Here is a 141,882-nt window from a genome sequence, read left to right as displayed (position 1 = left end):
TCAACTCTCAGACTTTCACTATAGGAAGGGAATGATTATCTGGACTAGTCCTTCTAGTCCTAAAGTGTTTATTATTTCATTCTCATTATATATAACTAAACATAAATTGTTTACTCTTTTAATTCACCAAAGATGTACTTCATGGTCACAAGCAAAGTCAAATAACCTTTGATTTTGATAGATATTTCTTTATGATGAAAGTTAGCCTATTACAGAATATCTGCATAGAATTTATCTAGGTCAACCAAATAGCTATTCAGGAGGTAATTGGAAAGGGTGATACTAAGTTTATCCAGGAAAGTGGTTTACATTTTAGAAAAGAATCCTGTCTTATTTTTTCAGAGAAGAAATCTCACTATGTTTGCTCCTGAACTCAAGTGCCCTACAGCCTCAGCCTCCAAGTGGCTCCTTCCACTATGCCAGCTTACATAAGAATTTTATAACTGTTCAATATTTATAGAAATGTGCTACTGAAATTCAAGATGATAGATTATGAAATAGTTTGAAGACAGAAAAGTAGAATGCATATTTTTATGACAATCTACAAGGTGGAGACCAAGTTTAACATACAGAGAGAAAAAAAGATTCATATAATGTAATGAAAAGTCAAAGTTGCTTTGCCTCAATATGCAAACATTAACTCAGAGAAACAACTTCTCTGTCCCTGGTTTCATTTAATGTCCTTGATTAGAATTATATGATCTTAAGTTAATAGCTTTCTACAGAAAATCTATCTGAAAATAAGAACAGAAAAAAAAAAAAGATGTTCAATTGGAGTTCTCAGGCATGAGGCCATTTCCCAGAAACCTATTTAATAATGATTTAAATAATCAATTATTTAATAATCATTTAGTAAGTCAGTGGTAGAACCCTGAATGTATCCTCACAAAGTCCTGGATTTGATTCCTAATGCTGAAACAAACAAAACTATTAAGTAAATATGAACTAAATCTGAATAGAAAGAACAACTGAAACAACAGGTGGGGAAAATACATTGTTGGTAAATTCACCTTTCTATGTTGTGCCTACTAAAGCTATAGATCAGATACATAGCAGATATGAAAGCATAAAAGTAGTAAGTCACTTGAACTTCTGGTCATTATATTGGCTTCCACCACCAGATTCTATTCACTAAATATCAGGAGATATAATATTCCTCTGTTTTTGTGTTTTTTAATCTCACTTAAACATTCTAAAAGCTTTTCAGTCACACTTGAATTTTTCTGCTATAAAGCCACAGAGAAAAATACAAAAAGTCAATTATTTAGTCTTCAATTAAAAGAAGAAAACATCCCAACTAAAGAAACAATAAATAACCATAGAGACCAAATTATAACCCCAAAAGTACTGAGAATATAGCTAAATATGTTTCTCTTCAAATACCAGATGAAACTCAATAATTCCAGGAAATAAATTTTCTATTACTTCTCAAAGAAGCACAGCAATATTATAAAGTTGTGACTACATTTTGTTCTTTTTGTCTTTCTTACTATGAAAATTACCTTGTTGGCTTATTTTATGGAACAACAAAAAAAGGCAAAAACACGCCTGTATTATGTATGAAATCTGGCTCACTCATCAAACAATAGAGTTAATCACTTCTGATCACCACTCCCAGGTGTAAAGGCAGGCACTCCCATACCAACTGTCACCCCTGAAAAATTATCCATTCTTTCATTTTGAATTTAACAGGTGAAGCTAAGGTTAAGCCATTAAAGAAGTCATTTTCAAGAAAAATAAGTGTTAATTTCCATTTTATCAAAAAACTCAAAACTACTATGAAATTTTTAGATTTTTAAGGATTTTTTTAAATGTAATAAATTCATAGGATGAAATTTAACTGTTGAGGTAATGACTAGATAGTTTTAAGTGTATTTTCTTGACAGATAACATATTTGAATCCTTGACTGTCATAAACTACCAAAATAAGAAGACTTAAATATTAGAAAGCATTGTTTTCCAGTGAGCATACTTGCATCGAGTGGTAACAGGGTATCAGTTTCTTTCTCTTGCTGAGCTCAAATGGTAGTCAGAATTTATACAGTATAATATAGGAGTAAAGGCACAAGCAAAAGAAATTTTCCAGTTCTAATTAGCAGGTCTCATGATTCATTCAGTTGACTCCACAACAGTCCACCTAATTCCCAACTGAAAATGCTGCTGCCGCCAACACAGCATGTTAAGGGCCCAGATGACACATTCAAGTACATGTAGTATTAATAACAATTCTTTTATAGCCTTCTACTTGGAATGACTACAAAAGAATCTACCATCACATCGTTCACATTCAAAAGAAAAGAGCTAATTATCTAAAAAGCAAGCAAAAACAAGAAGGGGTAGCTTCATTTTGAACCAAGGGAAATCTCTCTAAGAACTAACATATTTTTCTTTTCATTTCTCCTTTTTATAACATTACCCACAAGTAAAGGTTGGAGGCTATAGGTTGAAACAATGATAATTTGATTCAATTATCTAAAAGCAAAAAATGAAAATGAAAAATACAACGTTGTCAATAGAGAGAAAAAGATCTTTAGGTTTTAGAGTCCTGGGATACCACTTGCTACAATTAAATGTGCTTTGGGGTTGTAATCCTGGCTATTAAAAACACCAGCAGGCTAGAACCCAGAATCCATCGGAAATAAGGACTAGTCTTAAGTTCTTTCTCTTTGTGATAGCCATTACTGTTAAAAAAAAAAAAAAAAAAAAAAACCTTTCCTAACCTCCACAGCCCCCTTTTCCAACATAAATAACATAAATATCCTAGGTGGTATTCTGTGTGCCCCAAAACTATTAAGTATTTTCCTCATCCATTTACTCTACTTTATTCTCACTATCTAGTTATCTTTTCTTCTTTGTATTTTCCTCTGCATTTCCAGTGCCTATTGGTGGACCTGTCAGGCATATGGGAAGGACTCATTTGATTCCTGATGAATTAATGCATATGATAAAAATTTTATGAGTTCTCCGCCAGGAGCTGGTAGCTCACACCTGTAATCCTAGCCACACTCAGGAGGCTAAGATCTAAGGATCTCCATTCAAAGGCAGGAAAGTCCATGAGACTCTTATGTCCAATCAACCACCAAAAGACCAGAAGTGGAGCTGTGGCTCAAAGTGGTACAGTGATAGCTTTGAGCACAAAAGCTTAAGGACTGCACTCAGTCCCTTAGCTCAAGACCCATAATACACTGAAAAAGAATACTAACATCCTTCTAGTCCCAGAAAACTTAGGTTTCTATACTCAACAATACAGAACAATGAATTTAACTTAAAATAAGTCTTAAATTCCATGTTCAAACAAGTATGTTTTCTTTAATCTCTTCTACATCAAGTTTAACTTGAACTGAAAAATCTTGGGAGAACATGTCATAAGAATATGCACAAAATGAGACTCTGCATTTAAACAACCACCCCTGAAATTCAATGTTTCTTCTGATTTTTTAAACTATGAATCATTCTAATATTTCCTGGTTTCAATTCCTTAGTACCACATAGACAGAAAAAGCCAGAAATGGCACTGTGGCTCAATGGATAGATCACTAGCCTTAAGCCAAAGAAGCTCAGAGACAGTGCCCAGGCCCTGCGTTCAAGCTCCAGGACTGGCAAAAAAAAAAAAAGTAAGCCCACATTTTGATCCAGTAATGCCATTCCAAAATGTTTTAGACTTTATAACAATTTATATCCCTTTCAACTCTCTGATGATCCTTCAGCAAGCAAATCACAGTTATACATTTCTACCTATTACACCCCATTACTTATCTCCAGGCTTCTGTTATTATTGTCACATGCATGCTCCTCTGCAGAGCTTGGAAGTCTGTCTTCTATGGAGGATGGGAACAACAATGGCTCAGAAGTTTCTTTGTCACCATTGTGACAAACTGGTTATCATAATCCAATACCTAAATACCAATTACCAACCTGAGGCTCCCTTGCCCACCTCCATGACAGTGACTAGAAAACACACACTCTCCAAGCCTACCTTAAGGAAGAACAGAGGAGGGAGAAGAAAGCAGGAGAAGGGAGGGGAGGGAAGGAGAGAGCAAAAAGACCGGATGGCTCTATCCCCTTACCCTTGTGAACATGATTCTGAAAACTACTCATCCATTTGCAACTATAAAGCAAGGAACAATTAGCTTACTGTCATTTTCCAGCAGCTGAACAGAGACTTGCAACTATTTATCTTTGGCTTTCTTACAGTATAAGAAAGGGTGACTATTTTCAGATTGAGTCATTGTTAGGATTTTGGATACTTAAAGCAGAGCATGTTCTTTACTGAGATATAATTTCTAAATCTTGTTAGAATTCAGACATCTCCCTAAGTTGAAGGCCTTGTATAAGATACTGCAATCAGTAAAAGGAGGGAGTCAGGGAGAAATGGGATCAGAGAGCAGGGAAGGCTTGCTCTGACAGGCCTTTTTCCCCTGGCAGTAGGAGGCCCAGGGTCTCTCCCCAACTTCCTAACAGAAGGGAAAAATACTTTAAGGGACCATCTCTGTTTGGACTCTAATCACCTTTCTTGGCATATTGAAATCTCTAGCTCAAGACCATGGTCCTAGAATCCATCCCTCTCATCTCTTTATAACAGGGACAGAAAAGAAAGCTTTGATTGTTGCTTCAACAACTGAGATGTTGGCTAATTCTTTACAAAAAAAAAAAGGGGGTCAAGTTTTTATTTCAAATATAATCTCTGTTTTTACTAACAAAATCCATAGAACACAGCAGAACACAGCTCCTTCTTCTGTGTTGAGTCTAGTTGAGAAGAAATATGAAGAATAAGAGAGAACTCATTGCTTAATTTTTTTAAAGAGGCAATCCTCTGTAACAGTGATATCATTTGTGACTGCTGAGAATTGTCCCTTTCAATTATGCATTTCAAAATCACATAGGAAGGCTGGGAGTTTAGCCTGGTGGTACAGTGATTACCTAGCATGCACAAAGACCTGGGTTCGATTCCTTGGTACCACAAAGTCAGAAAAGGCCAGAAGTGGTGCTATGGCACAAGTGGTAGAGCACTAGCCTTGAGGAAAGCTCAATGCTCAGACCCTGAGTTCATACCCCAGGACTGACAAATTAAATAAATAAATAAATAAATAAATAAAGCTATGATTTAAAAAAAATCACATAGGAAAGAGCTTTGGGGGTAATATTTTGATTTGTTTGTTTTTGTTTTTGTTTTGTGAGAAGTTTTTCAGACCTTCAGAAGAGTTAACATCTTTTAGAATGATCTGCTATCTCCAGTGACAACTTCGAAGGGTTCCCTAACATAGAAATACATGATATTGCTATAATCATTCATTCAGGTGAAACAAGTTTGGATGTTTATAGCAGAGTTGGGAAGAACATAAGAAGTCAGTAATATGATATGAAAGAAATAAAATTTTGTTTAGATGTAGTTTTTTCCTAAATATCCTTTACTTTGAAAAAGTTGGAATAAGGGAACCATGTCTGATCAGATTTTGAAATGTGAGATTCTTAAAATAATCATTATGATAATGTAGAAATTTTCTTTGCCAAAGAAATTTAATTTAGAATAGATGCTATTTACTCTTTTAAGAGACTCCTGGCTAGAGTTCTTAGCCAGGCAAGAGGCTCAGATACCAGGTCTAGTCCATGAAGAACAAAAACAGGAGGTATATCCCTAGAAAAAATTATGAGTGAAGCAGGTTGGTTATTGATGGCCAGGGTGTGGACTAGTGGTAGTGTGCTCGTCAAGCATGCCTGAAGTCTTGGGTTCGATTTCCCAGACCCACATACACAGAAAAAGCTGGAAGTGGTGCTGTGGCTCAAGTGGCTGAATGCTAGCCTTGAGCAAAAAGTGTCTAAGGACAGTGCTCAGGCCCTGAGTTCAAGTCCCAGGACTGGTAAAAAAAAAAAAATATATATATATATATATATATATATATAGAGAGAGAGAGAGAGAGAGAGAGAGAGAGATTATTGATTCTGATGGCTGTGAAGAAATTATGTTAACATGCTCTTGAAGATTTGGGAGCAGGTAAATCAGTAATGATAATATAGTGTATTAAGAGAAAAGTCAGAGGCTAGCATTAATTTTGGCAGAAAAAGAAAAAATCTTGTAATCGTTTTCACAGTATTGTGATATTTTGTAATATATAGAACTATTTGAGTGATTGAACAAAAACTGGGAAGATAAACCTATGCTAGAAAAACCAGCTGAAAAAAACGCCTAAATTTGAAGAACAAAAAGAGATGAGTGAGGCACTAGCTTTCTTTATACTTACTATGGTACTACTTCAACTTTAAAATGATGTGAATCTATTATTTTAATAAAAATAATTCATAAACATCACAGTAGGACTGACCTTTTCTCACAATGTTATGATAGAAAGGATAATTATAATTTTTCTGAATGCTTATTATGTGCCATCCCGTGGACTGCACAATTTCTATGTGTTTTATCTAATCACAACACCACACAAAGTAGACGTGATTATCATCAACCTACACACAAGTCTACTAAGGCATTGAGACTCTGAATTACCTATCAGAGTTTACCCAACTGATTATAATAAAGCTGGAGTTGAGCCTAGAGCCATCTGATTTAAAATCTGAGCTCTTTGAATCCCACATTGGAGTAAAATATGGTCTTCCTTTGTTTGTGTGTAATTTTAGCTTTTGTACATTAGATAATTATGGCTGTGTAGCTTTCATGTATGTTTGGATCAATACTTTCTGTTAGGTGACCATTGCGTAAATAAGCATTTTAAATATGTAAATGATTTTTTTTTTTGCTGTTACCTACTATATACTTTTTAAAGGGCTCCAGTTTTTTGAGTTTCAGACATTGCTCTTAGCCATAGGAGCTTTAGCTTTAGCTTAAGTTCACAGTATTCAGTCAGTATTTTCTGGCACATTTGCTTGGAAAGTAGAATTGAAGAAGGTTATTTGTGTCTAGAATGGCAGAATTTCTGCAAGCCCCATGATAAGAGAGCCAAACATTAGAGCTGCAGGGAAGAGAGGAAACCTTGCTATTTTAGTTACAAGTCCATCCTCATTCCTTTCCTTGCTCATCTCCTTTATTTATTTATTAATTGGAGTAATTATCCCAATCTATGAATTTTATGATGTCAACAATGAATGAAATATCAGTGTCCAAACATTTAATGGAAAATGGTTTTCTTTAGAAAGCAAATATAAACATTTATAATGTTTTGAAACATGCAATTCGTGTCTAGTGATTGCACAGTTTTTGGAATCTAATAACAATAACAGAAGGTTAGGAATATTAATTTTTAGGCAACTAAACCTAGATCAGAAAGAAATTATTTTCAAACTGTATTTTTTATAATTTATGCTAAACATTTGTATCTTTTTTTGCCAGTCCTGGGCTTGAGCTCAGGGCATGAGCCTGTCCTTGGACTTTCTCAAGGTTAGTGCTCTACTACTTGAGCCTCAGCACCACTTCTGGCTTTTTTTTTCTATGTATGTGGTACCGAGGAATCAAACCCAGGTTTCCATGGGTGCTAGGCAAGCACTGTACCACTAGGCCAAACTCCCGGCCCAACATTTGTATTTCTGTGGTAAATTGTAATACATACTACAATTTAACACAATACTGCAATTAATCCTGAATAATAAACAATATTTGAAGATGCATAAGTAAAAATATAATATTAGAGCAAAATATTAAAAAATACATGAATATGTGGGAAAAATAGTTTTGCTTATTCTGGAAATTATTTCCTGCAACCTTTTCAAAGTCTTTCATTATGCAAACCATACTCTACTGAGAAAGAAACATTAACTGATTACTGAAAGCACAAATTGAAGATGTACAATTTTTTGAAAAGGAGTAGAGAGCTTATGTGATTGCTGCATACATAACAGTTTTGTTTAGAATTGTCATATATTTCTAAAAGAAAAACAAAACAGACTTTTACAACAATGTGTCATGGTGACTACTCTAGAGGTTTTCCAATTAAGACTAAGTTTTAGGGATTTTAATTTTTTTATTTTAAACAATCACAACTTCTAGAAAGATCTCAAAAATGCCTGTTTCTTTTCAGCATTCTGAAGTGTTATTACTCGTGGACATCTTTAGGCCTACAAATACTTCAATGTGTGATTTTTTTTTTTATAAACAAGACATCTCCTCCCTAACAGCCACAATACAACCATCAAAATCACAAAATAAATGTTGAAATGTTACTACAATCCTTGGCACCCGTTCAGGTTTTGCAAATCATTTCAACAATATTCTTTACAGTGGAACAGTCCAGCTCCAAATCATATGATACATTTGACTGTCATGTCTTTTTAACATGTTTCATTGAAAAAAAACAGTCACATTATTTCCTTGATTTTCATGGCTCTAGATTTCTGAAATTTCAGGTCAATTATTTTGCAGAGTGCCTTTTCATTTGTTTTTGTTCAGTGTGTCCTCTTGATTACCTTCAGCTTATGTGCATCTTTGGCACAAACAACAAAGAGAAAACACTATATACTTTTTGTTTGCTATGCATTGTGTTGTTGACACAGGATTTGAATTTGAACTATTCTTGGTGACAATACCCTGTATCTCTTTTTAAAAAATTGTTATCTATTAGTATTTGTACAGAGACACACTTTGTGTATCTAATGCATCTAAATCAATAACACTTCTTTCATAATTCTCCCCCATCTCTCCTAACTTTGAGCTTTTGATCAAAGCTCCTACATTGTAAAGTTATTTTTTTTACTTTTGAAGTGTATTCATATTTAAGTATAAAGTTTTACAAAATTAAAGCAATGATAAAATATAGACTCATATGATAAATATCATCTGTTAATCCATTGAAATCTTTTTCTTTCTTTTGCCAGTCCTGTGGCTTGAATTCAGAGCCTGAACACTACCCCTGAGCTTCCTTTGCTCAAGGCTAGCACTCTACCATGGGAGACATAGAGCCACTTCCTGCCTTTTCTGAGTAGTTTATTGGGAATCAGGGTTTCACAGACTTTTCTTCCCTGGGCTGGCTTCAAATCAAGATCCTCAGATCCCAGGCTCCTAATTAAGTAGGATTACATGTCTTAGGCACTGGAGCCTGGGTCACAGAAACAGTTTTATGCTACTAAGCTTCATTCATTTTTCCAGAGAGTTTAACACGCAGTTTATTATTTTTCCTCAAAGTCTAAGTACACTGTTGAATGGATCTGCCTGCTATTCTTTCCTCTGTTTGATCTGAATTTCAGCAATTAATCTCAGCTACCATTCTCATCTCAAAGAAATGCTAAAACTGAATGGAAGCCCTGAGCACTTCAGTCTTCATTTGCCTGAGAATAAAGCCTTTTAGTTATTTTTCTGTTATTGGAAATAAAATTGCCACAGACTAAGCAGCAGCATAAAGCAACTCACATCCGTTATCACAGAATTTCTGCTTAGATCTTTACTAATGTTCTCACCTCTAGGTCTCTGGCCTTGGGCAAAAATTAACTTAAAAAGGCTATATGAGGGCCGGGAGTTTGGCCTAGTGGCAGAGTGCTTGCCTACCATGCACAAAGACCGGGGTTTGATTCCTTGGTACCACATACTTAGGGAAAAAAAGCCAGAAGTGGTGCTGAGGCTCAAGTGGTAGAGTTCTAGCCTTGAGAAAAATCCAAGGACAGTGCTCAGGCCCTGAGCTTAAGCCTAGGACTGGCAAAAAGAGAAAAAAAAAAGGCTATATGAGGCTCTTGGTTGATTTCCTGCAATGAATAAATAACAAATGACTAAATAAATACATAAACAAGTATTTAAGTTTCTGCCCACATTTAAAAGAGAGGATTACAGAAGGTCATAGATTTTTAGGATCTGATTTAAAGGTTTTGATTATTATGCCACTTAGATTAAGGTAGTTCAATTTCTTGCACTATTTCAGTGGTGATTGACTGTGTTCTAACTCAGCTTTTTCTTCCTTCTCAATATTAATTTAGAGCTTTACATGTCTGAACTCATCAAATCTTATAAAGAAAAAAACACTGCTATGACATGTATGCCCCATTGTGAAATACCAAGCGAGGCACAGATATGTCTGCTTCATGGGTGTCTATTACCAAGTAAATGTGTTGTAACAAGTAAAATACTTTCTGTGGTTTTGTTGTTGTTGTTGTTGTTGTTGTTGTTGGTTGTGGGGCTTAGGTGCTGTCCCTCGGGCTCTTTCTGCTCAAGGTTTGCTCTCTACCACTTGAGCCACAGCTCCACTTCCAATTTCTGTGTTTCTTCACTGCTTTGGTAAAGAATGAAATTAGATATTATTAGTAACACAATTTAAAGACAAATATTTGTGACTATCCTCTCAAGCTTCTGAATCAGTTTAGCTGAAGAGTTCACTGAGTTTTAAATAGGTGCTAACTTAACAAAAAATACCACTTAGAGTTTGAAGACATAGTTCAATGATACAGTAAACTGCCTAATGTGGATGAGGGTCTGGTTTAAAGCGGAACTAAAAATAAATACATAAATAAATAAATTAGCTTATAAAACTCTTGAAAGACTTCTCTGCATAGATCTGGACTTCTATAAAAATTTTTGATATCTTTGATATCAGTTCAGCAGGTCAGTTTATGAGTACAACAAATTTTTACAAAAAGGATTACAACCCAGAAAAAAAAGATAGAAATGGGTATTGAAGCTAACCTATCCTTCACAAACCATATTTGACAAATCTTGTAGTCATCCTTTGGTGGTTCTGTTATTCTAACTGATTATAAGGTTTAAAAGTGAAGTTATAAAAATAACATGATCATAAGCTTCTGCCTCTTTTTTATATTTTCATAATAAGATTTCCCATCTGAAATACTGATTGCCCCATCACTTTCAAACTAGCCAAGATGTGTATTGTCCTTTGAAGATCATAGGTTATCACTAAAAGTAATGCTTTACCCAGCCACTGAACATCAAAGTTAACAAGCAGTGCTGTGTGGAAAACACACTTAATAATCACATGAATAGAAGAAACACAGAACAGAACTATATTTAAAGAAAGATTAAGCTCCGTTCTTATCATGTGCCATATAAGTGGATACTCAGTGGTTTGGGTGCCTCTTAGATGCAGGGATTCCCTGCTTTGACCCTTTCTACTCCACTCTGTTTCCACTGCCAATGCTCATGAAGGCAAAGGAATCCTTTCCTGAAAAGATTGTAAGGAAATTGAATACTAATTAGTCGAATTTTCATAAGAAAACAAGTTAACATATGCACAGCCTAACGTGATATATATTAAGCATATTTCTCTAGGAGTAATGATAAGAGAAGTCTATGTCTTAACACTTTAAAACATTTAACATTTACTGCTTAAGCAATTCGTAACAATCTTTCGGTAGCTAGAAGCAGTAACAGAATTTTCACAAAGCACTGAAGAGAATTTGAGTATGGCAAATTAGGCCCAAGGTTATTAAACAGTGTAAATAGAAAGCAAATGATAAATATTGATTGAATCCCCCTTTGCTGATCGACGACTGCTCACATAGGTAATCATAACTACACAGGAGGCTAACATCTGAGGATTGAGGTTTGAAGGCAGCCTAGGCAGGAAAGTCCGTAAGACTCTCAATCCCAATTAACCATCAAAAAGCTGGAAATAGATCTGTAGCTCAAGTGGTAGAGCATTAGTCTTGAGCAAGAAAGGTTCAGGGGCAGTGCCCTGGTCCTGGGTTGAATCTCTAGGACTGGCACATGTGCCACACACACACACACACACACACACACACACACACACACACACACACACACACAGACTCCCCGTTTCCTTATAGCCTTGAAAATTGGCAAAGTTTTTGAGGCCAATTCTGTAATGCTAAATATTAAGTAACCGCAAAGGCTGGAAAATTTAATTACACAAAGTGAGTTAAAATATTCTAGATGACTTTGTTTAATACAATTTAGTTTTTAGTTAAGGAAACAAAGTAAGAATTTAACAAAAGTAGTCACATCAACTGACCTAGAAATCAAATGAAATAGATAGGAATGAAATCTCTGAAATCCTTATTTAAAAGTGAACATTAACACTAATATTGAAGTTACACAAGAATTTGGAAGATTCAAGTCTTCTGGGACAAAAGTCATTTCAAAGTCATTTCAAAAAGTCATTTCAAATTATTTCTATCTCAGCTGAGCGTGAAGAGGGAGGGTGAAAAATAAATGAGTACCTCTATTTGCGCAGCTAGACACTAAAAACACAACAGTAGCCTCCCCTGGGCTCCCCTGATTGGGTGAATTAGTTCACTTAGTGAGGTTAGCTGCTGAGCAGGCAGGCACCATTAGGAGCAAACTTAGACATTAATGCACTTTCAAAGTGCAGTAAGTGTCTTTTCTTTTCTTGTCACCTTTAATTGGGGGGGGGGCTGTGCATAGTGATACATGGTTGTAAGTCCCACTATGTAAAAGGCAGATATCTGGGAGGCACAAATCAGGATAGCGGCTCAAGGATGCACTAGACCAAAAGCTGGTAAGACTTTGTGTCAATCAGTAGCCAGGGATGATAGTTACATGCTTCTCAGCTAACTATGAAGGAAGCATAAATAGTATGGTCACCATTTAGGCAATCCTGGGCAGAAATGTGAGACTAGGCCCAAAATAACTGAAGCCAAAGGGTTGATGAAGTGCCTCAAGTACTAAAGCCCATGCCTACCAATTATGTGGCTCGGTGTTGTTTTTTATAATTTAGTAAGGCCCACAAAGTTTGAAATCAGGAATACTGATGTCATATTTCTGAGCTAAGGATTTATTGTGCTGTCTTCAAGATCTACAATGATACGTATAACCCACCTTGCATCACATTAAGCCATAACTTCCCTACTACCAACATCTGACAATCTGCATTTTATCTGACACCTATGTCAGAGTTTTAGTTAATGATAGGCTCCCTGAGGTCCACAATACAAATTTCTAAGCCCAGATCCCTTAATAAACAAATACCTAGTAAGTAGTACAGACTGGTCTTCTAGAAAGAGTACAGGAAAAAAACCTAAAATCTAAACATTATTAAGGCCAGGTGCCAGTGGCTCATGCCTGTAATTCTAGCTACTCAACAGGCTGAAATCTGAGGATCACGGTTTGAAGCCAGTCCAAGCAGAAAAGTCCACGAGACTCTTTGAAGGACATTTCAAAAATCCAGAACCATAACAGTCTTTTACCTCTGTACATCTTCTCTTACAGGGCATGTACTATTCAGTATTGATTTGGTGCTCCATTTGTGTATTATTATATTCAGTACTTGTGGTTGATACTATTGCTAGAAACTTGAACACTTGAATTTGTTCAGGAACTACTGAAATCCTGTTGCAATCAAACAATGGAAATGTTCTGGTGTTTTATTTTGCATTGATGGTTTATCATTCTAGGCCAAGTATGTCAACTTAAGTGGAGTACTTTACTCTAAGTATATCAACAAATAGGCAAGATATAGCTGGCAGAAGTCTAAAGGAAACTTACTACCCTTTACATTCAGCATCATCTATTTAAAATGAGAGGTTCAAGACAAACTTTTTTTTATTTTTTAAAATGATCCAGACCCCAAAGAAATCAACAATAAATACTAACTTAAATATTGAACAAAATCAAGTCATCTAGATGCATAAGAAAAATACAGATGTTTCCTTAACATATGAACTCCTATGCAAGTCATTTTGCAAACTTAAAAGTTAGAGCTGGCAAATTCCCAAGTCTCTAAGGTTTACTTATGCTTACTAGTATTCATTGCAGAAACAGAATTGAGGACTTTTGCTTCGCATCTTCTCTCAACTAGACATGAGAAGAAGCAAGACTGAAAGACGTACTATATTAGTGAAGACACTCAAATTGGGGAATGAGGTAAACAGAGAAAACAGATAATTTTCACCTTCAAAATGCTAGCCGCTCATCCATCATGCTCAGTTGGTCTTGGGCAGCAACGGGACAAGAAAAGCAAATGAATCTGGGTTGCAGTGAATGTTGATGAAGGCCTACTTTATGCAAGAAAGATTTTTTTAATCCACAACTCACAAATTCCCAAAGGAACAGACAACTTTCGAAGCAGTTCCAAAGGAAAAATAAAGATATAATGAACCACATTGCAACAGATCTTCAAATACCAACACTTTCAACAGTATAGATACAATGAAATACATTATAATGGCCTACATCTCTCCAGACTGCATCACATAGGTCTGCAGAGGACCTAAGAAATGTGATTGTGGGCCAGAGTGGCTGAGGACTGGTGAATGCGGAGCTAGTGAGAGATGGCATCTGACTAGAGTGATTAGAGAAAACAAGCACTCTTTAGACCTGAGTCTAGAAATGTTGGTAGGTAAGCATTTCTGTGAGATTGGACATTCTTTAAATCTGTTTGTGATCAGCTACAGCATGGTTTACGCTAAGTTTCAAAGAGGAAGATACAATAGTGCAAAATGCACAGCTCTACTCACTAAAAATTCGAACTACACTTGGCGGTCATGAAATATTTACATGTCTAACATGTCTCCAAAATAACATACGTTAGGTCTTCAAATTGTGTGGTAGAGATGTTTAGGCATAACAAACATTAGCTACTTAGTAATCTAATTCCACAAGTATCTATTGAGCATTCACTATGTTTAATGTACTGAACAAGACAGACATAGCTTCTATAGTTGTCTGGGTAGCAAATTTCCAGTAACATCACAGTACATAATAATACTCTCTTATTCCACATTGTAAGTTTTGATTTGGAGATCAACAGATATAACCTCTTCAGAAAAAATATCCTCTAGTTTCCAACAAAATTAAACATACCCTGGGACTTGGCCTTTGCACTCCTAAGTATACATTCTAGAGAAATGTCAGCCTGTATCTACAAAATATTTGTACATAAATATTCATAGTGACTTTATTTATAATATTCAAAGAGAGAGAAAGACAGCCAGGGTGACATGGATCTCACAATTTGTACAACTACTGAAGAAAATCTTTTTTTTCATATATTTTTATTGTAATTAATAGAAGGGTTACATGATATTTGCCAGATAGAAGGTGCATTAATTCACATACATTGATACCCTTTCACATGTCTTGGTCCCCATTTCCAGAAAATCATTTTTAAAGAGATGAACATAGATAGCAACAGGTGAAATGATAAACCAATCATGGGACATTTATGCAATGGAATTTTTTTTTTTTTGCCAGTCCTGGGCTTGAGCTCAGGGCCTGAGCACTGTCCTTGGATTTTCTCAAGGCTGGAACTCTACCACTTGAGCCTCAGCACCACTTCCAGCTTTTTTCTATGTATGTGGTACCGAGGAATCGAACCCAGGTCTTCATGTATGCTAGGCAAGCACTTTAACCACTAGGCCAAACTCCCGGCCTGCAATGGAATTTTATATAACAGCAAAAAAGAATGAATTTTGGCTTCACACCACATTATGAATAAATACAAACATGTTGTGTCAATGAAGATAGACAAAAAGAATATATGTTATATGATCCCATTTATATGAATAGGTAAAAATGACTGATGGTAATCTCTAAGGTAGAGATATACACCAGAAAGGTACAAGAGGGAGTCACTTAGTATAATGGAAATGACACACATTTCAATACAGATGGTGCTTGCACCAATATATATATATTTGCATAGTTAAAATGATGGAAGTGATGCACTTTACTGTGTGTGTAGTGTGTCTCAGTTAGTGGAGCAAAGCCCCATATAACTTTTTGTTTTCCTCGATCTTCTGGGGCTTGAACTCTACTCTGGGTTTGGGCGCTTTCCCTGAGTCTCTTTTGCTCTGCCATTTGTGCCACAGCTCCACTCTATGGCCTTTTCTATGATTAATTGGAGATTGGGGTCTCATGGACTTTCTTTTTTTTCATATATTTTTTATTGTAATTAATAGAAGGGTTACATGATATTTGCCAGATAGATGGTGCATTAATTCCCATACATTGATACCCTTTCACATGCAAGACAAACATTTTATTCACTCATCTTCAGAGTCTATTCTTTGGCCTCAATAAACAGTGAGTGTCTTGAAAAGTTGGCCCCAAGCTGAGTTGCAGTATAATTTGATATTAAAATCTATAGTGTTTAATAATTTGATATGAAAAACCATAGTGCTTCATAAAAAGAATACAAATAAAAAGTAAGGGTCACATCTTGCTTTTTCTGTTTGCAACGATTGTGATGGAGTGTGTACGTGATGGAGAGTGTCCACTCTGTTCTTCCCCAAGGCAAGAACAGATATTTATTTAAATAATAAGAAGAGCAGGGCTTGACAATCAGAAGGCCAGTTGGACCTAATGGCACTGGATCCAGGCCTTTAGAATCCTTCCTTCCCCAGGGAATTGTGAGTTCAACTGTGTTTCCAAGATCTAGTCAGTGAACTGGCAGATGTGTTCACTTCCACAGGCCTCAACAAGCCTCTGTTGTCTGAGAAGCAGCTTCTTACCAGCTGCGGAGTGGAAAAGTCAGTTTAGCTATATAGGATTATTTATATTCCGTTCTATGCTGCAGACAGAAATGGTCTCAGGAGAAAATTTCTTTTTCCCTCCTAAACATTTTAACTGCTGATAAAGTTGAGAATTGAACCAGAAGCTTTGAGATAAAAAAATAAAATAAAATAAACAGTGATTGGCTTGTGTAAACACAACTTCCAATCCTGTTTCCTTCTTGGAAGCATTGTTATTCAGCACAGAAGAAAGAGAAGACACAATCCATGGTTCATGAGTTCTGTTTTTTTGTCTATCTTCTCTGAATATGACTTCCAAACTGGGTTCCCTCCTCTCTTCATTATGTAAGTTTTAAGATGCCTTGTAAAAAGGACAGAGTAGTAGGCAAGCTTTTGCTGAGACCTACTAAAAACAAAAACAAAAACATAAACAGAGGGAAATAATGGAACAGTAAATTTCTAGGCAGGAAGGGCTGGTTCTAAAGCTCAGAGTAGAGTTACAATCTGAGATAAGATACTGCTAACCTGAGAAGGGACCACCGCAGTGTCTTCTGAATAATTGACAAAGATGACTCAGAAAAGGGTGACCTGCTGGAGTCAGTATGCAATGCAAACAAATTGCTTTTTTCCCCAAGAGCTGATAATCCTTACTTTTATTTACTGAACATTTACATTCATTTTCTCTTACATATGGGTATTTTCTGTGATCAAAATTTTATTAACACTCTAGTTTGCTAAGCACAGTACTACTCAGGAATCAATGTAAGATTGTCATTATTTTTATGCCTGGACTTCTAATAAAACAATAATTTAAATAACTTGATTTAAAATTATGAGCATTCAAGTTACACTTTTTCTTAAAATTTCATGATTAGTCAGAGGCACAGACTAAAATAGCACTGTCTGGAAATTCAAATTTTAATTTAATTTAAATTTACTTCCTGCAAAACAGTCTATAAAATCTTAGATATGGTCACTCAAACCTCACTCAGAACAATGAGCTATCTTGGTACATGATGTTATGAAGGTTTTAGAAGTCTTACAAATTCTGGAGGTCTATTCGATTGTACTGTTCTAATAACTTCCCTGAACTTCATATATTTCAGGCCTTTTCCCATTCAGATCTAGTTAAACTTTTTAAATTAATTAGGGTAAACAATAGAGGTCTGAATTTTAGAGCAGTTCATTATCCTTTTAGAGATTCAAGACTATCATTTTGCTTCTGATATTCCACCAGTGATTGATTTGAATGGATTCAACCCAATGTCAAAAAGGGCATTTGTCCAACAACCCACATTACACACAAATTCATTGCCTATTTCATCTGAAAGAATCATCAGCAACTGCAAATGTTAACTTTCAAATCAATATTGATTTGGAATTTAGGTAGGAGTTCTTCACTATTGTCCTGTTGTACTGTTTTTCCATCTTATGATTAGCTGGAAATTATTCAACTAATTACAATATTTTCAATATTTGTTGAAAAATGACAAGACTGTAGGCTGTTGTCATTGGGCATTTACTGATGTTGAAAAGGATACTGTAGAAACTTAATCTAGACTGTAGGTGTTAATAGTTTTTACCAAAGCTTCACTTCAGTTGGCAAGAATGATTTTCTGACATGTTTGGAATAATCTGGAGAGCAGAAAGGGAGCTTAGAGTGGCAATGGCGACAAGAGGCCCCTCCCTAGGGGTTCTGCATGGCCTCGAGCAGTCCTGTGTATAGGTTCCTACACATTATATCACCATGGCCTTGAGCGGTAGCACATTTATCCCCTGGTCATCATACCATGAGAGTTGCTTCTGTACACTCACATATGAGTGATTTGGGGTCCAACCAGTTTGCTGAGTGGACCCAAAAGACATCGGCATCCAGTCAGATTGTCTGAGGAAGATATGGCTCACAGGCTGTCTAACCATCTTAAGGATCTTGTAGGTCTCTTCTGGGCATACCTTATTGACCCCTTCACAATGCACCCCAGGCATGTCTCCATTTTATTTTTTTGCAATCCCTATCTTGCAGGAGCTCTGCTTATCTCTACATCTTTGCTGTTTTACTTCTCCTTCTGTGTCAGCGGACTTATTCTCCCAGACCAAAGTGGCAAAACATCTGAATTAGGTATTGGAGTTTTTCAGTGTCAGTAGCAAATAGAATTATGAGCCAGCTCCAATCATTGTGCAGTCTCTTTAAATTGTATAACTCTTCTTTCTGAATGTGTATATTTCTTTAAACTCTGACAGTTGGCTCTTATACATGTGCTTTTCACAACATAAAACCATATTGGAAAGAGCACTCTAGGAAGAGTTTGCTGAGGTTGAAAGGCAGTTGTCTAAGAATCAGGAAACTTGGCTTTGTCAAACAGATTAGCTTATGAACCAGTCATTTAATCTTTCTGGGTTCTAGCTACCTCATCTGTAAAATAACCCAGCAGGACTGGATAACCTCTATCTCTATTCTATTCTATTCTATCTTTCTATCTTCCACACCAGATACTGGGATAGTTATTGTTTCTAAATATTTTGATATCTTCCTCTCTCTCTCTCTCTCTCTCTCTCTCTCTCTCTCTCTCTCTCTCTCTCTCTCTCTCTCTCTCTCTCTCTCTCTGTCTCTCTCTTTCTCTCTCTCTTTCTTTCTGGTACTCTACCATTTTGAGCTACAGCTCCACTAATATTCTGGTTTCACAAACACTGTACATTTCTTTTTTGAGATGGAGTCTCAATAGTTAGTTTGTGCTAGTCTCAAACGGATGATTTTTCTATCTCAGCCTCCAGAATGCTGGCCACTATCATAGCCAATTAACAAATCTCTTTACTTCTCTTTTTGACCTCTCTCTCTCTCTCTCTCTCTCTCTCTCTCTCTCTCTCTCTCTCTCTCTCTCTCTCATTTCTTTCTTCCTTTCTTTTCTTTCTCTCTTGCTTTTCTTCTTTTGTTTGTTTGTTAGCCTGAGAGTCAAACTTGGTATCTGATATTTTTGTTCATTAGCTGATACTCTTTCACCTGAGCCAGGCCTCCAATTCCAACAAGTGTTTTAGAATTTTATCCTCTCAATAATTCCTGAATCCTGGCCTAGGTAGAGTGTTTGTGTACTATGCAGGAGGCCCTGGGCTCAATTTCTCGTTAGCACATACACAGAAAAAGCCTGAAGTGGTGCTGTGGCTCAAGTGGAACAGTGCTAGTCTTGAGAAAGCTCAAAGACAACAATGCTCAGTCCCTGAGTTCAAGTACCAGTATGGGCCAAAAAAAAAAAAAAAAGGAAAAGGAAAGAAAAACGAATTCCTGAATTCGAAGTAGGGAGTTAGAATATAACATGTGAAAAGGAAGCTTAACTGGAGTAATAGTTACATGTGAGAATTGCTTCTGTTAGTGATGCTTCTTTTGGTTACTCAAGCCACACTAATCCCAAACTAAAAATAATTATCAGAAGTAAGTAATAAAATGATCAGTGTTCTATTACAAGAAATTAACTAAAGGCAGAGGAAAAAAAATACTTAATAGAAATGTGAAGTGGTGAGGGGAGAAGTAAAAAAATAAAATGAGGGCTGGGAGTTTGGCCTAGTGGTAGAGTGCTTGCCTAGCATGCATGAAGACCCGGGTTCGATTCCTTGGTACCACATACATAGAAAAAAGCCGGAAATAGTGCTGAGGCTCAAGTGGTAGAGCTCTCACCTTGAAAAAGTCCAAGGACAGTGCTCAGGCCCTGAGCTTAAGCCCAGGACTGGAAAAAAAATGATAGGGAAAGAAGATGAATTGGAAAAATAAAGGGAAACATACCAACTAAAAACATTTCAAAAATAATAGCATATGGAGAATAAGAACTATGTTGGTAAACATTATGACTGGAAAAGGATATCAACTTGATGTTATGATTGCAAAATAAACCAGTTATGACTATGGAATTACCGACCAGTAATTCCATAGAACAGAGGAAATCCATGTGCAAATATTAACAAGGGCCAGATGTGCGAACCAAAACAGTTCAGAAGAAGAAGAAAGTGGGGGGCAGGGGAGAGGGAGAGAGAGAGAATGATGACTCTGGATGTAGGCTATAGGAGTATCCTTTTTTCCATTCTTCAGCTTTCCCAGAGGTCTAAATTATTTCAAAAGTAAAATTTTAAAAAGACTGATAAGATCATAGCCACTGAACCATCACATGATGTCATATGTCTTTCAGTATAATTGAAAAACAAAACAAAACAAGGTTTATGTATATCATAAACAATGGGCCTGGGTGCTGTCCCTGAGCTCTTTTGCTCAAGGCTTAGAACTCTACCACTTTGAGCCATATCACACCTTCTAGTTTTCTGGTGGTTCATTGAAATTATCAGTCTCATGGACTTTCCTTCCCTAACTGGATTTGAACCAGAATCCTTAGATCTCAGCCTACTGAGTAAATAAGATTACAGTCATAAGTCACAGGCATCCAGATCAGAATATTCTTATGAGTATGTCTGTGATAGGCCATTATGGACACTGGATCTCTGTAATTTTGTCCAGGAGCACTCTCCACCAAACATAGACACAAAGAAGCTTTTTGTGCTACAACTAAAACATATCTTAGAACTGGCCTATTTATTTACAAAAAAAGCATAAATCTAAGTTCATTTGCCCTTTTAATTAAAGCATTCCAAAGATATATTAATTGTAGCAGCCAATCTTTTATTGTTCTAAAAGTGCACCTTCAAAGTTTAAAATATAATCTTCATTTTCATTTGTCATGTACTAACATGTGCAGTACATCTTAAAGCGTATAATTACTGAAATTATCTTGATGCAGTAAGACAGGTTCTACCTAATTCTCTTCAGATTCCTCAGGTTCAATGAAAAACTCTGGGGACAAAAAAGAGAAGGAAAATTCAAAGCTTTTTTATGAATCCTTTCCAAATTTCTTTTTGTTCCAGAAATGATCATTTTTATTTCTAACTGTAGGCCTGCCTTGACCTCAACATTTCTTAAATGGTAATGAAACTTCTTTTAGGAAACTGCCAGGGAAACACATATAAGGCAATCAAAAATCATTTGCAGGAGAATTTTTAAAAGTTTACTATTTCTTGCCTGCAGCAGTGTACAGAATGATAAAAATAATTTAGGGTTCAGTCCTCAGATTTACCTTTTACAAGAACCTTATTTCTAGCCTATGGATTGTTCATTTATGAATGTTGTCCCTAGTGAGAGAATTTCAAGTGCACACAACAGACTTAGATCAACAGTAATTAAGAATAGCAGACACTGGAGCACTGACAGAACACAATATTGGCATAAGAATCACGGTGAAAAGGAAAGGAGCTGGCATTTCCTGAACACTTACTCAGTGATGTGGTCATTGCCTTTATAACTCCAATGTGCTTGTGTGTGAATCAGTTAGCAATCCTTTTAGCAAGCACATTCCAATTGACCAGTTCTGGGAAAAGACCTGAAATTCTGTAATTTTCTGTGACTGATGCTTGCTCATTTCCAGACCACATTTTGTAAAACCATAGCCTAGATCCTTCATAGATAATCCTTACAATGAACTTGGAAACTAGGTAATCATTTTTTAATGCTCACTTTTAAAGCACTGAATGATGGGTTAAGTAATTTGTCAGAGTGGGGAATCTTAAGATTGTTTAAAGATAAAATAGTACTGGGGCTGGGAGTTTGGCCTAATGGTAGAGTGCTTGCCTAGCATGAATGAAGACCTGGATTCGATTCCTCATTACCACATATGTAGAAAAAAGGCAGAAATGGTGCTATGGCTCAAATGGTATTTAGCCTTGAGAACTCCCAACAACAGTGTTCAGGCCTGGAGTACAAGCCCCAGGACTGGTAAAAAATAAAATAGAAGGTAAAATAGCCCTTTCAGTATCCTAATAATACCTCATCAGGGTAACAGATGCTTTATTTACTTACCTTTATGTATGTATGTATTTATTTATTTATTTTAATTAGAGGCAAGAATGTCTCAAATATATCCATGTGTCATTTATCTGAAATTCTGTCTCAGGTTGCTTGGTAGTAGAGTACTTGCCTAACATATATGAGGCCCTTGATTTGAGTCTCAGCACTGCAAATTAAACAAACAAATAAGTTCAGATTCTCAGGTCTTACTTAATCTGTTCCATCATAATTTCTAGTGAAGTATGTCGGCAAAGATACTTTTAACTGATACGTAGCTTCTCATGATCAGGAAAATTCAAGTAAAAACAGTCAGGAAGGTTATGTTGTAGTTTTTGGAAACTCAAACAGGTAATGATAGAGTTTTGTGTGTTTTTTTGTTTGTTTGTTTTGTCTAGAGAGCTTTGAGAGAACATTGTCAGCTTAGCCTATGAGATGTTAAAACTCATTAATGCACTTCAGCTTCACCAAGAAGAGTTGTAAGGCATGCAGAATGAAACTTGTTGGTTTCACGATGTAAGGGATAGGTTGAAACCTGTACCTTATAACAGGCTGCTGAAATACAGTATCTAATTATGCCAGTCTTAATTGTAAGGCGAAAGCAACAATAGCCACAACACTTCCTTTCACTCAGGTCAGTGATCTTTATCTATGGGATTAAAAACTCAACTTGAAAATATTTCCCATATCCAAAGTCCATAATTAAAAATTTTATTATAAATGCTCAAGAAGATCACAGTAAAGGTAATTACTTATCTCTGCCTTTAGCCAATTTATGGACATACCCATATATTTCAATATAGTTCTGAACAGTAAATAAATGACCAAAGAAGAGATGGTTACTTATTTTAGATCATCAATATTTTTTCTAGCTTTCAAATCCATATTTACATATGGATACATACTACAATAATAGTACTAGGCTCTCTAGGATTCTAATATGGTGAAGGTAATGTACTGGTAAAATAGGTACTTTATTGGCTTGATATATTATGTTACTTATTAAAAGAATTAAATAAATTAATTAATAATCAACACTTTGGATTTTTTATATATTTTTATGTTTTGCAGAAGATGTAATTATATATGACTTTTCTATGGAAAGAAATCTAATATTAAAATGAATTTTTTTCAAATACATTAATAGATTACAATACTAAAACTATGAGTAGAGTTTGTTGCAGGGTAAGGCAATGACTACAAATAGATATTTAGAGATAGGCTAATTTGAGTTGAAACATTTATCAGACCAATAATAAAACTCTTCTGAGCTCCCATTTGCTCATCTGCCAAGATATAAAAATATCTCTTTTTCAAGGTTACATATTACTCTATAGATGAGGCCTGTAGGACATTATACAGACTGTAATTTCTGAGCTATCCAGAGAAATTTCTTTTGATGATTCTCACTGGTAAATTAATTTCACAAACCAAATGAATCTCCCCTTATCGTGTGTGTGTGTGTGTGTGTGTGTGTATGTGTGTGTGTGTGTGTGTGTGTGTGTGCGTGTTTATTTCCCATATATCTATGTTCTTATTTGAAAAACATGGTCACAAGAAGCTGGGTACCAGTGGCTCAAAGAATGTAATTCTAGCTACTTTGGAGACTGAAATCTGAGGATTAAAGTTTGAACACAGCTTGGATAGGAATGTCTGTAAGATTCTTATTTCCAATAAGCCAGCAAAAAGATGGAAGTGAGGCTGTGGGTCAAAGGGTAGAGCCTTAGCTTTGAGTAAAAAAGCTAAGGGACAAAGTCCAGGCCCTGAGTTCAAGCACTGGTACACATACACACACACACACACACACACACACACACACACACACACACACACACACACACAATGGTTACGTGATACCCACATTTAATGTATCCAAATTCAACTATATGCATTTGACAGATAAGAAAAAAGCAGAGAGAAAACAAATCCTCCAATTTAAATAAGTATAATTAGGCACAATATTGCACTTGGTGAGCAAACACTGCCATACATATTAGTAAGATGAGTCTTCCAGTGGGTCTCAAAGTTTAAACCTATTTGTGTGCAGAGTATTAGTCTAGTGTTTGGAAATACGTTCTTTTGTACAAGATACTCAAAGTACAAGCCAAGCACTGTACTTTGCTTGCTGTTCCTCTGAAGACAATAATGTTGTTTGCAAGCTGGAGGGAAAACTGGCTCTATTGGAAGTGTTGAGAAATTTTGTCTTGCTCTGAAGTAACAACTTCCTGAGGAATTTTCCAAGGCAATGGAAAAGATCTTTTTCTTTTGAAGTAGTTTCTAACTTTACACCATGGACAAGTAATTCAGAACATCGCTCTCTACTCTTTATTCAATCTCCCATAATGTTAAAATTTGAAACAACGGTGGTATAATTATTCAAACCAGGAAATAACATTGGTATAAAACTATAAATTAACCTGTATACTTCCTCATTCACTCATTATTCTCCAAATGTCCTTTTTCAGTTTCAGGATCTGATCCAAAGTTTTCATTTATTTGTTCACATTTGTTTAAGCTCCTTAAACTTCTGACAGTTTTTCAATCATTCTACTGTATGGACTTTAACTTGTGATTCCATGAAACTGAAAATAAAAAGTAATACAATTCAAAATATTGTTTAATGTTTTCAGTATTAATTTCTAGCTATTTCTCTATAAATCCAAACCCGAGGTATTTTCTATTGTGGATTGTTTGTATAATACAAGTGAATAGCGAGGGCATTATCTAATAGAATTTAACTGCCTAGTAACAAAGAGAAAAACTAGCCTTGTTTCTACCTTGTAGAGGTATCATTTCACACAGAGGCTGAGGAATTTATTGGTAGTATTTCTGGCACTTCCATTGGATAAGTGACTAAGCAATTCTAACTTCAAGTAATTTTTGCCATGACTTCTTAAAATAGACTCTCTGGCTGTCTGCACAAGAAATGATGAGATAACGTTTATAGACAAGTGATAATCATTATATGTAGAAAACTCCTTTTCAAACAGGTGATTTCATTGGTAGTAATTGTTTAGTAGCACCATGTTTAAACCTTCTTCAGCTATAAACTTATAATGCATATTAACTGCTGTGGTAGGATTTTAAAGTATGGTAACAGATGAGAACAAATAGCTGAGACTTACCTTAAAAATTTAAACATAGTTCAAGAACTTAATTTGTGTGTATGCTGAGTAATATAAAAAGGTAGACTTTTTCATTGCAGTTTTGGTTATTATTGCAGCATATGGGTGATTCTCCAAAGGACTTTTATATATTTTTTCACTTGTACAAAAGTTTTTTTAATTGGCTTATTTAGATTCTGGTTTGTGACTATTCCTTTTTCCAAATGTAAACTTATGTTGGAATAAATTTATATTTATAGAAAAGTAAAAGCCAAAAGCCAATGGCTCATTCCTGTTACCCAACTACTCAAGAAGACTGAGATCTGAGGATCAGAGTTTTGAAGCCTGAAAGAATCTATATCTAATTCAGGAGAAAAAAGCTGGACTGGGGGCATGGTTCAAATGGTAAAGTACCAGATGTGATTGGAAAAGGTGAGTAAGAAAGTAAGGCCCTAAGTTCACGCCCCAGTAATGGTTTAAAAAAAGAGAAAAGAAAAGAAAAAAGGAAAAATAAAATGAGAAAAGTTTAAAAGACCCTAGAGTTCTCTTAAAGCCCTTCACCAACTTTGCAATTGTTAGCACATTACCATGGTTCCTCATTTTAAACAAACATTGACATAACATTGATGGCTTTTCCATAAGTGTGATTTTGTTTTAAAGTGGATGGAGTTTTACATTAACATCCTGTTTTCCTCAGAATCCAATCCACAGTGTCATGTTGATTTAGTTGTTGTGTTCCTTCATCTTTCTTGTCTTTCATGACCTCTGGACATTTGATGAATATTTGCTAGCTCATAGAAAGTCTCTCAGTTTGGGTTTGCCCAGCGTTTCTTGTGATCTGATGGATGTTCAGAATTTTTTGGCTATAATGCAATGGAAGCCATGCTGTCTCCTTCTGAGTGCTTTCTGTCAGTTATGTATTCACATGATTATCTGGTAGATGGTGGCTACAAGGCAAGGCACTAGTGACTCACCTGTAATCCTAGCTACTCAGGAGGCTGAGATCTAAAGACTGCAGTGTGATATCAGCTCAGACAGACAAATACAAGGGACTCTTACCTCCAATTAACTAGCAAAATACTCAAAGTGAAGGTATTGTTCAAGCAGCAGAACATCGGCCTTAAAAAAAAAGCAAGCAAAAGCTGAATCTCTGAGTTTAAGCCCTAGTGCCTGCATCAAAAAGGCTGGGTGTGGGGGGACTAAGCTTATTTCCTAAATCTCTTGGTTAGATACACACAGTTTCAGTTTCACACTCTGCTGCATGGAAAATTTGTTTAGAGAGCACTTTTCAAAACTTTACAAATTTCCAGGTGTTCACTGATGTTGAAACAATATTGCTTCTCTATTGCACAAATTTTTGGTGGGTTCTAGTAAAGTACAAAATCCACAGAGTCCCTGTCTTAAAATAATTGACATTTTAACAGAAGAGATTTTAAACAAGTAAATAAATAAGATCATTACATATTTGGAAAAGTGTTGAAAATGAACCTTGGTAACTAACACATGAAAGAATGTGGTAACTCTAAGAGATCAGGATTTGGGAAGGTGGGCTTGAGATGTTGACCTTTAACAAAGACTTAGAAAAATCAAAGAGAGAATGACTTTGTGAAATTATTGAATGGTCTAGAGGCAGGAAATGGTCTCCTAATCGTTAATTCGAATGTCAACTGTGTCAACTTGAGAGGGCCATGAGAACCTGGATTATTTGGTTAAACATTCTGAGCAAGCCTTTGAAGCGGTTTCTTGTGAGATTAATATGTGAATCAGCAGACTAAATAAAGCAGATTGCCTTCTCTGATATGAGTGTACACCACATCCAACCCATTGAAGACTTAAAGGCAGCAGAAAGGGCTGAGGAAGAAAGGACTTGTGCTCTCCCTGACTTTGATCTGGAGAAAATTGTCTGGACTTTGGAGGTTGGATTAGAACACCAGTTCTCCTGATTCTCAGACCTTCTGCTTCAGAGCAGACTTCTGGGTCTGCAGCTTGCTGTACAGATGAATGCATGGGCCCAGAACAGAAAAGAGCTTAATGTGTGGTGGTCATAGATTAAATGCAAATTACTCACCTAAGCTCGTTTGATGAATTTGGTTCCCAAGGGTAGTGGTGTGTGGTGTGTGTGTGTGTGTGTGTGTGTGTGTGTGTGTGTGTGTGTGTGTGTGTCCTGGAGGCTGTATCTGAGTTTCTTTTGCTTATGGCTAATGCTCTACCACTTGAGCCACATCTCCATTCTGGTGTGTGGGTAGTTTATTGGAGATGTGAGTCTCATGGACTTATCCTCCCTGGACTGGCTTTGAATCATGATCCTCAGATCCCAGCATTCTGAGTAGCTGGGATTACAAGCATGAGCCACAAGCACCAGACGAGTAGTGTGGGCTTTTAAGAAGGGAGGTATAATAGGAGGCCCTTGCTCAGTGTGGGCATGCTCTTGGAAGAAACAGGGGAAATTTCTCATAGGACCCTGACTAGTTCTCATTGGAAATTGTTTCAAAAGCCTGGCTCCACCTCCACTTTGATTTCCTGTCTGGTGGTGTGTCTGCCAGCTCTCACATCATCTTACCATGGGCTCTCTGGTTTCTTCCACATGGTTTCCCACCATGGCCACCTGCTACAGGATGGTGCAGCTAGGGGGACAGGGGACTGACTCATCAGAGTTCGTGCTGTGGTGTTTGGACTTTCAGCTTCCAAATTTGTGAACTGCACAAACTTCTTTTAATTCAAAACCAGTCTGCACCATGTGTTTTGTTACAGCAATGAAAAAGGGACGAATATGAGGAAGATAATTGTCTACTGCGAGTAGACAAGAGGCTAGATGCCTGTGGCTCACAATTGCAATGCTAGCTACTCAGAAGGTGGAGCTATGAGGATCCAAGTTCAAAGCCAGCAAGGGCAGAAAATCTGTGACATACTAACACCAATTGACTAGCAAACTTCCAGCATAAAAAATCAGATGAAACTGAACAAACCTGGACCCAGGTGCTTGTGGCTCATGTCTATAATTCTAGCTACTTAGAACCCGAGATGTGAGGATCGTGGTACAAAGCCCGCCTAGGCATGAAAGTCCATGAAACTCTCAGCTCCAATTAACCACAAGAAAATCAGAAGTGGTACTGTGGTTCAAAGTGATAGACAGCTAGCCTTGAGCAAAAATAGCACAGGGACAATACCCAGGCCCTGAGTTCAAGCCCCATGACCAAAATAATCCAAAACAAACACAAAAAACCTCAAAACACATTTAAAAAATAGTCAAATTCTGTCCACTGTGGTCACTTTATAGATTTTCAATTTATAATGATATCTTTTTTCTTTTAACTACTTACAAAATGGATAGAAGAAAAATCTGTCTTTAAGCAGAGACATAAACAGAGCCTTTAAGATGAATACACATTTGAGTGAAATTTTTTTAGTCAACTTAAGGAATAAGTCTGATAAAATTTTTTTTCTATGAAAAGTTTTTATTCATCTCAAACCAGGGAAATGAGAAAGGCTAGCAGTTAAGTTAAAAATCACATAATGTACCCAGTCTGAACACACACATACACACACACACACACACACACACACACACACACACACACACGCATGCATATATACAAATTTATTTATGAACTAAAGCATAAAGTTTTGCTTTATGCAAAAACTATTAATGCATAGTATCTTTCAGCACATGATTACCAATTGTTATAGTCTAGTCTAAATCTATTTCCTTCTTATCTCTTTTTTTTACATTAGTCAAATTCTGTGATAATTATGTTACTTCTGCAATCAGAAAATGTTCTCTTTAAAAGGATGTTTCATTATAGCTGAATGCCTTCAAAATTAACATACAATATCTGCTGTATGTTAATCTGCTTGCACTTTCTATATGACAACAAGTGGTTTCCTTTCTCTCGATGACTAAGCCTTGACAATTTTATTTACCAATCAGGAGCAAAGATTTATATCCTGGTCATCTTGGTTCCTACCTCCTCGATTCAAAATGACAAAGCTAGATAAGCAACATTAAACATATCATTACTAAAATGACTATGCACTTTTTATTTAACAGTTTGACAAACCTCAAAGACATATCCAAGCAAGAGAGACTGGATTAAAGAAAAACCCTCCTGACTCATAACTTCTCTTGGTCTCCAATCTGTGGTATGTAGCAAATACACCTGAGTGTATTTGCTTGAGTTGGGTACCAGTAGCTTATGCTTGTAATCCTAGCTACTCAAGATCACAGTTCAAACCTGCCAGAGCAGGAAAGCCTGTGAGACTCTTATCTTTAATTAACCACCAAAAAGCCGATGTGGAGCTGTGGCTCAAGTGGTAGAGTGCTAGCCTTAAGAAAAAGAAAGAAAGAAAGAAAGAAAACTGATGAGACAAAGCCCGAGCCTTAAATTCAAGAGGTGGCACCAAGAAAAAAAGGTAAACGAATAAAGCCTGAAATGGTAAACAGTGGCTATAATGTGCAATGTAGTGGAGAAAAGAGCAGGCAGAGGGTGAGAAAGAGAAAGAATGTTTTCCTTGTGATGACAAGATTTTTTATACAAAGGAGACTTTTGGCTGAAATTTATTATGTAAATAATACATGCACATTGTACAACCACCAGGACAGCATAATTACTCTTTGTATCCAATCATTCAGTACCTTTTGTGTTTTCTAGTTTGGGCTTCATTGTCTTTTTTTTCATATATTTTTATTGTAATTAATAGAAGGGTTACATGCTATTTGCCAGATAGAAGGTGCATTAATTCACATACATTGATAGCCTTTCACATGTCTTGGTCCCCACTTCCCTCCCCCCCCCCCGTTGTTTTCCCCCCTTCCCTATCCAATTTCAAATAACCAAATGCAAATATATTCGATATATCAGGTAACAAAGTGAAGTACTTTTTTAAACTATATATTTTAAGGATTTTGTAGAGTTGCCGTAGAGAGGGATCGGGATTCCATGGTGCGGGAGTGAGTAGGTTCCATTTGGGACAATGTCAACCCTTCCATCCTCTTGGCCAGTGTTTCCCTCTGGTCCTCCCCAACACACTCACACAAGTTGTACAGTTGATTTTCCACCCCGGCTGCATTGCTCACCCTTTGTCCCCCATTTCTCTGTGTCCTGCCCCCACCTTTACCCTCCCAAAGACAGACAAGCTAACAAACAAGTCAGGACAGCCATAACACGGGGCACATTTTGGATACCAGGTGGCTATCCAGGCTACACAGTGCATGAATTTGATACGCCCAGGTGAAATCAACCCTGTAGAGCAGCTGACCCAGCTCTCAGAGAGTGGGGATAATGACTCCAAGGATGGCTCACATGAAGACATGCAAACCCATCCTGTGTCACACAGCCCTGTGGGTCTCAGGTGGTCTGGGCCCAGATTCAAGTCTGGGACATCTTCCTTTCTCTTCTTTCTTGTTTCTAGACAGAACCTGGAGGAGGGGGCCTGCCTGTTCCACGAAGTCCTTCTTGGAGCTCAGCTTTGCTCAGTGAGACAGAGTTAAAGCTAATTCGACTTTATTGTGTGGCAGATGGAGTGCAGGTCTTCTGACATCCCAGCACACCTCCCTTGGTTGTGCTGACGCTGGAGGTGGTGGAGGAGGAGGGGGTACTGCCCCGGGTGGGGCAGGTGGGCAAGGGGCCCCTTGCCCAGGTGGTGGTTTTGGCCCCAGTGGAGGCTCAGATGCTCCAGGAACTAATGGTGGAGGTGAAGGTGGAGGCGGAGGAAGCGGAGCCTGCCAAGGAACAGCAGGTGGAGGAGGTGGTGGAGGGAGATATGGAGGAGGTGGAAGCGGTGGAGGCGGTGGCAGCAGAGCTTCATTGTCTTTTAAATTATTTCTGATGCACTTCCATTCACTTTCACCCTAGGGGCAACTCATAAACTCTATGAAAGAGTAGAACTTTTTCCCTAAATCTCTTTCCTACCCCTCAGCTCTGCTTTTAGGCCAAAGAAGGTACTTCTCACAATGAGAAGTAACAAATAATGCCTATTTCCCTTCTCTATATCCTCTGTTTTGGAAAACAAAAAATGTCCTACTTAGGCACCCAGGAGGCTAAGAACTGAGGATTGTGGTTCAAAGCCTGCCCAGGCAGGAAATCTCATGAGACTGTTGTCACCAAAAAAACCACCCCCCATCCCCCAAAACCGGACGTTGAAATGTCCCTATAGTGCTAGAGTGCTAGCCTTGAGCAAATGAAGCTTGGAAACAGCATCTAAGTCCTCATTCAAGCTCCAGCCCTCCTTCTTCCTCCTCCCCCCCACAAAAATGTCCTGTTTAGGACAAGAAAAGTAAAAAATAACCAGTTTATAATTAAAGGTATATTCCTGAAGGCTAATTCTTACTTATATCTAAAGAACCTCAACTGCAGAGGGTAGCTAAGAGCAAGATAGTATAGATGCTACAAGGTCCAACTGGCACTGGTCCAACCATGGTCCAACTGGCACTGGGCTGAATAAATTTTTGCTCACACAGTGGCACACACCTGTAATCCTAGCTAGTCAGGAGACTGAGATCTGAGCATGCCAGCTGAAAGTCAGTCTAGGCAGACAACCTGAGAGACTCATATCACCGATTAACCAGTAAAAAGCCAAAAGAGGTGTGGCTCTTATGGTAGACTATCAGTCTTGCATGAAAACAGAATGAGAGCATAAGGTTTTTCACTGAAGCTCCAATATGGGCATGTGCATGCGCACACACACACACGTTCTTTGTGGGCTCTATGAGTAGTACAATGTTCAGTGACATTTCTGGCCTCTACTCACTAGATACTTACAGCACTGAGCCGATCCCTCCAGATGTGAACACTCAAACCTTCTGTAGACATACTCAGACACCAATCCCCTCCCCAGGGAAGACAGTGTTCCCTGGGGGAGAACTAATTCACTAGACTAAAGACCTCACACAACCAAGCCCTTTGTGCCCTTGCCAGTTCAAATTGTTATGTTTGAATCTATATTCAATTTCTACCTACTTATCCACCCACCAACATAAACTACAGACACTCATAAATGCCCTCATTCTCTATGTGAAAGCCTTTGAATATCATCTAGGGTCGGATTTTCCTTGCAACCATACGTGGCTAATTAGGCTAGGAGGAGAGTCACTAATACCCATGTCCACAATTCATGTTAATTATTTTTACTGCCCATAAGCTTGTCTATTGCTCAGAAATTTCCTCAGCTGTTTTTATTTTTTTTTAAGAGACATGATCTTGTTATGTTGCCCATGCTTGCCTCATACTGCTGTCCAACCATGTAGTTGGACAATAGGTATGTACTGCTGCATCTCTGTCCAATCTTCTTTTTCTAATAACCCTGCTTTACAACTTCTTGCCTCCATGTAACTATTGGTTCAATCATAATTTTACTTAATTAGCCATATTTATCCACTCTTGCAATTGTTTTTCTCACTTGGCACTTAAATATACAATTATGATCCAAGCTCAAGATATTTATTTCCTAAAATGATCCTAGATTAGAACCTATTAATTAAAACCAAAGGGGTAGGACTTGTAGAAAATAAAAACCAGAAAACAATTTTCTCTAAAATATTCCACAACAGGGTAATACATGACAGCTATATAACATTTGATACCTACTACTCTAATTATGGGTGTTTATTTTCCTTTTCCAAGTCATTGGGTGATTGAAGCACCAAAGAAAATGACCAGAGGGAGTTGATTCTTTCTCACCCAGTAACATTAACTCTGCAAATAAGCAGAGCATTTGAGTAATTCCTAAGTTGTTTCATCTTTGGTGAAATGAGAATAATTCCTGTTCTCTTTGACCTATTATATTCAATATAATCTTCCATTTCAAGCTTTTAGCCTGGTGCCTGATAGGTATTTTTTTATAAGTATCATTTTCTATGTAGCAGTGCATCTCTGTTCCTCTTATGGGCACACAGACACATTAAAAGAAAATTCTCTATGGTTCATTGCAGAATGAAAATGTGACCTTTCTTGTTTAACTATTACTAAGAATGTTAATGTAGAAGCCATATTAAATCAAATGTGGTGCTCTTCTTCTACCTAGGTACATACTTATAAAGTCAGCCCTGCTTGCTCTCATGGCATTACCAAGGTCAGTTTTTGGTATTGTTTCACTAAATCAGAAACCATACTTCAAACTGGACAGATGACAGGGAAATAAATACAACTGACTAAAAGGGATTCGATTATGTGAGTTCCTTTTCAATGCTAACTCACATTTACTCAAGCAACATGGTGAGTCTGGGACTCTTCATGAATCTGGAGCTCGTCTCAAGGGACGAGCCAGAGAATCTCTGCCAGGGAATTTCAGTAGTTTGCATGGTCTTCAGAAGAAAAACAAAACTAAGGAAACAACTGCAAAAATCCTTGTTGTTTGAAAATGATTGGGCCCTTGATTTATAGTCTGAGAACTCAGTGGCCAAAGAGAAATTTCAATTTTAATGCTTTGTACCAAACCACATTCAATTCACAGAGAAAAGAACAAGGACCTAAACAAGTGGTTCAGATTCTTTTTTTTTTTTTTTTGCCACTCCGTGGGCTTGAACTCAGGGTCTGAGCACTGTCCTTGGGCTTTCTCAAGGCTAGAGCTTTACCACTTGAGCCACAGCATCACTTCTGGCTTTTTTTTTTTTCTATGTATGTGGTACCAAGGAATTGGACCCAGATCTTAGTGCATGCTAGGCAAGCACTCTACTACGAGGACAAACTCTGGGCCCCAGGTGATTCAGATTCCACTAGCACTTTTAGGGACATGTTCCACATGTCCAGGGAAAGTTAAATAGGGAAAGATTTGGTCTCTGAACCACTGAGCCAAGCTCTGATTGTTGTTCTTCCTTCCTCTCAGCATGTTCTTTAAAGAGTTTATCAAAGTTCTCATGTCCTGGTTGGTAACAAACCGAATCATACAAAAAGCACAAACAAGCCACCCCCCAACAACCCATATATATATATATATATATATATATATATATGCTAATATAAACACCTATACACACATAAACTGTTCATTTCAAACAAGAATTCTGCTTTAAGGAAATAGGAAAGGAGTTTATTCTGAGTAATGACGAGCAATTGTGACCTGGGAACATTGCTCCAAGTTACCCTGAATGAAGCACTCCAAAGTGGAGGAGGCTATATGGATTTTTATAGCCAGAGAACAAAGGAAGTCATAAATCAATGCATTCAGCAAGTATCCAGCAGGCAAACTGGAGTAAAGAGGGGAAATCTTTCCTACAGGTTCCAGATGATACCTGAGAGTTTTGGGGTGTGGAAGTTGGTGGTCTGCTAGATGGAACAATGGATTCTGAGAGGTTTACCTAACAAGAGAATGGGAGGTCAAATTCAAAGTAAATGGGACAGGGTGCCAGTAATTATGCCTGTAACCTAGGGTTTGAAGGCAGGAAAAGGAAAGTCAGTAAAATGGATCTCCAATTAACCAGCAAAAAGCCACAAGTGGAGCTGTGGCAAGCCAAGAGTTCAAGGTGCCATACAGGTAAAGGACAAGAAGGATAAGGAGGAGGAGGAAGAAGAAGAGGAAGAAGAGGAGGAGGAGGAGGAGCAGCAGCAGCAACGCCTGAAATCAGCCCCTGAACTGTGGTTGTATCTTATCTGATCACTTGCTGTGACTGTATTGGTGTATGCTGTCCTGCTGTCTGGCTCTACACAAGACCTCTGAATCCTGTTGCCACTTTTACCTTTTCCTAAAAAATTGTAACTTGTATGCTATTGTGTACTGTATGATGAGTTAGTATTTAACTAACTGGGGGGAAAAAGAATTTGTGTTACACATGACCTAGGCTATCAAGTGATCTCAGTAGCATTCAACCAGTTAACACTAATGTAATAAATATGGCACTCAACAGAAAAAATAAACTTTTCTTCTATTGGAATCAATACACAGGCACTCCATACACCATACATAGGCCACCCTCCTCCAAGCACTAACACTGAACATTTATTCTCCAGGTGCTTTTTATACAAAGGAACAGTAAAGTACATTAGCTTTTTACAATCAAATACATATTTACCTTATGATTCACTTATGTATCATACATCTAAAATGCATTCTGTACACATTTTGAATACATTATATATGAATATAATTACATGTGTATATATGCATACATGCTATATATACATGTAATACACACACACACACACACACAAAGCAGTGCAGCAACTGAGGCTCAGCGCTATTGGCCGAGCCTTTGAATGATCTTATGAGTCCAAAGCTCATGTACCAAAATTCTGTTGTTTTGAAACGAGCGATTCTGAGGTCCAACTCGGTGTAATCCTTTCAAGTAAAACAAGCACAGCTCAAGAAACCTTGGGGCTGGGAGCGTGGCCTAGTGGTAGAGTGTCTGCCTAGCATGCAGGAGGACCTGGGTTCTGAAGAGCTAAAAAAGCGCCCCCATTCTGAAGCAGCAACCGTCTTGTTTATGTAAACTCTGAGTGACTCAAAAGTGCACATAAATTAAAGAAACAGAATTGTGGTGCCATTAAGTCCCAGGAACTGACCTGTCTGTGTTAAAATTAACCAGAACTGGTATAAATTCAAGGGACGGCATTTGTTTTAGCTCCCACTACCCTTAACTGTCTATCTCATTCCAATAGCTGATTGCTGTGTTGATGTAAGTCTGTAGTCTTTGCCTTTAAAAGCCCTGTAGAAAAGCTGTTCAGGGCTTCTCCTAGGCTCCCGCTGTTATGGGAGTGTAGGACCAAGCCGGAGCTGACAGCCTGCGTGAATAAAGCCTTGCTTTTGCATTTCGGAACGTCTGACTCTTGGTGGTCATCTCGAGACTTGGGCATAACAGGTTCGATTCCTCAGTACCACCTACATAGAAAAACAGCCAGAAGTGGTGCTGAGGCTCACCAGGTAGAGCTCTAGCCTTGAGAAAAGTCCTGAGCCCCAGCCCAGGACTGGCAACACCCCCCACCCCTCAGAAGCTTCACACAAACGTGCTATGAGTTTACTGGGCTGCCTCGCTTTTACTTACTATATTTGCAACTTCTCCCCATTTCTGTCCCCACCCGTCATTCAGGTCTGGGGGTTTAATTCATTTGGTTACTATTCCCCGGGTTTGGAGAACAAAATAAAAGTGAAAAAAAAAATTTTGGCGCGAGGCTAACACCAAAGCCCTCAAAAAACAAAATGAAGCAACTGCTTTTTGGGACTTCGCTCCCCTCCTGGCCCTGGAGAAGCCCAGCTCGCCGGACTCCCGGGTTGGCAGGCCGCACTTCACAACCGGAAGCAGTGAGGACGGCCCGGAAGTCGGATGTCGCAAACCTGAAGACCTCGGGCGGCTGGGGGAGTAGGGGTGGGTCTGCCCGCGGTTTCCATGACGACCGGGCGGAAGCGGCCGGAAGCTGAGCTGCGGTTGGCCGCGAGGGCAGATGCTGGGGGGCGGAGCCTCCGGGGGGCGGAGCTTGAGGAAGCCGGAGGCCGCGACGAGGAAGCGGAAGAGGCGGTCATGGAGCTGGCGGACGCGGAGGCGGCGGGCTCGTCGCCGGAGGCTCCCGCGCCGGCCGAGTCTGCGCCAGCGGAACCGGGCGGCCTCCCTGGGTGTAAATGAGAAGGTTGGGGCGGGGTTGGGAGGGCGGGCGGACGCCAGGGGGCGGCGGCAGTTGGGGCGCGGTTGTCCCCGCCACCCCCTCCAGCTACCGCGGTCGTCCGGGCCCCGCGGGCAGCGCTGCCCCCTCCGAGCCCTGCTAGTCAGCACCGTCCGGGGATGGAGTCACTGTGTAGGGCGGGGATGGGACGTCTCCGCCCCGCCAATGGGAGGCCAGCCGTAGGGCGGTGCACCTGTGGCGGCCTGCCCTCCCCTGTGGCAGTCCTGACCGCCGGTGGACGCGGCCGCGGCTCCCCGGAGGCCGCAGCGGGAGGCTGGGGCCTCGTCCCTCCTCCCAGGTGGAGGCCTGGCGCCGGCCGCGTCGCGGAGGGAAGGGTGGCTTCGAACCCAGCACGACCGCGTGGTCTCTCAGTCTCTGGCCCCGGCCTCCAGTATCTGAAAGCATAACCCACCGGTTCTCAATCTCTCTCTCTTCTCATCGAAAAGATGGACCTTGGTACATTACTATACACATTCTGCCAATTTTCTCAAGGATGCGTTTTTTTTTTCAGCTCTAGACTCCACGTTGCATTTATTTTACCCTTTTACAAAATTTTTTTTTATTGTCAGGGTGATGTACTGCAGTTATTTTTGTCAGATAGTGAGTACTCTCGAACGTTGTTATCCCTTCCCATGTTTTTCTCACACTCTTCCCTCCACCCACCCCCTCCCAGGTTGCAAAATTCATTAATGGTAACTTAAGAGCAAGAATTGCCCCTCACCTCCATCTCCACCCATGACATAAGCCAGTATTTATTTTCTCCCTCTATTGGTGATGAGTCTTAAACCCAGGAGATGAAGGCGTGTCACGTAAGTTGCTGTGCTAGTGAGCTGCACCTCTTGTCTGTAAAATACTGAAAGTATTGGAAAAGCCTTTTCAACTTTGCTAGTATTTTTTGGTAGCACTGTTGTAGACACTATAGACTTCCTTTCACGTAAAACCCCCCCTGTTGTCCCAATAATTTGTATTGCCTATGATTTAAGTGTAGAGACAGACTACCTTAGAATAATATTCATGGTTAGTTGGAAATCAACATTGTTTTAAGTTTCCTGCCTCTTCTGCTTTAATGAATTAAGAGTATTAGATTCTGCCTCATCCCATTTTGATCTTAATATTTTTTTCCTCCTCAAATTCCTATGCTGAGGAAAAGAATGCACAAAACAATACAAATTATGTTAACAAGACTGAAGAGTATACAGCTGTTAGAGTTTTTATGATTTTAGATGCTTTGGTGCATCTAAAGATTTTACCCCGGGCTAGGAGTGTGGCCTAGTGGTAGAGTATTTGACTATCATGCACAAAGCTCTGGGTTCAATTCCTTGGTACTACATAAACAGTAAAAGCTGGAAGTGGTATTGTGGCTCAAGTGGTAGAGTGCTAGCCATGACAAATTTCAAGGACAGTGCTGCAGCCCTGAGTTCAAGCCCCAGGACTGGCAAAAAAAAAAAAAATGGACCCATAGTTGTGAAAAATAAAACATTAAGTCCTCCCTCCTGCCCAGTCCATTTTTAAAGTGGGATCTTCAAATCTCAGCCTCTGAGTAACGAGAATTATAGGGGTGAGCCACTGGTTGCTCACCCAGCAAAATATTTTAATATTTATTAATATTTTTATATTGGTCAAAGACGATAAGATATGCAGCGTGAGTTTATGTGCTTTTGTTTCTAATTGTACAGTAGTTCACGATCAGTTGCTGCCAACACGAAGTTCCTCGTCCAGGGTCATAGTACATGTGGATCTGGATTGCTTTTATGCACAAGTAGAAATGATCTCACATCCAGAATTGAAGGGGAAACCTTTAGGTAATTCTTCACACTTGATAAGAATTGTTCTGTCGAATTTGCTCCTCATGATGCTCCCTTTGTTTTGACTTCTTAACCATATTAAAGGAAGTGTAGACACATCATTACTTCATTGCTAGATGTGTAAACCCTAATAATTACTGTAACTTGGCATTTGGACCATTGCTTATATATACTGGCAGTTTATGCAGAAAAGGAATTTCTCTAGTGACAACCAGTATTTAATTGTACTCATTTATTATATGCTTTATTTTTTTTGTGAACCATTATAAGCATTATGCATGGAAGTACAGATTAGTAGGAGTTTTTATTGTTTGCTTTCTCTTTAATGACTAAAAATTCTAAGAAATATTGATTTACGTTAATTTTAGTTAAATTTGAGAAATACTATTTACTTTTTGTATATGAATAATTGATTCTCATTTTGATGTACTGTTAGTGTTTTCTTATTAAATAACAATTTCGGCCCTCAGTAGATAAAACAGCTGAAGAATGAAAGTAGGATATGGAAAATAACATTAGAATCTTTTAATTAGTAACAGATTTTTTTTATAGAGCTCAAAACCTAATTTTTTGTGTGTGTAGGATTTTGATGGAGTTCATGTCTTGTAACTGATACAGCTTTTTCTTACCAAACCATTGCGTTATAGCTATAGTATGGAATTAGTACATTATATTTTTAAATATTTCTTCAGTTATGCTTAAATTTCTCACAGGAGTATTTATTTCTTGTAGGAGTTCAACAGAAATACTTGGTGGTTACTTGCAACTATGAAGCTAGGGAACTTGGAGTTAAGAAACTTATGAATGTCAGGGATGCAAAAGAGAAGTGCCCCCAGCTGATATTAGTCAATGGAGAAGACTTAACCCGGTACAGAGAAATGTCATACAAAGTTACAGGTACAAATTATGAGCGTGTGTGTGTGTGTGTGTGTGTGTGTTTATGTGTATGTATTTTGGGGGGGCAGTTCTGGGCTTGAACTCAGGGCATGGGCACTGTCCTGGACACTTTTTGCTCAAGGCTAGTGCCCCACCACTTGAGCCACCATGCAATTTCTAGTTTTTTCCCTGTATGTAGTACTGAGGAATCAAACCAGTGCTTCGTGCATGCTAGGCGAGCACTCTACCACTAAGACTATCTCCTGGCCTCATATTTTTATATATATTTTATGAGCAATATATTTCTATATGTAAAATGTTTGTTTATTACTAAATTAGTGAAATGTATGCATCAAATTCTATTTTCCTAAACGCTTTTTATTTTGGGTCTGGTCCACTTTAAACATAATAAGAAAATGACTTTCTGTTAATGTGATTAGAGAGATATGCACTTGGCAGTAATTCTATCATGACTAGTTTTCAGTAACAGAAAAGAACCTAAAAATGAGAAAATGAGAATATAAGGAAGACATTAACACTTTGTTTGTTATGAAGAATATGTTTTCTAATGCACTAATGATCATGTTTTGTTAATATTGAAATCTGATTTCTTAAAAACATTAGGATTTTATATATGCACTGAAAATTATAGGATAGTTAAATTCTCCCATACTAATTTGTGTTTGAACCTTAGTGGTTTATAGAACAGAAAAAATGGAAATGCCTGTGCATTGGTTTACTGCAAACTTATAGACTTTAGCATGTACAAATCAATTTTCTATTATTATTCTATTTTTGTTTTCAATTTTCATATGAAAAAGATTAGTTGTGTACAATATAAGGAAGGTTCTTATAACTTAAGAAAATAACCAAAGCATGCCATGGCAGCTTTCCTAAGAAGATTATAATTTATTCTTTGACACCATCTTCAAGATTAAAGTTAACTATAAGCATTGATATTTATTTTATTATAAGTAAAAAATTATAAGCATGGAAGATTGGGCTAAAAATATGGCTATGAATAACTTCCCCAGGATGTCATTTGGGGCTTGTTTTGCTTGTAAAATACTTAATTTGGTACAGAAGAAAGAAAATCTCCCTGAGAGCTTTTGAACATGATTATGAAGTAATAAATATATATAAATATTTTTAATAATGTATTTGATGATTGTTAAACAGTAAGTATTTAAGTTTGCTTTAGTTGTAACTTCAGTTACATCTTTGCTTCACTATTATTTCAATTTAGAATTGTTGGAAGAATTTAGTCCCATTGTTGAGAGACTTGGATTTGATGAGAATTTTGTGGATCTAACAGAAATGATTGAGAAGAGACTTCAGCATCTTCAAAGTAATGAACTTTCTGCAGTGACAGTGTCTGGTCATGTATACAATAATCAACGTGAGTGCATTCTAAGCCTTCTTAGTAACTTAGTACACATATGTGTTAATGTTAGAGACTTCATATCATTCTGAAGGATTTCTAACTTGGGGGAGGTATAGTCACAGTTAGGCTTCTAAGATAACTAGAGTGACTTATTGCTATTCCATATTAAGCATGCAGAATTTTGATGACCATATAGCTGTCCAGTTTTCATCTCTCTCATGCACTGTATTTTTTTTTTTTTTTTGCCAGTCCTGGGCTTGAGCTCAGGGCCTGAGCACTGTCCTTGGACTTTCTCAAGGCTAGAGCTCTACCACTTGAGCCTCAGCACCACTTCCGGCTTTTTTCTATGTATGTGGTACCAAGGAATCAAACCTGGGTCTTCATGCATGCTAGGCAAGCACTTTAACCACTAGGCCAAACCCCCGGCCCCTGCACTGTATTTTTTTGCAGTCCTTTTTTCTTTTTTCTTTTTTTTGGTCAATGATAGGCTTGAACTTGGGATGCGGGCACTGTCCCTGAGCTTTTATTGCTCAAGGCTCTTGCTCTACCTCTTTGAACACAGCTCTACTTCTGTTTTTTTTTTTTTTTTTGGTGGTTGATTGGAGATAAGAGTCTCACAGCCTTTCTTACCTGAGCTGGCTTTGAACTGCATCCTTAGATCCTAGGATTACAGTTATGAGTCACCAGTGCCTGATTCCGTAAAGTCCTCTTTTTTTTTTGCCAGTCTTGGGCTTGGGCTCAGGGCCTGAGCACTGTCCTTGGACTTTCTCAAGGCTAGAGTTCTACCACTTGAGCCTCAGCACCACTTCCGGCTTTTTTTCTACGTATGTGGTACAGAGGAATCGAACCCGGGTATTCGTGCATGCTAGGCAAGCACTCTACCACTAGGCCAAACTCCCGGCCCCGTAAAGTCCTCTTTAGGCTAACTCTATATTACAGGAATTGACTTGTTACTGCATTTTTTTTTTTTAGAATAACTTAATTCTCCTAAACAATCTCTAATCAAATATTTGAGGTAGATTTTGAGGTTCTGCCATTGATGAATCTTTTCTTTGAATCCCTCTGTGCCTGAGACCTGAAGACCCTCAAGTTGCTTTCTCTCTTTCTGAGTTAGCCCTCTTGTTCAGGTCTTTCACAAACCTGCTTGCTATGTATTACTATCTTTTCCAACTTTCTAGTTAACAGTTCATAATGTCACTACCAGCTGTTAGGAAGAAACCAACATGGTTCATTTCCTTCACTAAGCTCTGAATGAAAGCTAAGTTGGTGATTCATACCTGTACTATCTACTTGGGAGGTAGAGATCAGAAAAGTCACCATTTGAGCCAAAACAGTATGCAAGATCCCATTTCCACCAATAAAAACCTAGGTGCAGTGGCATATCCCTGCCTGTCAGTTATGCAGAATGCAGAAATACCTTATTTAAAAATAATGATAGCAAAAAAGGACTAGAAACGATTTAAATGGTAGAAATGTCTGCCTACCAAACACAGAGCTTTAAGTTGATATGCTAGCACTTCAAGAAAAAATCGAAACAAAACAAAAAAAACTATCTAGAGATAGTTGCATTTGAAAACAAGCTGTATCCAGTATCTAAATAGGTTTTCAGATGTAGTGGATCTCATATCATATCATAAAGAAAATAATCTGCTTTGCTTTTCTGTAATAGTTGTAATACCCTTTTGGTAGTTGGACTACATAATTTTCCACAAAAGGAAAAGGGTAGTGCTATCATTCTTAGGAGACATGAAGCTTTTTATATATCTTTTTATCTGTGTTCTTTTGTCAGTTACAAAGGCCAATTGCCAATAATGTTCAAAATATATTTCTACATAATTCAAAACAAACTCAGTATATTAAAACATCACTACAGAGAGCTATATTTTATAGACTAAATAGAAGATATTTTTCCTATTCTACACAAGGTTTTTTCTAAGCCTACAGAAAAATTGATAGAATTTATAATGAATACATTTAGGTTCTTAATTATAAATAGACCATTGTCAATTTATTTTGCTTTGTTTTAACCATTTGGAAGTAATTTGCAAACATTGTTAAACTTCATCTCTAGATCCTTGTTGCCTAAGTCCTAAGGATAGAAGTGGTCCCATGTAATTCAATACTGTTTCATAACAAAAGAAATTTTTTCTGTATACAATTTCATAAAATCTCTTAAACAGGCTAAAAAGCCTGCGCATAGAGGTGATATGTAAAGTTTAGATTTAGATCTTTGAAGCTATCATGTTCGCTTAAAAATTACTCTTAAAATTTAATTTTTTATGATGTACTGAATTTTTTTTATGATGGGGCTTGAACTCAGGACCTGGGAGCTCACACTTGGCTTTTTTGGTTAGTTTTCTTACTGTAATACTTATATGTTTATTTATAAGTGCAAATAAAAGTTACTATCCATAGGAATTGGTTTTTGGATCAGTTTTCACAATCTATAATACTTAAGCACTTTCAATATACGTTTACTAATGTAAGTCCTTGGAATTCACTTGCATTTATTGCCTTTATGGGGTCCTATGAGGAACCAAAAGAATAATTCAAGCACAGCACAATGGTGGTGATGGTAGGGGTAGGGTTTCAATATAAGCTCTGACCCTTTAAAACTACTTTTGTAAAGAAGAACATTAAAATATTTTGCTGTAACTTTATTATATTCATTAAAGAATTTATTAACATTGATTTTTTTTACATCATATTTCAAATGACGTGTTTAACAAATAAGTACTTAAGAAGGGAATCTATATATACAATCACTGGCACTTAGATTTTAGAACATAATTAAAATTAGGCTGTGGGTTTGTATGTCATAGATACATATTAATCTATGTAATAAAACATTATGTCTATAGAGTCATAAATTTTTATGTCTATGTAGTTGTGTTTGTATTTCCAATACCATGTCCATAGCATTGGGTTTTGTTGTAACTTTAAACAACATTGTCTGCTTTTGTAGCTGTGAACCTCCATGATATCATGCATCTGAGACTACTTGTTGGATCTCAGGTAGCAGCAGAGATGCGGGAAGCCATGCATAATCAGCTGGGGCTCACTGGCTGTGCTGGAGTAGCTTCTAATAAATTATTGGCAAAATTAGTTTCTGGTGTCTTTAAACCAAATCAACAAACAGTCCTACTACCTGAAAGTTGTCAAGATCTCATCCATAGTTTGAACCACATAAAGGAAATGCCTGGTAAGATGATGTATATGAAGACTACATTTTGGCTTTATTTTGGTTCATTAATCTTAAAAGTTATACAATATCATTAATTCCTAGAGTGTATAGTTGGCCTTTAGATAAAACAGCAACAAAAAGCCCACATGTTTTTGGAGCAAGTCCACAGGGAGGAATACACAAAAGTAATTTTCTGTATCTGTTTGCGAAAGTTACAATCTTGAAACATACAGTCTTTTATTTCTAGTCCTTGGTTCATAGACTTATACTGTGCATTGAATCTAGAGAAGTAAGCCACATTTTACCAAGTCTTTGGGGGTTATAAATATTAGGGACACAACTGGCACATCAAAGCCTCTAGGTCAAATACTTTGTTTGCTTTTTTTTTCTTTTTGCCAGTTGTGGGGCTTGAACTCACAGCCTGAGTACTGTCGTTGGACTTTTTTCAAGGCTAGAGTTTTCTGCTTGAGCCTAGAGCCACAGCACCATTTTTAGCTTTTCGCCTGTCCTTGGACTTTTTTCAAGGCTAGAGTTCTACCACTTGAGCCTTGAGCCACAGCACCACTTCCAGCTTTTTTCTATGTATGTGGTACTGAGGAATCGAACCTGGGTCTTTGTGCATGCTAGGCAAGCACTCTATCACTAGGCCAAACTCCCAGCCCAAGTACATGCGTTTTTATAGAGAAACTCATTAATGAATATGTTATACTTTATTTCTGTAGCATTGTTGGGAAATACGATGTAATAAAATAATTCTATCGAAGTCAATTTTCTAAGACAATGGAAACTTAGCCCAGTAGATGTCATAGTTTCCCATTTTCCACCAATATTAGTATGATTCTAAATTGCATTGTATCTGTCTTCTTCAATATAAAGTTTAGTGTTAGCATTCTGAAGAACAAAGTCAAATTATAAGAAACTGAGGCCTGTATACTAATATAAAACCCTCTAACTTGAATTTATCTTTTGAGTTACTGCCTATTATTACAAGCTTCTTTTCCCTTTATTTACTATATTGTCAGTCTTCCTGTTTCTGCAGTAAAAATCTGTCACCCCACATAAAGCTCCCCGAAACTATGTTCTGTCCTAATTTTCTGCTTTTACTGTACAAGGTAACCAGATAATCGTAGAATTACTTTTTTTTTTAATGAGTAAGAAGTAAACTCCGAGCATTTCCCTTGTAAATTAAATATTAAGTTTTAGTGTGAAAATAAAGCTCTTGAGGACTAGGAGTTTGGCCTAGTGGTAGAATGCTTGCCTAGCATGCACAATGACCTGGGTTTGGTTCCTTGGTACCACATGCATAGAAAAAAGGCGGATGTGGTGCTGTGGCTCAAGTAATAGAGTGCTAGCCCAAGGTGCTTCTGAGTTCAAGGACTAGCAAAAAAAAAGTTCTTGAAGACCAAGAACAAAGTTCTTATACTAAAATTAGAATTTTGTCAGTAAGATTTTTTTGTTTGCCTTCTTGTTTTTAGTAGTGTTCTGGATTGTGAATAATGCTAGATATGACTGGTGGATAAATACATAATGTGTGTGCAGATCAGGTTGGCAATTTTAATTACTCTAATGGCAGTCTTCGTTTATACTAGTAAGAACTGATTCATATATATCACCTGAACTGATAAACTGTAAAAAAATCTATAAAATAACAATAAAGCAAATTAGACAAAAGAGTGAGTTCTTCTATAGTATTGTGTGATAGATATTAGGAATTTTATTTACCATGATATAATTATTGATTACCTCTATTAATTATACTATATGTTGTCAGGACTTGAAAGAGATCTGTATTAACTCAAGGGCCATGAGTGGAAAAAAAATTCCTAATTTGTAATGGTATTAATTTAGGACTTAAAATAGGACAGACATGTCTTAGTATTTTAATTATCTTTATTTTTGCCTTTTTTGTTTGTTTGTTGTTTAGGTATTGGCTATAAAACTGCAAAACGTCTTGAGGTTCTTGGAATCAGTACTGTGCGTGAGCTCCAAACCTTTTCATCCAAAATATTAGAAAAGGAATTGGGAATTTCCGTTGCTCAGCGTATTCAGAAGCTCAGTTTTGGGGAGGATAGCTCTCCTGTCATGCCCTCAGGACCACCTCAGGTACATGGCTGTGATAGTTATTTTAATTAATTAAGTACTGGTTTTTACAAGACTTGAGATAAGGATTTCTAGTTTTATTATTATGTTCTTTGCATTTTAGTTTGCTTTCCAGTTAGTACATGATTCTTTTCATATGAGAAGGCTGATGTATTAGATTAATACATGTTCTTAAATTCAGATTTGGCCATTAATACTTTTAAGTCTCAACCACTTTTATTGACTACAATTTCATGGCCTGTAAAACATAGAAGGCAAACTATTTTAATCTTTTAAAAATGTTGTTTTCAGAATAGTCCAATATTTGGGAAAATTGTAATTAGTCCATTTAATCTCTGCAGTTCACCTTTGAGGTAGGAGAGCCTTACTGTAGTCATACAGTAAAACTTGTAGTTGGTACTAGAGCTGTGTATGTAAGTTTTTCACTTGCAGTATAATTCTAGTAGAGAACAATAATTCATACATAAAAAGTTGGTGTGAAAGTGAACTAAGCATAAGACACAAATTATTTAATAAGGAATATGTTGGATGCTACTTTGACATATATACTGGATATATTGGATCTGTTTCCTCAAGTTTACATTTATCTTTATTTATACTTCTGTAGTCCTTTAGTGAAGAAGATTCATTTAAAAAATGTTCATCAGAAGTAGAAGCTAAAAAAAAGATGGAAGAACTTCTTGCTAGCCTTTTGAACAGGTGATTTTCAGTCCATTCTGCCACACTGTCCTGTATGTTCATTCTGTATGCATTAAATAGGAAAACACTACTTTCCATCATCTTTCTTGGATCTTCAGATTATAGGAAACAATGTTCTCTAATATAGATAATTGCATTTCTCATCATTATAAACTATTATGAACAGTAATATTCTTAATCCATCTTTTATTAGTTTTAAGTAACATGCAATTCTATTTGTAGCTCTTAAGCTAGTTACCTAAAGGGTACAATTTTATGGTCACTTTTTCTTCCTATGCTTGTTCAGGTTCAGGTAAGAAGGAAATAGCTTTAATTTTTCTTGGCAAGTACAAAATATTTGCTCTCAACTTAATAGTTGCTTTGTAGTAATAGGGAAAATATATAGAGAAGTAATACTGTTAGAATTCTAAAACTTCTTTTGTGGGAGCAGCTGAATAAATTTGTCATGTTTAAGAAGAGAAAGCTAATAAAGGAAGAATGGTGGAGGAAGTAATGAAACCTTACATGTTTACCTCAGACTATAGAAAAGAAAATGGGAACCTGGTAATGGTAGCCCATGCTTGTAATCCAGCTACTCAGGCGTCTGAGATCTGAGGATTATGGTTTGAAGGCAGCCTGGGCAGGATATTTCATGAAACCCTTATATCTAATTAACCACTTAAAAGCCGAAGTAAAGGGACTCACGTGGTAGAGTGCTAGCCTTGAACAAAAAAGCTCAGTAACAGTGTCAGGCCCCGTTCAAGCCATAAGACCAGCATACAGATACACACATACACACACACACACACAGACACACATTTGGAGTCAGAGGAAGACATAGAAAATAGGGCTGTGTGTGAGGATTACAAGTCTATGTAGGGATTCTGGTTATTGTGTATATATTTCATATTACTTTGTAGAAAAGTATTCATCTCTTTTCCTTTCAATTTCTCTTTTGTTAGAAATTTATCTAATTGGAGTGACAGATGTTTAATAGCTTAGAGTAGGTATTGATTGTAGAAAGGTTAACTGAATCTAGAGAAAATAGTTTGGGGATGATTGTAAGCCTCAGAAAATGGATAAAGTTTCTTGCAGGCTTGCAATCATATGCATCTTGTCTCCCATGTCTGGGGCAGATTTGCAGCTCATGGCTTGCTGCATGCAACTGAGGCTGCTTTGTATGTATCAGCTACAGCAGGATGACTTAGGCTGGGGTGGGGAGTGTGCTGGTGAAACTGGGTCATGCACTCTATTTCAGCTAGATATTAGAGCACTCTGATATGAAAATGTGTGTGAGAGTGTGTGTGTTAATGCTTTTTGTTTTAGAGCATATAATGACTCGTTCTGTAGTTGTGAAAGAAATGTCAAGCTATGTAATTTTTTAATCCATTTTCCAGGCTATAGTTTAAAATTGCTTAGGATGTAACCTCTTTCTAATGTGTCACAGTTGCATATCATACTCTGAATTGTGTAATTATTTAAAAGAATAGGTGTAGCTAGAAGATAATTGAGTCATATGTTTTCAGGGACTACTAAAGATACTCCTTATCTGAGTTGAACATCAATCAGGGAGCTATGTGAAATATCAGGAAGAGAAAGAAATTATTTACTCAAATTTAGAGTTTTCATTGAGTATTAAAAATGTGTAATATTTTTCATTTTGTTTATATGATTTTAATGAACTGATATGAAAAATAAAAGGAAAATATCCTCTAGTTACATTTATTTTCTAGTAGTTACATTTTTTTCTTCTTGTTCTTCCTTTTCTTTTTTCCTCGGTGCCAGTCCTGGATCTCAAATTCAGGGCCTGGGCTGTCCCTGAACTTCTTATGCTTTTTTTTTTTTTTTTGCCAGTACTGGGCTTGAGCTCAGGGCCTGAGCACTGTCCTTGGAATTTTCTCAAGGCTAGAGCTCTACCACTTGAGCCTCAGCACCACTTCTGGCTTTTTTCTATGTATGTGGTACTGAGGAATCGAACCTGGGTCTTCATGCATGCTAGGCAAGCACTTTAACCACTAGGCCAAACTCCCGGCCCCTTCTTATGCTTAAAGATAGCAACCTACCACTTGGGCTGCAGCTCCATTTCTGGCTTACTGGGCAGTTTATTGAAATTCAGAATCTCATGGGCCTTCCTGACTTGGCTGGCTTTGAACCTTGATCTTCAGATTTCAGCCTCCTGAGTAGCTAGTGTTACAGATATGAACTTCTTCCTCTTGTTCTTTTTTTTTTTTTTGCCAGTCCTGGGCTTGAGCTCAGGGCCTGAGCATTGTCCTTGGACTTTCTCAAGGCTAGAGCTCTACCACTTGAGCCTCAGCACCACTTCTGGCTCTTTTCTATGTATGTGGCACCCAAGAATCAAACCTGGGTCTTCGTGCATGCTAGGCAAGCACTCTACCATTAGGCCAAACTCTGGCCTCCCTCTTGTTCTTTTTTTTTTTTCCTCAAGGCTGGAGCTCTACCACTTGAGCCTCAGCACCACTTCTGGCTCTTTTCTATGTGTGTGGTACCAAGGAATCACACCTGGTCTTAGTGCATGCTAAGCAAGCCCTCTATCAATAGGCCAAACTCCCGGCCCTCCCTCTTGTTCTTTTTAATTAATCCTTTTTCATTAAAACTTTTTAACACCACCGCAAATGACATTGATAGACAAAATTTTGTTTAAGTGCATGACTGTCTTTGTAAATGTAAGCAATTGATATTTCACAGTATTGCTCTGATAAGCTGTAATATTAATGTTAATCACTGGTTCTCTTAAGCCTCTTTGGGGACTTTCCTTGAGCAGACGTTATTTTATACAGAAACTTGTAAAATGTTTTCATTTGTAAATTTTAACTTATTTCTGTCTGTCAGATTTCATAGTTTTAAGATGTTGCCTTTATGTTTTAGATTGGACAGTAAACAGCTTGTCTTAAGATTCTTATTTCTGTTCTGTTTCAAATCCGAGATTTGAAATGTCAGAGCTTTAGTGCATGTTTATTTATTTTAGCATCTTGGAACTTTATTGTTTATAATTGTCTGTTGTATTGTAATTGTTATATTTACCATGATACCTTTCAGTAAATGAGATTTTATACTATTTAAAAGTATTTCTCTAATTCCTATTTTCCATATATTTTTAGGGTATGCCAAGATGGAAGGAGGCCCCATACAATACGATTAGTAATCCGTCGGTATTCATCAGAGAAGCACTGCAGTCGTGAGAGTCGTCAGTGTCCTATTCCATCCCATGTCATTCAGAAGTTGGGGACAGGTATCACTAGTTTCCTAAGAATGTATTTGTCATACTGAACTCTGAAGCATTTAATATTTTTATCCCATTAAAATTTTCACTAGGAGTTTTTAAAAATTGAGACAGGGTCTCATTATGTAACCCAGGCTGCCCTGGAACTTACTCTGTAGCTCAGACTATAGGTGATTATTCTCCACTTCCTGAGTGCTGAGAATATGGGCATACACCATCTTTCTTAATTAGTAAAACTATGTAGTGTATCTTTAGTAATTAAGGAAAAGATGCCCAGTGATTTCAATTTAGTATTTTAATTTCCTCCCTTTTTTTGGACAGTACTTGATGTGAATTTAGGGCCTTCCTTGTACTTGCTAAGCAGGTTCTTCACCACTTAGCACATCTGCAGCCCCTTTTGCTTTTATTATTTTTCAAACTTTATTTTTTTCCCCAGGTGGCCTGACCATGTTCCTTCTGTTTATGTTTCCTGTGTAGCTGGGATGACACAAGTGCATTACTTTATTCAGTTTTTTTAACTGGTTAAGATGGAATCTCCACCCATTTTTTCTTGCCTGTGTTAGCTTCAAAACTGTTGGACATCATTTCTGGGCCTCAGGTAGTTGAGATTACATGCCCCTTTTTTTATGTAGTTAAAATTAGCATCGGTGCTAGTTTTGTGGCTCACAGTTTCTGAGCGTTGAGGCTGTCTTTGGATGGTGTGGTGTTGCAGAGCAGCTGAGCTCATGGTGGCAAGGAAGCAGACGATGGGCTTTGTCCTTTTACCTCCTTTATGCCTTCTGTGCCCTCAGCTTACAGGATGATGCTACCCACATTTAGGATGGATGTTCTCAATCTTTTCTGGAAATATCCTGAGAGGCACACCATGAAGTGTGCTTTATTAATCTTCTAGATGCTTCTCAATCCAGTTAAGTGGACCATCAAGACGAATCATCATATCTATATTAATTGTAGAAAGGGTTTCATCATGTTGTTTTTACACAAGAATATAGCATTTTGGTCATGTTTACTTGTGTTGCCCTCTTGTGTCCCCCCTGTGGTCTTTATTTTTTTCTGATACAGGGCCCCTTCTACTGATTGATCATTTGAAAAGTCTTATGTTAGGACTTTTAGTTCTTATTCTAAGCAATATAACTTACATGAAGCCCAATATTATAATATACTTATATATTCTTGAACATCTGATTTAGGAAATTATGATGTGATGACTCCAATGATTGATATACTTATGAAACTTTTTCGAAATATGGTGAATGTGAAGATGCCATTTCACCTTACTCTTTTAAGTGTATGCTTTTGCAACCTAAAAGCCCAAAATACTACTAAGAAAGGGCTTATTGATTACTATCTAACACCTTCATTATCAACAACTTCACACTCTGGCAAACGCAGCTTTGTAAGTATTCTCTGTTTATCCTTCAGTTTTATAATAACAGAATTTATAGATAGTTAAATAGCAGATCTGTATTTGGATTTAACTGATGTTATACGTTCTTTTGGGTGATACTGTTCGAATGATTCACTTGTATATAGTGACTATGAGAAAATGATTGCTGGCCTTAAATATATTGTGACCTAAGAAGAAATCATAAGCATCACTAGGTAAAAGAGAAAGCTATTACAGAGCTCTGTTTTGGAAATGTTATTAACCCATTTCAGATGTTATACAGGAGTATGGTAGATTAGGTCATAAATGAAAACATCTTTGTTTTGTCTGTCAGTCTCTATATAACTAGCACTCCTCCTTCTTCTCTTTCTCCTCCTCTCCTTCTCCCTCCTTCCCCTCCCCCTACTCCTCTTTTTTTTTTGTCTGTCATGAGGCTTGAATTCTGAAACTAGGTGCTGTCCATGAGCTCTTTTGCTCAACGCTAGTGCTCTACCACTTTAAGCCACAGTTGGACTTCTAGCTTTCTTGTGGTTAGGCATAGGAGTCTCTGTACTTTCCTGCCTGGGCTGGCTTTGAACTGCAATCCTCAGATATCAGCCTTCTAAGTATCAGCTAGGGTTATAGGTGTGGGCCACCAGTACCCTGCGTTGTTGTTTTTTTTTTTGCAAGACCTGGGGCTTAAGCTCATAGCCTGAGCACTGTCCTTGGGCCTTTTCCTCAAGGCTAGTGCTCTACCACTTCAGCTACAGCATCACTTCTGGCTTTTTTATGTATGTTGTACTGAGGAATCGAACCTAGGTCTTTGTACATTCTAGGCAAGCACTCTACCACTAGGCCAAACTCCCAGCCCTCATAATTTTTAAGGTATTTAAATTTTCTTAGTTTTAAAATTACATTGGCTTCTGATAGCAGTATTGATAGCTTTTGCTGTTGATTTGACACAAAAATCAATGTTAATTGTTGGCTCACACCTATAACCATAGTTATTGAGGAAGCTGAGATCTGAGAATAGAGGTTCAGAGAGTCTTATGTAATACTAATTAGTGAAACTGGTAAAAATGGAGGTGAGGCTCAAGGGATAGATCACCAGTCATAAGTCAAAAAGCTGAATGAGAGCGCGAGACCCAGAGTTGAAGCACTAGTAAAATGGCTGTCAGTGGAGAAGCAGGGTCCAGTCAGATTTTCAAATGACTAGTACAAAGTACTGTAGCAAGTTATGGGATGCTTGAAAAGATGCCTACAATTTAATTTAAAATGTTTTTACTTTTGAATCAGTATAAGGTTAAGTGTTTTTACATCTATTTATTTAAACAGAATGTTAAGAAAATAGTCAATTATTTTTTATTTTGCAATCCTTTTATTCAGTGTATTATCCCAAAGCTTAAAAAGTATTTACTTTCCAAATCTTAATCTGTAGGATAGGAATTAAGTGTACCTAATTTACAGTGGGAATAGAGAAAGAGATAAAGTAACTTTGCCTCTTTAGTACACAGTAGTTTTTTATATTCTTTGTTTTATTTTGGTCGAGGTCTTCCTATTGCTATAACTGCTCTGGAAAGTGCTGTGTAGTCCAGGCTGGTTGTGAATCTATGTCTTCTTCAGCACAAAAGCTCTAGTGCTGGGATTATAGACCTGTTCTTGGGCTTCCAATGTTAACACCCACGAAGTTATGTACTTTTTTCCTGGCCATATGGGGGCCTGAATATAGGATCTTGAGCTTACCATTAAGCCTTTAAACCTTTACTTGAGGTTACTCATCAGACAAGGTCTTGCATCTTTGCCAAGTTCAGCTTGGAGTTTGAGTCCTTCCACTTTTGTCCACTGAGTGACTGGAAGCACAGGCATTGATCACTATTCCTACCTTCTTTTTGAGACAAGATCTTGCTTTCTCTCCAGGTTGACTTCAGACTATATTAGTCCTGTTTGTTGCTGAAATAACTGGGATTTTAGGCAGGGAATACGATGTCAGCATGTGTATATTTTATGGTTCTGAAAACTGAAATTCAAGCTAAAAGCTGTAGAAATGTTGTGTGAATTTGAGTAGGAAACTTTAAAAGTTAATTTAAAGGTAAAATAGTATTATGTCTTAATAATAATAGAATTTTCCCATAAAATATTTTTTCCTGTTAAACATTAAAATTTGAGAGTTTTGGAATTTTTGGAAACTAGTTCTTGATACATTCTGTTCGTGAACTTTCTGAAGAATACTTAGGCACATTACATAGTTTCATTAGACCAATATTCTATAATTTACAAAATTGAATGTTGAAATGCATGATTGTCGAAATCCTTTTCAGGGTCTGTAAGTTCATATTTACTTGTGGTTCAAGGCTTTGTAGGAAGAAAACATATTTGTGAAATAGTGATCTACACCACAGTGTGACAAATTATGATAGGTTAATCATCTCTGATTGCTTGAAATTGAGTACAAAAGATTGGATATGCTGAGTTAGTTTGAAAACATTTTGTTAGTAAAAATATAGGCTTCTCTGCAGCAGAAGGATATTTTACAAGCCATCAGATAACTAAACGATTCTGCTCTCCCATCTAGAAAATGAAAGACACGCACATAGAAGATTTTTTCAAAGATAAAGAAACAAGCTCGAATTTTCTACCAAGCGGAAGAATTGAAAGTATAAGAACTGGGGAATCGCCACTGGACACTACAAATGTTTCTAAAGAAAAAGATGTGAGTGAATTCCCACTCTCTTCACTTCCAGAGGAGATTGACCAAGAAGTCTTCAAACAGCTTCCTGCAGATATTCAAGAAGAAATCCTTTCTGGAAAATCTAGAGAAAAGTTTCAAGAGAAAGGAAGTTTGAGTTGTCCTCTACATGCTTCCAGAGGAGTATTATCTTTCTTTTCTGCAAAACAAATGAAAGATATTCCATTATCTTCTAGAGATAATTTATCCAGTAGCAAGCAAGTATCCTCTACATATCCTTGTGAACCAGGAACATCAAGCTCAAGTAACAGTAATTCCTGTTACTCATCTAGCCAAAACGATTACTCATACTATATAGACAATCGATTAAAAGATGAACGGATGAGTCAAGGACCTAAAGAATCTCAAGGATTTCATTTTTCTAATATAAACACTACTGTATCTGTTTTCCATTCATTTCCAAATTTGCAGAGTGAGCAACTCTTCTCTAAAAATCGAAGTACAGACAGCCATAAGCAAGCAGCAACAGCTTCTCATCAAGAAGGACTTAAAGAAAAAGGAAAGCAAGATTCTGCTTCAGAAAGAGTCACTTTTCCATCTGAAGTTGATCCTCAAGTTTTCTATGAACTACCAGAAGAGGTCCAGAAAGAACTGTGGGCTGAGTGGAAGAGAGCTGCGTCAGATTCCACATAGTACATAAGTAAGCACAGCCACAACAGGGGCTTAACATTTTAAGCAAGGGAGTTATCATAGTTCTTAGATTAGCAGGATTCGCAGCTCCTCTTAAGCACTGATATTCAATAATGTAGAAATCCAGTGGTCATAAGAGGTACATTCTGATACAAAGCCTAAAAATATAACAAAAACAATAATGTAAAAATATTATCTTCTAATTTCTACAACTATTTTATGTTGCTTTCCAATAAAAGGAATCTCAATATCAACATGAGTGCATTTTTTTTGTAAATTAGGGATAAAGGGGAAGATCTATATACTTACATATAAAACATATAAAGTCAACATTATACTATAGTTGAAGACACAGTTTTGTCTGTAAAAAAATGGTATTTTTCTGTTAGTAAATAGCCAACTAGGAGATCTGTTAATTATCTTATTAGAAGCGAAAATATCTTGCCCAAAGTACTACTTATAATTCAGTAAGTTGTCTTAGTGTCCTGGAGCTTGAACTCGGGGCCTGAGCACTGTCCTTGGGCTTTTTTCCTCAAGGCTAGTACTCTGCCACTGGAACCACAGCACCATTTCTGGCTTTTTCTATGTGTGTGGTACATGCTAGGCAAACACTCTACCACTAGGCCAAACTCCCAGCCCAACCCTTAGTGTTTTTGAGAAGGTCTTACTTGTATTCTAGGCTGACTAGTTCACAATCCTCTCAAGTACTGGAGTTGTAGTCATGTACCACTATGCCCAGCTAATAAGTTGACTTTTAAAATAGCAAAGCAGTACTTACCCAGCTAGCATTTCTTCATACTTAGGAGCTACTTCAGAGTTCAGTATATAGAGGGCATTCAATAAAAATTGCATGGTGCTGCAATGCAGGGTGGGGAATTGGGATTGGGATATCCCCATAGAGAATCATTAAGGGAAAGATGGAAGACAGGAATGTAAAGTGATGGAGCTAGAAGAATACCAGTAATGAAGTATTTCTTCTTCATCCCATTGTTACAGGATCTAGAAGCAAGATTAGACTTTTTTTTTCCATCTCTTATGTTGTATTTGGGGTTAAGGATGGATGTCACTAACAAGAAATAGACCATTAGAAAATTGGAGGGTCAAGCCGGGTGCTGGTGTCTCACGCTTGTAATCCTAGCCACTCAGGAGGCTGAGATCTAAGAATAGCGGTTCAAAGCCAGCCAGGGCACAAAAGTTCATGAGACTTCTTTTTTTTTTTTTTTTTTTTTTGCTAGTTCTGAGCTTGAGTTCAGGGCCTGAGTGGTCCGTGGGCTTTACCACTTGAGTCACAGCACCACTTCTGGCTTTTTCTACGTTTGTGGTACCGAGGAATGGAACCCGGTTTTCATGCATGTTAGGCAAGCACTCTTACCACCATGCCAAACTCCTGGCCCTAGTCCGTGAGACTCATCTCCAAATAACCACCAGCAAACTGGAAGTAATGACATGGCTTAAGTGGTAGAGCGCTAGCCTTGAGCTGAAGAGCTCAAGGACAGTGCCCACGCCCAGAGTTCAAGTCTTGTGACTGACTAAAAAAAATGTTTCAAATTATAACGTTGGACTATAAGAAAATTATATACCAAACACAGTGTATAATACATTATAATTGAAGTAGAAATAATTGAAATTTTAATAAAAGTGTGTGTGTCTGTGCTGGGGCTTAAAGTTAGGCTCTGGGTACTGTGCCAAGCTTTAGTCCTCAAGGTAGTGTCCTACCACTTGAGTCACAACTCTACTTCCATTTTTTTTTTTTTTTTTTAAGTTGTTCATAAGAATTTCATGGGCTTACCTGCCCAGGCTGGCTTCAAACTGTGATCCTTAGATCTCAGCATCCTGAGTAGTTAGGTACTGGCCAGAGGCACTGATGCGCAGAATATCCTTTAGCCTTAGCCATACTATACTGTTTTAGTTCATTGTCTGATGAGAATGTAATTTGGACACATGCACTCCCAGTATCCAGGCAAAATGCAGATAGCGCCACCTAGTGGCATTTAGCTGAAAAGGATTAAAGTCTTGGAAAGTATATTTTTGTTGCTATTGACTGCCAAGCAGTAAAAGGTGATATGATCAGGAGAATAAAATTGCTATCTTTTCTTTACCCTCCTCAACTAGCAAAAGTCTCAAAGAAATTGTCACATGTAAGATATTAAGTAAAGGCTCTGTCAGATGGTAACCAAGTAACAAAAAAGATCTTAAAGCATGTTGGTACCAATTTTAGATGTGGCTTTGAGTGTGTAGTGTACAAGAATCAACTGATTCTTCAGAAAACTGAAAACTTTTTGGGAGAGTAGCTGAGTTACAGCAGTTGTTTAGTATGCCTGAGCACTTTGGTTCCATCCCATAGCACCTCTTGAAGGAAAAAAAAATCCAAGTGATAGAGCTAAATATTTCTGGGCCTTTAGCTTTTCTAATGTTTAGATTGGTGCTATGAAAAGGCAATACGTACAGCCTGATGGCATTTAGCTGAATAGATTAAAGTATTAGGAAGAAGCGCTTTTGTTATTGACTGAATAAAATTAAAGTGTTGGAAAGTACTTTTTTTATTGTTATTGAAAGTTCTTCAGCTTTGAACAATGATAATTTCTCTGGAAAAAGAGAATATTTCAGTGCAACAAAAAGTATGAAGTACAATCCAGACTAACTTCCAAAGAATAGACTTGGTGTCTGATCATGAAATATTTTCAGAACGGTAGGCCTAGTGGGACAATCCTGTGACTATATGCTTTTATTCTTCCCAGTTTCCACTGTACTATGGTTATGTTCCTTATTACTGTATATTAGATGTGTGTTGAGGCAGGGGCAGAGAGTCAGAAACTTTTTTTCATTTTACATGTCTCTGGGTCAAGAGGAACTGTACCTGGCCCTGACTCATATGGTGAACTCATAGTCTTGAAGAGAAACACTGTGATTGTCTGTGGAGGTCCTGGGATTGACTGTATCTTTCGTCTTGAAGACGTGATCATGGCCCCCTTGCATCGATAGTCTCAATCTATACCCTTTTTTTTTTAAAGTTTTTTTTTTTTTTTTTTTTTTTTTTGCCAGTCCTGGGCTTGAGCTCAGGGTTTGAGCGCTGTCCTTGGACTTTCTCAAGGCTAGAGCTCTACCACTTGAGCCTCAGCACCACTTCGGCTTTTTTCTATGTATGTGGTACCAAGGTATTGAACCCAGGTCTTCGTGCATGCTAGGCAGGCACTTTAACCACTAGGCCAAACTCCTGGCCCCTCAATCTATGCCCTTTTATACCATGTGACTTCAGTTTTTCTTTTTTCTTAAGTGTTCAATCTAGTGATGTGTGTGTGTGTGTGTGTGTGTGTGTGTGTGTGTGTATCTGTGTATCCATAGTGAGTTTGGTCAAGTGACTTTGCCAATGGGATGCCAGAATTGAAACATACATATACACGTACATACAGAAACCATATCACACACTTTCATTTCTATTCTCCGTTCCTTTGCTTTCTTCAGAAAAGCATGTCCAGGCGAAGCTGTGTGAAAAGGAGAATTTCTAGGCCCAGCAAAGTGAACCTAGTTATTTCAGTTCACACTGGTTTTTTTTTTTGTTGTTGTTGTTCCAAAACCATTTCAGTCAATTGCAGGCATGCAAGTGAGCCCAGATGATCCCACCTAAATCACAGCTCAGGAGATATATAAGACGGTTAATGGTTCAAATTATGTGATTATCTGTTACATGTAATTATTTTGGCAATCATTTATGATAGTGATAAATTATCTTCATCATGTGGCTGAAATAATAGAACACTTCCCTAGCACAAGCAAGTCCCTGAGTTCAAAATAATGTGTGAGAATGTGAATAAATTTGACCGTGGGTTCTTAAGTCTTTGACATGGGATTGTTGGAGGGATTAGGAAAGTTAGAGGAGGCTAGAGGAAGCCAAGATTGCTGTAAACAGAACTTAACGAGTTATTCTGGTGAGACTGCAAGAACCTGAAAGCCAACAGGAATTTGCTTTTTGATACTCTGCTTAGACCTGGATTTGAAGTCACATTAAATTTGGTAAAGAATTTGTTTTCTTATGAAATTATATAAAAAATTTTGTGGGAAGACCTAAACTATAAAAATGCATTATAACACTTATTGTTTAACATCAGTATAGGAGATTAAAATATTTAATACTGTTTTCTTGTACAACATTGAAGTTTAGTTTTACAAGGTGTTGCCAGTAATTTGTACAAGAACACTGTTTAGAATCATTAACAGTATTTGTGCATACAGACTTAGAAGTAAACTGTAGTAATGGCTGCAGTACACATACCAGCAGTTTGTATGGCTGAAATCTTTATGATTTAATGGAAGAACGGGCTTTCTTCCTCTGGAATGATGAACGACTATGATGTTCATGGGCTGAAGGTCTGTATGACTTTATTCCCTCCTTTGCATTGAGAACAAAGCTTACTAAGTTGGAAGGCATAGTTCTTTCAATTATTGATGAGGTCAATTTTCCTCTCATTTCTGTTTGCACATACATCACTAGTTTTGAATATGCTGGGTTTCTGTGGACAAAAGAAGAGTAAAGAAAATACAGAATCTTTAGATTTATCCAATAAATCTACCAGTTTATGGAGAGCAAAAATCTTGCCTTAGTATTGATATGTTCTATAGTGCTTATAATAAAAGTTAGTGAAAGGAAAAACTAGGACAGTGACTTGAAGTCACATTCTTTCAAAGAAAAACTTTAACCAAATTATCAAGTATTATGTTATAAAATTATGTGTAATAAAATTAATATAAAGTATAACAAAATTATTAAATATTAGTTAGAATATTCCTTAAAATCTTGAATTTTAAGCACCTTTACCTTTTTTTTATCACTTTCTTGACTTTTAAAATAACATATATCCATTATACTGACATAATGGATACACACATACACACATATAGTTTTTCCCTATTATATAAAATGTTATATTCCTGAGTTAATTACCAAGGTTCATTTTTAAATAAATGCAAATAACACTTACTCTTTCAGAGGTGAACACACATAGCCACAGGGATGATTGAAACCACGGATATAATTTGAAGATGGAGGATATTCTGGAAAATCCACACTATTAGCTAGAGTGGTGAAAAATTTCAATGAAAACTAAAGATGGAAAACTCTGGTCCCCTAAGCATATTTTTTAAAAGTATGCTATAGCATAGTTATCAGCATTAACATTAATTTTATAAACATTTATATTTAGATGTACTAGTATTTCTAAAGATGCTACTACCTTTTATATCAGAAAAATAGTATCATTTAATTATCTTCTCAGATTTGAATCAAAAGAGCAAATCATAGAGAAAAATTTTATTAGAGTTATGGATTTACTGATTTTTTTAGTTAATCTTTTGATATTACATAACATAATTGAAAAGGTTGGTTTCAAATGCCAAACTGCTCATTCTATGGAGTTAAAATACAAAATGTAACTAAAGCTCAGTAGAACCTATGTAATGATTATGCAGCATATCTATGTTGCATATGAATGCGGAAGGAAGTGATTTAATTATAATTATGTTTATGGCAACTACACATATTCTTTGTAAAAGCACTTTTAAAGATTGTTTATTCTGTATAACTACATCTTATTCTTGTCAAAGAAGATTAATTTTCCCATTTATTTTAACATAAGCAACCAGTTGTAAGGGAAATACAATGGAAACTCTAGCTTAGGACGCAAATGTGCTTGAATGAATTTTCCATTTGGGTTTCATTATCTTAACAGAACTGGTTTTGTTGGCAAAATGGTATATAACAGAAGCAATATTAAAATATTTTTCTCCTTTTATAATATGAAAATTGTATTTATATTTCTTTAAAATTTTTTGTTGTAGTCTACAAAGGCCTGGGTTTTTGGGAGGCACAGAGTATATAGTACCACTTTATTTTGAAAATCAGAATGACTACAGAGTTTTAAATTCTGGTTCAGCATTAGTTATAAAAATTTGTTCACTCCTTAATTTCTGTGGATTTTACTGTCTTCATTAGTGATATAACGCATACAAAATGAAAAATATTTACCTCAATGTATCTGTAGATTAAGTTTAAAATATACTGAGAGGCAAACTATAAGTGTTCATGGAGAATTTAGTCAATGTGAATTTCTTACAACAAATTCAGTAGTGATTTGTGCTCTGAATGACTATCTCTAATGGTTGATCCTAATCTCTATGTTTCTGTTTTAGTTTCCTTCTGGCCACTAATATAAGAGTAGAAATGGTCTGCTTCCAAAATATGGAAAATATTAGATCTATGATTCAGACAAGGCAGAATTTTGTATTGTAGACAGTAGTACATTTTATGTGCTTTCATTTCTAAAGTGATAAAATATATATGCATACTATGAACTTCAGCTCTTAGTGATCTCTACAAAACAATAAACTGGGTAAGAGAACCAACTATAAAACTTAGAATACTTGTGTCAAGTCAGAGTAACTGAAAACATGTTGGGAAATAACACAACTTGATTATCCCTATATACCTGAGAAGTTTACAGAACAGAAACTATGCAAATAGGCATGGCGAAATTAAATCAGATTCCCTTTGCCATGAGTTTTCTTACACCAGAGCCAAAGGATCTGAATAAGAAATGACATACTTAAGTTAATAATGCAATCTAGCAAATTGTTATGTTTGCATTTGATAGAGCAAAACAATTACAGATACTAGGAATGTATCAGAACTTAACATTTCTAGAAGAAATAAAAGCCCATCTAGATGGAATTTCTTCTACATACCCATTCTTGACAATTTATTTTAAAAATTATATTTTCCCAAATGAACTTTGTCTCTTCAGATTACATTATAAAAATGTATACCTTGGAGTGTTAGCCTATAAATATCTATTTGTATTGTTTTTTTAAGGTTCATTCTATAAGAATCCAGATGAGTAATCACTGAATATTATACAAATGATATCTCCTGACCTGATAAAATATCTGGCATGTCAATATGTTACCTATATGTTTTTGGTTACACACAATAATAAAAACAAAAGGAAAAAATTAAAAGGATAGTTTCTTCCAAGATATTGAAAGGAAAACCTTTATTGACTCATAGCATTTCTCAAATGTGGGCAAAATATTTCAACTTACAACTGATAATGTCCATATTCCCTTCATAGTGCTTGATGTGTATTAAGTCGATAAAGTCTCGGGGGGAAATTGAGCCCAAGGCAAAACTTTGTGTAATGGTATGACATATAAATGTCTCCTGCAACAAATCAAATCATAAAGATTGCAAATATTATTTAATGTATTGTTTTCCTCAAGGAATTTCATTGCACAAGACTGGCCTCTATTTGGAAAAAGCATGATTTTAAAGTTTTGGTGTTTTAAAACCACCTCACTAAATAAGCTTTTATGTTCTGTATTAAGGGAACATTGGAGCTATAATTAGGAATAATAGAAAATTCTGAGAATAATCTTACAATCATTTATTTTTTCAATTTGTACATAGAGAAACTGAAGCTTAGCAAATGAACCATTTGACAGGGTTGTGAGTGGTTTTACTCCTTCCTCTGCTCCTGCAGGTAAGATCCCTAGCCAAATAGCTCTACATAGCAGAAGGGCCAGTAGTTACTACTTATGCATATTCAGGAGATTTTAATTTCCTGCTGGCCTATGGAATTATTCAATTATTCCATCAGATCTTCTTCTAGTACCTGGAGCCTACCTAACCTTACTTCATACTCTTGGTACTACAAAATCTTCCTCCCACAACCTGATTCATCTGTTCTTACCTTGTCCTATCGGCCACTGTGTGTCCTCTTCCCCTGGTCTGTGACTAAGGATTAAGAGACCACCTTGTCTCTCATTTGTCCCTTGTTAGTATTAGTCTATCTCTATAAATCTAGAGTGGGAATTATTCCCTCACACATGGGATGAACAGAGGCAATTAAAATCTACTCCTGGAAGATAAAAGCTATATATATTAATAGAAAGGTGAGGTAGTTTTTCTTACAGTAGAGATACTATGGTATACTGACAGGGAAGGCATAGACTTGGATTTTGAGATAGGGAAACCAGGTATAAATCCTAGTTCAATCACATACTACTTGCAGTAATCTTTGGGAAGTCATGTAACTTGTTTACAAATGTAGCATTCTTTTCATTATAACTGACTTATGGAAATAGCAGATACTTGAACCACAGAATAACTATATGATTAGTTTCATAAAATGATGAATGAAAAACTCATTTGTGGTGGATAATAATTCTCAAGCTGAATGTTAATCTAAAAATAGTCAAGACAAATGCTTTCGGTGGATGGGAACTTCAGGGCCTTTCTACAAGAAGAAACATTCTTCTGGGTCATCCTACTACTTCTCTCCCCTGCTAGACTTTAAGGTCAGTTTAACGAGCATAGGTAAAATTGCAGCATACCACACCAATGATGAAGTGACAGGCATGCACGTGGGGCATTTATTTTTGCTTGTTTTGTTGAGTAGAATGAAGATCAAAGACTTAAACACCCTCAAACACCCACATCATCTCATATTTCATTTAAATGCAGTAATTTATAAAAATTATTTTTAAAAGCCTTAACTCTTTCATTCTCATTTCCTCTCATTCTAATACAGTTCTTATCTGCTCAAAATCTAGGGCTATATATGTATTCATGCAGTGTATGACATCTAACTCAGGGCCTTGTCCTTTCTGGACAAGTGCTCTGTCACTGTTTCTTTATTCTGTACATCTCAGTATATACATTTGCTTTCCTTATCACCCTCCAGAGAGGACTTACTTTTATTTTTGATAGTACTACGGTTTGAACTCCGAGCCCTGTGCTCCCCAGGCTGGCACTCTACTACTTGAGCCAGGCATCTTGCCCTTCCTTTGTTGGCTATTTAAAAATAGTGTCTATTGAACTTTTCTGCCTAGGCTGCTCTGAAACCAGTCTTCGATTTCAACTTCTTGAGTTAGGATGACAGGTGTGAGGCGCCAACTCCTGGCTAAGAAGACTTACCTTTAAAACAATTTGTGAGTGTGTGTGTGTGTGTGTGTGTGTGTGTGTGTGTGTGTGTGTGTGTGTGTGTCCTGAGGCTTGAATTTAGGGCCTGGATGTTGTTCTTGAGCTTCCATGCTCCAGGCTTGCTACTCTACCACTTGAGTCATAGCTCCACTTCTGAGACTTTTTTTTTGGGGGGGGGGCTGGTCATGGGGCTTGACCTCTGGGCCTGAGTGCTGCCTCTGAGCTCTTCAGCTCAAGGCTAACACCCTACCCCTTGAGCCATAGTGTTACTTCCAGTTTTCCATTGGTTAATTGAAGATAAGAGTCTCACGAGCTTTAGTGCCTGGATTGGCTTTGAACCAGGATTCTCTCAGCCTCTTGAGTAGCTAGGCATTTGTGGGATTTTGATGGTTAACTGGAGATGAATCTCATGGATTTTCTTGCCTGGTCTACCTCTGAACCATAATCCTCAGATCTCAGCCTCTTGAGCAGCTAGGATTACAGGTGTGATCCACCTGTGCCTGGCTCCAGGTACTTTCATTTTTAAACTAAGCAATCTTAATGAGAGGTCTATAATGCACTGCACTGTGTCCAGAATTGCTTATCCCTGGTTCCTTGTATCTACCACTACTTATATGTATAATTCTTTCTCAATTCCTTTCACTCCTTTTTTCTCTGCTGGAGCTTTTTTATTTTTCCTCACCTTCCACCGATCTTTTCTTCTATTTCCTTTTACTTGTTTCTCCCATTCTTTCTTTCTCTCACTGGTCTTCGAGTTTCTACTGATTTTTCTTTTCTCTTTGTTTTAATTCTACATTTTCATATCTATTTAACTGAGATAATCCATTTGAAAATGTTCATAAGCTACAAATTTTATGTTATTTATTTGATACTTTACCCTATTCTTTAAAGCTATCTGCTGCTGTTTACTTTTAAGACATTGTAGCATGATAGATGTTTTCTAATGTACTGTGAGCAAATTAATGTTTAACATACTGTAAGCAAAATAATCAGGCCATGGCCTCTGAAATTCAAGCACTAGAGGAGAATCTCAAGGCTAGTCTACGCTACAGACACACCTTTACTCCCCCCCTCCCTGTTTCTTTCCCCTCCCCAAAAGCCTTGGCAAGGCATGCTCAATTTTGCTTTCCATACAGTGGAGGTGAACCCCTGAATTCATCTTCCCAGTTAGAATGTGTTATATATTTGCAAACAGAATGAAGCCAATTGGAGTTAAATTCTTGACTAATATGACTGTACTTTCAAGGCTTTTATAAAAATTTCATTAGGGCATAGTTATTCAAATCTATAAGCCCCACACTTGGAAAGCTGAAGCAAGAAGATTGCAAATTTGAGGCCAACTTAATAAGAAAGTTGCTGGAATGTACTTTTTATTTTTATTTTATTTATTTTAATTTTTTTTGCCAGTCATGTGGACTGAACTCAGGCCTGAGCACTGTCCTTGAGCTTTCTCAAGACTAGAGCTCTACCACTTGAACCACAGCACTACTTCCAGCTTTTTCTATGTATGTGGTACCGAGGAATTGAACCTGGGCCTTGGTGCATGGTAGGCAAGCACTCTACCACTAGGTCAAACTTCCAGCCTGCGGAATGTACTTTTTAACTGACTTATGTAACTGTAGCCCCACTGCTCATCACCTTTATAATAATAATTAAAATATAAAAAATAATAAAAATACCTAATTGTTTAAAAAAAAAAAGGACTGGGGATACTTCTCAGCGGCAGACTGCCTAGTATGCAAAGGCTTTAGCCAGCAAACAATAAACTTCATCTTAGTTTAAGTCTATAAAATACATCTGTCTACACACATGCTTTTACTTAGACATAAAATTAAAACTATATTAATACAGTAAAAGGGTATTACTAACAAATTACCGAATCAATCCTGTGTACCATGTTGTGCCTTTGCAAAGATTTATCCCATTTAACTCTGTTTCCAGGTTGGTAGAGGAAATCAGACAGTTTATCTGTTGGTTCTGGAATCACCCCTTCAACACGGTATCTATAATTAAGCAAATTCAAACCTTTAGTATGAAACTAAAAGTGTACTACCATTAAAATTAAGGTTATGTTAATTTAACAAATAACAGTGAAGAAAATGTGACGATAATATAGGCTAGTTATTCCTTTTCTGAAAGGCTTGGGTGGGACCATGAATGTTTTAAATTTTGGAATTTTTTGGAGTATGTGTATATGTATGTGTTTGTGGATATATTTGTATATACATAATGAGATGGGAACCAAGTCTAAACACAACAGTCACTTAGGTGCCATAGGGAACCACAGATACATATCTCTCTGTCCCTATCTATGTCTATGTAGATATCAATCTCTATTAATTTTTTCATAATAAAAAATAATTTTAAACATTTAACAAGGTTTCAGGGTGTTGAATTTCTACTTAGGGATCATGTTGTTGCTCAAATAGTTTCAGATTTTGTAGCATTTTGGATTCATTTTGGTTTCCAGCCTTGAGTTATGCTCAACCTTGATCAGTAAATTTTACTGAGAAGTTACAGTGAATATTTATTCACTGCAATAATTTATTTCAAAACTTATTTCTTTACAGATTTTATAATATTTCAATAGTAGTCTTCTTAAAAGTGCTGCTTTTCCTTAAACTCCTTAAAGTTTCATATCGCAGATAAACAGAGCTATAAAGAGCTTATTACTAAATTTGGTATAAGGCTGAAAAGTCAACTTGAATAATGATCAGAATCTGTGAAAAAGAAGTCAGTCATGAAACAACTGTTTAGGAGTTAGAAAATATTGCTCTTTATTTATTGGTTCTCCAATTAAGTTTTTAAACATGGGGGTTAAGAGTCTGAACTTTTTGCTTTTTTTTTTTTTGCCAGTCCTGGGCTTGAGCTCAGGGCCTGAACTGTCCTTGGACTTTCTCAAGTCTAGAGCTCTACCACTTGAGCCTCAGCACCACTTCCATCTTTTTTCTATGTATGTGGTACTGAGGAATCGAACCCATGCATGCTAGGCAAGCACCCTCCCACTAGGCTGAACTCCTGGCCCCACTTTTTGCAGTTCTAGCTAATATATAATTTAGGTATCTTTTTTTGCCAGCCCTGGGCTTGAGCTCAGGGCCTGAGCACTGTCATTGGACTTTCTCAAGGCTCAGCTCTACCACTTGAGCCTTACCACCACTTCTGGCTTTTTTCTATGTATGTGGTACTGAGGAATTGAACCCGGGTCTTAGTGCATGCTAGGCAAGCATTCTACCACTAGGCCAAACTCCCAGCCCATAATTTAGGTATCTTTCATAAAAGTTATTCCTTATTTATCATTACTGATAATGATGTGGAAAGCTGAGGCAGAAGACTTCAAATTAATAGTGTTCTTTCACTGTCTAAGTAACTATACATTGCAAGTACAATTTTTTTGTGTGCCAGTCCAGGGGTTGAACTTAGGGCCTAGGCACTGTCCTTGGGCGTTTTCCAGGCAAGAGCTCTTCCACTTGAGCCACAGCACCACTTCTAACATTTTCTGTGTATGGGATACTGAGGAATCGAACCCAGGACTTCATGCATGGTAGGTGAGCACTCTACCACTAGGCTACACTCCTGGTCCTTGCAAGTACACTTCTAAGGACATAGGATGTTTATTTGTATGCATATCAGGTGGCCAGGAAGGTCATCCTGAAGAGGAGATGGTGAGGCTAAGACCCTGACAACAAAAATGACCTTAGCCTTAGAGACATTTTTAGGAAGAGTATATCAAGAAGAGTAGAGCAACTGTAAAGGTGCTGCAGGCTTAAATGCACTTCATTCAGGCAACACAGGAAGAACATATATGAAATGGTAGGAAATGAGGTTGAGAGGTAGGCAGGATCAGATAGTGACTTTCACAAATTGGCAAAAAAAAATCTGGATTTTATTTTAGATGCAATGTAGAAGATTTTAGGCAGGGGAATATCACAATCTGAACTTGTACTTTTAGAATTGATTTCTATAATGGTGTGAAGTAAAAGAATGGCATGTAGTTGAGGAGGAAGGGAGATCATTAGGAGGTTACCCAAATAACTCAGTGGGAGGTGACAAGGCTGCAAGGATAGCAGCAGAGCCCCAGTGAAAACCTAGCAGCTGGCTCAGTACAAGTTGTGTCACAGGCAGCTTATATCAGAATCCAAATCTGAGATCCACTGCCCATATTCTAATACAGTGTTACATTAGCATGTTCTTTTGGAAAAGTTTAATTAAGGTTAAGTCAGTTTATTTTAGAAATTTTAATCTTACAATTTATTTCTAAAAAGAAATTATGATATGTAGTGTTATTAAAATGTCTGTTGACAATACTACCCCCTCATCCCATGCTCCCACAAGCAGTTTCAGAGGCTATCCTTTCTCCAAACTCTAGTGTGGCAACTTGTATGGGAACATACATGTAATTAATTATCCTAAATTAAAATTCATGTTTTTGTTTTGATTAATTACAGGTCTTTAAAGTCATGAAGTTATGAAGCACTGGAAAATTCAAGATCCTTTAGAGTTCCCAAATATAATTAAAATTGTACTTTCTTTTCGCTGCAGGCTGAGAAATATAAGCTTTATAAACATATGATGATAACACATATATAGATATGTGCACACAGATAATAAATGAATATGCATATATATGCATATATAATTATTTATACTGTTTTCCTTTACACAAGCATAAAAATCTAGGGGCTAGTGGCATGGCTTACGCAGCAGAGATCCTGTCTAGCGAATGTAAGGCCCTTTCTTTCACCAGTATGTCAAGTTTCCCACTTGTCTTTTCACATTATTATTACTATTACCTTTTCATCTTCCCTCCTCTTGACTACACCTCCCTCTCATTCAAAACTTGTCTCAGCTTCCTTGTGTTCATTTTGTTCAACTGTTAATGATCTAGTTCGTAGAGTTTCACTCCTATAGATACTACAGTCAGCTTGTCTGTGCATATATGTTTAATGTCCTTGTGTGTGTTTAGATGGTAGATTGAATTTTGGGTCTAAGATCCACATATGAAAGAAAACATTTTTCCCCTATTGTGGGCTTGGCTGATTTCACTTAATATAATTTTTTTCAAGACCTATTCTTTTTCACTGCAAATGACATACATCTTCATTCATGGGTTGTAGGACACCTGAGCTATAATTTGATTATTGTGAGTAGTGCTGCACTGATCCTCGTGTACAAGTGCCTTGATTGTATTCTATCTTCCAGTCTTTCCAATACGCCCAGGAATGGTATAGCTGGAATAAAGGGCAGTTCTAGTTTTAGGTCTGTGAGCAATCTTAATACTGATTTCCATAGTTTATGTGCCAGTACCAAGCTTCTTTTGTTCATTACTGTGGCTCTGTAGCACTGCCTAAAGTCTATGGTACTTCCAGTGTGCTCAGCACTGCCTAGCTACTTGGGGCTTTTCTGTGGCCATTTTTTGTTCCTGTATGATGTTTTTTTCAGATTGATTTCTCTATCCGTGCAATGAATATTATGGGGATTTTGATCGGTATGGCATCCAGTTTGTAGAACACCATTGGCAGTAATGACCATTTTAGCATTGTTGAAACAATAAGATCCTCAAAGTATTCTTAGAAGTTGCAAACAGAGAAATAAGATGAGACAAACCCTTACTGTTTAGTGCTTAAGGGAAAGATGAAAGTTTTATAAACCATAAAATACTATGAATAATAACAAAATACAAGTACTTTCTAGTAATTAATTCTTGAAGTCAAAATTTTCTCTTAAAACAAAAATAAAAAATTTCCTCTTAGTGAACAATTTACTAAAAATGTGTGTATGTGTGTGTGTGTGTGTGTGTGTGTTGTGTTGCTAGAGATAGAAACCAGATAATCTAGGAAAGTACTCTACAAATAAGCTATATGCTTATCCTAGAAGAAATTCTATTTTCTATTTAATTAGCATATAACTTCTATTTTATTAGTATCATATTTCAGTCTAGTGACTTCATAAGCCCTATTTCCTGATCAATATCAAATAATTTGTTGAAATTAATATGAAGCACTGAATGCCACTTTATGGTAATGCTACTAAACTTAAAAGTGACTGTAAATAGAAAATTATACTCACAGACTTCCAAGGAATCTTCTAGAAGCCTTGCTGAACACAGTTATCTTTTTCTCAAAGGGGAATAAAAATCCAGAAATAAATTAACTGTCAGATACAGAAAAAAATGAAAATAACAAAGAAGTAAAGATACCTTTTCTTCTGATTTCTAAAAGAAATCTATTTTTAAAAAGTTGCTTTATAATGAATGCTGGGTACAGTAGCTTACATTGGTAATCCCAGCTATTTGGCAGCCTTAAGTAAGAGGACTGGAGCCTAAGGCCAGCCCTGCCAAAAAAGGTAAGAACCTATCTGAAAAAAAAAACTGAAGGTAAAAGAGCAGAGGGCATCATTCAAGTGGTAGAGACAGACTCTGAGCTCAAACCCCAATGCTTAATGAATTATCATTAAAAAAAGCCCCTAAAACATAATTAACTTATTTTTCTTACTGAAGCTTTAACCAATTTCCAGCCAGATGTATCTTGGTTGTAACTTAAAACTTCTTGGTTAGCTTGAAGGGCAATTGCCTTATAGTCCATCTACCTGAAAAGTTTTAAAAACAAATGACTGATAAGAATGTAATAATATAAACTCTTTTTTGAGACAGTTTCTCACTATATTGCCTATGTTGGTCTCAAATTTTGGGGGGTACCAAGGAGGTCTCCTGCTTCAACTTCTTAAGTAGCTGATACTATAGACATTCACTACCACATGCAACTCACATAAAAATAAACTGCTATATTATATTTTAATACTATTTTTACAATGTTGTCATCTAAAAATGCCAATAATTTCTTGTTGATTACATGCATGAACAAACTCCTTTCCTCCTTATCCACCCTTTCAAATGAGAAAATGTGGTATAGTGGGAAAAGCAAGGGTTTGGTGTAACAGATCTGGGTCAAATTTTGTCTACGCTACTTAATGTGTGAGGTATGTTACTTAGTATATCTGGTTTCTCATTTCTCTCTTGAGTGAGGATAATATCTACCTGGTAGAATTGTTAGGACCTGAGTACCTAGTAATCACTCAGTATGAAGTTCAACATGCTTCCTTTCCTTTGTAAGGCATCAGAATCTGTTGATTATGTGTTCTTGGAATTTAATCATTTTTTTTTTGTAGTGGAGTTTCAACTCAGGTCTTGAAAGCATTCTACCACCTGAGTTATTCCACCATCTTTTTTTGTATGCATTTTGAGATAGGGTCTTGTTTTATCTTGGTATACTGTATAATGAGTTACTCCTATCTATGCTTCTCTTCTAATGACAGGTACACATCACTGTATCCAGCCATTGGCTAAGACAGAATTTTGTCATCTTTTTGCCCTGGCCTCGAACCTCCACTCCCCAGTCTTTGCCTCCTGAGGAGCTAGGATTATAGGCTTAAACCACTGTGCCTGGCAGGGAATGAATTATATTTTTTAAAGTGATTATTGTCTAGAGAACTATGCAACTTGACCCCAAGGCCTCCTCTTCAAACATACCTTCTACTAGTTGTTCTCCAGTCAACCAGCTCCCTACCTTAGCAATTTTGTACTTATTCCCTCTGCTTAAAAATTTCTTCCCCAAAGGGTTCATATGACTGATTTTTTCACTGATATTTTTGCTTAAAGGTCAACTATTCAGATAGAATTAACTGTAAATCAATTTAATTCAAAGGCCTTTACTGACAAACCACCCTTGAACTGGTCCTCCTTCAGCTCACAGCCTAACCTTCATTATAATAGCAATATGAGGTGATTAGATCATAGGGGTAGTGACCTCATGACTGAGAGCTCACTTGCCCTTCTGCTCCTGTAAAGACATAGATAGTGAAGGTCTGCGTTCCAGAAGTCTCTCCAGAAGCTAATCGTGATATCACCTTGATTAGATTTAGAGCATCCAGAATTGTGAGAAATAATTTCTTAAAAAATTCATAAGTCTCACAGTGTATGGCAATGTGTTATAGTAGCCCAAATGAACCACATCAAGACAAAGTTAAGATGATGCTTCTGCAAATGAATTCAGGAAGCTATACCCTCCTTGGTCCTCCAACAACCAGGTGGTGGTTAGAGGAAGCTAACAGGTATGGTACCAAGAGCCTGAAATCCTGATGGTGCCATTTCCCATCAGCTTTATTATTTTGGGTAAACTACTTAGTCTTTGAGCTTCACACACAGAATGAGGATAATACTTATCTCATGGAATCTACCAGTATTGGATTAATACAGACAAAAGGGCTTGGAGGATTCTAGGTAACCCTCTCTTAAAATGGGCAAATTAAAAAATACCATTGCAGAGTCCTAATTTAAAGTGGCCTCCTCCTACTTCTCAATCAATTTAAAAGTTAACTATCAGAACATTTCCAGCTTAGCTCACATTTAAAACTCTTCAGGTTCATAAATTTATTTTCTCTTGTTTAGTTATCCAGTAAGTTAGGCTGATACCTTTTACATTAGAAGAAACTTCAGTGTATCATTATAACCTCTTATTAGAGTCCCGTTTCTTTACCTTTCCTAAGATATCTAGTTCAGAATATTAATAAGCATTGGGATTCTTCGCCAAATTCGGGTGGAGATTTCCATATCTGTTAACCTGTGTGGGATAAAAAGTAGAAGTAAAATTACTTCTACTATAAATTAGATCCATAAATTAGATCAATATATTTAATAAATTAACACTTTTTTCTTCATTGGGAGACATTGGCATATATGCTTTAATGTAAAAAAAAAATAGTGTTATAATCAGTGGTGGTGGCAGAAACCCAAGGGAGATGCTCTACCACTAGCCAAGAAGTTAAAGATACTAGTTATGAAAACCTTTAAATGTTATTGTAAAAGTAGTACAGGTGAAAAGGATATTTAGGAGGAGTGTGAGTTAAAAAAATCTTTTTAAGTTCCTATTATCAGCAATCCTTTGCTAATTCCAGACCTGAGCTTGTCCTAGCATATAAAACAAAAGCCTTTATTTTGTATTGTTATAAGCAAAAAACAGAGAAACCATATTTTGTGAGGTAGAATTGTGAGTCTTTATTGGAAAGCTGGAGAATGCAGGTGAACTCTTTGCAAAGACTTGCAGTCCGGGAGAATACATTTGACATTGTCAGAAAACCAAGCCTGAGATAAGGAGAGATCAGCTCCAGCGAAGAGCTGAAGTGGGACAGTATATTGACCAGGGGAGAGCCAGGAAACAACACAAGCAAACAGGAGACACTTGGCATGGTGTACCTGTCAATGAGCTAGTCCACTCCTAAATAGGGTCAGGTCAAGGGGCAGGATAATAGGTGGCTTAAGAGTTGAGACCTAAGATTGGCAAGTCCAGTAACCTACTGTCCAAGTCTCCACCCCTGCATCTAGGAATTCAAGCATGCTTGTCTTATGGGAGGCGGGACTTTCCTGCCTCCACAATATGGCCAAGATGGCATCTATTAGATTCAGCATCCTTACTTCACTATTATTTGCCTACTTTCATATTTTGCATGCTGTGAATTTATCACTAGCTGAAGGGTTCCACCATGGACTGAGTCCTATCATTTTCAAATCACTTAACATTTCCATATTGGACATGTGTTCTAAGATGAATTCATAGCTTCTGATATTTTTACATGCAAGAAACACAGGAAGGTTAAAGTAAGGCAGTAGCAGTCAGTGAAAAGAATAAACAGCAGATAATCAAGATGATAGTTGTATTACCTGATGGTGTGACATCGGATGAGATGGAGCATACTGAGATGGAGGATTGGTCAAGGATATCTTCGCCCATAGTGTGGAAAATAAACATAAACCATATTAAGATGATATATACTTTTTGATTGACCCACTTGGTTGAAATTAGTATCCTCATCTCCTATCCCAGACTTATAGAGAAGATTCATAAATGTTAAGGGATCTTCACATCAATCTGCATAATCTTCCCCTTTTCTGCCTAAAAAATCCGTGCTGGGCCACTGTCATTCTTCCTGGGAGTCAAGGCCTATAAACTAGGTCAAAACCCTTCTCTCGTCCACATTTGAAATGGTTGGCTGGCTGGGGCCCAGCCTGGAAGGCCTAGGGCACTGGGCCAAGCCTGGACAGGAAGGCACCAGAAGCGGGGCAGGAAGCCTCTGGCCCGGCCCTGGCCCTGGCTATCTGGGGAGCGGCTATCTCTGACCCAACTCACTTAAGGGAAGGACCTCGGTTGTGGGGTTGGCTTTCTACCACCAGGGATGGCAGGGGCCAGCTCCTTCTTCAGCCCATCGGACTGGGCTGAGGGGGAGGTCGTAGGGACCAGGATGTAATGCAGAACCTTCTCCTCCCAGCCCAGAAAGGAAGACCGAAGCCACACCTCCCGGCAGGGATTGCGGCCTAACGCCCCTCCGTGCCCTTTGACCCCCTCTCCTTAGAGCCGCTCTCAAGGCATCGCCCCCCCTCACCCCCGCCCGCCACTAGCGAGGCCGCGCATGCGCACCGCGGGCGGCCGCCATGTTGGGTCGGTTTGAAAGCCAGCGCGGGCTTCTCCATGCTCCGCAGCGCTGCCAGCGGCGGGGCGGTGTCGGACTCTGGGATGCGTTGTCGCGTCTCCAGTTGTGTGACAGGCCCGGGGTGTCGTGTCGGCGGAGAGTGGTGGTAGTGTGTGTGCTGTTTAAACTCTCTTCGGGGGTCCTGGCCTGGCTGGGAGGCGGGGTGCGCCCCGTCCCCCCTCCTCGGAGGACCCCGGGAGAAGACGGGCGGCGGGGCGGGCCGGGCGCCGGGCGGGGCCGGGGGCGGGGCCCGCGCTGCACCCGTGGTCGCCGGGACGGGAGGGGGCGAAGGTCGCCGGTGAAGCCCGAGTCCGTCCCCGCGGGGCGGGAGCGTGCGAGACGCTGCGCGCGCAGGCGAGCGGGGACCCTGCGCCGTCACCGCCCGCCGGGCCCTGGGCGCCCGGCCCGCGGGTCTGATCGGGCGTCTCCATCCAGGTAGCGGAGATGTCCTCGCCTCCCTGTGGAGCAGGCTGGGGTCAGCGGGATGGATTTGCGTGTGGAGTCTCGGGCTGAAGCCTTGGTGGCCGGACGGTAAATCCCACGGGACTGGCGTGGGGGCCGGCCGCGGGTGGGGTCGGGGTACAGACGGGGCCGGTAATTACTAGAAGAGGATGATGGCTGAGTCGATATACACCATGTGTGTGTGCGTGTGAAGACTTTCCGTGATAAAAAGTGCACTTCAGAATGCCTGTCTGCCAGTCCCGGGCCTTGAACTCACAGCTTGCACAACCATCCCTTAAGCTTTCTCCGCTTAGCCTTTTCCATTCTGTCGCCGGCACCCCAGCTTCACTTGAGACGTTTTCCTAGGTGGTTGGGGATGAGAAGTGGCGCAGACATTTCTTTCCAATCTCAGTCCTCAGATCTTATTGTGGGAACCAGCCACCTGTGGTTTAATTTATTTTGTCGGTTATGTCAGTGAAAACTTAAGAAGAAACATGTCAGCTTTCTCTTTGAAGACTTTGTATTGGTTTTGCAAACTAAAGTTTGTAATCTGATGAGGGAGAAAGGATCCTTGTTAACTGTCCATACCTATCTACTTGAGTGACCTTAAGCTTCTTTGGTAAGAGGAAGAAACAGGGAACAAATCTGAGTTTATAGAGCAGTCCTTGAGGGAGACACTATATTCCAGCATTCAAAGGTAAGTAGGTAGCCATTTTTGTGTCCCCTGTTGTTTCCATAATGGAAAGGCCTGGTGTGACACAAAAAGTACAGTTTGACAGTTCTAGGATTTTATTATAATAAAATTACCTTTATAATTTATTAATAATTTAAAATTATTATAATTTATTTCTAAAACTATTGTCCAGCATCGTGACATGTGTTAAATCCTAAGTGTTATTCCTTTGGTAGTTTAGGAAATCCTTTAATTTTTAGTGAGTGTCATGGATTCAGTGTCTAACCCTTTTGTTATTTCTTGCTTTGAATATAAATCCTATTATAACTATAGCAAGGTAGACAGGAGTTCTCTCAGTCTGAATAATGGAAAACAGGAAGATGAGCCCATTAATTCAATTTCCAGATTAAAAGAGAGGTGAACTAAATCTGTTTAACAGAATTGAAAATGGTGAGATGGGTACCAACACTGAAGATCAGGAAGTGAACATTAGCAGAATATTTTTTTAGAAAAAGGCCCTGTGGTAGCCATTAAGTCGGTTTTGCGCTGTTTTATCATAGATAATTTTATATTGAGTCTTTTCTGAGGGGAAATGGCTGGCTACAATTTGTTATTAATCTGCAGTCCTGAAAGAACAGTGCCCATTGTTTTTGTTTCTAATGTTTCTTTGATGGTTTAAAAAATATTAACTGCCTAGATTTAGGAGAAAGCATATGATTTCAAAAATATTTGTTGAAGAATGTAGAGCATTATGATGTCATAGACAAGATCTCCATAAGAAAAGAGACAGTCTAACAGTTTTTACGACTTTAAAAGACTGAGTATTCATTTCTTAATAAATCCATGTTTATTATGAAGGTAAGTTCTGTTTCCATATATTCAGTTACATAGTAGATACTTATTAAGTGATTTCTCAAATATTGATGAAGTAATTTGTGATAAAAATGAGAGAAAACCTTCTGTGCTTAAATAGAAATATTTATTATTGATAACTGACCTTATTCCTTAATAAAACTTTTTAAAAGATTATGAGTTAGTGTTTTTTTTCTCTAAACAATCACTATTCCTGTTAACTACGCCTCTAATGTATTTTTTGTATTTCAGTTGTTTTTAAGAAAAATGAATAAAAACTACTTATTTTGAGAAAGCTATGGCAAAATCAAACATGAAACGCCGAGTTTGTTCTCAGGAATCTTCAGTCACATCTCTCCTGGCAAGCTGCAGTCTGAATAGCAGTAATTCCTCCAACTCTAATGGCTCTTTTCACTATAAGAATAAACTGTACAGTTCTGCTTCTGAGGCTCTGCAGGCCTATATTGATGATTTTGATCTGAGCCAAATATATCCTGGTGCAAGCACTGGAAAAATTAACATTGGACCTTCTGTTAATATATCACGATTCTCCAACTCTAGTTATAAAACAAACAAAGGTAATCTTTAATTTTTTTTTAATGGACAGTTCTTTGAAGCATTTTAGAATTTGTCATTTCCTTGTAAGTTAGACCTTTTGCAGTTTACATATTGAGTTTTGTCCTTCATAAGGCTTCCCAAAAGACCAGAAAACACAGCTGTTGATAAACTTATTAAGGGTCTATTGGGCACTGATAGAATGGACCTAGGACAGAAAAAGTTTACATTCAGATCTTATAGGAATGTGGACAAGGTATTCTAGACGAAGAATTATAAGTGTTTTCTGTATAAACATACCAGTACAGAGTACATTTTTCGGTGGTAGCCACTATGCAATGACAGATACTATTAAAAATCATATTAATGTGTCAGGAATGTCTACCTGGAAAAAGTTGAAAGAACAGTAAATTAGAGCATAAGAAAATTCATGTGATTAAAGATAACATGTAGAAATTAAACCTTGAAGACCTATACAAAAGTAAATACATATTATTTTCCAATCTATACGTTTCATGGTTTTAGTCAAAATTGAATGAGGATGGGTAAGTTGCAAGAAGTAGTCTTAAATTCTTAATTCTCATTGTTGGATAATAAAAGAAGATAATAGACTGCTTTGTTTTTCAGGTTTTGAAAATCTTGATCGCAAGCAGAACTCAAATTCATTATCTTATAGAAGAGAGATTGTTAATGACATAGACACTGTTAGCCTAACAACTGATGACCTATTAAGACTTCCAGCTGATGGATCTTTTTCTGTGGCTTATGTTAGACCAGGTCATCGACCAAGCAAGAAAAGCAAGAAATACTTGGGAAGACCAGGTTCATTGGAAAGGAATCCAAATTTTCAAGAATCCTCCACTCCCACTGGCAAGGATAACTTAGACATTTCTGTTGTAAACACAAGTACAAATGGAAAGCAGTGTGGTAGGCCTAAAAACCCCAAAATTTTTAATAGGACTAATAAAGTTTTATTTTCAGAACCATCTTTTCTCAAAGAATCATCTTTCAAGGACAGTTCGGAGCACAATCCTGAAAAGAATTATCCAAGATGGCTCACTAGCCAGAAATCTGACCTTAATGTTTCTGGGATAACTAGCATACCTGATTTCAAATATCCAGTCTGGCTCCACAATCAAGACTTGCTACCTGATACAGATAGTCAAGAGGTTTATAGAACATTGAAAGAAGATCAGTATTCCCCCAGACATAGCTACCAGGCACAAAGAACTTCTCGGCTTAAAATGGATTGTTGTGAATATTCTTTTGAGCCCTCAAACTTTTCAAATTCCTTGAGTGATGCTAAAGGATTATATAACAAATGCAAATACGATTCTGAACATAACCAGGGTCAGTGTGAGAATCTGCTTCTCTCAGAACAATCCAAAAAGCCATTCAGTGGTAATATTTTGTTTTGTTTTGTTTTGCAACCAAAGGAATTGCTGCAAATTTGATTTCATAATTAAAAGTTTTAAGGAGTTTTTATGCAAATAATTATCCTTTTACTATACTGAATTTCTTTTATATAGTATTTATACCTTGTGATAACTTAAAATATTTGCCATTACATAAAGGCTTTTTGTTTTGGCAGTACTAGAGATTAAATTTAAGGCCTCTTGGTTACTAGAGGCTCTGAGCCATACCATCAGCCCATTTTTTTTTGTGTTGGTAGTTTTCTTTTTTTTAATTTGCAACTACTGGGTCCTGAACTCAGAGTCTCATACTGCCTTCGCCTTTCACAACAGCTACTGTTTACCACTTGAGCCACACTTTTTTGTGGGTTATATTGGAATGGTAGCTTCAGACATTTCTGCCAGGGCTGGCTTTGAACAGGATATCCTTCAGGTCTCAGCCTCCTGAGTAGCTAGGATTATATATGTAATCCACCCATACTTTGGTTGCATTGGTTATTTTGGAGATAGTCTTACTTTATGCCCAGACTGGCCTAGACTGCAACCCACTTAAAGTAAGCTTCCCTGCATTTGTGAGGAATAACAGGGACATGCTATTTTGCCCAGCCATTGGTTGAGATAAAGGCAATGGAAGTTCCTTTTTTGCTTGGGCTGGCCGCAAACCCCTGGTAGCTAGCTAGAATAGATTGGGCCATTGTGTCTGACCTAGATAATATATGTATATTTTAAGTTACATTCTTGTTGACTTTGTGGGTTTCTCTTTTTCCTTAATTTTTAAAAATTAGGTGACAAAATTGAATTGCTTATCCTGAAGGCTAGAAGAAATTTAGAGCAATGTTCGGAAGAATTACCCATGCCTGTGAAAAAGGATAACAGTCCTTGCTCATTGGATAAACTTGAAGCGGAAAGATCCTGGGACAATGTACCTGTTTCTTTGTAAGTAAGCGACAATGTTAAGTTTTCCAAGAGACAAAAATGTCATGTGAATGTCATTTATTTTAAAATAACATAGTGACCATTATTCAGTTGTATTAACATTGTGATTGGATAGCCCATAACTTTGTGTTGCTAGCTTTAAATTGTAGTTTCCGTTTGATGCCACAAGATGGTGTAATGTTTCATACACAGTATATAAAGTTTGGCCTTGTTATATGTTCATTGTTGCACTATTGTTACATATTTTCAAATGAGAGATTTGAACTAAGACAGTTATTTTGCCCGCAACAGAGTGCCTTAAAATTATTATTTTTATTTAAAACTTAATCCTCTTCATCCCATTGTATTAATGTTACCTCTTTTCATTTACCTTTTCTTTTTGGTCATGGTCCCTGGAGCTCTTCAGCTCAAGGCTACTGCCCTACCCCTGGAGCCACAGCCCCACTTCTAGTTGTTTATTGGTCAATTGGAGATAAGAGTCTTAGGTCTTTAGTACCCAGGCTGGCTTTGAACAGCGATCCTCAGATCTCAACCTCCTGAGTAGCTGGGATTACATGCATGAGTCACCACACCTGGCACATTTACCTCTTACCTTTTCTTTCCGTATTGTTTTCTTTGCATGTTAGTCCATTAAGTATATTGTTTATTGTATGGATTGTTGTAATTCCTCGGATTGTTTTTATTTGTCTACTTAACCTTCCTATGATATAGTTACTCTGAGTAACTTCAAAACAGTTTACCTAGACACTTAAGAATATGTGGTGTTTGAGCCAGGTGTCAGTGCTCGTATTTGAAATCCTAGCTATCCAGGAGGCTGACATTTGGCTTTATAGTTTAAGCCAGTCCAGACAGATAAGTCTATGAGATTCCATTCTGAAATAATCAGCAAGATGCTGGCCTGGTCTAGAGTACCATCTGGGCAAATAAGTTTTGAATTAAAGAAAAAAGGCAGGGGGTATTTGATATGGGAGTTTATATAGGAAAGATTTCATTCTTAAAGCAGTATTACATTTGGATATACCAGAAATGTGTTCTTGGTTCATATGATGCTTTAGGTTTTAACAATACTTGTTTTATTGTCTAACTTTTAGACAGTAAAAGTTGTCTACACTTTTATTTGTTAAAATCAGAGTCTTAATTCCTGGACTGTGGAGTTACTTTTTAGTTGATTACCTCTCTTTTTTAATTGCTGGCCTGACCATACTTCTAGTTTGGACTTTGCCTCGTTTTTCCTTGTGGGATCTGGGTTCACTTCTCTAATACTGTAGAGCTGGAGAGATAAGTATCTTGGCCAGGAGCATAGGCATAGCCTAGTGGTATTGTGCTCCCCTAGCATGCACAAAACTCTGGGTTTGATTCCTTGGTGCCATATACACAGAAAAAGCTGGAAGTGATGTTGTGGCTCAAGTGGCACAGCACTAGCCTTGAGCAAAGTGTCAAAGACAGTTCCCAGACCCCGAGTTGTAGCCCTAGGACTGGCACAAAAAGAAAAAAAAAAAAAGAAATAATAAGTATCTTGAGGTTGTTGTGAGAGTGTAATTTGTTAGGATTTAGGATACTTAGGTCACTCATGTGAGCTTTTATAGTGATAGAGATTGTGTAGAATATTGTTTTATTTCTCCTTTCAGCTTTATTTCTCATGTTATTTCAACAGTATTTTTTAAGAAAAACAAACTTAGATTGCGTTCTCTCTTTCTCTCTCTCTCTCTCTCTCTCTCTCTCTCTCTCTCTCTCTCTCTCTCTCTCTTTTTGGGGGCAGTTCTAAGGCTTGAACTCTGAGTCTGGGCTAGCGTTCTATCACGTGAACTGCAGCTCAACTTCTGGCTTTTTGTGATGAAATGGAGATAAGAAACATGGGCTTGGGCCAGGAGTTTGGCCTAGTGGTTAAAGTGCTTGCCTAGCATGCACGAAGACCCAGGTTCGATTCCTTGGTACCACATATGTAGAAAAAGCCAGAACTGGTGCTGAGGCTCAAGTGGTAGAGCTCTAGTCTTGAGAAAGTCCAAGGACAGTGCTCAGACCCTGAGCTCAAGCCCAGGACTGGCAAAAAAAAAAGAAAAAAAGAAACATGGGCTTGCCTGCTTTGAACCAAAATCTCAGTCTCTTAAGTAGCTAGGATCGCAGGCATGGGCCATTGGTGCCTGTGTTTTTTTTTTTTCTTTATTAGCAAATATTTATTTCATTATAATGGTGGAAGTAGATATAAATAGATTTCCTGATCCCCATACATAGAATGGAAACTAAAGACTCTAAATCTATAGCTTATATACTTTCTGAGCTAGTTGTCACTCTAGCAACTCCCATTCCTTAGACAGTCATTTTATGTGGTAGGTAAAATGGAAGAGGTTTACCCAAAATCCAGGGAATCTTCAGGACTATTACCAGATTACCTTTCATTCTTTCTATTTCTCTGCATTTATAGAGTCCCTTGATTTTTAACTTTTCAAAGGAGAAGGAAAATTTAGGTAGTCCCTTCTACACCTAATAGTTAATATATAGTCCCTTCTATAAAGTACTTTTCTTAGACATTGAAAGGAAAAGCAAAGGAGTTAGTATGGGTTGGATCCTGATGTCAGTTTAGGGAGAATATGGGAAATTACCATAACTATTATTATGAACCACTTATATTTAAGTGGGAATATCCTTCCATTCTATACTGCCTAGCTTTTGAAAACTTAGTTATTTTGTATTCTTAAATCCTGTTTTAGCAAATCTCCTGTTCCTGTTAATTCTGATAGTCCTCAAGAAACTTCAAAGGCCAAGAGTGCTAGAGATTTTCTTGAAGACTTTTTAAATAATGATAAACAGGTAGGTGAAAAATCTTAATTTACTAAGTTTCTGATACTATTTGTTTTTTTTGCCAGTCCTGGGGCTTGAACTTGGGGCCTGGGTACTGTCCTTGAGCTTTCTCAAAGCTAGCGCTCTACCACTTGAGCCACAGCACTACTTCTGACTTTTTCCATGTATGTGGTACTGAGGAATTGAACCAAATCTTCATATATGCTAGGCACATACTCAACCACCAGGCCATGCTCCTGGCTTCTGATACTAAATTTTAAGTTAGGTATGTTAAAACAAAGCCAGACCCAGTCTCTTTTTCCTGACCCAATCTCTCTCCTAGCATAAAACCATCTCAGTCATTGTGCTGTGGCTCATGCTTGTAATCCTAGTGACTCAGGAGGCTGAGCTCTGAGGTTCAAAGCTAGCCCAGGCACAAAAAAACCTGCGGGGGCTCTTATCTCCAGTTAACCTTTAGAAAATGGGAAGTGGTAGCCTTGAGCTGAAGAGCTCAGGGACAACACCCAGGCTCAGGGATAAAGCCATAGCCTTGAGCTGAAGAGCTCAGGGACAACACCCAGGCCCAGGGGTAGGGCCATAGCCTTGTGCTAAAGAGCTCAAGGACAGCGCCCAGGCCATGTTCAAGCTCCATGACCCGCCAAAAAACAAAAACAAAACCCCATCTCAGTCCTTTTAGCACATACAATGATTATATTTCTCTTTGGAAAACAAAAGGGTAGTTGGCTAATGGGGCTTGTGTTTCTCAGAAACTTCTAAACATTTAGTAACTTAAAAATGTGAAAATTATAGGTTGGTTGTGCAAAGTGTATGTACAGTTTACAGATAGTCCCTATGTGCAGTTTACAGACAGTCCCTAAGTAAATATGTGTGTGTATATTTTCTGTCCCTTTCTACTTTTCCATCACTATGAATTTACTACTCTAGGACCACATATAAGAAGTATTATGACCAGATATTGTGGTATGTGTAATGAGAAAGCAGAGTCAGGATAAATTCCAGGCTAGCTTGGGATGCATAACAAAATCTGTGTCAAAAAAAGTAAAACAAAACAAAATAAAAACTCAAAAGACAATTCTCCTCCCCAGATATCATCAAATTGTTTGCCTTGTGATTAGCTTAATTCATTTTGTTTGATTTTGTCAATTCTTATCTGTTATAGCATATACTAAAATTTCATCCTTTCCTTAGAACACTATTCTGTGCATGTACTGTATTTTATTTATCCATTTATTTACATATTGACACTTGAGTTGCTTTTCCTTTTGGCTATTATGATTAATGCTGCTACAAATATGAATACAGGTTCAAATACTTGTGAGTCCTTGCTTTCACTTCTCCTGGACATATAAAGTAGAATCATGTAAAGTAATTCTGTATTTTACTTTGGGGAATTGCTGTTTTTAAGCTATTCTGCTTAATTTTTTTTTTTGCCAGTCCTGGGCCTTGAGCTCAGTCCAGGGCCTGAGCACTGTCCTTGGGCTTTCATCAAGGCTAGAGCTCTACCACTTGAGCCACAGCACCACTTCTGGATTTTTTTTCTAGGTATGTGGTACTGAGGAATTGAATCCAGGTCTTTGTGCATGCTAGACAAACACTCTACCACTAGGCCAAACTCCCGGCCCTACTTAAAAATTTTATGTGAGAATACTTGTATATAATTGAATTATAGTGTATTGTTCTTGCCGAATTATGTCAAGTTGTAGACACCTCAAGAGGCTTTTTGCTATTTTGTGGGTATCTGTAGGACAGGCAACTTGTTTGAAAAAAATGTAACAATAATTGACTGTTAGGATTTGGAAGAGGTTTTAAAATATCTCTAATTATCTTAAGATTGTGACCACCTGTTGGGTAAGTACATTTGCCATCTTTGTACACGGTAATAATTGACATGTCTAAGTGGCTCTGAAGAGGTTAAATGGCCACATTCTTTCAGGAGGGGGAATATGCATCTTGTGGCCTGTAAAGCCCTCTGCATCATTTGGGGATGACTGAATGCATCTTGTTGGCTCTTGTCATAACCCAGCTGCCTGGGTTGATGTTTTGTTTTTTTTTTTTGGCCATTCCTGGGGCTAGAACTCAGGGCCTGGGCACTGTCCTTGGGCTTTCTTTCTCAAGGCTGGTTTTCTACCACTTGAGCCAAAGCACCAATTCTGACTTTTTCTGTGTATGTGTAATTTTTAAAGAAGACTTCATTGACATAAATTGTTATTTTTTGTGTGTACTAATTGTATATTGACAGAATTACACATTAAAGCCCTTTTTCTCTCATTGGATTGACTAACTTTATCATTTGTTTAAACTGTAGAGTTCTACCCTTTCTGGTGGTAAACATCATGGTCCTGTTGAAGCCTTAAAACAAATGTTATTTAATCTTCAAGCAGTTCAAGAAAGTTTCAATCAGAATAAAACTACAGAAACAAAAGAAGACATTAACCAAGTGAGTTCAAACTTGATTTATATTAATTGAGATGTAAACATTTAGTATTAGTTACTTTTCTCACTGATGTAACAAAATATATGACCGAAACTACCAGCAGGTGGAAGGATTTATTTTGGTTCTTGTATTGAGAGATTTCAGTTCATAGTCACTGGTTCTAGGTGAGGCAGAAGAACATGATGTGGTAGGGACATGTGCAGGAGGGGGCTGTTCGCCTTATAATGAACTGAACCAGGGACCAGATTTAACCTTAAACCTACTTCTCCTAAGTCTCAACTTCCACAGGTTCCACAGCCTTTCAGAATAGTTTCTAGTTAGGGACCACATAGTTAACACATTTTCAAGCCATGGCAGATTTCCTATATTTTTTTTGAGACCTACTTACAGATTTCTGCTACTAAGTATGTCACATAACACATTGTAGAGTTGTGTTACTATGCTGTGTTTTTTAAAGTCAGTAATTCACACTTAATTCTGTACAGTTTTCTGTGGGGTTTTGAACTTCTTAATAGATAATAATAATATTTTAAGTATTTTTATTATATATAGTTTTTATTTTTTGGTATTTTTAATAATAGGATTCAGAAGATTTCTCTAAAGTACAGTTGAAGGAAAATATGATTCCTATTACTAGGTCTCTTCAAAAGTAAGTATTGTTTATTAATACACATTCAATTCCATCTTTTCCATTTCTTTGGGAAACTTAGAAAACATCAGTGTTTGGGTTGCCAGAAAGACCTCATTGATTGGTCAGTGAGAAATTAGGCATAAAGTTTTCCAATAGCCAGTTACGTGGATTTCAACATTACAAATGGGAAGACTTAAAGATCACAGCAGGTTTAATAACTTGTAATATTGCAGCTGTTAATAACATAGTGATTCATGTAAGATACTTATAGATAGCAGCAATGACTATAAATGTGCTATGAAAATATCTGAATCCTTATTGAAGATTAGGTATACTGGCCTAGCTTGAATTCATAATAAGAGGAAATGTTACCTTAAAAGATGTGAAAGATGGGAGTGTAGCTAAGTTGATGGGTATTTTTAGAGGAAATTTGGAAAGTAGGCTCCTTTGTTTAAAGAATGAGTTTTCTATACTGAGACTTAACATGCAATCTTGGCTTTATTATGGAGAATAGGCCATGCTGTCCAACTTTATTGTAGGAGTCACTGGTTTTCATTTTTATTTAATAAAAATGAATTTTCCTCAGAATTGTGATCAGTCTTTTTTTTTTGGTGGGTGATGGGGATTGAACTCTGGGCTTGGGCACCGTCCCTGAGCTCTTCAGCTCAAGGCTACTGCCCTACCTTTGGGTCTGGGCATTGTCCCTGAGCTCTTTCAGCTCAAGGCTACTGGCCTGCCCCTGAAGCCACAGCCCCACTTCCCATTTTCTAGTGATTAATTGGAGATAAGAAGCTCACGTTCTTTAGTAGGTTCTTTAGTGCCTGGGCTGGCTTTGAACTGCAATCTCAGCCTCTTGAGTAGCTAGGATTATAGGCATGAGCCACCATGACCAGCTTTGTAATCAGTCTTTATGTGCTATTGGAATTAAGATATCTTAAGCTTAAATGTTAAAAAATAAATTATGCATTTTATTTTCTAACTGATCATTTGCTGAATGTTATCATTTTGAAAAGGTCTGGGGGGAATTATATGAAAAAATGTTAAATATGATGCAAATGATATGTTTATTGCTTCTTATTAACCTACTTGGAAACATAACTTAAAATTGAGTGTCAAAAATAATAAATTTGAAGTAAATGTTCATAGAATATTAGATAATTATAATCTTCAACTATTTAGATCTACAAATTTTATAAGGGACAGTTCTGAAAGTTGAAATTTATTTCTTATTCTATCATTGAGGATAATAAAGAGTATAATCATTGCTTGCTTTCTACATTGGCTATTTGTTTTTTTAAATACTGGTTTATAATGTCTTTTGTACTTTTTAATGAAGGGCCTTGCATCATTTATCTCGCCTGAGAGAACTGGTTGATGATACCAGTGGAAAACAGTCACCGAAAATGTGAAGCGGAAAATAAAATTGTCATCACATTAATCACCACATGACAAATTATGTATTTTTTTCTTGTTGCTTAAACTAACAGGGAAAATACAAGCATGTACATTATTTTATGACTGGCTCAAGTATATTTTTATTAAAAGGACAGAACTCAAAAGTGTTCCCAGGTTTTGTGACCTAGTCTCACTTGGTGCCTAACTTCTAGAATATGAACTGGAGAGAACCACGGTTATCCTATTTCTTACTTGAATCTTCTAGCTAGCAAATCTTTAATATTCAGTGATGAATAATTTTCATTCTTTATGATGATATAAGCTTTCTGATCATTTTATTATTTGGTTCTACAACAGTAAGAAACTTCCTAGCTTCCACCTGAAATTCCTAAGTTAAGTAGATTTAAAAAATAGTATCCACTTTTAGCAATTTAAAGAATTGTTGGGCTGAGAGTGTGGCCTAGTGGTAAAATGCTTGCCTGGCATGCACAAAGCCCTGGGTTGGATTACTTGGTACCATATACAGAGGAAAGGTCACAAGTGGTGCTGTGGCTCAAGGGTAGAGTGCTAACCTTGAGAAAGCTCTAGGACAGTGAGTTTGAGCCTCAGGGCTGGCAAAAAAAAAAAAGGTCAAAATTATTATGGTGCACACCTCTAATACAGCGCACACCTCTAATCCTAACTACTCAGAAGGCTGAGATCAAGGTTCAAAGCCAGCCCGTGCACAAAAGGATTCGTAGGGGCGGAAACTCATAGAGAAGAGGTAGTCTCGGTGCAAAGTCCCTGAGCAACAACGTCCCTCCAGGTTTCCCTTGGAGAGGGCATCTCCCCCCATACTGGCCATTCCCTGGGATCAGAAGCAGATCTGGCCCCTGGCGGCACGCGTAACCAAACTGCCTGTGGACTTTCCAGTCACCCTGTCTGCTGACGTGGGCATGACCGTCTCCAGACACTTGGCGCTGCTTCTGCCTCCAGGCCTGCACACACAGGGTGGTCATGTCCTCTCCTGGGTCACAATGACCGTGTGCATCGCCGTCCCCATTTTCTGTCATTCCAGTCTAGACAGTGGATTAACCTGTGCAGTCGCTTGGAATGTAGGTGTGCATTGGGAGGGGGGGTCTACCCCTTCCTCAGAGCTAACCCATCTTCACTCTCCAAGTCTCTCTCCGTCTTCTGTAGAAACCAACGATGGATCAAATGTATCCAGATATGTTGAATGTGTTCCTCTTGTTGGCCGGCCCCTTCCAGCCCCAGGGCTGGGGCTGCCCGCGCTAGGGCGTGGAGGTGCAGGCTGGAGGAGGCAGACTCCACTGGGCGCAGGCATTGGGCAGGAGAGAGGTAGCTGCTCACTGTGGTACGGGAGGTGGGGGACAGGTAGCCATCAGGGAGACCACGGGGACACTTACTGGCCGGTGGGCGCGAGGCGTCCTGGGCCAGGGTACCTGCTGGCGGCTGGCAGGTGGGCGGGAGCCATTTGGAAGGCGCAGTTACCAAGAGGCCCAGTCCGGCTACCCGCTGGTGCGTCCTGGCCTCACTGCGTGCCCCCAGACGGTGCAGGCTGGCCTCATCTGGACTCGCCGCGACCCAGCTCAGGCCAGATGTTCCCTCCAGCCCCCAGCCACCTCCCCTCTTCATATCTTCCCCTCCCCGCCCCCAAGCCCCCTGGCTTCAATTTCTTTATTGGTTTGTTTTAGATCTTGTATGGACTTCTTCCTTGATTGATTTTCAGTGTTCTCTCTCATATCCTTTACGTGTTTTTCTTTTTTAAATCTTTAAGTAGTTATACAAAGGGATCGCCATTCACCAAAGCAATTAGTGATTGCAGGGTGTCTTGATTAGTGTTGCCCCTTTTAACATTCTCACCCACCCCTCCCACCTACTCTTCCTCACGTTTCCTAATTTTTAGATTATGTATTGAATTTATTTTGTCATTTAACAGAGCAGTTATGTATACAATGTCTTGATCTGTGTCATCCCTTCAACAGCTTTAACTCCTGTTTCAGCCTACCACTTCCCTTACTTTTCTCAGTTCTGTGGTATAGTCAGTGAATTCCTTCCCTCTTTATTATTCTACCCTTCTTCCTTTTCCCTTCTCCTTCCCACTTGCAAGGGCCCATTTCCTTGTACATATATTGTTAGGCTTTGACTTAGTTTTCCTTTCTTTTTCCATTTATCTGTCCTAACTGTTCTGCTGGGAGGCAAGTGTCATGTAGACAGATAATTTTTTTTCATGTTTTTGTTTACTAGTAAACAAAGACCCAATCTAGATCGGTGCTTGACACATTATTGAGCAAATGCACATGAGCTATAACTAAAGTTTTCTGGAATGTTGTTTCTCTACTTAATTTGCTTTTGGGGGGACTAAATAAAATGTTGAATGTCTTTATTATATTTTTAAAAAATATTTATCCCAGTACTGGAGATTGAACTGAGAGGCACTTGTAATCTCACTTAGCTTTTCTTGCTCGTGGCTGGAACTCTGTCACTTGAGCCATGTCCCTATTTCTGGTTAACTGAAGAGTCCTGTTTTGAAACTTGATTCTTGGATGAAGGCCATTCCTAGTCTTCTTAATAACGAGGAGTATAGATATGAGCCACCAGTGCCTGGTTTTTATCTTTTTTTACATTCTATGAATCTTGAAATAGTGGAAGTTTGAATAGATGACCTGATATTATTTCTCAAGAAAGCTAATCCAGTCATAGGGGATCTGACTCACTCAAGACAGCATGAACCCATTCAAGAACGTGGGCTGTCTGTGACCTAATCATGAGTTTCTGCCTGCTGAAGGTTGCACCACCGCCCAGTGAGAGCCAAGCTTCTACAACTTGAACTTTAGGAGAACTCTTGTTTGTACATAGCAGTATCATTAAGGATAGCCTTAATTAGATACATGTAAGGAAACTGACTTAGCAAGATCGAAGAACTAGATCATGCTGTGTAGAAGGAAGCTACAACTCATTTGGTTTTCCTTCTTTTTTCTTGACAGTACTTGGCTTGAACTCAGGGCTTTGAGTTTTCTAAGCTGGTCTGCCACTTAAGTCCTGTCTCCAGTTTTGTTTTGTCATTTTTGAGGCAAGAGTTTTTTTTTTTTTGTATTGCAACATTTCATTAAGATTATTGGCTTTGAATTAGTAGCGGGAGTAACAATTGCATGAAACCAGATTAAGTGTACTGCATAATACTCATTCTTGATTTATTGACATGACTTAGCAATTTATTGGACAAAGGTCAAACTTTTTGCTTTTTTATTAAGCACATTCCACAGTACAAAGCTGTCATGAATAATATCTGTACAACTTAACAGTTTCAATAGCTGTTCAGACACAAATTTATTTCAAACAGATAATTGGCAAACATAATTAATTACAAGTTAGAATTAGACTATCCCAGTGCTTTAAAACATTAATATAGCAATAATTTACAGTTGCTCAAGTAGGGTTAGCAAAATAAAGTCCAGAGTACGGCTGTGAGACAAGAGTTTTAAAAAAAGTTTTAGCAAGGATTTTTATTTTCTGTCATAGGGCTTGAACTCATGGCCTGGGTGTTGTCCCTGAGCTCTTGCTCAAGACAGCTCTACTTCTGATGTTCTGGTGGTTAGTTGGAGACAAGCATCTCATGGACTTTCCTGCCCGTGTTGAATTTGACCCTCAATTCTCTGATCTTAGCCTCCTGAGTAGCTAAGATTACAGGGGTGGGTCACCAGTGACTAATAAGAATTTTTTTTTTTAAGTAGTGGGGTTAAAGTAACTAATGCTGAAATAGAAAAAGAAAGAGAAACCTGTGCTCCAACAAAATAAAAAATGGAGTTAAATGTTCCTGATACAGGGCCTTGTTTTCTGCCTGTGCATGTACCTCAGCTACAATCCACCTACTTTAGGCTTCGTTCTGATGCTGGATTCACAAGCAAGGACCACTGAGCCCAGCTTCCCTGTGAGCCCAGCTTCCCTGTGTGGAGATGAAATCTTCCAAACTCTTCTGTCTTCCTTAGAATCCTTTAAATCTCAGCCTCCCACATAGATTGAGATAACAAAGCAGTCACTGTGCACAGCTATATGTTAAGAAGGGAACCTTGATAATGTTTCTATCCAAGCTGACCTTAAACTGAGGCTTTCCCAAGTATCTAGGACTATAGGTTTGAGCCTCTGACACTCAGATGCTCTTTCTTCTTGTTCTAGAGATTGAGTTTAGGGACTTGTGCTTGCTTGGCAAGCGTTCAGTCACGAGCTACACCTATAGTTATTATTTTTATTTAGTTGGTTTTTCAGATAGGATCTTTGCTCTTGCTTGTTTCAGCTTTGGACCACATCCCTCTTCCTCAGTCAGTCTCTCTCTCTCTCTCTCTCTCTCTCTCTCTCTCTCTCTCTCTCTCTCTCTCTCTCTCTCTCTCTCTCTCTCATTGTCAGTGTAATGTATAGAGGGGTTACAGTTACATTCATCAAGTAGTAGGCTCATTAATTCTTGCACATTGATACCCTTTCCCATGTTTTGTCCTCGTTTCCCTTCCCCAACCCCCCCCCCAATCATCTTGTTTCCTTCCTTTCCCTTCCCTATTCCAAATAAGCAAACATATGTACAATATACCAGGTAACAAAGTCAGATACATTAACCACATGAGATTAACCATAAGGGCAAAAAAAAAAAGAAGAGAAATAACATGGTACATTAAGAGCAACAATCACACAAAATACTCAGACTCTTTAATAGCTGAAATTACAGGCATATGATATTGTCCTTAATCCTTATGTTTAAAATTTCTTTACAGGTTCAATACTGCTTGTATGCATAGCATTCTATGCCACTTGTATTACAAGGCCATTCCTATTGAATTCCTGAAGTGCTAGAGTTCTTAAAGACAAGAGAATTTCTAGAATGAATAATGGCAGATCTGGAAGTAGTAGGAATATGCATTGACTCATTTGGCACATCTCTCTGAAATTTCACTGTAGAGCACTGATTTTCTGAGGGACCAGTAAGTTGACTTCCCCTATCTTGTTATCAGGGTATCATAAATTTTTTTTTCATGTTTGCTTTTCCACATTTATTTGCTTGTTGGAATGAATAGTTACATTGTAAAATCTTTGAATTAAAGATCTGTGTTTCTTACTGACTCAAGAATTCCCAGCAGTGTCTGGTATGTTGTATGGTCTTATTTATCTGTTGTCTCGAGGTCACCTAAAAGTTGACCAACTGATAAGAAACATTTGCATAACGAGAATCTGTTACTGTAGCAATTTCAAAGGAGTTAATTCGAAAGAATTTCCCAGCACTGTCTTAACAGCATTTCAACCTGGATAATTGCCCAATAATCATTCAGTTACTCTGATCTGTTGCTCCAGAGTTTGCACACGTAACTACTCCTTTATCATCTTGTGGTCTGATTGTACTGACAGGGCCAATATTTACTTTGTACACACTGGGATGGCCATACAACTAACCACTGATCTGAGTAGTCGGTGCTTATACTGCATAGTTCAGTAAGTACTTGGGGGGTATAAGCCTGACCACCAGTGAATAAAAAGTATTCAGATTTCCTTGTTTAAGTTTCCAAAGGTAGATTCCATACAGATGGGAAAATTTTCTCCGTGGAGTTTGATAGCAAAGCTTTTTCTTCTCTCAAGCCTGGCATATAAAATGATCTACTTGGCTCAGTTATTCTGAGGAAAGTAATGACCTAGGACCTAGTGGTGTAGCTCAAGTGGTAAAGTGCCAGCTGTGAGCAGAAAAACCAAGTAAAAACTTCAAGTCCTGAGTTCAAGCCCTAGTACTGGCACAAAAGCAAAAAAAAAATGCAGAAACAAAATCTTAACACATTCAATTTCTCCCTTTTATAGATAATTGGAGTATTGTAGTCAGCAGCTCTTGAACTTGGCAATTTATTATTAACATACATCTAGCCCTGTGATTAATTAAAACTTTAAAAGAGTAATGTTTAAAATCATATCCCAATAGGAATTAAAGAGTAGAAAGTTTACACATATATTTCAGTTTTACCTTATGGGACAAGAAAGAAACTGACCAAACAGGCTGTGATACAATAGAAATAAATAAATATATATATTATATATTTGTATATATTATAAATAAATATATATTTATGTATTAAGATCTTCCTGCTGTACCTGCCCTTTCTGCCCCAGGGATCACTACATCCACTTGGTGAAGGCCCACAGTGAAGGCTTACTCTGTGTAAAAGTCTTAGCTTAGAAATAGTGCACTGCATTTCTGTTCCTGTTTCACTGACTGAAAAAATTCTGTCACATAGCAAAACCCGTAAGGGATGTTGAGAAAAATGTGTTAGTTGTGTGCTGAGGAAAGAGAAAATAGATATAAAGATTTTTTTTTCTGCCTTCTCTCCCACTCTCCTTCCCTCTGTTTTCCCAATTTTCCCTCTTAGAGATTAGAGTGACAAAGATACACCTTTGAGTATTTTTCTCCCAGTTTCATTTTATGCTAACAGCTACATAACTGTGAGACAATTTTCCATTATTCTGACATAATACTATTAACTATTGGGCTCACTCTGATTTCCCAGGAGGCAAAACTGAAATTACATAAAACTTGTTTTAAGGATTTGTAGAGTGCTTTCATTTGATAAAACAAAAAATGACCATTCTGTGTTTCAGTGAGAGTCCACTCATTTCAAAATGTATGTCTATGGAGGAAAATGTCCAAATAGGAAAAATGACACATCTTAGGTTTGATGAAATGGGCCCCCTTGTCAACAGTGTACAATTAAACATGGGTCAGTATGCAGCCTCCTGGGAGCCTAAACCACTGGCCTGATCCAGTCTGCTTTTACCACAAAGTCTGTTTTAGAGCTGTGTATGGATAAGCATGGGTGTAACTGATGAGGTATTCCTACTCAGTGAAGCTGTGTTCCCACCTGAAGGCTCGGATCAGATTTTGATTCAGTAAAGACTTGCTTTCTTAGCTTTCTACATCCTCACAGGACCCTGTAACGACTTCTAACAATAAAGTTCAGCACATTTTGTTGTAAATATTCTTTTTTTAAAAAAAAACAAGATTATGAGCCATTGAAAGTAGCTGTATGAAGGAGTTTAAATTTAACATTTCAGTTTGTGAGTACAATGCATCTTTTTTTAAAATTTTTTTATTGTAATTAGTAAAAGGGTTACATGATATTTGCCAGATAGAAGGTGCATTAATTCGCATAGATTGATACCCTTTCACATGTCTTGGTACCCATTTCCCTCCCCCCCCCACACCTCCCTCCTGTCTTAGTTTTCCCCCCTTCCCTATCAAATTTCAAATATCCAAATACAAATAAATTCAATATATCAGATAACAAAGTGAGATACTATACCAATATGAGATAACCAAGGGATAGCAAAGGAGATGAGAGACAACATAGTACATTAAGGACAACAATTATTCATTATATGGCTTTTAGTACAATGCATCTTGATCCATGTCACCACCACCCCTGTTTTTATCATTCTCCAAATTTCTTTCAATTGTACCTATCCTCTTAAGTTATCTATTCCATTTTTTGCATATGTATATTGAACTTCATGGTATTCACTTTGTTGACTTTTAGTTGCTCAAAGGCATTACATCATTGGAATCCCTCCTAGCATATACTATACTTTAGGTACTGTTTGTATTTATAAGTATATTACCTTGTATAGATGTAAGATTTACATATATATTTATAATTTAGATTTAACTTCCACATATAAGAGAAAATATACATCCTTTGTCTCTCTGAGCTTGATTTGCTTAATGTAATTTTTCCCCCAGGCCTTTTAATGTCAAGTAACCTAGAGTATAGTAATTCAACTATATGTATATACATACATACATACATACATACATGCATACATGTATGTATATATGTATATATTTTCCAGTCTTAGGGCTTGAACTCAGTGCCTGAATATGGTCCCTGAACTTATTTTGCTCTAGACTAGTACTCTACCACTTGAGCCACAGCTCCACCCAGCTTTTTCTGTGTATGTGGTACTGAGGAATTGAACCCAGGGCTTCATGCATGCTTCTACCACTAAGCCACATTCCCAGCCCCATTCAACATTATTTATAGAAGAATAGGAAAGTGGATAGGAAATAAGGAAGGAGGAATGTTTTCTGGATTGTAGTAAAATACTGAAACCATTGCTCATCACCAATAAAGATAAGATAATGCATATAAATTTTTATCTTAAGTATATTATATGCATGTATGTTACAATGAATGTCATTAGCTTACAATATGTAAAAATAACATATTGAACTAACAAGATTATTTCATGAATCATTGGCCACATTATTTAAAGGCAAGATTAAATCAAAAAAGGATTTTTCTAGCCTAAGCATGCATCATCACATCTCACAGAAAACTGTCATTCTTAGCTACTAGGGAGATAAAGATAGGAGGGTCCTGGTTTGAGGTGAGCTAACAAAAGTTAGCAAGACCGTATTCAAAACAAACTAGGAATTCTGGAACTTACCTGTAACACAGCTGTTGTGGAGCCAGAAGTAGGAAGATAATGGTTCAAGGCTGAATGGGGAAAAGCACAATACCTTCTATGAAAACAAAGCAAAAGAAATAAATCTGTAGCTAAAGTAGTAGAGTGAGGCCCTGAATTGAATCCCCAATATCATCAATAAAATAAAATGAAAACTCCCTATACTATTTGTTCCAGCAATAAACTGGCTCTGTGGTTTTGGGCAGGTTCCATATCTTTCTTTGGGTCATTTTCAATTTTTTTTTCATATATTTTTTATTGTAATTAAAAGGAGGGTTACATTATATTCATCAGATAGAAGGTGCATTATTTCACAAATATTGGTACCCTTTCTCATGTCATGGTCCCTATTTCTCTTCTCCCCTGCCTCCCACACAACTTGATTTCCCCCATTCCCTCTCCTATTTCAAATAATCAATTAAGCATTTATCAGATAACAAGGTAAAATATTGTAACAATATGAGATAACCAAGGGACAGCAAGAGAGATGAGAGATAACATAGTACATTAAGGACAACAATCACTCATTATATGGCTTTTGTTTCTATATCCTGGAGGTCCTTACATTTAATGTCATACTATATGGCCTTATGTATCTAGATTTTGTTCTGTTGTGAATCTCTGCTAGGAGAGCCCAAGGTTTCTACTGATTGTGACAAATGAGGGAAACCTATGTTCCATTGAGTCTGGCTTACTTCACTTAGTATGATTTTTTCTAAGTCTTTCCATTTCCTTACAAATGGAGCAATATCTTTCTTTCTGACAGCGGCATAGAATTCCATTCCAATTAGAATGGCCAGGATCAAGAAATCATTTTCAACTTTTAAAAACAGCACCTGACAAGATTTCCATAATAATGATATCATATAATGTGTGTAAATTATCTAACACAGTGCCTGACACATATGAAAGGAGGAAGTAAATGCGGGCTATGACTGTTGTTATCTGTGTGTGTCATGGGCAAACAATTGGGGACCCATACAAGCATTTTATTGATCTCTTGTTTTGCAGTTCTATCAGGGGTTTTTTTTTTGGAAACAAGATTATAATTTGAGAGGTAGCTTCCTTATTTCCCTAGGTTGTCTTTTGTATATAAATGTTTCCTGGCTTAAGACTTGCCATTTCTTCTCCTCTTACAGACAACCCAGTCTGGTAAAGCTGTATTTTTATCCTTTCTTCCTCAGTATATTGCTTGAACCTTTTTGCCCATGGACAATTCAGCCTTTGAAATGCATGAAGATGGATCACAGAAAACTTTGTCTATTGGGAAGACAGGCCCCATCTCCAGAAAGGTAATTTGGGATTTACATCCTATGGCAGATCCTCCCCAAATCCTCATGCGGAGATCAGGAAAGAATTGCTGGTTAGGTAACCTCTCCCAGGAGGCTCTGGTCTCTTGCTCTGAGTATTTCTTGCTCTGTGTTCTTTCATATACCTTTAATTCACACACTCTGTAGTTCTTTAATAGGCTGACTTTCTTTGAATTGTGGCTGAGAGTGTTAGTGAATGTTTTAGGTTAATGGGTATTATTACCAGGTTAAAAAGTATACCTCTCAATTGAGGTCTTTTAGAGGCAATGTTTTTATTCATACTGAACAGTGAACTTTAGATAAGTTAAAGATGGAGATTATTATTGTTTTGTTTCTACTAGGTTTTTTTTCCTTTTTCCTTTTCTCTTCTTTCTTCTTCCTTTCCCTTCCCTTCCCTTTCCTTTCTTTCCTTCCTTTCTGTACCAGTCTTTGTGCTTGAATTCAAGGCTTGTGTCCCTGAGCTTTTTTGTTCAAGTCTAGTGCCTTGAACTTTAGCCACAGCTCCACTTCTGATTTTTTTTTTTGGTGATGCTGGTCCTGCCTGGGCTGGCTTTGAACTGTGATCCTCAGATCTCAGCCTCCTGAGTAGTTATGTTTATAGGCATGAGCCATCAACTGGTTCAGCTACACTCGCAAAGCACAGGAATGCACGCTTTGCACACACGCACACTCGTGTCCATTTTCAGGCTTGAACTTAGGGCCCGGGCACTGTCCTTGAGCATCTGTACTCAGTGCTAGTGTTCTACAGTCTTACTTACTCAAGCGGCTGAGATCTGAGGCCTATGGTTCAAAGACATTCTGGACAGAAAAATCCATGAGACTTTTATCTCCTGTTAACTACCAAGAACCTGGGAATGGAACCAGCTAGTTTATTTAAAAAAATGATCTCTTTATGTTTTCTTTCTCTACCAATTTGAAGAGGCACAAAAACAATTTCCCTATAAAATATTTAAAAAGATCCTGGTGCTTGTAAAACTTGCCTAAATGGTGTTTGTGAATATAACTTGCTTAAATGGTGTATGTGTAATTGTATGGACATTTACTCATGTACTTTGTTCTAGATTACTATGGGAAATGTACTTCTTAATGTGAATTTACAAGAGGTTTGAGAAAGACTAATGAAAGCCAGTGATAAGGGACAGATGTTAATGACTATTAATCTGAAATAGACAAAGATTTTCTCTTTAAAATCCTAGATGTTAGCTTTGTGATGTATGTAAATGTAAACTTTTCTTTAAGGGCACTGGACCATATTAATTACAATTTTAATGATTCTTGAAATGATTTTCAGTGGTAGCACTATAACTTAGTGGAAGCAGCAGGAAATCAGGAGGACTTCTTTTTAGACTCATAATTACTGAAAACAGTGTTGTTTTCCTAAGTTGTTGCTCATTTCAGTGTCTCATCAGGAATATGAGACTCAGAGATGAATCTAAAACCTTTTACTGAATTGAAAAAGTGGTCACTATTTTGAACAAGAATAGTGACTTCCTAATTTCTCGTAGGAAAAGGAGAAGCAGTGGTCTCTGCTGAGAATCTTTCTGCTGTGTCTCTTGGCCTGTGTCATCACCACAGCAATTGGAGTACTCATTCTCTCCTTGGTTTCTGTTAACAACTCTCAGCCTAACGTAAACATTCGCTTGGAATCTCAAGCTTGGCGTCCTCAAACCACAGCTCCCGAAGTTCAGAAGGTGGTCGACCCCAAATTCCAGTTTCTTAATCATTTACCTAAATCCAAGGTATGAATCCTCTATACAACAGAAAATAAATGGTGGTTACAAAAGTGCATTGCCACATGTTACTAAGCTTTCTTCTACTGGAAGGGCCAGCAGGATGAAAGGAGGCCAGGAATAGAGAGGAAGGGATAATTCGGTTAAAATTTGCTTAAGGGAAAAAAATTCCAGTAGATCATTATATGCCTAGCTGGAGAAGAAGATGGCAATGACAAATGAAATCCCTCTCTTCAAGCTGGGCATGGTGGCGCAAGCCTATAATCCTAGCTACTCAGGAGGCTGAGAGCTGATGATTGCAGTTCAAAGCCATCGGGGCACTGAAGTCCATGGGACTCTTATCTACAGTTAACCACCAGAAAAACTGGAAGTGACACCGTGGTTCAGGGTTAGGGCTAAGTTAGCCTTGACCTGAAGAGCTCAAGGACAACACCCAGAGCAAGTTCAAGCCCCATGACAGACAATAAATAAATAAATAAATAAATAAATAAATAAATAAATAAATAAATAAATCTGTCTTATCTTGCCAAGCTAGCTAGCTACTTAAAAAAAATCTTTCAGATTAAAATGATAGCACAGACCATATTGCACTGTATCTATCATTACTGTCATTTCTGTACTCTTGCTGGAGTCTTATTCCTTCTCTTTTTAAAGCTTGAAAAATTTACCTCACTACCACGTGCCTCATACTTATTTTATGAGTCCTGCCCACTGTGCTGGTGGCTTTCCTGCTGATGACTAGCTTCTCCATGTTTTTTTTTTTTTTTTTAGGTTTTTGAGTTCCCTGGTGGTGAAATCCAGTGGGCCCGGTACAGGAACAATATCAAAGACTATCTTAGTGAAGAGGAGGAGGCCTTTGGCACCAACTTGAACAGTCAGAGATCACAGATAACTCTGGGGACCCTGAGAATAAAAAGCCAAGGCCTCCGGGCCCCTCACTGGCACTTCAATGCCAACGAACATGGCTACCTAGTACAGGTGTGACAGGTTTGCACATACTCTGCTCTGAAGCATCAATGTAGTGTATCCTTAGGGTGTCAGGATATTACTTTAGTTGTTACAACACTTATGTAACTAAGTGATAAATGAACACGGAGGCTTTTGATTCAGTTAGATAAAGCAGTACTTCAAGCATTAGCTTGTTTATTTTTGTTATCACTTTGACCTTTTCACTATGAAGTTGTTTTTTTACATGCTACTGTTTAAAAGGTTACTGTTTAGTGTTCTGTTCCAAATCTAAAACGGGCAGTTCTGAGTTAATGATCAAAGATCCTCTTAGGAAAAAAAACAAAACAAAACAGCAATTGAGCTAATAACAAGCTGTGGATATTCAGTTTTTTGTGTGTCTCCAAGATCAGGCCATTACATGTCTTTTTTTTTGGTTTAGAACTTTAAAAATATTCTAAGTCAAATGAAATCAATACACCATAATGTGAAGTGAATGTACTAGTTGAATTTAAGATAATTCATTAATTCAAAGATATTTATAGAACTTCTTCTGTATGCCAGACACTGGTGAAGCAGTAGTGACTAAGACCTTCTAGAACTTTTGAAGTTCACTATTACCATGCTGGTCTAGTTTACTTTTACCATGTGCAGCCAATTTATGGCACATTGTTTTGTTATTGATAATTAAGAATAATTTATATAGTTGGGTATTTCATTCAGTTTTAGAATTTATAACAAGAGGAGAGATTAGAGTTTGATCTGTAATAAGACCAAGTTCTTCTTATTTTCATGGAGATAAATTGACATAGTCTTATGAGATCACTAACTCTTTTTTTATTTAAATAATTTATTAACATTGATTCTTACATCATATTTCAAATGAGATCGCTAACTCTTATGAACAGGTTAAGGATACAATGAAAAAGATTGCTCACATTATGTGGAGACAGAGAGAGAGAGAGAGAGAGAGAGAGAGAGAGAGAGAGAGAGAGAGAGAGAGAGAGAGAGAGAGAGAGAGAGAGAGAGAGAGAGAGAAAGACACCAGGAAGGAGGGGAAGGAGAGAAATAATGTCTGTGCCTGGAGTTGTTGATGCATTGACTGGAATAGATGCATATTTCTGTGGCTCTTTTTGTACAGATGAAGATAGAGTTTTGTAGAGTTCACCTTTCCCTTATATTTTCGATATCCCTCCATCCAAATTACACATGCTGTTTGTGCTAGTGGAACAAAGGCTTCTTTTTCATTCACCCTTGTATTCTGTGCCTTACAGTATAATGCTGAAGATCAGAAGACAGGCTGAAAGAAAATAGACACTTTTTGACCGGGAGTTTGGCCTAGAGATAGAGTGCTTGCCTACCATGTACAAAGACCTGGGTTCTATTCCTTGGTACCACATACATAGAAAAAGTCAGAAGTGGTGCTGTGGCTCAATAATAGAGCTCTAGCCTTGAGAAAGACCAAGGCCAATGCTCAGGCCCTGAGTTAAAAGGAAGGAAGGAAGGAAGGAAGGAAGGAAGGAAGGAAGGAAGGAAAGAAAGAAAGAAAAAAGGAAAGAAAGAAAAAGAAAGAAAGAAAAAGAAAGAAAGAAAATAGAGACTTCTATGTCAGCAGAATCGGTGATGTAATATGATCAAAAATATGAGGCAGATCTTAAGTTTTACCATGGAACTATTGAATAGCCTTGAGAGAATGTTATATTCTTTTTCCATATATTTTTTATTGTAATTAATAGAAGGGTTACATTATATTCACCAAATAGAAGGTGCATTACTTCACAAACATTGATACCCTTTCTCATGTCTTGGTCCCCATTTCCCTCCGTACACCCCCGCCTCTCATCTAGTTTTCCCCCTTCCCTATCCTATTTCAAATAACTAAATAAACATATATACAATATATCAGATAACAAGGTAAAATACTGTAACAATATGAGATAACCAAGGGACAGCAAAAGAGATGAGAGATAACATAGTATGTTAAGGACACCAGTCACTCATTATATGGCTTTTGTTTCAGTATCTTGGAGGTCCTTTCATTTAGCATCATACTATATTGTATCTAGGTTTTGCTCTATTGTAAATCTCTGCTAGGAGAGCCCAAGGTTTCTGCCCATTATGACAAATGAGGGAAACCATTGAGCCTATATTCCTTTGAGTCTGGCTTACTTCGCTTAATATGATTTTTTCTAAGTCTTTCCAGAGAAAATGTTATATTCTTGCCAAACTTCATGCTCCTCTCTGTAAAATGTGATAAAACCTGTACTAATTTTCACATGTTTGACATAAAGAATAATTGAATATAGTCAAGTGCTTTGATACACATCTGTCAGTAAAAGCACTAAGGGTGAGATGATACTATTACTAATGGAATTATACTATTACTATTTGTAGTATACTAATTGTACTGTACTATTACTAGTGGAATTTGCAAACTATTTTACACTCTATTTTATATAAAGATATTTATATATGTACACACAGAATAGTGATGTAGTATTCATTCATATACATATATCTATGGTATTAGGGTGGTGATTAGAAAACAAATTTGCATGCAAAGCTTAGAAGACAGATAATTAAAGCAGATTGGGAAACATTGCTCTGAATCAAGTAGAGTCTGCTTTTCTGTTTGTGTTTCAGGGAACAGCATGGATTGGGGTGGTTGATGATGGTGGAGAAGTAGCTACCACTTACAATGTCACAGCTGGCCAAGTTATCTTCTTCCCTAAGAATACACTACACTGGGTAAAAAATGTGGGTGAGGAAGACTGCTTTTTCTTGCTCTTCTTCTCAACACACGATGAACTTCAGACTCTGGATGTTGATGATGTATTCTTTTCTACACCTGAAGATATTGCTTCCAGGTCACTTAAGGTATGTGTTTTTTCTGAAAGCACATCTCACCATGAAGTATTTTTTTTTTTACTATATATGTACCCATGGAGTATAAGTAGTTGTATTTTAAGGCAGCAATCTACACAGATTTAGAAGCTGGCTAATAGTCATTTATATCATGGCTTATAAGTGCATCTTGTTTTTCTACTATAGACAAAAAAAAGCTTTTTTTTTTCTTCATGTTGGCCTTCCAGAGGAAAGTATAATGCATTGACAGAAAGATTACTATCTAGTCAATGGAAAATTGCTGCAATCTGTATCCCCGAGGAGTCATAAGCCCTTCGGAAGGTCATTCTTTCTGTAAGAGGTTGGCTGTATATAACGATCATGTTTTCTTCTCATTTTGTGGATTATTCAATGAATAATTTATATTTTAAAACTAAATGTAAGATTATCATAAAATGTTGAATTTATTATTTAAGCTCATTTAGTTTTGCTAATTAAGATGATCATTTGTATAATACTCTTACTTCAAGTCCCAGTAAGGAATATGATATTCAGGAGAGGAAAACAATGAAACATATATTCTGCTTCTTAGTTCAAATTCATTTATTCTTGTCAAAATATAATTTTGTAATTCTAAAGTTTCAAAATAAGCAATGTAATTCCTTACAAGTAGAAATGTATAAGCATAGAGCACAAACTTTCCCCAATTACGGAAATGTTTAAGTTCAGTTTTGATGAGAGAAAATATATAGGAAGATGTAAACTAGGACATTCATCAAATGAGTAGCTTTAGAATCAGCACATTCTAAATGTCTTATAGGACTACTAGTTATGATTCAAACATCTAGGTAAAACTTAAAATACTATGTAGGAAAATCTGTGTAGGATGATATTTTGATAGACTATATTTTAGTTAGTTGACTCAATACTATTACCTTATTATTTTATTATCTGTGTGGCACCCTTTTAAAGCAAGTTCTACATGGCACATACTGTGAACTTTACCTCCTGCCTAAGCTTGCAAAAAGTACTGTTAGCAAAGAAAGGAGACTATAAGGAAGATCTCCAAGAGCAGAGAACGGAGGAAATCCTGTACTCAACTTTCCAGTTTCCCAAATTAGAGGATCATGAGATCCATAAGAAAAGACACCTTGAGGGTTTCCACTAAAGTGAAAACTCCAAAGAAGTTCAGAGGACTTACTTAGCAAAGCAGAATAAAGTGCAGAGCAAAGGGGAAGAGGGGCAATTTCTGCCCAATGCTCAGAGGAGGGGATTACAGGATCCTGAAATTATGTTTCGTTAATCTCAGGACACAGACCCCACGCTCTTCCTAAGGAAGCAGTACTTACATTTGTTAAAATATATTTTTACTTATCATGCTTTGATATATTTATCTATTATATAATCCTTATATTAACTTAAACTTACCTCCTTCGTTATTAACTCTTTTTGGTGAAAATGTTTCAAAGCACTTCTAGCTTTTTAATATGTATGGTACATTATTGTCAGTGGTCACCTTACTTTGTAAAAGCATGAAAGGGCTTTTTGTTCTGAGCAGCTTACAAAGTTAGACCTTAGTACTACTTTTGATGTCTCTGTATGACATCTGATAGTGCTGGCTACAGAGGAGGCTGATGGTTCCAGTAGGACAGACCACCTGCTGGTTGGTGACTGGCACTAGAGGAATTCTGTGATCCATTTAGGAATCTCTCTAGGAAGTTTTTGAGCTTACTGTATTTGTAGTGGATCTTAATGGTCTAGAGAAATATTCCACCACAGAGAGTATTAGTAATCATAGGAAATAATATATGTTCGTGCAGGTGTTTGTACTGCCTGTAAAGAATAAACCATGTAAGTTGGATACCTATAATCCTAGCTACTCAGGAGGTTGAGATCTGAGGACTGCAGTTCGAAACCAGCCTGGACAGAAGAATCTGAAAAACTCTTATCTCTAGTTAATCACAGAAAAAACTGGAAGTGTTGTTGTAATTCAAGCGGTAGAGTACTAGCCTTGAACAAAATGGTTCAGGTTCAGCATCCAGGCCCAGAGTTCAAGCCCCAGAACTGAAGGGAAAAAAAGATCCATGTAAAACAAAAGTGCATTGAAAACTTTGAGGATATTCATGTCACAAGTTTTAAGGGGAAACTGGTTAGCTCTTCTGGTTAGCTTGGCAACATTGATGGCTATGCCACTTATCTTTCTACTGTTAACATGTGTAGAATACTTCATTAAATGTCTTACATGGTGTCACATGTCTTTTAGCCTGAAGGTGGAATTAATTTCATTAGAAAATTCCATAAGCAAACAGAAGATCAAGGGATCAGTCTTCCTCCTAACTTGGCAGAGCTGGTTGCAAATGCTACTTATGAACAATCTCCTGATAACCTTGTATGGAGATACTTTTTTGACCTTAAAGGTATGGTATGGTTTTCAATGCAGATTATTTCAATAACTATGTATTTGCCTATATGTAGATTGGATTTGACAGATTTTTTTTTTAATGATGGACCATAGTCAAGAAAAATCTGGGAGAAACCACAGTTCTCAACAGAGTAGGTGATATGAGAAGTATCTAGGCAGAAAAAAGAATGTGACAAAGGGAATTAAAGTGTAGTGGGTATGTATTACTACTGAGAGATGCTGCCAGAGAATGATGCTGCACTCTTTGCAGAATTTAGAAACCATGTTGCTTTTGTACTGTACTGTAATAGGAGGGAGGAAGAGCTAAGTGGTTGTGAATAAGGGAGACAAGTAAAGATCTTCTTTTGCAAGTAAAGATCACTGTACCTGAACTATAGAGAAAAGAAAGGAAGTGGCTGATAGAGGCAGAGAGGCGACCAAGCTCTCTCACAGTCCACGACCTCAACAAGGATGCTGGCAGGTGTGAGAGGGAGAGAATTGCTGTGGTGCAGATGTGAAGACAGAACTTGATAGGTGACTGGCTTGAAGAGTGAGGTACAGAATGGCTACAGAATTTTCTAGCCATGTTCCCTGAGTTGAACAGAGTATCCTAAAGAGGGACAATCTGTATTAGAAAAAAGAGCTTGAACCGTAAAGTATTCTTTTAACAGTGTCAGGTTAATATCATGGGAGCTGTGTACTCACTGGCACCCCCGTGGAGTACAGTTTTGAACTATGTGGTCTTATGTTGTTTTTTAAATTCTATTTGATTCAGGTTCAAAAAATTATCAGTTTCCCGGAGGAGAAATACAACAGGCACAGTATTGGAAGAATGGAAGTGAATTAAGTGATAATGAAAAAATTTTCAGTGAATTTCTACATCAGGTAAATTGAGAAAAACCCTTTGATGAGCTTTCAGGTAGATGAAACATGTGCTTTTGATCTGATTTAGGCTTCTTTTGGGTCAAGGAAAAGAAAAATCTAGTCAAACGTTGTTTTTTTTAAATCAGTGTTATATCTGTGGATTTAGTAACTTGGCTTCTTTGGCATGGATAGTCATTAACGATTACCTTTTTCTTTGTTTTCTATGCTCAACTGGCATTAGATTCTGTGGATTCAAGTTTTATTTCTGCTACTTCTTAGTTGTGTGACCCTAGCTAAATTCCTTAAACAACCTTAAATTGATTAATTTAATTCCATCACCTGTACAATAGGTGATACTTCTAACCTTGTAAGGAATACATTTTTTAATAAGAACACAAAAAATTATATTTAGAGCTGATCAATATTAGTTATTATGAAAATTGTGTGAATTTCTAAGTTTCCAAGTAGAATATTAATGTTAATTATTTTAATGTTATGTCAGAGTTGCTAAATTACTGCATTTCTTTTTTCTTTTTTTTAAAGCACCAAAATGCCCTTGCCTTGAGTACTCTCAGAATTTATAACAATGGATTACGGCAGCCACACTTTCATTTTAATGCAAATGAAATGGGCTATGTATTAAGTGGATGTGGAAAGGTAATTTCTCAACAGTCATTTTATTTAGTCTTTATTTAATGCAGAAGAATATCAAATGGGAAGGTTTCTTCATTTTAGTTCGGTTATTAGTAATGTAAAAATGACAACCCTAATAGCTTTCTGGGAATAGGTTTCTTCAAAGGAGACTATGCAGACTCCATTAAATAATCTCTACATTTGATATGTCAGAAAGATTCCAGATGTTCATGAGAAGAGGCTCAGAACATTTCAGAAGTGGTGCATATTTGTGATGTGATAGAGGATCTTGAATACAGGCTTAGGTTTTCAGAGTTTTGCAATGCAAAGTGGAGGTGGGCTTATGGGAAATAATGGTGAAGTGAATTGAGTGGTGTAGCCGGGAAGGTGTGTCATCAGTACAGTGACATACATCTCAGCTTATCAGGATACTTGTGATGATATTAACTGTTATCTTGGTGACATTATTAACATCCCCTTAGGGAACTTGGTTTGGACAGTCACATGAAAAGCCAGCCTATATAGTTACTATGCTGATTTGTTTTGCTTATTTTAGGTGGTTTTCAGGTTCCCTGGGGGAACTCTAAGATAGTATACAGGGATAGGAAAGGCTTTGGGGGCCTATACTTTTCTGAATCCTGGAAGAAAAAACAAAGCCAGATGAAATTCTGTTATGTCATTCAGAGGCTTGTTCAGTGCTTTTAGAAGTGACAGTTTTAGTAAGTTAGAGAAGGACATAATAGTCCTTCACAAATTACATTTTAAAGATCAGACTATTTTGTTTTCCTTTAGTGTAATTGTGTGCATGGGAGTGTGTAAAACACTGAACTGTGAACCTTCTTCCTATTGTGTATGGAATACAATTTATATCCTGTCACTGGAGTGTAGTGATCGATACCTTCTGTTTTTCCCCAATGTTCTGAGTATTGAATTGACTAATACATCTTGGAAAACATTTGCCAACTACAGCATCTTGAGTTTTGTGGAGCTCTGTCTCTGACACAGATTTTATATGAAAGATGGCCTTCATTTTCTACACTTTCTCTGCACTAAGGAATCTCCATACTTCTAAGCTTCTGTTCTTCACTTATCTTTAAATAATGTATCACTTTGTATTATTAATTCAAACATAATTTCCCCTTAGGTGGGCATTGTCACTACGCAGAATGCCATAGAATTTAACATCCATATTGGAGATGTGGTGTTTTTCCCCACTGGATCTCAACATTATATTAAGAGCACATGTGATGAAGATTTGCTGTTTGTGCTTGCCTTCAGTACTGGAGACCAGGTAAGAACAAGCCAGTTGAAGAGACATTAAGTGTCAGTAATCTTTAAAATATTTTTCTAATATATGTGTCTGGACCAATCAGCATTCTCATTACATGTGTGTTAAATTCAGGATTGAATGAATGAGCTATATAAGCAATAGGTAAAAAAATGTATCAAGTAATCACTCCATTTGGTTTAGATGGGTCCATGTGGAGCATTTCCACATTCATATTTTTTTTAATCCTCAAATTCTGAACAAAGATCAGTATGTTGAGGATCCATGAAGTTAATTATTAGGAAAGCAGATATTAAAGAAGATACCTGGGGTAAATGGCTAATGTAGATTTCAAGGATTATATGATTTCTCTATAGTGAGGCAGGCTCATAGATACCTTATAGCATGAAGTAACAGATTGTATGCTTTTTGAAGATTTGTCAGCTCCATAATGAACAGGAAAAGGTGGGAAGAGAAGAAGAGGAGAATGAAGGGGAGATAGGATTTCTTTTGCATGTTAAAACAACACTGTGTGCCAGTGGCTTGGGTGGCTCATGCCTGTAATCCTAACTACTGAGTAGGCTGAGATCAAAGCCAGTCCTGGCATGAAATGCTGTAAGACTCTTATCTCCAGTTCATCACCAGAACCGCAAGTAGCACTGTGGCTGAAAGTATAGAGCACTAGTTTTGAGCTGAAGAGCTCAGGGACAGCGCCCAGGACCAGCATTCAAACCCCATGATCAACAAAATAGAAATGTGATCCCTTGATTTTTGATTAGGTAGAATTATGGAAACAAATTATGGAATTTAGATATTTAGAAATCCTTAGGACTAGGATTTCTTCTGACATAGTAAGGATTATTTATTTAGATTTCCAGGGATGGTTGCAGAATTAGCTGTGCAGTATCTCCAGCAGTGCCTCTACCTAAAGATGGGCTAGGTTCCTGCTTGATGCTGCTCCTTTCCTAGCACAATGTTGTACCTTTTTTGAAAGAGACTAGAAAATTCCAGCACCTGTTTCCCTGATTCTTAAGATTCTCAGGGGAATAAGAAATGGAATCGAAAGCTGGCAGTAGACTTTGTTGGAGAAGAATTCTAGGGACCCCCTACATTTGGTTTGCATCTTACTGCCACTGCCACCCCTCTGGCCCTATTCTCTACAGCCATTGAAAGAACAGATCACAAAGCAGCATGCGATGCATTTATAGGAAAATAGGCAAAACTCAAAATCACAAGTTAAAAGTTTTGAAAGTTAAAAAAATTTTTGAAAGTTAAGAAAAAATTGCTGAAAAGGTGAGTTCTGTATGGCAAGGATACACTGGCATGCAGAGTGAACATAAGAAGGGAAGGAGTGCATAATTAGACAGCCAAGTAGGAAGAAGTGCTTTGATGCCTTGTTGCTGACTTACATTTTGGTTTACATTGTCAGCTGCAAACTCTTGACATGGATGATTATTTCCAAGCCACTGCAGACCACATCTTGGCTCAGCTTTTCTTCAGGAAGCAAAGTGAATTTAAGAAGATCCCCAAATTCAAGGATGACCAAGCAATCAACCTGCCGTAGAGTTACTGATGAGTTCATATCTATCCTTTATTGCTTGTTTTGGGTAAAGAAGGACCAACAGTGAGAGAACTGGGGATTCTCTTAAAAGGAGAATGGGATCTCAAACCCACCGTATCCCTGGGGCCTCTTTTAGTTCATAGCGATTACAGGCAATTCACATTCAGGGAACATGTCAAAAGATAGCTATATGGGGAAGAACTGACAAATTGAATTTATGTATTTTTATGGATCGATTATTTTTGTATTTGTTTCTTTACTGTTTCCCGGCTGTTATTTTATGTTTATTATCCTAAATGTAAATAAATTGTTTCACACTTATACTCAATATGGCTGGTTTTTAATGTCATTGGATATCATCCTGGTACCTAATGAGATTTTTCATTATATATCTCAGATGTTTGTTCCCAGATTAAAGAGGATGTATATTCCTTCTCCCTCTCCAGCCACCAACATGGCTAGCTCTGTTGACTACAAGTACAGAATAAAGTGGGAATGAGTGCTGAGAGTGGCAGCTCCCATCTGTAACCTGGGTACTCAGGAAGCTGAGATCTGAGGATCATGGTTCAAAGCCAGCCCAGGCATGAAAGTCTGTGAGACTTTTATCTCCAATTAACCACCAGAAAACTGGAAGCGGTGCTGTGGCTCAAGTTGTAGAGCACTAGCCTTGAGCTGAAGTGCTCAGGAACAGACATTCCAGCCCAGAGGTCAAGCCCTGAGACCAACCAAAAAAAGAAAACGTAAAGTAAGAATGAGGAACGGCTTACTTCTTAGGGAATGGCCACCTACCTAATATACTTGAGGAATACAAAGACACCATTTCCATGCTTTGACTGCTTGATAGTTCAACTATCCATCTATATTAACCATATTCATTAACTAAAATTTTATGAGCAGCTACTGTAAGCTAAGCATTATGATAGATTTTGGTAATTATGTCTTCAAGAAACTTATGGCCAACTCAGGGACATAGGAAAACTGAGCGTGTGATATACTTGAATTATGTCATGGTAGGTGTATACTGCAGTGCGTATACATGCACATGTACATAAACTCTCTCTATATAGGTACGTAAGTGAAATGACAAACCATCAACTCTCTCTGGCTACTTCCTGCTGTCAAGGGACATTGGTTTTAGGGATAAAAGACAGAAGTGCCATCCGGTCCAAGAGAAGGCAGCAGCAGCAGTTCCTGTGCCTTTGGGGGAAACTTGAAAGAAGTCTTATGAGGCAGGGGTTGAAACAAACATTATTTGAGGGCTCACAAATGGCAGATGGAAGGGCAGCTATCTGTTCTGGGAGGAAAAGAAAGAATTAGATGACTTGGCTAGTTCCTGTCTCCTGCATTCCAGATGGACCTAGAGTTGGCTTTATGGAATTCTTCAGAGGGAGTCCAGTGATGAATTAGAGGGGAGGAAATAGGAGTCTTTGAGGACATAAAGGGAGTCGTTGGCAAGGATAGGGGTGGTCAGGGACGATATAGAGGGGAGAAATGCTAAGGATGTAAAGGGTGTCCACGAGGATGTGTGGCCAGCGATGGTGAAGGCGAGAGGTTTGACATGGGGTTGAGGAGGGGTGGCCAGGAGGCAGACTGGTCCTCAGGAAGAGAGGAGGAGGGGATCCAGAGACTCCTGACACGATTCCCTCCCAGGTTTGGGCACCAGAAGTAACGGTTGCCCAAAGGAGAAGAACATGCAATGCAGGCAGAAGAGAGTTTATTGGGAGAACTGAATCTCTGGGCCGCACTCTAGCTTAGAGTGGAGGGTGTAGCAGCTCAACTAAACTGTAGGAAACTCTCAAGCTGCCGGCCCACGTTGGTTCCGCGGGCTTGAAGTATGTCTCTAAGGACCTGCACACAGAGCCTGCGGCTGTCTAGACCCATGATTTTTACTCCCGACTATACACTCTCCCGCTCTCTCACTCTCTTAAGATCCTCTCTTAAGAGTCCTATGACGCATCACTCACTACAGGGGGGTCCTCCACCGTCTTCCCAGATTTTCAGGGTCCCTGTATGGGCGCCACTTGCTGGAGCCAGCTGGCAACAAATTGGGATTTCTGAAATAGGGGGCAGGGACTAGGAAAAAATAGAAGAGAGACAAACAGATGTGTTCGGGGAGGTCTGCAGCCCAGATAAAGACTGTAGCCCAGTTTATTTCAAGTTCTGACCCTAAATACACTTCTTTAAACTCTGGAACTGCCAGGGGTTACATTCCTACAAACAGTATCAAGTCATAAATAGGTTAAATGAGAAGCGATCAAGTCCCAAACAGGTTAAATGAGAAGCTATTGACACAGCCCAAAATCAAGAGAGCTACTTCCTTGTGTACACAATTGTGTGGGTCGAAGGTCACTGACCCCACAGTCAAGGTCACTGACCCCACAGTCGGTCCCCAACAGATGGAAGGAGAAAAGCAGGTATGGTTGCAGCAGATGAGGAAGTGACCTCAGAACCTAGGGTCCTTTTGCCAATTCACAATCAGGTAATTGACAGTCAGATGATTAACAGTTACACGTGATTACCAGTTTCTGGTAAGTGATTTCTGGTAATGCTTTATGAAGTATGGGGTGGAGGTGGTGGTGGTGGTGGTGACTGTTCTCCTGTTCAGACCTGACAATTGCTATGTGGTTGTTAAAGACTTATGCATCTTGGTATATCATTATGGCATTGTAAGTTTTGAAATCTAATCTGTCCTTAGATGCTTTTATATATTTGACACATTATTGGATTCTTTTTAGTTATATTGAAAGTATCATTTATTATTACCTAAAGAAAGCAGGTTATGGTGCTGGAAACCTTTTAGTTTCCTGATGACATCTTTGAAATCTGATTTGAAAATGCTATGAAGTTAAAAAAATTAAAATCTAAAAGAAATCTAGTAAAAATTCCATCGAAATATTATTGGTACATATATTGTTTTACAGTGGCTATGTTCTTCAAAATTTACTTCTTTCTCCTAATATTGGATTATTTTCTTCTTTTGGACTTCCTAAAATTTGTGCTGGGGAATGAACCCATGGTAGGTGAGAATTCTTTCCCCACTCCACCCTTCCCAATTGAGTGGAGGTCAATACCTGTGTCTAGTCTCTAGGCTAACTCCTTTCTTAAGTGCTTTTAGGCTATTTGTTACATCTACTTTAGTTTTCCTATAAAACTGATGGCATGAACAGTGAAATATTCAGACTGGCATATGAAATCATATGGGCAAAATTCAGACTTTTTATTGAAACTTTCCTTTAAACTGAATGCACTCTGACCATTTTATAATAGGCATTATATGATATGGCCATATTTGACTAATTTGAAGTGGTATGAGTGGTATAGCACACCAAATGTTCTTAAATGTTGAGAACAAAGGATTTCTTTTTTTTTTTAAAATAGCAGCTTCGACTTAACTCTGAGTAGAATGAATTTAGTTTGAACAAAAGAGTCATTGAATGTTCCACTGCTTTTAAGTACTGGAAGATGGTTGTGAAATTTCCTTTGTTCATGCTGTTATCTCTGTCGATCTTAATCAGGCTGCTTTTTATCATCCAACCAGTCTATGGAAAGGAGTTACTGTTACTGTTTAACTTGATTTTCAATTGTGGTAATGTATCAGTGATTAAAAATGAATCACTAGTATAGTATTATTACTCACAAAAAACCCAGAAATCACTATTCACTTCATCCTCATGGCCAAAAATCTGTAATTTTATTATAGTAATAGTAATGGTCTGATTTATTCAGACTCTTCCTTGCTTCAGGATGCAGAGTAGCTGAAGATGAAAGGAAGGAAGCAGCAATGCTTAGGCTAAATGGAACAGTGAGCAAGATGGTGAGGACAACTCCCCGGGGTTCATTAGCAGTTGTCAGTTAAGTTTGTTTCAAGTTCTCCATGTAAAGGCATTAAATGTCTCCTCTACTTATATAACATTTGCAGTGCTGCTCAAATGATTATTGCCCTTAGAGACAGTTTTGTCTCTGTTTGTAAAGGAGTTAAAGATAGTAGAAATCAAAAAGAAAAACTCTGTCAGCCAGAAAATGCTTTAAAGCTCTCTGAAGTCTATTTTATAAAATAAGCTATTAGAAATAATTTTTATAAATTTATAGTACTGAGATCCCACCCGGTGTGTGGGGGAAAAAGAATTCTGAAATATGAAGACAGTAACAAGTCAGGGAAAAAAGCAGTAAAAAGAAGGAAGAGGGAAAATTGTTCACCTAAGTGAACACTGTTCACCATGGGTTTTAAGTTATACACTTTCTCCATAAAATAATTGCTTTTGGACATCACTCTTCCTTAACCAAATGATTTACAATACTACTTCACATTTTAAACTTTTGGGTTTTACATAAGTATAAACACACAGATATCTGGGCACTGATGGCTCATGTCTGTGATCCTCATTAATTGAGACACTAAGGCCAGGAGGATTACAGTTAGAGGCCAGCTGGAGGAAGAAAAGCTAATGCCCTCTACTTTCAACCCCTAGATAGGCTCTGTGGCTTCATCATCTAGGCGGGAGACTGAAATTGGTGCTTCTACTGCCACCACCTTAATCTGAGCCATTACGGTTTTGTTCTCGACTTCAGAGGATTTCTAATTTGGCTGTCCTCCTATTTTATATTTAAACCTTGGTCTGTTTTTAATGAACTAGAGCCATCCTAAGTAAGTAAAGTCATGTTATTTTGTCTTTAAAATCATCCAGTGGCTCCCCATTTCAAGCAGAAAGAAACTCGAGTTCCGAATGGTCCAGCAGTGAAGGGTGGGAGTGGAATCCTGCCTGCTGTGAAGTGGGAAATGACAAAAGCAAGGATAGGAGAGGTAGATGCCATGTGACCAGTCAGCTCAGTGGGTCCATTACAGCTCAGGCCCAGACAACGACACCTGCTGGATCTCAGATGTGTCCCTGGGAAGTCTTTAGTACTAGCTGCATCTGATACTTCTTTTTTTTTTTCTATGTATGTGGTACTGGGGAATCGAACCCGGGTTTTCATGCATGCTAGGCAAGCACTTTAACCACTAGGCCAAACTCCCAGCCCCTGTATCTGATACTTCTATTAAGGCCTGTAGCTAACACACTGTAACCAATGGGAGAAAGGATCTCTTCACTTGCTAAGGAAATGCAATATATCTTCTATATTTTGGAAAATGTAGACCAATGCTTTGGAGCATGACTGTGGTGGATCCGGTGTTTATAAAGAGCAGAGGCTGTAGCACCTGTGACATAATCCCTGCTTCCAGACACAGTCATGGTACCCACTGCTTTCAGTGGCAGGAACAGTGGCTGCCGAACACTGATATCTCAGGATGAAATGGCATAGGGAATTTCCCCGATGATGTGGTTCTTACTGGCTTTGTGATGGTTTATGACATTGAAAAAGAGGGTGGTAGAAGAACTGCATTGGACATAACTTCATTGGACATTCTTAGAAATATGCCAAGGGACATTGAAGGATTGTATGGCGAAGAGGAGTAAGCCAGCAATAATTCCTATGGCCTATAAACTGGGATAAGACATGTCATCAGGTAAAATAATTTTTCCTAATAATCTATAGAAACCCTAGAAATATTAGGACATTTTCTTCTGTCTCTGGGATTGTCTGTATATTCCAAAACATTTTAGTAGCACATGTGCACGCACACACACTCACACACACACAGATATATGAGGTGAAATGAAATGGAAAACTATGTGTTAAAGAACACTGAGGAAGTTTTCTTTATTATGCGTGTTCTTTCATATGGAGTCTTTGGTTTCCTAACTTATTAGATCAAGTTCATTGGCAATCTGCTAGGCACCAGTGGTAAATACCACAGACATGGCTTCATAAGTCTTGTAGGAGACAATGCTAAAATGAGTAGGGAATCTCAAGGATGGAAGATGAGGTAGTGAGAACACATCATATTTATGACCGTGAACTCTTTCTAGATGTTGATGGCTACCAAATGCTTTAATGTTCTGTGGAGTATGGTTTAGGAGGCAGAAGGAGAGCGAGGAGGTTAAGATGTTGTGCCGGGGCCAACCGGCAGCAAACCAGGGTTCGCAGATTGGGGTTCCTGAAATAGGGGACAAGGACTAGGAAGAAAAAGAAGAGAGACAGACACACTAGGTCCGGGATGTCCGCAGTCCAGGCAAAGACTGACTAGACTGCCGCGTTTATTTTCCCCTCCCCCTTCTTCCCTCCTCTTCTCCCAGGCAACCTCCAGGTGTTACATTCATATGGTAATTCTCAGGTCATTTACATAGAATAGGGCCAGAAAGCAATAAGACAATATAGCCATCGTCTGATGCAAGTCAAGGTACAGTTTGATTCCACTCTGGCTCCCAACATGTCCCCCGTTTTTTATTTTAAAAGAAACACAAGTGCAATTTTTACTCTTTTCTATACCCCTAATTTATCCTGTCACATTTTCCAAAAATGACTTTGGTCCCTTGGTCCAACGGGGATTTGATGGGCGGAGATTCAACTTCCGTGACTTCTTCAAGCTGACTCAGGGGCGCCGTCTCCACGCTTGACCAGGGACCTTAAGAAGCCTAGCCTGTTTTATCAAGGGGTTGCAAGGATTAGACACCAGGAACAACAATCTACTCCAAACTAGAAATCATACTTGACATTCAACAACTGCACAAACCATCCTTGGCCACAACAGCGCAGCCTACCTAGCACCCGTTTGCAAAGGCTTTTTCTTGATTGTCTGGGGAACTAAATTTCTGCAACCTTAACAATGCTTCAGTTGTCAGATCTAAACAGATTAATAGAGACACAAGCTTCAGATCCACAAACTTTTCCTGAATTTGTGGCTGGTGTCAAAAATAAAAAAATTCGCTCAATTAGGACTTTAGACTACCCACTATCACAGAAGATTGACAAGTTCCTGCCCAGTTATGAAAGGCACGGGCATTAGTAAGGCATGCTTACAAACTATTCTATGACCTCCCGGCTCTGATTAATTTGAATGGCCAAGCACAAGTGACTCTAAGATCTGACACCAACTCTGCCATCCAAGCAGAGGCTTTCCTGTCCCGGTAGTGTCTCTCCACACAGGGATAAACATCCCATTGGCAATTCACTTTGTTGGTTGCTGGATTTGAACTCAGGGTCTGGGCGCTGTCTCTCAGCTCTCCAGCTCAAGGCTAGCGCCCTGCCACTGTGAGTCCCGAGCTTGGTGCTTGAGTGCTTCCCCCCAGCTTTTCAGCTCAGAGCTATCACTCTGCCACTTCGAGCTCCAAAGCAACTCTGTCCCAGCATCCTGCTGGCAGATTAGACACCACAGTCTCACAGGGACTTTGCTTTGCCCGGGCAGGCTCAAAACTGTGGCTTTCAGATCAATGAGTCTACAAAAGGCCACTTTACTCCAATTAGAAGCAACAAGGTGGTCAGTACAGAAATAGTCTCTAAGCATGATCTTACCTGGAACTTGGTGAGGGCCAAACTTACATCTGAATGAGGATCTGCTGTCCTTCTCCATGGGCCTTCTGGAGATTGCTATAAAGTAACTTACAAGAGTAAGCTGAAATAGCAATTAAGCAATTACTTTGGTAGTCCTGATTTTCCTTTTTTCTCTTTCTTTAAACATTTAAGACAATTTCACTTTCAAATATTGTTTAGAAACCCATTTCCAATGTTCTTAAAACTTTTGCTGATACTGGCTTAAACAATCAACACCTTAGCCTTTATTTGCAATTGAAAAACCTTTAAGGGCACAAAGAACTCCTTCTGCCTTCAGGCCCCCTAGGGCTCAAGTCACTCCTCTTGCCTTTTAGAAAAGGGCTTTTTTTTTTTTTTTTTTTTTTTTTTTTTTTTCAGTTTAGATTACTGTCTTAAACTCCAACAACAATTTAAACTCAAATAACAGTTTTTCCCTAATGCAAGAACTATAGACATCAGTGCACCAAAAGTCTAGGTCTGGACTTAGTTTCCTCTTTTTTTTTTTTTTTTTTTTTTTTTTTTCACCCAATAGCATGGAGATAAACCTTTAAACATTCCTTTAAAATACTAATCACATTATCCACATTTTACCATCAGATTTGCAAGAAAAGACAGACAGGCAAAATTTCTGACGTTAATGAACAATTTCACATTTAAATCTCTAATACATGTTTCCAAACTTTAACTTAAAGTAATAAATTCCAAATTCCCTAACATCTCTGTGCTAAACAGGATACAATGTTTACAATGTAAACAGTTGTATGCCTTGCAATAAAATGCAGATTTCAGGATCTAGAAAAATATTTACCAGTTTTTCTTTAAGACAATGCAATAATCCTTTGAGACATAGGAAACATTCAAACCTACTAATTTTCTTGAAGTTTAGACTTAGATTTACCCAATTGCTTTTGTGTTTCAAATGAGCTCAACCATTGTTTTATACAGCATGCTGACAATTTAACCTTGAACATGTTCACTCACACCCATTCGTACACACATTCATACTCAAAGATCTTAAAGCGCGCAAAATTAATATCGGCCGTTCATTTTCCGGAAATTTTAGTACCATGAGGGTTTTTTTGTTGTTGTTGTTTTTTGTTGTTTTTGTTGTTGTTGTTTTTGCAAAGCTTATTCTTGGAGGTGACAACCAGGTTTTTTGTTGTTGTTGTTGTTGTTTTTGTTTTTAAACAAAGCTTTCTAACAAGGCAACTTAGCTGAAATTTATTCTTCCAGAGTTTGTTTCTGATATCAGACATATTACTTTTTGCAGATGAAAGTTGGGTGGGAGTCTTAAACCTAGGAGAACTAAGACAAGTCTGTGTCCTGTCACCAAGTGTCTCTAGACTGTCACTTCAGCAGGTTGTAGGAAAAAGGAAACTGAACGAAGCCTGCAGCTGCTTTGTCTGGCCTCTGCTCACCTCAGCTGCAGCGGATTGGGAGGGGCCATACCAGGCCCAGAAATGTTCAAATAAATAACAAGGATGTGTGCTTGAGTACGCACAGAAAAACCATAAGGATCCATACTTAGAAATGGTACCAATTTTAAAGACAAAACTGGACAAGGAAAAATATGTAACACGAACAAGACAAACGGAGACTTTTAAATAATCAGACATTGACATATAACAAGAAAATTGGACTCAATCAGATACACTTAACACAAAAAACATGAGCTCAAATGAATGTTTTCACCAAACAGTTATTTTTAGATTTAGACATGTCTTGCTGGTGGGACTCTCAGGTATGCCTTGATATTGACAAGAAACTCAGAAGGGGAAGGGGGGTCAAGGCGTCCCTTGACCACCCAGGCCTCTATTTTAGGCCCACAGTGCACCCCTTTTTTTTTTTTTTTTTTTTTTTTTTTTTTTTTTTTTTTGTTTTGAAAACATTTTCATGATTTAGTGTCCTGTTAACAAAATATTCAAATCTGTTCTATCCACCTCTGTGCTAACTCACAGATTCTCTACATAAGCAACAGAAAGAAGGGGGCAGATGATAAATTTAAACAGCATCCAACATTTTTTGTTTCGTACTTTTTTTACGTCTCGAATCCTTTTTCTGCTTGAAGATGGGAGAATTCAAGAAACACAAATCTGTAAAAGGATCCCCTCTTCTTAGTTTCGAAGTTAGCGTTGGTTCCTTGTAGCTGACCATGGTCGCACACCTGCGCTTAGGCAGAGACTGTGCAGTGCATTCCACGAGCTGCTCTGGAGAAAGAGAAAGTCTTCTGATTTTGACTACAGGATACAAGGGGACATTGCTGATGTCCGTCAGGCTACAACGAGGCGTCTGTGGAGCCTTTGGAGGTGCACTGGCAGGTGTTGTTGGCTGAGAACCTTCCGTGTCTTCGTTATTCCTGTATTTCAGTGTTCTTCTAGACTGAGGCCTGGTAACTGGCCTGTCCCCTTGGCTGTCCAGGGTTGTGGTGTACTTGCAAGGGGGTAGATAGAGGTCATCAGAGTCATTTTCTGAAGCACTAGATTCACAGCTGTTTACTTCAGAATCGCTGTGGTTTTCTTTCCTAGTAGAATCACTGCTTGTTTTTGGTTGGAAAGGAGTGAGGTGAACATCTTCTGCCAAATTGAAATTGTAAGCATCAGTGGGACCAACAGAGTCATCCATATCTTTTTTGGAACCAGTTTGCTTATCTCTACTTTGGTTTCCTTTATTCTTTGTTTTAGGTTTTGACCTTCTCTGTCTGTGAGCTTTTCTTTTTCCTTCTCTATTTCTTCGTGCATTGTTAGATTTACTATTAGTTTGCTGGGGTTGAGGGTCCAAAATGATTTCTTTAGATTTAGTAGAGTTTCCTGGGTGCATTGGCCTTGGTGACTTGTTAATTTGGTTTTTATTCCACTGACAAAAATTTTCTTGTACATTTTGAAGTGTGCGTCTGTTTACTGTTGGGCTCCTGTCCAATTCCACAAATGGACCAGTAAAATGACTGCTTTCCAGTTTCTCAAAGGGACTAGATTTACTTAAACCACTCAAGTCTTTTGTCAAATGGCGGCGGAGAGACACTGTCCTGGGTAAGACATCATTGGAAGACTCAAAATCATATTGAAGTGCATCTTGGGAAATAGTAGGTATTGGCTCTTCTACTTCGAATGACTCGCTTTGTCCTGGAAGGTCAGTTTCTTGAGGAGGAACTTGCAGTAAATCCTTCACAGACAAATCACAGGTACTGCCATCGCCACCGGAGCCCATTTCAGACAGATATACCTTCTGGTTCTGCACTGTTTCTTTTGTTTGTTGGGAAGTGAGTTTTTCTTTCAATGCAAACAGCTGGCACGTGAGGTAGTAGCATTCTTTTCTCAGCTGTAGTATCTCTTCTTGGGCTTCTTGTACCTTGAATTTTTCATTTTGCAAAGCTACAACTAACATTCTATTGTTGTCCTGGTAGTTTTTCAGCAGTGTGGAAGTGCTGGTGACTACTTGGCAGGGTGCAACAATGAAGGACTTGCGCCTGCCAACCTCTGCCAAGTTTTTGTTCCTTTTCTACAATTTGGATGGCCCTCCTGGCGTCAGGATTTAATTCGCGCAAGGATGTAGGGTTGGTATCTCCTTTTAAGAGATCAAAGAGGGGTTTTAACTCTCCTGTGGAGAGCTTTAGATAAGGCCGAAGCCAATTTATATCTCCTAAGAATTGCTGAAAATCATGAAGAGTTCTTAAGTGTGAAGTTTTTAATTGTATTTTTTGGCTTTTAAAATAGTGTGGGCCTAATATATGGCCTAGATATGTAAAAGGCGGGTGTTCCTGAACCTTTTCAGCTGCTATTACAAGGCCAAAGAGGCTCAGATCCTGCTTTAGTTGTCCAAAGGCTTGTCGTACGACGATAGGGTCAGAACAAGCCAACAAGATGTCATCCATATAATGAACAATATAAACAGAAGAAAATTTTTCACGAGTGGAAGAAATGGCTCTAGCCACAAAACTTTGACATAAAGTTGGGCTATTTGCCATGCCCTGTGGGAGCACAAGCCAGTGATATCGCTTCATGGGTTCTTTAAAATTAACAGAGGGGACACTGAAGGCAAAGCGCTTACAGTCTTGAGGCGCCAGGGGTATAGTATAGAAACAATCCTTCAAATCTATAATAATCTTATAAGTATCCTTTGGGATTGCCATGGGTGAAGGCAAGCCAGGCTGTAGGGCCCCCATCAGTTCCATTGTGGCATTTATTTTTCTCAAATCCTGTAACAGCCTCCATTTACCTGACTTTTTCTTTATAACAAAAATTGGAGAATTCCATGGAGAGTTAGAAGGGGCCACATGCCCCAAGTCCAGCTGCTCCTGTACTAGCTGCTGTACTGCAATGATCTTTTCTAGTGAAAGAGGCCACTGTTCAACCCATACCGGTCGTTCAGAGAGCCAATTTATGGGATCAGCATGTGGGGGAGGGCAAACGACAGCTCCCGTCAAGGGATACCCCAATCCTTGTCTCGTAGGGTGAGACTGGGGTTGGAGTGGCTCTAGCTCCCCCTGTGCTGCTCGGCCTAGTCCCCTAAAGGGGAGGAGGCCTTGATCAAGTAACTGCTTAGTGACCGCAGCACTAGGACTAAACATATACACTCCCATTTTTTCCATGATATCACGACCCCATAAATTAATTGGCAGATGATCCAAGACAAATGGCTGAAAATGACCAGAGTGCCCTTCCTCATCTCTCCAAACAAGGATCGCACTGCTCTGCTGTGGGTCAGTTGCTTGCCCAACCCCCTGTAGGGAAGTCATAGAGGTTGTCAGGGGCCATTGGGCTGGCCAATGTTTTTTAGATATCACAGACACATCTGCTCCAGTGTCTAATATTCCTTTAAAGGGCTTTTCTTGTATAAATATAGTCATCTCAGGCCTCTCTTGTTTTATGCTTTGTACCCAATAGATATCAGAAGATCTAAATCCTCTCTGTCCACATGGGGAATTAGCAGTCTCCCCGGGAGGTAAAGGCACAAATATTAATTGTGCTAATTTTTGACCGGCTGGGATCGATACCACGTGTTTCGGGGCAGAGGCCATAACTTTGATTTCTCCAGTAAAATCCTGGTCAATTTTGCCAGGTGTAATCTGTATCCCTTTAAGGGCTGAGCTACTTCGCCCTAACAGCAATCCAGCCACTCCCGGGGGAAGGGGGCCGAAGACCCCCGTGGGGAGAGCTTGTGTCCCCATCTCTGGGGTCAATACTGAGCAGGTGGAGGAACAGAGGTCCAATCCTGCACTTCCTGGGGTGGCACGGAGGAGGCCGGAGACTGATCTTGGGGGGTTGTTAGAAGATGCACTTGTGGCCGAGAAGAGGGAGGGACTGCCCCATGGTTTTGCGGGGCCAGGGGCTGGCCCCTCCTCCAGTTTCCCGAAAGCGGGCGGCCATTGCGATCTGTTCTTGACCTGCAATCTTTAGCCCAGTGCTTCCCTTTACCACAGCGTGGACATGTGCCAGGTGATTTTTCTCTCTTTTGCCTGGCCTGGCATGGGCATTGCGTCATCCAATGTCCTATTTGTCCACAAGAGAAGCAACGCCCTGGGGGTCTAGCAGCCCGAGAATGCCGCTGACCTCTATATTTTAGAGACTCAGTAACAGTCTTTCCTTGAGGAGCGGCGGCTAAAGTAAGGCCTTGTACATGGGAGGGTCCAATATCAGCACACAGTGAAATAAAGTCCGTGATTCCTCCCTTATTCCTATGGGGTCTGATAGCTGCCTGACAGGCGGCGTTGGCATTTTCATAGGCTATGTGTCTAACTATAATCTCCCTTGCATTCTCATCTTGTACTAGGCGGTCTGCAGTCTCCATTAATCGAGACAAAAATTCTAGATAAGGCTCATTTGGTCCCTGTTTAACTTCTACTAGATTTTTTGTACGATTGGAATTGCGTAACTTTTTCCAAGCCTCTCTCGCCGCAGCATTTATTTGTAAATAGGCCTCCTTTGCATAACCCAATTGATCTTTGGTGTTTTTATAGGTTCCCTCTCCTAACAACTGATCAACAGTGTAAGGCAGGTTCTTAGACCTATTTGTTTCAATTTTAGCCCGACACTGTGCAGTGAACTCTGTCTCCCATAATAAGTACTCTCCCGCACTAAGGCATGCTCTGGCAAGCCGCTTCCAGTCATTTGGGCATGCAATACCAGCACACGCGGCCTCCAATATTACTTGAGTAAAAGGGGCAGTTGGCCCATATTGGGAGCAGGCATTTTTTAAATCCTGTAATAGTTTAACAGGAACAGGTTGATGGTTTACTTGTTCATCATAATCAACTAAACTAGGGAAGCATCGAGGCCCTGAAATACCTTCCCTCTCTCTAGCAGCCTGAGTCAGGTTTAATTGCGATGCACTGTGCCTGGTTGTAGTGCCTGTTAAAAGGGACTTGTTGCTAGGGCCTTTAGGCTTGCCTAAAGGTTGAGAAAGGGATTGAGGCCGTAAGGCTGCAGCCGGAGGCGGTGGGTGTGAGGGGTAAGGTTTAGAATCAGACACCATAGTGGCCTGAAGGTCATATTTCTTTCCTACTTCTGGGGGGGCTCTCTGCTCTGTCCCCATTTTCGATAGAAAATGTAGGATTTCTTCTAACTTCTTCTCCATCGTAGCCATTCGGCCTTCCATTGACTCATCATAACTTTCCTCCTTGATATTCAAACCTGAATTCTGATACTCAATATCTACTGGTTGTTGTTCCCTTTTCAAGATCTCACTTAGACTCTCTTGGGCTGCGGCATATGGCTCAGCCTCAGGTTTTTCAGAAGGGTCCTTTAACTCATAAAGTTCCCTTAATTCAAGATTAAGTTCAGCATTTTCATGTAGAGGATCTATGTATTCACTTACTAAACTCCATACAGTAGCAGCCTCTATTGGGGTCTTCTCGGGGCCATATACATCATAATAATCTAGAATTCTTTTTCCTATCCGCTGCCAGGCTTTTTGGAATTCCTCCTCTATAGACCTCGGGCATGCCTCCTCGACAAACTGTAGGAAGCTCTGAAGCACCCCTTTTTCCACCCGCGTTCCGTGGGCTTCAAATAGGCCTGTTAAGATCGGTAGAAATAACCCATGGCTATTAGCTTGACCCATAATTTTTACTCCTGACTATACTCTCTTAATAGTCCTACGATGTGTTACTCACCACAGGGAGGGGTCCTTCACCTTCGTCCCAGATTTTCAGGGTCCCTGTTCGGGCGCCAGATGCCGGGGCCAACCGGCAGCAAACCAGGGTTCGCAGATTGGGGTTCCTGAAATAGGGGACAAGGACTAGGAAGAAAAAGAAGAGAGACAGACACACTAGGTCCGGGATGTCCGCAGTCCAGGCAAAGACTGACTAGACTGCCGCGTTTATTTTCCCCTCCCCCTTCTTCCCTCCTCTTCTCCCAGGCAACCTCCAGGTGTTACATTCATATGGTAATTCTCAGGTCATTTACATAGAATAGGGCCAGAAAGCAATAAGACAATATAGCCATCATCTGATGCAAGTCAAGGTACAGTTTGATTCCACTCTGGCTCCCAACAATGTTGAATATATGGTTGCTAAGAAAATGAAAGTAGACTAGTAAAAGAAAGTCCAAGGAAGAAGCAATGAACAGTAGATAATATTGATAATTCAACACCAGAGCCCAAGTTGGGGCCATGTTATAGGAAAGAGAATGTGAAGATTTCCCAAGTTTTAGATTCCTGAGGGATCTCTCACACAAAGCCTGGGGTATGGAAATTTGGTAAAGGATTGAAGAGCTAGACACCAAAATCTCAAGGACTGTAAAAACTGATGAGAACCTGGCTTAGTGAGAGTTACTCTCACTTTGTCTTTCAAGTGCAATGCTTTCCTTTGTCTTTCTTTTTTGGAACTTGAATTACCTCTAACTAATTTGAAAGCCTATTCCTTCTTAGATGTGGATTTGACAACTGAAGTCTTTCATTGTAAATTTAAATAGTTGTTCAATATGTGAATAGTTGTCACTTATTCTAACTATGTTTCAGATACACATTTAGAACTTTGTTTTTGGATTATCTCTTTATAGAACTTACTCACTGAAATTACAAGAAAACCATTCCTCATTGTCAACCCAAACAGGCAAACCAAGGTCTTCTGACACAAAAAAGAGGCATTCTTAATCTTTTGCAGTTCTATTCAACTATATTCCTGAGATAGCCATCTGACTTTCAGATCCTCATTCTAAAGTACAGGGCAAAAGAGAATGCTTGTAAAATAATAAGAAAAGGATTAATTACAAAAAGAATGTGCCTGTGACAGAAACTCGGGTGTAGCTTTGCTTTGCCCTCAAAGGACTTTTGGAGGCAATGCTTTCTCACCGTTTCTAGGGTGATAAGACCTGAGGTCTTTCCAACTTGTGGCAAACGTCCATAGAAAATTAGAGGAAGATTCAAGAAATATTAAATGAATGAATGAAACTGGAAGTAACACTGAGTATACATAGAAAATAGGAAATTGGCCTTGATAAGATTTTTGCTATAAGAATAAAGTCCAATTATATAAAACATTGAAATAAAACCAAATGGAGTCTCCTTTTCAAAATTAACCAGAGCCAGGAGAGCAAAAGAAAATACATAACAAGCTTGCCCTTCAAATGCCCATACCTGTCTACCTTCTAACTGGTCAGGAACTTACATTCTTGCCTTTGTTACCTGCTGTTTACAAGGAATAAGGCCTCTCTCTGAGCCCTTAACCACTCCAATCCAGCCTTAGCTTCTGGCTGACTGTGGGCTCATGCTCAAAAAGGAACTTTTCTGGATTGTGGCCAGGGAGTGTTCTCCTGTGTTATTCATGTTAACTGGCCCTGCCACTTTATCAGCCTTTTGCCTGATCTTACCTTCTTCTAGTTTTTCTTTAATGGGATTACAGTCCACACTCGGGATACTATTACCTAGGAACAAGTTGAGGCCATCCTATTACTGCAGGCAACCAGAGACTTTGCTTACACCATGCTGCCCTGCCCAGTGCAGTCCTGGACCTTGAAGGCCCCAGCCCCAATGACTCATTGACACCCTCATGTCAGCAGGAAGTAGCCAAAGACACCCTTTCCCTGCTCTCCATTCTCAGCCCAATCTTTTTTTTTTTTTTAATGTATTCAAAAGACCCTATATGAAGGACCTGCCTCCTCAGAAATATTTACTACTGAAATTCTAAGAAGTTATAATGTTTACCATCACTGATGTACACATCATGGACAAGAGTTCACATAATCCAACTGGGTGACTCCTTATTTTGATGACATTATGTGGCTGGGTAGTCAGGGGCCTCATAAGCCTGTAACTAGAGATCTGAAATGGAAGGTACTCTCCTGTGGACATCAGGGGGCGCTCACACACCACCAGAGAAGGTTTTGCAAACCATTTCAGCTTGAAATTTCTGTTTTACAAAGGGGATAAGCTGTAGCTCTAAGCAAAATTCCAAATCAATTGATTTCCTCTAGACTTCTGGGTCATAAGTCTATGCTCCAAAGGAAGGTTTACAACACATGCATGAAAACCTTATTATAAAGCAAAAGCTCAGTCTGTCTCGAATGCCAGATCCTGGTTCTGTCAATGTAGTAACAATGTCTTTTCTTGCATGTTCTTTGTGCTTTTTAGACAGCTTGCTCACAGAGAAAGAAAAGACCAAAGGAAAAAGCAGAGACAGGAAGCTAAAGAGGTTATTTTCTGGGCTGGAGGACTACTGTGTATCAACAGAGAAATTCAGGGCCTGCAATCTTGGAAAAATTACACATGGAATGAGGACATTTTGACACATTGTTTTCTGATCTTTGGGGAAGCAAATTTTACTATGTACTGCCCACTCTCATTTCTCTGAAGAGATATTGTTCTTGATAATTCTACTCCTGCTTTTTCTCTTAATCCTGAGATCTGAAGGGAGACAGTAGAGTTTCTTAATCTCAGGAATGAATAGATTAAAAAAAACCAAAAAAACAGCCCAAATAAACAAGCAACATGTATACAAACACACATATACACAAACACACAGACCCAGTTAGTTTCTGGGAGCCCTTGAGCTAGGACCTTCTTTGAGCCCCAGTTTATTTATGTATAAAATAGAGCTAAATGACACAAACTTAGAAAAGTTGTTTTGTTGCTGTTGTTGGTTGGTTTTTTTTTTTTTTTGTGGTTGTGAGGTTTCAACTCAGGGCCCAGGCACTGTCCCCGAGCTGTTTTGCTTAAGGCTAGAACTCTACCACTTGGAGCCACAGCTCCATTTCTTGTTTTTGAGTGGTTAATTGGAGGTAAGAGTCTCATGGGAACGTTTCTACCCAGGTTGGCTTTGAAACTCCATCCTCAGATCTTAGTATCCTGAGTAGCTAGGATGATAGGCATGAGCCCTGGTGCTTGGTGAGAAAGGTTGCATATTTTTAAATAAGAATTTAACAATATAATACATATACATCAGAAAAGACAAAATTATTTTTTACCCTAAATTTCATTCACTTGTTCATTCATTCTACAAGTATTTGCTACCCAGGCTCTGTGGGGGCAGATCCTATTGTAAGCTCTGGAAAAATGAAAGAGTGGATGTAGTTTGAGTGCGTCCTTGGCACAAGCACCGACAGTTGAAGGTGCTTGGGCTTCGAATCCCCATTTACAAATTTGAGAATGAAGACCAGAGAGGGGTGGATCTAAAGAGCTGGCAGGTCTACCGGACTGTACTGACTTGAAAATGACGTTAAGGGGGAAGGAAATTAATGAATAAACTTAGACAACTTATGATGTTTTCTGTTAATTCCCTGTTTCCTCATTGTTCTTCAAAATCTCTTCCCAACTCTTTTTCCTGGTAGAAGAGAAATCTCCCTTATTCCTTTTTCCTATACATAATCTGAAGTTCAGTTTATAGCTCCTTCTCTAAGGAAGTCGGCACTGATTCCCTTAGTTCAAACTCCTATCATGCTTATGATCTCAACTTCTGTGTCACTTTTAACTTTACCATACATCTCAGTTAACTAGGCACTGCTTTGTACACTTCACCTTTTCATATTATGATATCATAGTTCATATATCTTCATTTTCATGCTCAGTACCCTTTCTCCAAACCAAAGTTTTCAGTTAACTCTGCCTCTAAGGTACACCTGTAAGTTTCTCTCTTTTATTGCTTGTAAATAAACCAAGTGTTCCAACCCCATTTTTCCAAGTAGTTTTCTGGCAATCGATTCCATTACTTACACTTTTGTACAAACTTCATTTGAGGTTTCAAAAATGGGTAGGTTCCTTTTGAGACGATCCATACCATTTTAAAATTAAGCCATTTGGTATGGCATGCAGTTAATGTATCACTTACCATCTTAATCATCTGTACACCAGTTTTAAAGTCCCCAGGCTTTGAGCTAACTAATCAGAACACACATTGTTATTGTTGTACTTCTAATATTTCTGAAATGTATAGAGCTCCATATATCATTTATTAAATATGTCCCATTGGAGCATTCTTCCCTCCTCTTTGCTGTTTTTCAATAAAAATTAAAACACATGATGAGTAGATACATCAGGAAAATATTTACATAATGATTTAATTACACTCTAATTTTGACTTCCTAATTAATTTTAGAACATGAACAACTAATTGATGAGTTTGTTCCTAGTTAGGGCCAACTGCACCCAAGATCATCACATAGTGCTTTTTACTCCACTCAATTTTAGTTTTCAACTGTTATTCATACTCACAGCAGGAGTTGAAGCATTTTTGACATCTTATTGAATACTATGATTTAAATTCTAAATAATACTAATAATGTGAATGCTATTACTAACAGCTAGCACTTGTCAAACACTCACTTTACTGCCAAAGACTATTGTAAGTACTTTACATAGATTGACTTTTGCACTGAAAACATTGATTACAATTGGTGTGATGAGTAATAGTTCATGCAGTGCCATGAAGCCAGACTCACAATGGTGTAAATGCTGCTTGTCCTCCCCAGCTACACATCACAAACATTACTGTCTGGTTTGAATTGTGTCCACATGCAACCTATGTATAAATAGAATAGTTGTGGGTATAAGTAATGAAAGTGAGATTGTCCTGGAGTACTTACATGGGGCAGTCAATCCAATGTGATTATTGCTTTTATACAAAGGAAAAGATTTGGATGAAGACATGAACACAGAGAGAATATCATGTGGACATAAAGGTAGACAAGTTGATGTTTCTACGAGTCAACAAGTGCCAAAGTTAGTGGGAAACCAGCAGAAGGCAGGGGACAGTCATGCAAACCTCCAGAAGGAAACTACTTGATCTTGGATGTCTCTATAACTTTGAACCACTTAAATTGTGGGAGCAAGCTAACACAATAGCTTTACTAAAAAGCAGATGAATAGGGAAGTTGATTGGCACCTCCTTGAGTTGTTTATTTTTTGATGTTACAAGTCTTAGAAAACAAGTGTTTGAGAAAGAAATTAATATTACTAAGCTAGAGCCCACAAAATTTAGCATCAAATGGGCTTTGAAATGGCAAGGGAAACAGATGCCTAGGGGGTGGAGATTTTGCAGCTAGGATTTACCTGCTGTTGGGGAAGGAACTATTCCTGTCAAGGGGAAAATTTAAAACACATCATATTGGCTTTGCCCATGATTGCAAATGTCAAAATTCCATTAATTTGATTTTTAAAGTTTAAGGTATTCTGCCATTTGGTTACTCAGTATATGAATAGAATGACATTTATTCTACTTGGCTCTTTATAAGCTACACATGCACATTTATTCAAAGGGTATCAGTTATCCCTTTAATAAAGTATTTTGGGAGTATATCATATTGGCCTATGTAGGATATGTTGCCTGAAAAAACAAGAACATCCTATGAAACTTTTGACATTCATGGATGACAGTTTTGACACACATGAAATCTTAAGTTTCAGTCGAAAACATGGTGGCACTAAGTGGCAATGAGTGATACAGACAAGACAAAGGTTATATAGCTTCAGAATTGGGAAAGAATGATCTACTATGGGATACAAGATTCTGTCTGGACTTTGATCTTTTTGGTGCAAAAGGGCCCTTTAGGAGTAGAGATACAGCATGACCAGAGTGAACACAGGATTCTTGTCCTGCCTTCTGCTACTTATGTAGGGAAGGGCTGGGCTATGGTAGGGTGGAACTTCCATGTCTCCCCTCCAGCCACCTTCCCTTTGCTGTTTCCACCACCAGGGCCCCACCATGGACAGTTCCTGCTTTTAAGTCTGGGAAGGGGAAGCAGGGGCACGCCCTTGTGTGTGTGTGTGTGTGTGTGTGTGTGTGTGTGTGTGTGTGTGTGTTAGATTTGACTTAGACTTGAAATGGGAGCTTTAAATATGGTGCAGATGAAATATGGTGGAAATGGTGAGGGAAATTCTGTTGACTCTTAATATTTGGAGACATGGAGTTGGATGGTAGTGCCTGCATAAATGACATTGCTTCAGTTATTCCTCAAAGGCACTTTTGCTCTTTACAGGTAATATGAGCTGATTTTCATTTACATTCCCTTCCCTTCCTCCCTCCCTCCCTCCCTCCCTCCCTCCCTCCCTCCCTCCTTCCTTTCCTTTCTCCCCATTTCCTTTCTTCTCTTTTGCATCAACTTACTTTTCAGTGGTTAGTGAGATGTGATGTATGTCCAGATGAAATGGCATTGATTTACTATGTTTTAACTCATATTATGTGTCTATCCTATAACTGCTGTTCTACTAGACTATTCATTTAACATTTAAGGCAATACAAACATGTTTGGCCTTTCTCTAGTCTCTTTTGCCAACCATTAGAGGTGATATGCATAAAATTTAAAGATAAAATAATACTGGGTTAAAATCTGTTGTATGAAATAAATATCAATACTGATTCAAAATAAAGATCCGTTAATCAATAAATGAGAGGAAGAAGATGGACACATATGAACAAAATTGCTATTCATTCTAAAGTCTAATCCAATTTTAGTATTAGTACACATTAAGTGACTAAAAACAAAAAAAAACATTAGTTATAACAAAAAGCAAGACACCTTAGAGGAGTTTTAATATCTCATTGGAATGAACCAAACATTAAAGAGCTTAGTGAAATTGGAGAGAGGCAATCTTTTCCTCCAAACGTTATAAAATGATATCTGGAACTTGGTGCCTTGCACAGGAGTAGCTACTGTAGTTCTTTCCTTTCTATTTTAAGTGAGTTTTAAGCCTGTAACCCTGTGATATTGATTTCTGATGATGCCTTAGAGACTTTTAATTTTCTGTGCTCAACCAAAACTGAGGATGGAGTTCTTGTACTTTGATGGTCTCTGAGAGATGATCCAGGCTTCCTTTTTCTCTCTATCGTTTCCTGTCTCCTCCTGCCAGTATTATTTTTTGGGCTTTCAAAGCTATACTTTTTTATCTAAGAGAAAAATGATCTTAAAAAAGTTAAAAAAACCCAACTAAACAAAATTTATTTGTTATTTATTTTCCAAAGACTGTCTCCATGACTCTTTTGGTGAACCTTCTGAGAGACCAATGAATTTGAAGGTGTGAAGGGTCAGGGTGTGAGTGAAGGGATGCAATGCTCAGAACCCTTTAACAGTGCTGCAGGTCTCATCTGCTTCCCTCCCAGAGGAGAGGTTATGTTTATCTAGTGGATTTGTACTATGTCCTCAGGGCTTGTTAAGAGTTTATAGTCACACAGTGCTTAACGTGGGTTTGTCTGTGCTGTCTTTTCACGGGAAATAGTTTAGCCTTATTGCCTTATTTATTTCAAAGACCTAAGAGCAAATGCAGTGGGACAGGATAAATTATTGAATAATCAATCATTTTCCTCTGTTATTTTTCCTCTTTTCTCCTAATTGGGGAACATAGTTTGGCTCTGTTTTCTTTTTTTTTTTTTTTTTGCCAGTCCTGGGCTTGAGCTCAGGGCTTGAGCATTGTCCTTGGACTTTCTCAAGGCTAGCACTCTACCACTTGAGCCTCAGCACCACTTCTGGCTTTTTGCTATGCATGTGGGGTACCGAGGAATCGAACCCGGGTCTTCATGCATGCTAGGCAAGCACTCTACCACTAGGCCAAACTCCTGGCCCCGGCTCTGTTTTCTTGATCTAGGGATTTTGGTCAGATGGAAGAAAGAAATAGCCTTCTACTCTTTTATGCCCTTCTCTCCTCTTTCCCCCCCCCTCTTCCTCCCCTCCCTGCTTCTTCCCTCATCTCCCCTCTCTTCCTCTTCTCTTCCCTCTCTTCCTTACATTCCTCTTTCCTTCCCCTTTCCCTCTCCTCCCATCCATTTCTCTTTCTTTCCCTTCCCTTCCCTCCCTCCCTCCCTCGCTCCCTCCCTCCCTCTCTCCCTCCCTCCTTCCCTCCCTCCCTCCCTTCCTTCCTTTATTCCTTCCTTCCCTCCTTGACTGTTGTATTTAAAAAATGAGTTAGATGAGATTGGCTTGTCAGGGAAAAGGAAGTAAAGAGACCTTTGAAGTCTGGAGAAAGAGGAAGATTACCTTGAAACTGGTAAGGAGGAAGAGGTTTGAGTATCCTATGGGAAGTGGAAATAAATGCATTACATTGGGGCAGTGACTGGGGAGGTGGGAAGAACGCACAGGTTTCTAGATGAAGGAAGGGGCTCATGTATGGCAAAGAAGTCAGAACACAGCCTCTGGGCTTAAATGATTGACAAGAGGTACTTCCTTTTGTAACTAGACGCTCTAGGCCAGAGGTTCAACTCCAGGGGCCCTACATGTCATGTCCAGCCACTTGTCCAAAAGTGCCAGAAAGAGGAACAGTGGTAAAGAACAGAGACAGGAAGGTTGTTGTGTGGAGTTTGCACACTGAGGGAGAAGGCAAAGAAGGGAACCCATCTTCTGGGTACAGACATAAGCTTATGTCTAAAAGGAAAAGACTGGACAGGGAGAGAGAGGTATGGAGAAACAGTCCCCTGCAAAGTAGCGGGGGGCTGGTTGGACATCATCACCTCATTTCTGGTTCTGTGAAGGTTCTGGAGGAGCTGTTGTTGTCATTATGGGAAAGGGACATTCAGAGTACCAGGAGATGCTTACCCTGCTCCGTGCTGGAGCCTCATCATTTTGGCTAATTGTCCTCATGTAGGGGATGCTCATTCCTCTTCTTTCCTTTGGGGGTTACTCCCCATCCCTTACCAGGCTACTGATTAGTTGTCCTTCCAGTAACCCAAGGTGCCTGAAGAGGACAGAGGCTCAGAAGTAAGGAGACAGATGTAAAATGGAGGCCCAGATACCAAGTGTTTGTAGGCCTAAGTAAGGACTCAGCACTTGTCAGCAAAAGCAGTTTTGAAACATCTGTTCTGCTACTCTATTTTTTTGCACTCATTGATTCTGGTGCCACTGGGGACTGGAGAGGATTGGGCATAGTGACTAAGATGATGAAAAGGCAGGCATGATGCCGTAGTAAGTTGATTAAAAAGCAATAAAACAGCAATATTTCTTGGACACCTGCGCTTGTGAACCGAGACTCATAGCTGCTGTACAAGAATTAATTCATGGCTAATCAATTTGAAGGGAAAATATTGATCTTTCACACTAAAGGCAAATGTTGGAGTTAAGCTCCCTACCTAGAAAAGAACCTGCATATAACTTCTATCCAGGGAGAAGAAGTAAAATGTGTAAATATATAGGTTTTGTAGTTCTACACAATGTCAGGGGTATTACAGAATATGTGCATCGTAAAAATTTTGCCACTTACCAATCATTTTAGCCAAAGTTTGGGCATGAGTGAAAGTGGAGTTACCAATTTTACTACTCCAGTTGCCTTTCTTTTTCATGTCCTACTAATGCACTTTCCTCTCAGACAGAAAAGCTGGAGTTCAACCCTCAGTTCTTAACCTCTGCCTTGGATGAACCATCTTACTATGAATGTGGAAAAGGAGGGCCTTTGAGCCTGCGTATTTTGGAGGCCGAGGCCGAACCTGAGGAGTTGGTTGTGGGGCATGTAGTTGCCAACATCTTGGGCTTGCTTTAAGGTCCTGGCCTCACATTTTGACTTTTAGTACTTATTGGTTTTATAGTCTTTAAAAAATTTCTTTAACCTAATTTTCCCACACTGGACCATGTATGGTACTGTTTTGTGAACATTGAACACAAGGCTATATGCTGTATTTTTTATAAGTCATAAAGAGCTTACCTATATTTAATGCATTGCTAATCCTAATGTACTTTCTGACTAAGATTTTTTTCAGAGTGATAATACTAAGATTTGAGTCCTAAACACATCCATTAGTAACTAGTTAGAGTATAAAAAACGTAAAAAGAAACAAGAGACACCAGGATGAAATCTCGGAAAGGCTGAGCAGCAAAACAGCATATGTCAAGTGTATTTTAATATAACTTTTGAATTAAATGCAGATTGTGAACAGTTCTGACTGAGATATTTGTGTTTCCATAGATTTTTTTCTGCCAGTTATGTCATTTTCTCTCTTAAAATATTGTTTATAGTTACATAATTAAATATCCATCTCTAGAACAAAAGTAGCTTCTAGCCACTTAATAATATATTGTTTGCATAGTCAACCTGTTGAGTTAAAACATTAGAACTTTGGGCAAAGATTTAGGACACCTTTTGAAGAATGAGGAAGGGATTAGAGAACACCTGTTAGTGATATTGTATTATCCACATCAATTTCATTGTGATACTGAAGAAAGAAGACATTTCTAATACTGGGTGAACGTTTGGTGGCATGGAAACTGGAGAAGTCAAACAGAAAGATTTCTCGGTATATATTTGTTACTTATTAGTTCTTTCCTTCCCTTCCTCCCCTCATCTCTCCTTCCTTTCTTCTCTCCCTGCTTCTCTCCCTTATCTTTCATTCTCTTCCCTTTTCTCTCCCTCTTTCTCTACCATGCTACCCCCTTTCTTCCTTTGCTTCTCGTCTTCTTCTAATAAATAACTTTGTTACAATATCATTGACATTAAAGTGCACATATTTAAGACATACAACTTCACTTAGAGGTTGGCATGGGAGGCAGGGAGAAGGGAGAATTGTTGGCTGATAGCTGCAAAGCTTCAGTTATGGGAGATGATTAAGTTGTGGAGACCTAGTACACTGCACGGTGACCAAAGTGAAAACACAATATTGTTTGCCTGAAATTCACCGAAAGGATAGATTTTTCAATATTCTCACAGTGCATGTGAATAACACTGGTGAGCGAAACAGAGATATGGATCTGGACTGTGGTCACTGGAACTCTTTAGCCCATGTTCACTGGGTGTCTGCTATATTCTAACAACTGACAGTGCAGGGAGATGGAGGAGATAATGCTCCTCCACCCCCCCATTGCCCCCTCCTGAGGCTTATATTTTAATACACTGAATCCACACTGCTGTTCTCATTTTCTTCATGCTTGTGTCATCCTTCATTAGTAATCTAGGCTACTGCAGCTAATCTACCTGGTTCCCTGGATGTTCGTGTGTTCTATTTTATTTTTTAGCATGTGTTAAATTAACTTTTCGAATGTGTTATCAGCTACTTTTCTGCACAAGGAAGATAGTACTACCTGACTCATGTGGTTACTGTAACAATGACATAAAAGATACGAGTAAAGACAGACTCAGTGCTGCAAATGTATATTAAATGGGTCTATGTTATTTGTATACCTTTGTTGACTCTACTTCTCTGAGGTTTTAGTGAGACTTGGCATATAACACATTAGTGTAGCTCTCTTTACTTTCTTCTTATTATTATCTTTGGTCCATCATAGGGCTTGAACTCTGGCCTGGGCACTGTCCCTAAGCTCTTCAGTTCAAGGCTAGCACTCTATCATTTGAGCTAGAGCCCCACTTCCAGTTTTCTGGTGGTTCATTGGAGATAAGAGTCTCATGGACTTTTGTATCTGGGCTGCTCTTCAGCCTCAGTCCTCAGATCTCAGCCTCCTGAGTAGCTAGGATTGCAGGCGTGAGCCACTCGCACCCAGCTCTGTTTATTTTATATTTTTTAATAGTACAATTGGATTCCTATTACAAATGCTTCAGTTTCCCAAAAGAATGATGTTTTTCCTATCAGTATCCTCCATCTTCAATACTAGCAGCTTGATCAAACTGATGTTAACGCTTATCCACAAGGGAGCAGCCGCCATGCTCTGTACCAGAAGAGCAGCTGTTGTCCTAGGCCCAAGGAAGTATTTCAACACCAAGAACTGATGGCCTAACTCAGCTACCCACATCACATCCCAGCACAGAGCCAGCAACTACTCAGGAGAAACAAAAGCACATGTAAGCAGTTCTGCAAGGATTAGGAATATTTTCCTTCAGATTTAGACTTCTGCAGGAACTGATAAACTGTGCGAGGTAAAAGAAAGCAATATGTCTTAGTCTGTTTGAGGCTGGATAATGTGTAAAGAAATGAGGTTTATTTGGTTCTGGAATCAGAGAAGTTCAAGTCAGAGAGCCACATCTGGTGAGGGACTTGTGCTTCTTTGTAAATCATAGCACAAGTCAGAAGGGCAAGTAGGCACAGGCCACAGAGACAAAGCAGAAGAGACTGCCTTGCCTTATGGCAACCTGCTCTAGTCCTATGAGAATGGCACTGATCTATTTGTGACAGACCCATTCCTAAGACCCAAACATCTTCCCCTAAGCTCTATCTCTCATTAAAGTTCCACCGTCAGAACTTTTCAGACATGCACTCAAAACAAAGTGGGAAGTATAGTTCATCCCAAGCCCAGTTTTGTCTTGGAGAAAGTTGACCTGTCACAGGGAAACTAGAGGCAAAGAACAAAGGCTTTGCTTCCACGCCTTTGTGACTGTGCAAATGTGATCAAATTAACCTCTCTGAGCTTCTGTAGCCTCATTCTAAAAGGAGACATTTCTGGTCACAACCAGCTTCTTTGGTCATCTAATTCCAGATGATTATTTACTCACGGTCAGCTCCCTATAATCTGTGAGAAAGCAGAGGGACTGAGTTCCCATACTGGATACTTAACTACCTATTGTAGGACAGAGGAATGAGGGACTTCATTCCTTCCTTCCTTCATCCTTCATTGTTTGTGGATTTTATGAGATAACGTATAGGGAGGATTTCTAAAGCCTTCTTTCCCTTCTGTCTCCAAAGTTATATTCAACCAAGTTCCTGAAGTTCCAGTATTGCTTCTAAATTTATAGAATAAGATGTACATAATAGACATTCTGCAAATATGTAGAGAAACTGAAAATGAGCAAATCAAGGACTATAGATGCTCATTCATCAAATCAACAAATTCAGCCAAAATGCCAATTTGCATCCAGTAATTGGGATGAAGATACACAATAGACTCTGACCATGGAATTGTGGCCAGAGAGAACTGGTTGATTTTGTGAAAACTAGTGGTCTCAATTTCTATTTGGAGGCGGAACTGATTACTGACAATATAGAAGGATTACATGGATTTGTGTCAATTATATCCTAGACAAGATTGTGTCTGAGGAGGCAGGAAAAATGCTGCTCAGGAGTGCTGGGCAGTTTACTTCATTTTATCTCACCAACTCGGTATTTCAGCTGTGTGTGATTTTCAGTCCAAATTATGTAGTTGATTGCTTTTATTTTTTTTACTTCCTTGTACATGTCTAGACACATCATTAGAATTTATAGAAATGATGAGCGAATTTAAGTGGCAAGCTCATTTCCACAGTTCAGGACTTTGTGAAGAGTATAACCTGAAGAACTTAGTCCTTTCTAGAATAAGTCATATAAAACAAGACATATGATATATATGGGCTGAAGAAATATTGTTCAGCTTGCCGACAAGTCTGCATGGGATAAATGAAGAAAATATCATTGCAGCTAATTTTCATGATGGCCTTGAGAAAGTGCTTCTTGAGTCTTGTTATTTTAAGGAGTTTATCTAGGCACAGTGAAATGTGGTTTTGGTTATACTGGGATTTGAACTCAAGGCCTTGCACCTGCTAGATCAAGTGTACTTCCACTTGAACCATGTGCCCAAACGCATTTTGCTTTCATTATTTTTTGAATAAGGTTTTCTTTTTCCCCAAGCTGTCTTGTACCAGAACTATGATCCTTGTATTCACACTGCTTATGTAGCTGGAATGACTGGAGCACAGCACTGAACCCAGCTTTTAATTAACTGAGATGGAATCTCCTAAATTTTTGCCCTGGCTGACCTCGAACCACAAGCCTGATAATCAGCATCCACAAGGATTATAAGTACGAGCCACTGTGTTCCACTAACAATAAAAAATTTTAGTGGTTGCCCTGTTACATGATCTAGAGAGTCTCAGGGTGGACTATGTGCCCTTAAGATTTTTCTTCATAGCTACCTTATTTTTGTGGTTTTCTTTGTTGACTACCCTGCTCTTCCTGAATGTGTTTTCTTAAAGACTAAAAAGAAGTATGGAAATTAAACAGAACAAACAAATCAAGTGCCCTGTGAAATTAAAAAAATATATAAACCTGTTAAGAAGGTAAAATATAGCTTATTGTTGAACGTTAAATACACTTGTGGTTTACTACACCAAAGGTTATTTTAGTTTTGGCATGGCCATCCCCACTGGGTTTTCCTTGTAAACTGTAAAATGAAATGGATGGAATCAAGGGCACACTTGAGTGTGATTTTATATATCATTTGTTGGTACATTCAGAGTTTAAATGAAACATTACTACAATAAATGCTTGGAGTAACCAACTCATTAGAGAACAAGGTTTATTTTGGCTCACTGTCTTGGAAGTTCCAGTTTGTGACTGATTCTCTCTCTTCCTCTGGGCATGTTAGGAAAGAAGCATGCAACAGAGCAAAACACTATAATTGCCAGGAAGTGAACAAGAGGAATAAGAAGAGGTTGGGTTGCACATTACCCTTTCAGAGCATTCCCCCAATAGCATAAAGACCTCCCACCAAGTTTACCTCCCATGGGGACCATCACCTAATGGCCCCCATCTTGGGAACCAAGCCTATAAACACAGTTCTTTTGGGGGACATTCAAGATCCAAACTATTGCACATTTATTTGATTGTATGAAATGAAATGTGAAATTGAATTCTAAGTGATTTTTAAAAAAAATAATAAAACTTTTCAAGGGGCTAGCATAAGCCAGTATTCCCATCCGCTCTGGAGGTAGAGGTAGGAGACTGCAGTCCAAAGCCAGCCTAGGTGAAAGTATGAGAGACAGGCTGAACACAAAAGGAACCAGGAGTATGGCTTACGTGGCAGAGTGCTTGCTTAGCAAGGATGCCACCTTGGGCTCTATCTTCAGAACAGAAAGGACAAAAAAGACAGAAAAAGAGAAAGATGAAAGAGAGATAAAAGGGAGGAATGGAAGGAGAGAGGGAGGGAAAGAAAGAAGGTAGGCAGGCAGGCAGACCACCTCTTTTATCCATGGTACTAATTTATGCTTGTGATTTAGGTATTATGTAAAATTACTGCTTGGTAAATAAAATCTAGCATAAAAACCCAAATCCAATGTAGAATTGCATGAAGGGAATTATATGTTTACCTGGTGTTTTTCTATCTACAGCATTGTTTCATTCAGAAACATGTGCCGAGTAGTTGCTACTTACCAGGCACCAGTGCTGTGCCTCCAGTTTTAGGAATTGGAGGGTAAATGGGCCATTGTTTTAATTCTAAGGGCATCTGCTTGTAAGTGACATAAATACATAGGTCATTTTTATCCGGTGTTCTCATTGCTTTTCTGAAGAAAATTCAGGGCTTACTCATTGGTTCTTCTTTCAGGAGATTCTTTGATCCCGGAAAGGATGAACGATACTGATGAATTCATCAACAATATTCAAAAGTAACCATTGAGGTAACTTTGTGTGGTTAAGAAACATGCAACATTTTTTCTTCATGGGGAAGCCATAATTGACTTTCTGAGTTCAAGGCAGTGTTATAGCTATGAGGACTTTCTGAAGAATAAAGAACAGTTTCTGGGTTGCTTGCCAGTTTTCTAGGGCTCCTTTCACACTGTGTCTCACACTTACATGCAATGTTTTCCAGCAAACAGGAATTAAATTGTATTTACCACCTATAAGATCAACACATAAACAACAACAAATGTATCTATAGAATACCAACCAGGGTGTGAGTGTTTCTAGGATAGAGTTTCTCATTCATCACTTCATTATTCATTACTCTTTTGGCGCCAGTAAATAAAATAGTTTCACACTTGAGATTTCACTAACACAAATGCCTATAGAATACTGTCAACAAATATGTTGGCCCAAGAAGTTTTAAATTTTCCAATTTGGGACCATCTAAAGAAATCACATCAGTTACCTAAAACCATGTGATTTCCTCCCCTACTGTAGTATTCCCCTATCACTGTCTTTTAGTACCTGCAGATATACCTAAACTAGCCTGGGAAGGGAAAAAATGCTAAACAATTGGACTGACAATGAAAGCTGAAAAAATATTCAACTTGGGAGAAAATAACTTTATAAAAAAATGACATGATATCTTATTTTCTGTCTCTCCCATGCAGAAGAAATACATTACTTTTTTAGAAGGGGGAATGTTTCCTATTATTATGATTGTAAGTTTGTTATATATATTTTGTAACTTGGACCAGTTTATCACCTGTTCTTTTTGTTGTTGTTGGTCAGAGGGCTTGAACTCAGGGCCTGGGTACTGTCTCTGAGCTTGTCTTCTTAAGACTAAAACTCTGCCACTTTGAGCCACAGCTCCAGTTTTGATTTTCAGGTGGTTAATTGGAGATAAGAGTTTGACAGACTTGGGTTACTTGGGATGACTTTGAACTCTGGTCCTCAAATCTCAGCCTCCAGAGTGGCTATGATTACAGGTGGGAGCCACCAGCACCAGGTTCATCTACTCTTTTTTTTTTTTTTGATTGGTTGGTTGTGGGACTTGGACTCTGGGCCTGGGTGCTGTCCAGCTCAACGTTACTGCTCTACCTCTGAGCCTGGGCATTGTCCTTGAGCTCTTCAGCTCAAGGCTATCGTCCTACCCCTTGAGCCACAGAGCCACTTCCAGTTTTCTGGTGGTTAATTGAAGATAAGAGTCTCATGATTTTTAGTGCCCGGGATGGCTTTGAACCAAGATCCTCACATCTCAGCTTCCTCAGTAGTTAGGATTACAGGCGTGAGCCACCACACCCTGCTTTCATCTACTCTTAAGTTTCTGTTTCTTAAGGAAAATGATGATTGTTACTCCTGCATTTAAGGTTTCCATGAAGATTAAATGAGACAATGTTTGTATGTGTCCACCTTAGCAAAACTCTGGAATATGGTAGGTAATACACAATTTTAAATTATTAATTAAATTATCATTATAAAAGGGATGCTGGTCAAGTATTAGGAATTTGTCCTTATTGCCTTCTTTTAGAAAATTTCCATGAATTTGAAAGTCTAGCAACTAGTGCCAAAGGACATTTTCCTAAATAAATCTATTAAACATGTCTTCAAGATAAATAGGGAGTAAAATTAAACAATGGACAGGACCCACAGTGTGATATTATTTAGTGACTTCACATAGAGTAGACTGAAAGTCTCTGCATTTTGTGACAACAAACTATGTGAATGGATCACTTTGGTTCCTGCAGAGTATCAGTAGGTTATGAGAATTCTTTCATTTTATTTCATTTCATTTCAATTATTGTAATTGGTAGAAGGGTTACATTATATTCGCCAGATAGAAGGTGCATTACTTCACATACATTGATACCCTTTCTCATGTAAGATAAACATTTTTAAATAATCAGACTCTTTGACAAAGTGAAACTCTTCAAAAGAGCCAAGATAAAATACCCTGTAAAATAATATGACACAGTAATGAAAAATGATAATGATGACCCAATTTACATGTTGCCTACAAGAAATTTGTGGTATATAACAGAGGTAGTAATTAGAGGGAAATTTATAGCAGTAAATGTCATCTCCTTTGGAAAGGAAGAATGCTTCCAAATTAATTACACTAGATCCCATAATTAAAAACCAGAAAAACCAAGAGCAAATGAAATCCAAAGTATGGAGAAGAGAAAATAAAGAATATATAAGAGAAAAATCAGTAAAATTGAAACTGAAAATTAGTAGGGAAAAATCAATGACACCAAAATCTGATTTGTTGAGATAAATAAACTTGATAAGCCTCTAGCTAGAGGCAAGAAAATAGAATGATAAAAAAAATTACTTATCAATATCAAAATGAAATGTGACATTATTGGTGATTGATTCTGAGGAGGGGAAAATGCAGTGGTTAATACATAGTTTAGTAGCTAGCAGAAAAACCATAGGGTGGAAATGAAATGAGGAAGAACATCGTCTTTTGTTAAAAATAGTGATAAATGGTCTGGAACTTCCTTTAAAAATTTCCTTTTAATGTCATCTTTAAGTAGCTGTACGAAGGAGTTGCCATTTAACAAAGCAGTTTATGACTAAAATGTATCTTTATCCCTTCCCTACTCATCCCCTTCTTCACTCCTCTTAATTTTGTAAGATATATGTTGGGTTCTTGTCTGCATTTTCCCTTTTTTCTTCTCTTCATTTGTCTACCCCTCCCCCTTGGATCACACACCATTTCTTTAGAGTACCCACTTGCTGCTGTTTTATTTGTTGAACTTTAATTTTGGCTTTCTAAGGATTTGAGTTTTCCCGTAAATCTACCATATTTCAGTTAGTATATTTGTATCTATTTACATATCACCCACTGTATTTACTTATGAGTTTGGAACTTCTTGATTTCATGCTGTACATGTGAATCATCTGGGTCAGAGACACGGGATAGGAGGGTTGTAATTGTAAATGTGAAGAATGCCTCTGATTTTCTACCCTCTGAGTAACTGAAATGATTCATCCTGGTCTAAAGATTTAGACTGGACTTAATGACTTCTCTGAGTTTTTTATTTTGACAGGTTGTCAGACAGGACATTATTATTAACCACTTCCTACCCCTTCCTCCTCCTCCTTCTTCTCCTTTTCCTCCTCCTCCTTCTTCTCCCTTTTCTTCTCTCTCTTCTTCCTTTTCCTCCTCTTCATCTTCTTTTCTCCCGTTGTTCATAAAATAAAG

General features: G+C 38.1%; 5 protein-coding genes across 14 annotated transcripts; 3 read left to right on the top strand and 2 right to left on the bottom strand.

Annotated features, from left to right (window-relative positions):
• The first annotated feature begins 36,750 nt into the window (after nt 1–36,750).
• Poli (DNA polymerase iota) lies at nt 36,751–55,186 on the top strand. Of its 3 annotated transcripts, none has more exons than XM_090353063.1 (10): nt 36,751–36,887; nt 38,609–38,734; nt 39,470–39,634; nt 40,860–41,012; nt 43,963–44,199; nt 46,106–46,284; nt 46,889–46,980; nt 50,079–50,209; nt 51,391–51,596; nt 54,139–55,186. In XM_090353063.1, the coding sequence occupies exons 1-10, from the start codon at nt 36,794–36,796 to the stop codon at nt 54,943–54,945; spliced, it is 2,190 nt and encodes a 729-aa protein (XP_090209189.1). In that variant the 5' UTR covers nt 36,751–36,793; the 3' UTR covers nt 54,946–55,186. The 3 variants fall into 3 exon arrangements, with proteins under 3 accessions (XP_090209189.1, XP_090209187.1, XP_090209188.1); XM_090353061.1 differs by lacking the exon at nt 36,751–36,887 and adding an exon at nt 37,261–37,388 and having other exon boundaries at nt 54,139–55,184; XM_090353062.1 differs by lacking the exon at nt 36,751–36,887 and adding an exon at nt 37,644–37,741 and having other exon boundaries at nt 54,139–55,184.
• A 3,864-nt stretch (nt 55,187–59,050) lies between these two features.
• Stard6 (StAR related lipid transfer domain containing 6) lies at nt 59,051–74,250 on the bottom strand. The gene is made up of 9 exons (XM_090353073.1): nt 74,092–74,250; nt 73,626–73,685; nt 72,381–72,528; nt 70,405–70,498; nt 69,980–70,029; nt 65,790–65,916; nt 62,035–62,152; nt 59,919–60,012; nt 59,051–59,450 (listed from the first exon to the last, which is right to left on the bottom strand). The coding sequence occupies exons 4-9, from the start codon at nt 70,492–70,494 to the stop codon at nt 59,237–59,239; spliced, it is 693 nt and encodes a 230-aa protein (XP_090209199.1). The 5' UTR covers nt 70,495–70,498; nt 72,381–72,528; nt 73,626–73,685; nt 74,092–74,250; the 3' UTR covers nt 59,051–59,236.
• Nucleotides 74,251–74,391: 141 nt separating this feature from the next.
• On the top strand, nt 74,392–86,679 carry C19H18orf54 (chromosome 19 C18orf54 homolog). 7 transcript variants are annotated; one of them, XM_090353068.1, is made up of 9 exons: nt 74,392–74,542; nt 74,867–74,962; nt 76,650–76,975; nt 77,580–78,302; nt 79,150–79,300; nt 82,009–82,108; nt 84,405–84,536; nt 85,115–85,182; nt 86,501–86,679. In XM_090353068.1, the coding sequence occupies exons 3-9, from the start codon at nt 76,696–76,698 to the stop codon at nt 86,571–86,573; spliced, it is 1,527 nt and encodes a 508-aa protein (XP_090209194.1). In that variant the 5' UTR covers nt 74,392–74,542; nt 74,867–74,962; nt 76,650–76,695; the 3' UTR covers nt 86,574–86,679. The 7 variants fall into 7 exon arrangements, with proteins under 7 accessions (XP_090209194.1, XP_090209192.1, XP_090209191.1 ...); XM_090353066.1 differs by having other exon boundaries at nt 74,393–74,534; nt 77,580–78,353; XM_090353065.1 differs by having other exon boundaries at nt 74,393–74,537; nt 77,580–78,353.
• Nucleotides 86,680–88,021: 1,342 nt separating this feature from the next.
• Nucleotides 88,022–108,725, top strand: LOC150049656 (uncharacterized). Of its 2 annotated transcripts, XM_090353071.1 has the most exons (11): nt 88,022–88,077; nt 91,323–91,529; nt 96,231–96,338; nt 97,862–98,095; nt 98,858–99,064; nt 101,675–101,908; nt 104,139–104,292; nt 105,052–105,161; nt 105,684–105,797; nt 106,918–107,064; nt 108,470–108,725. In XM_090353071.1, the coding sequence occupies exons 3-11, from the start codon at nt 96,255–96,257 to the stop codon at nt 108,602–108,604; spliced, it is 1,419 nt and encodes a 472-aa protein (XP_090209197.1). In that variant the 5' UTR covers nt 88,022–88,077; nt 91,323–91,529; nt 96,231–96,254; the 3' UTR covers nt 108,605–108,725. The 2 variants fall into 2 exon arrangements, with proteins under 2 accessions (XP_090209197.1, XP_090209198.1); XM_090353072.1 differs by lacking the exon at nt 88,022–88,077 and having other exon boundaries at nt 90,498–91,529.
• Nucleotides 108,726–117,928: 9,203 nt separating this feature from the next.
• On the bottom strand, nt 117,929–132,006 carry LOC150049655 (shugoshin 1-like). The gene is made up of 4 exons (XM_090353535.1): nt 131,962–132,006; nt 127,879–127,958; nt 125,150–125,354; nt 117,929–119,506 (listed from the first exon to the last, which is right to left on the bottom strand). Exons 1-4 carry the CDS (start codon nt 132,004–132,006, stop codon nt 118,013–118,015), a joined length of 1,824 nt encoding a protein of 607 aa, XP_090209661.1. The 3' UTR covers nt 117,929–118,012.
• Nucleotides 132,007–141,882: the final 9,876 nt, after the last annotated feature.

This window comes from Megascapheus bottae, chromosome 19 (assembly GCF_031878675.1).
Source record: "Megascapheus bottae isolate mThoBot1 chromosome 19, mThoBot2.hap1, whole genome shotgun sequence".
Taxonomy (NCBI): domain Eukaryota; kingdom Metazoa; phylum Chordata; class Mammalia; order Rodentia; family Geomyidae; genus Megascapheus; species Megascapheus bottae.
The sequence above is the reverse complement of the archived record's forward strand: the minus strand, read 5'-3'. Positions and strand labels throughout refer to the sequence as shown.

Excerpts from the sequence above, each read along its gene's own strand:
- LOC150049655 (XM_090353535.1), bottom strand. The coding sequence starts at position 132,006 with ATGAGGACAATTAGCCAAAATGATGAGGCTCCAGCACGGAGCAGG. Across the intron at positions 127,959-131,961 it reads AGGCTCCAGCACGGAGCAGG|GTTGCATGTGGACACAATTC; the intron begins GTAAGCATCTCC and ends ATTTATACATAG. Across the intron at positions 125,355-127,878 it reads CAAGCAGCATTTACACCATT|AAATTTCAAGCTGAAATGGT; the intron begins GTGAGTCTGGCT and ends TTTGTAAAACAG.
- Poli (XM_090353063.1), top strand. The coding sequence starts at position 36,794 with ATGGAGCTGGCGGACGCGGAGGCGGCGGGCTCGTCGCCGGAGGCTCCC. Across the intron at positions 36,888-38,608 it reads ACCGGGCGGCCTCCCTGGGT|TAGTTCACGATCAGTTGCTG; the intron begins GTAAATGAGAAG and ends CTAATTGTACAG. Across the intron at positions 44,200-46,105 it reads CCACATAAAGGAAATGCCTG|GTATTGGCTATAAAACTGCA; the intron begins GTAAGATGATGT and ends TTTGTTGTTTAG.
- C19H18orf54 (XM_090353066.1), top strand. The coding sequence starts at position 76,696 with ATGGCAAAATCAAACATGAAACGCCGAGTTTGTTCTCAGGAATCTTCA. Across the intron at positions 79,301-82,008 it reads GACAATGTACCTGTTTCTTT|CAAATCTCCTGTTCCTGTTA; the intron begins GTAAGTAAGCGA and ends ATCCTGTTTTAG. Across the intron at positions 85,183-86,500 it reads ATTACTAGGTCTCTTCAAAA|GGCCTTGCATCATTTATCTC; the intron begins GTAAGTATTGTT and ends TTTTTAATGAAG.
- LOC150049656 (XM_090353071.1), top strand. The coding sequence starts at position 96,255 with ATGGACAATTCAGCCTTTGAAATGCATGAAGATGGATCACAGAAAACT. Across the intron at positions 99,065-101,674 it reads AACATGGCTACCTAGTACAG|GGAACAGCATGGATTGGGGT; the intron begins GTGTGACAGGTT and ends TTTGTGTTTCAG. Across the intron at positions 107,065-108,469 it reads CCTTCAGTACTGGAGACCAG|CTGCAAACTCTTGACATGGA; the intron begins GTAAGAACAAGC and ends TTACATTGTCAG.
- Stard6 (XM_090353073.1), bottom strand. The coding sequence starts at position 70,494 with ATGGACTATAAGGCAATTGCCCTTCAAGCTAACCAAGAAGTTTTAAGT. Across the intron at positions 65,917-69,979 it reads AGAAGATTCCTTGGAAGTCT|ATACCGTGTTGAAGGGGTGA; the intron begins GTGAGTATAATT and ends GCTTAATTATAG. Across the intron at positions 62,153-65,789 it reads TGGTACACAGGATTGATTCG|GAGACATTTATATGTCATAC; the intron begins GTAATTTGTTAG and ends GATTTGTTGCAG.